Source organism: Pocillopora damicornis, chromosome 2, assembly GCF_964200805.1.
Source record: "Pocillopora damicornis chromosome 2, jaPocDami1.2, whole genome shotgun sequence".
Taxonomy (NCBI): Eukaryota; Metazoa; Cnidaria; class Anthozoa; order Scleractinia; family Pocilloporidae; genus Pocillopora; species Pocillopora damicornis.
The window spans coordinates 29,264,523-29,408,701 of NC_142671.1; the positions used below are offsets into that span (position 1 = coordinate 29,264,523).

The following is a 144,179-nucleotide window of genomic DNA, read 5'->3' on the forward strand; positions in this document are numbered from 1 at the left end:
AAAAAAACAGTTTTTCATCTACTAATTACTTCCACTTTATTGTTCTATCCTCTTTGTTTCGCCGACATTTTGCAAAAAAATTGTAATTTTTTCGTTCTTATTTTTATTCATTTTTTCCTTTATTTGCCGTTTTATGAAATAAACAAATTTTGTCGCGAATTTATTTGGAATACCTCGGTAAAATAAAACAGCAACAACAAACAAACAAACAAAACAAAACGAAAGCAGCCGGTTTATTTCGGTTTATTTCTCCAGCATTACCTCGCGGATTACCCTACAGTTATCTATTTATTTTGCGTTTTTCTTACATTTAGAGTGTCGTTTAACCAGTTTCATCAAGTTAAGCAATTGCCACAGTGCATTAAGTACCTTATCAAATATGTAATTTTTTTTACTTTGTTTTTTTGATGTTAGGAAAACGGAACAAGAGTTTGAAAAAAGGGGACGGTAAATTCAGGCATTCCACCGCAAAGAAGTAAGTGGTTAGAAGGGGGATATACACAGGTTCAAATTCTTCCAGAGATATAAACTGTCCGTATAACAAATTTGACGGACGTTGTCACTGACAAACTAACTGCTGAATTATTTGAATTACTGACTTATTTGCAAACTAGCTAGCTCCTTAACCTACTGGCTAAACGGTTGAAAGAGTGACTGTCGCTAGCGGACTTACCTCACTGACTAACTGACTCACTAACTTCCTTACTCACTGATTAACCAGCTGACGGACTGACTGACTGAATTACTGACAAAAATGACTGAGCAACTGATAAACCAACAAACTGACTACTTGACCGACTGACTGAACGAATGCTGAACAATCGCCAGAACAACTGTGTGCCCAACCTAGCAGCCAACCGAAAGATTGATTGATAGTTTATTTTATGACTGATTGACCGACTGATTAAATGACAGAACGGGGCTTTTTACATAAATAATTATTTTGCAAGATTATAGCGATTGAGCGTTCCTTTTCTTTTCCTTGTTTTAATTTTGTTTTGTTTTGTTTGTTTGTTTGTTTTTTTTTAACAGAAAAAGGGAAAAATCAAGATCAATGCGTCAAAAGTCACCTTCGGCTACCGAAGCTGTCGATGAAGAACACACTGTTGAAGAGGACACAAAACTGTAGGCAGTTAAATTCGAGGAAATTATTATAAATTCTAAGCAATCTAACGAGAAGAAATGGCAATTAGAAATCGATAATCTCGTCTTTGTTTTTTATTAAGCGTATGAGATACAAGATAGAAAAAACAGTTTTGTTAATTTTGCGTCTATTTAGAGGAAAACGAGGACTTAGTTATATTGAACCAATCTGTGTACGTAACTTAGTTGAATCAAATTTCACTCGATCTTTGGCTGTCTTTAAAAAAATCCCTAATAAAACGATTTTTTTTCTAACGATAAGTTATAAGTTTTCAGATTTAGACAATTTAATTGAGTTAGTGTTTCATATCCGTGACTGATATGGTCTCCATGGCCACTTCACATATCAGTGACATCATCTTATGGATCGTGTCTACAGTCACAAGAAGTTTCAGCTTTCTCTCACCTAAACAAAAACACCCACGCGGTTGATTGGGATCCTTTAAGACACCTGCTATGAGGAGTCTTTTGAGGGCAAATTAAGACAGCTGGAGATGGGAAGCGCATTAAAGGTAGAATTAAGTAATTGAATTGTGTTAATTGGCTTACAACGAGAGAATATAATACCAAGAATTGTTATGGGAAGTCATTATCAAATATTAACTTCTAGAGTGCCCTTTCACGGTGACTTGGAGGTTATGTAACTATGATGCCATTCTACCAGAATTTTAGTGTTTTAGTTTGGCGGAATGTTCTAAAATACGTTTCAAGAATTCAGTAATCTAGGAGTAATTATGCATTTCAAGCTAAACTGAGAGAGAGAGCCACTATGATGTACATCAAAGATTGTGCATTTAAAAGATATTGGGTAAAAACAGTGAGTTTGTGTCAGTGGAGAACTAAGGAACAGTCTGTAGTGGTTTGTAGAAGATAATCACGGTATCGCCTAAAGGAGTCGCTTCTTAGTAAGCATTTTTACGCATTGTTTAACAACGTAGTTCGGTTTGTAGTAGTGTAGGATTCTTTCTGTCTGTTAGAAAATACCGTGACATAAGATTGCAAAGTGGTTTTCAAGAGTTTTGATTTGATGCTTGCTCATTTTTCCTGCTTGATTATGTGCTTCATTATTAGAACAATACCAGGTCTTTCTTCATTTTTTCTGCAGAGTTCAGAAAATGCATGCTTTCTGACTCATTGGATTATATAACATGTTGACCCTCATTAAAAACAAAAATAATAACTTATGTGCTTATATGAGATAAGAAAACTTTAATTAGTCAAGTTTTAGCAAATTGATCCATTGGCATATCAAAGAAGGTGCAAGTTATAATAGCACCATTAAGCTCATAGAGGTTGATTAAAATTTTCGTTCTTAGTAATTAGATAATATATAAATGCTGTATTCAATTGGATTATTACTGTCATTATTATGATAAAATAAAAATAACGAGAGGGATCAATAACACCTTGGCTATTGGAAGTTGTGTTTATTTTGTATACTTGGATATTTGCAGATGAGGCGAGTGTTTACAAACAGAAAATCAGTATGCAACAACAATGAAGTTATTTCTATTTCAGAAGGATAGTGCTTGGAGCTAATACAGTATAGTTTTAACTCGGCTTTGAAATTTGGCTATCGTCTGACAAGAGTTGAATAAGAACGCTAATAGGCCATTTTACAGTTGTGTACTTAGTTACCAAGCCTTTGGTTTGGAGTGAGGCTGAAGGTGACCTTGTTGTGTTAGAGACCAGAATCTAGTTAGCATGATAACAAATTAATTTGCATTTCAAAAGCAGCAAGGTTTGTATCATAACAAGGTCACCCTTAGCCTCACTCCTGTTCAAAGGCTTGGCAACCAAGCACACAACTGTAAAATGGACTATTCACGTTATTATAACGTGATCTTCAAAGACAAAAGTAAATGGGCAGTCCGAGTTTTGAAGGTTTTCATGTACGAAAACAAGAATCAAACACATTTAACACTCGTATAGTATGTATAGTTTCGTGTTCAAATAAAAAATAACAGAACAAAACGAAACAGGAAAGATAAAAAACATAGCCAAATTAGCATAAATATAAAAATTCATGCTAACTACGATGGTGTCAGAGCGATTGCGATCATGCTTAGGTCCCTCATCGCGATCTCCGCTCATCGCAAGGGAGAAAGGCTCATACCCTTTCCAATTTCCAAAGGAAATTTTGTATTCTATTACCAAAAATGTATCATTGTGCGTGACTAGATTTTTTCGAAGATGGCCGTACGAAGAATATCAATTAATCTTTCTTAAGCATTTCAACTAGCTAAGAAGCTTACCAAGAATCTCGATTTTAAAAATTCAATCACGTTTAAGCAAGTTTGTTTTCTTTTGCTTTTTTACTTTTGCTGGTAGCGTTCTCAAAACAAAGAAACTGTGTTTCAGATGTAGTTAGAAAACACTGCAAGAAAAAAATTAAAAGTCTATTGTAATTGATAAAAGCATGGTGAACCTCCCGTTGTCCCATACAATGCCTTAGAAAAGTTTTCTAAGGCTTTGTATGGGACAACGGGAGGTACTTACAGTGCACGCGTTTTCCGTCCTGTCATGTTTCCGGCAAGTGACCGAATTGGACAAGAAATAAAATTAAAAATTCAACCTTTACAGAGTAACACCGAAGGCAGCCATTCTAATCTCCACAGATTTCTAAGTGAAAGCTGCGGTATAATGTGGATGCAAAAAAGATACTGAAAGGAAAAAAAGTAAATTGCAAAATTAAAAATACATTATGTATTCTCTTCCATAACAGAAAATCTCTCCCTTTTTATAAATTGTCCTACTAAAGATCCTGAAAATCGTCACGACGGGCGTTCGCTTTAATTAACTTTGACTTCTATATATAAAACTCAGAACTGAAAATGAAGAAATCCAATCAATTGGATTGTGGTTTTGGTATAAGTACCGTAATGTCTCACAATGACAAGCAGTCAACGGCTTTCTCTTCAGAATTTAAAGATGTCTAAATGTTTAAAATAAGAGAAGAAATCCTTAAAGTAGGTGTGATTTAACAAAAAGTGTTGGTTACGTATTGATCAACCCTTATCGTATCGATAGCGGAATTTGTTATTAATTAGTCTTGAAGTTCGCACGAAACAAAGTATGCATGCATCAAGATTATTTAGTGATGAGATGCCTGAGCTTGACATGTGTAATCCAACATTTTCATCATAGGTTACAGAGCAAACATGCGTGTCTGCATATACAAAGGCCGTCCGAGTATTTTGCTATAATTGAGCCAGCTTATTCTGAATAATTCTAACTTTAACGTGTCCAGAGCCAAGGTTTCGAACACAAATCGCCAAAGCATGATCATAGTTCCTTTTCGCCTCCTCATCGTGACCCTGATCATTGTGTGCGTCACCAATATTTTCATAAGTTTCTCCAACTTTAAGATGATTACGTCCGAACTGTTTTAGGCAAATGTCCAGTGCAAGTACATGGTAGTCCATTGCTTGCTGGAAATCACTTGCATTTCTGTATAGAGTACCCAGGTTATTGAAAGAATCTGCGACATCTACATGCTCAGGTCCGAGCTGTTTCAGATGAATGTCTAGTGCACGTGTATGGTAGTACTTTGCTTGCTGGAAATCAGCTAGATCACTGTACACAGTACCCAGGTTATTGTAGGAAGATGCGACATTTCCATGCTCGGATCCAAGCTGTTTCAGACGGTGCACGTGCATAGTTGTCCTTTGCTTTCTGGAAACAGCCTAGATCACTGTACACAGTACCCAGGTTATTGTAAGAAGCTGCCAAGCCCAAAATGCTCAGGTCCGAGCTGTTTCACACGAATGTCCAGTGCACGTACATGGTTGTGCTTTGCATTCTGAAGATCACTTAGATTTCTGTACACAGTACCCAGGTTATTGTAAGAAGCTGCGACATCTATATGCTTAGGTCCAAGCTGTTTCACACGAATGTCCAGTGCACGTGCGTGGTAATCCTTTGCTTTCTGAAAATCACCAAGATCACTGAATACAGTACCCAGGTTATTGTAAGAGGCTGCCACATCTACATGCTCAGGTCCGAGCTGTTTCAGACGAATGTCCAGTGCACGTGCAAGGTAGTACTTTGCTTGCTGGAAATCACCTAGATCACTGTATAGTACTCAGGCTTTTGCAAGAAGTTGCAAAATCTACATGCTTAGGTCTGAGCTCTTTCAGATTAATGTGCAATCCACGTACATAGTAGTCCTTTGCTTGCTGGGAATCACCTAGATTTCTGTATACAGTACCCAAATTATTGTATGAAGTTGCGACAGCTACATGCTTAGGTCCGAGCTGTTTCAGACGAATGTCTAGTGTACGTGCAAGGCAGTCCTTTGCCTGGAGGAAATCACCTAAACCACTGTATACATTACCTAGGTTATTGTAAGAAGTTGCGACATCCATATGCCAGGGTCCGATATGTCTCAGACGAATGTCCAGTGCCCGTGCATGGTAGTCCTTTGCTTTCTGGAAATCACCTAGATCGCTATATACAGTACCCAGGTTATTATACGAGGCTGCGACATCTACATGCACAGGTCCGAGCTGTTTCAGATAAATGTCTAGTGCACGTGTATGGTTGTCCTTTGCTTGCTGGAAATTACTTAGATGACTGTATACAGTACCCAGGTTATTGTAAGAATCTGCGACATCTACATGCTCAGGTCCGAGCTGTTTTAGACGAATTTCCAGTGCACGTACATGGTAGTCCTTCGCTCGGTGGAAATCACGGAGATTACTGTATATAGTACCCAGGTTATTTTAAGAAAATGCGACATGAGTTTGCTCAGGTCCAAACTGTTTAAGACGAATGTCCAGTGCACGTGTATGGTTGTCCTTTGCTTTCTGGAAATCACCTAGATCACTATATACAATACCCAGGTTATTGTAAGAGGCTGCCACATCTACATGTTCAGGTCCGAGCTGTTTCAGGTAAATGTCTGGTGCACGTGCATGGTTTTCTTTTGCTTTCTGGAAATCACCTAGGTCACTGTATACAGCACCCAGGTTATTGTAAGAAGCTGCGACATATACATGCTCAGGTCCAAGCTGTTTCAGATGAATGTCCAGTGCATGCGTATGATAGTTCTTCGCTTGCTCGAAGTTACCCTTACATTTGTGCGTGGTTCCCACAAGGAGATAGAGTTTTGCTTTTCCGAGAGCGTCGTTTGCATCACCTGAGTGTATAATTTTCAAGGCCACTTCGAAGTAGGTCATAGCAGCTTCGTATTCAAATGGTTGAGGCACATATTTCCTAGGATCAGAAGGTCATTACGGTAATCTTGCAAGGGAATAACACCCATTTTGCTGACTTGAGATTATTCTTGCATAGAAAACAGAGATGGCTGGATTTTAGTCTCCGGTTACTAAGAACTCAGCTAGTATCCAGCCATCTTAACAGAACAAGCTTGGTCAATAACTCCAATTTATCGACCAGTAGCACGGAGCTTGCGTACTAATTTTGCCGCTGTGTTATGGTTCATAAAAAAAACGAACAGTATACGCACAGAAGTTAGGGCATGACATATATAGAATTTTCTCGTAAGGCAACCCTTATACACTCATTTGGGACTTGTTTCGAAACTGCTTTTCAGACCACTAGATTTTGGCAGAGATTCTAACATGTATTGTCCAGGCGTGTTATCTATCAGCCCTTCAGTTCAACTTGTCTACTGGAAATTTGTTTCGTATGGCACATTTAGGCTTCAAAACGTTTTTATCATATTGCATTGAAGATTACAGCGTTAACGTATTAAGTTTGAGTGCAACTATATTTGATGTAAAATATAATATTTTACGTAAAATCCTATAGACTTACTCTGGCCATTCCTCCTGTTTTTCGGAACAGCTTCATTAACGAGTCGAAACGCAAGTTTCTCTGATGATTTTTTATTGTGTTCTTCGCATTATTCACCCGCTGATGAGTGAATAATGTTCATTAGCAGGGGAGGGCGCACCAATCAGTTACTGACATCAATAAAATAGCTAATTTTGTATCTACTGATTCAATTCAATCACCTTTTTTTTTCTTAGTTGTCATGTTATTAGCAGTTTATAAACTAAAATATTGCTGTTTTAAAGGGGGCCTTGTTTTGGCGTTGATCATTTCTATCCGGCTTGGGTCGAGCAATAATCCGCAATGTCAAAGTTTCTTGTTTTGCTCCAGTTCTTCAAAATTCTAACAGCTTTTACTATTACTACTAGTGAACAATATCGCAGATCTGATGAAAAGAATAATGTTTATTTTGTCGAGCATTTGAATAGAATGCTAAACATTGATCAACTGGCATCTTACAAAGTCTACGATTCAATGGCCTGTGGCCTTCACTGCATCCGACACGAACTTTGCATCTCTGTCAACTTTGCAGTTGAAGCGGATCTAACGGGACACTCCTGTGCGCTGCTGAAAGCGGACAGATTTCGATACTTAAGTGGAACAACTCTTATCATCACTACAGTTTAGCGGTAAGGAAAAAGTTTATTAACGCTAAAATGATACCTAAAAACTCATATCAGATATGTTTCAGATTAAAACCTTGAGGCGAATACTATTCAAACCGAAATTGAGGATTCCGTGGAAAATAAGCATACTCACAAAGAACAAAAACAAAAACAAATATTTTAAAATGAATGTGTCACTTGTAAAAGAAAGAACTAATCTGGTTGAAAATGAATGCGTCCTCACATAAGATTATTTTGCAAAAACAAAGAAACGGCAAAAATTAAGAAAACATCAAGAGTTTCAAAAACGGTTTCAAATATACGCTTTAATGACTATTCTGGACAGGAAAAATATGTGTTGCTCATACATATCCATGGTTAACGCAGAGCTGGAATTTTGTTGTTGTCGGGCGGCCTAGTTTTTTCTTTCATTGACTAGGAATACCGGGCTAACTTTGACATTGTTTTTTTCTACACATCCAGTTCTTTCTATTGCTACCACTATCAGATTGAAAATATGAAAATAATAGTGAAAAATTATAACAGTTCATTATGATATCAAGATGCACTGCAAACAAATAGAAGGATTTAAAATTGAAAAATATGAGAAATCGAAGACTTTATATTGACGACTAAATCATACTTACAAGTGAATTTATTAAAACAGCTGTGGTCTTAAACAGCATCTGCTTTTAAGGTGGACATATCTTTTTTATCATCTTTATTATTCTTATTACTATTACTGCTTTTTTAATAAAACGCACAGATCATTGATCTTTCAGAACTAGGATAAAAATTATAAAGTAAGAAATCCTCTTGTTTTAATTCGTTAAAAAGACAGTGGTCTCTCTTCTCAAAGTTCATGATTGACATCAACCAACTGATATGTAGTTTCTATTGCAAAATCTTCTTTTAAAACTTTGCAAGGTTTGGTAAGGTAACAAATGCTAGCTGCATTAACTGAAAGGTTAAGAAACATTTTGAAAGGACAATCGCATCGAAAGATTGACTATTTACTTTTAGGAGATTCTTATTTACGCAAACATTTGCATTTATTTTGCCAAGGGCCGGATGTATTTGAACTATTTTGAAGCACTGGCTTTTCTGTTTTTCTCTGCGCGCTCCAGTTGACGTTTTGTCTTGAAAATGGAAAAAAAAATTTCTCCTATCAAGTTGTTAGGCCACCTAACTGAAGTGCGTTTTTTAAGACTCTGAGAATCATTTTTCCCGAGAATAAATGTGTTTCTTGACGAAATACTTGATAAAGTGGTATTGTTAACTGCTTAGTTTTACCGCGGGTTTGAGTTGATGAATGAATAGGTAAATGCGCGCATCGCCTGATGTAAATTAAAGACTTCTGTCTAAATAAATGTTTCGTTTCTTTAGTTTTTAAGACTTATAACGAACCACTTAATAACCTCGACTGTTCGATCGTCAAGGGAAAAACGCTAAACCTCGACCTGGCCAGGTAGTTTGAGGTTTTTCCGTAACGACCTCCTCGTTATCAACAGGTGAGTCATCATCATCACCATCATCATCGTTTGCTGAGCCAGTAGGCGCATAGGACCGTTCCATTGTCCACCCAACCGCCCTGTCGCATGCCGCCACCTTAGCCACATTCCAGCTCTTGCACTCTGCCACCCTTGTGAATGATGAACAAATAATACATGGCTGCTCATAGATATAGAATTTCTCTACTCGTGTTCAACTCGATATCCCGCTTGTTCTCTGCGCTTACCTTTGAACTATTGAGTTGAACACTGGAAGAGAAATTCCATATCTATATGCACCCACGTATTATCCTCCACTTATTCCTCATGGAAAAAATAATTATAAACTCTTATTAAGATGTTACATACTGCAAATACATATATGTTATTTGCCGGCTGGGAGGTCCGTATGGTGAAAAACTGTGACCGAGATCTTGAAAATACTGCCCAAGGCCGTAGGCCGAGGGCAGCATTTTCAAGACCGAGGTCACAGTTTTTCACCATACGGACCGACCCTTAGCCGGTAAATAACATATTTATTGTTTTTAAACTTGACGAAATTCTTTCCGAAAGAACCCGAATGATTTATGGCCGTAAATACGGCAAGATCTTCCATAAACTGAACAATTTTTGAGTGGGTAAATGGTAGTTAAAATAGAGGTGATGCAAATTTAAGAGAGATGCCTCAGCGAAACATTTTCATTTCCGTAACGATAAAGGTGATTTAAAAGGCTTCCAAACAAACTTTGAAACATTATTTTTACAAGTATCTGTCACAATCTGACACCTGTCAATTAGAGAGCGCGCAAGAAAAAAAAAGCGAAGGAACATTTGAAAACCAACAGAACTAGTTTGGCAAGGACTGTCACGACAATGTTTTCTTCAAAATCAGTTAATGATCTAACGGAAAGTATTATTCACTCTCATCGACGATTCATTCATGTACGAAGATTTACCTCTGTTCATTAAGTAAACGGCGAGGAAAGTAATTGTGAGTAAATTCAATCTTTTTATTTTGAAGTTGTGAGAGTTTGCTCGTTTGTTTGCTGTAATGGCGTGTTTAACTCTGATCTTTCCTTCACAAAAACTAAATTCGAACGGCACACTCCAACGAGACACAAGGGAATGTAATGCGGCCTTTTCTCAAAAAATTCCTTCAATTTCTGTTGTGCAATTTAAGGTACAAATGTCCAAATTGAACGGAATTGAAAAGACTCACCAGGAGCGTATATTTGTTGGAGAACTTAAATTAAAACTTCGCTCGCTCTTTCACTATGAACAAATTTCTCGAGAAAATTCAGATATTAAATGAATGAAAGTTACATCGTTCAGTTTAACTGTAACCAAATACCTCACGTTCCAACTTTCTGGGTACTTTTTGTGAACGATTAAAATTAATTGCAGAAGGTTTTTAGGCCGCTTGTCAACCAACGTGATGACACTATTGTTTATACAAATTCATTCTGAAACCAATATTTTTCTGTCAACCAAAGTGAGTTGATAGAGAAAAAAGAGAGGATTCATAAGTTATTTATCGGCTTGAGGTAGTGACCGACGTGTTTGCTTAAAAATACTGCCCAGCCGGAAAACGAGGTATATTTATGAAAAATGACAACGAAAGTTGGGATGTACTCGGCGACTCACGAAAGCGTTACCGTGGCCCGTGGGCAGAGATAGGAAAATACTGACCGGGTAAAGAACCAATCAGATTGCAAGATTCGTTACCGTGCCCTCTAAAAAAACAATAAAAACAATTATTGTTTTTTTAGAGGGCACGGTAACGAATCCTGCAATCTGATTGGTTCTTTACCCGGTCAGTATTTTCCTATCTCTGCCCACGGGCCACGGTAACGCTTTCGTGAATCGCCGAGTACATCCCAACTTTCGTTGTCATTTTTCATAAATATATCTCGTTTTCCGGCTGGGCAGTATTTTAAAGCAAACAAGTCGGTCACTACCTCAAGCCGATAAAAAACTTATGAATCCTCTCTTTTCTCTCTCTCAAATCACTTTGGTTGACAGAAAAATATTGGTTTCAGAATGAATTTGTATAAACAATAGTGTCATGACATTGGTTGACAAGCGGCCTAAAAACTGCCTGCAATTAATTTTAATCGTTCACAAAAAGTACCCAGAAAGTTAAAAAAAAAGGTATTTGGTTACAGTTAAACTGAACGATGGAACTTTCATTAATTTAATATCTGAATTTTCTCGAGAAAATTGTTAGTAGAGAAAGAGCGAGCAAAGTTTTAATTTAAGTTCTACAACAAATATAGGCTCCCGGTGAGTCTTTCCAATTCCGTTCAATTTGGACATTTGTACCTTAAATTACACAACAGAAACTGAAGGAATTTTTTGAGAAAAGGCCGCATTAAATTCCCTTGTGTCTCGTTGGAGTGTGCCATTCCAATTTAGTTTTTGTGAAGGAAAGACCAGATTTACACGCGCCATTGCAGCAAACAAACGAGCAAACTCTCACAACTTCAAATAAAAAAATTGAATTTACTCACAAGTACTTTTCTCGCCGTTTACTTAATGAACAGAGGTAAATCTTCGTACATGAATGAATCGTCGATGAGAGTGAGTAATACTTTCAGTTAGATCATTGACTGATTTTGAAGAAAACATCGTCGTGACAGTCCTTGCCAAACTAGTTCCGTTGTTTTTCAAATGCTCTTTTGCTTTTTTTTTTCTTACGCGCTCTCTAATTGACAGGTGTCAGATTGTGACAGATACTTGTAAAAATAATGTTTCAAAGTTTGTTTGGAAGCCTTTTAAATCACCTTTATCGTTACAAAAATGAAAATGTTTCGCTGAGGCATCTCTCTTTAATTTGCTTCACCTCTATTTTAACTACCATTTACTCGCTCAAAAATTGTTCAGTTTATGGAAGATCTTGCCGTATTTACAGCCCTAAATCACTCGGGTTCTTTCGGAAAGAATTTCGTCAAGTTCAAAAACAATAAATATGTTATTTACCGGCTAAGGGTCGGTCCGTATGGTGAAAAACTGTGACCTCGGTCTTGAAAATGCTGCCCTCGGCCTACGGCCTCGGGCAGTATTTTCAAGACCTCGGTCACAGTTTTTCACCATACGGACCTCCCAGCCGGCAAATAACATATATTTATTGTTTTTTTAGAGGGCACGGTAACGAATCTTGCAATCTGATTGGTTCTTTACCCGGTCAGTATTTTCCTATCTCTGCCCACGGGCCACGGTAACGCTTTCGTGAGTCGCCGAGTACATCCCAACTTTCGTTGTCATTTTTCATAAATATACCTCGTTTTCCGGCTGGGCAGTATTTTTAAGCAAACACGTCGGTCACTACCTCAAGCCGATAAATAACTTATGAATCCTCTCTTTTCTCTCTATCAAATCACTTTGGTTGACAGAAAAATATTGGTTTCAGAATGAATTTGTATAAACAACAGTGTCATTACGTTGGTTGACAAGCGGCCTAAAAATCGTCTGCAATTAATTTTAATCGTTCACAAAAAGTACCCAGAAAGTTGAAACGTGAGGTATTTGGTTACAGTTAAACTGAACGATGTAACTTTCATTCATTTAATATCTGAATTTTCTCGAGCAATTTGTTCATAGTGAAAGAGCGAGCGAAGTTTTAATTTAAGTTCTACAACAAATATACACTCCTGGTGAGTCTTTCCAATTCCGTTCAATTTGGACATTTGTACCTTAAATTGCATAACAGAAATTGAAGGAATTTTTTGAGAAAAGGCCGCATTACATTCCCTTGTGTCTCGTTGGAGTGTGCCGTTCGAATTTAGTTTTTGTGAAGGAAAGATCAGAGTTAAACACGCCATTACAGCAAACAAACGAGCAAACTCTCACAACTTCAAAATAAAAAGATTGAATTTACTCACAATTACTTTCCTCGCCGTTTACTTAATGAACAGAGGTAAATCTTCGTACATGAATGAATGGTCGATGAGAGTGAATAATACTTTCCGTTAGATCATTAACTGATTTTGAAGAAAACATTGTCGTGACAGTCCTTCCCAAACTAGTTCTGTTGGTTTTCAAATGTTCTTACGCTTTTTTTTTTCTTGCGCGCTCTCTAATTGACAGGTGTCAGATTGTGACAGATACTTGTAAAAATAATGTTTCAAAGTTTGTTTGGAAGCCTTTTAAATCACCTTTATCGTTACGGAAATGAAAATGTTTCGCTGAGGCATCTCTCTTAAATTTGCATCACCTCTATTTTAACTACCATTTACCCACTCAAAAATTGTTCAGTTTATGGAAGATCTTGCCGTATTTACGTCCATAAATCATTTGGGTTCTTTCGGAAAGAATTTCGTCAAGTTTAAAAACAATAAATATGTTATTTACCGGCTAAGGGTCGGTCCGTATGGTGAAAAACTGTGACCTCGGTCTTGAAAATGCTGCCCTCGGCCTACGGCCTCGGGCAGTATTTTCAAGACCTCGGTCACAGTTTTTCACCATACGGACCTCCCAGCCGGCAAATAACATATATGTATTGAAAAAAATAAAGAAATTTGAGAAATCGAAAACTTCTAAATTCTATAATCTTTACGGCTAAATCATACCTAAAAAAATATATTGACACAATTTTCTCTAAAACGTTCATCATCCATATTTGGATTTTTTTCTAAGGCACGCAGATGATTCCTCACAACTGGGATGAAATCTACGTAATGAATGTCAACGTCTTTGCGGGAATTTATTAAAAAATATATCGGTCTCTTACTTGAAAGTCTGTGAATGTAATGACGAACTGATGTGTGGCGTCTCTTGACCAGAAATACTAGTTGCATAACTAAAAGGCCATACAAAAGTTTTGAAAGCACAATAGCAGGATGAGGATTATCTCTATATCCTCCGCTGTGCAGCGCTCCCAACACATTTGTTGGGATACCCTCTGCGTCCCCTGCCTCTCTCAATGTTGATCAGCAAATACTTCTTACTAACCGAGTTCAAGAGCCGTACTGTAAATTACGGGAACGATTTTTTTTCCTGGTTCGGATTCATAAATCGAGCGGAGAAAACGAGGTTCCGTAACTTACAGTACGGGCCGAGAAAAATAGGGTTCGTAAGATTTTTATTGCTGTACATCTCTTTGCTCTAATAAAAGGGGAAATAATTTCAATTCAAGTGGAACGGCCGTTGACGATTGACGCACGTCAAATCCTAAGCACGAGAACATTTTATTGGCTTTCAATACAACCTGGACTTTGAGTAGTCAAAAGTTTAAAATATTCATTTAATATCAATGGTTCAAAATAATGCAAAATTACATGAAACTGACAGTTCAAGTAGACAAAGGTTTTTTTGCAAGGAACTCCGACACAACGTTCTGTAGTTAAAGCTTTTATCGATAGTTTTTTCAAATGGTTGAAATCCTCAGAGTATAACGCGTTTCTTCTAAGAGTGAAATACGGCCCGCTAAAATAAACAATCATAGCGCACGCACAAACTAAGAGATATAATAAGATGGTACAGAAACATTGACAATTGTTGTCAAGCATTAGGGGAGAGGGATAAATTATCTCAAAGATGTCTGTAAATGTATGTTTTTGGAATGTTTGAAAGTTCTGTAACATCTGCCGATAACGATGCTAGCGTTACTCCATGAGGTCGAATGTGACACTTTAACTCACATGGAGAAGATGTAAGAGAATAAGTCCTCGATCTTGGCAAAGTGACTTTTCTTAAAGAGTTTCTTTAAAGGTCGGTAGTTTGTTCGTGACTCGTGCCATGTCAATTATATTCATAAAAATGCAAAACTGGCCGAAGGCACAAGTGCTGACGATATGGCACAGATGTTTGAGGACGTTGTCCATAATGACTTGAAATTAATAGAGAATTCTTTCATAAGAATTTTTATTTTAAGATAATGATCTGAAAGAGCTGTATCCAGCCGGCTTTCTTTATATGACTTCATCGCTGTTTTAAGGCATTCGATCTGAATCGAAGTGAGGGAACAGCGAAAATATATTTCAGGTATTTACTTATTTTTGTTACTAAAAAGTTCGATACAAGGAAAGATAAGATTAGACGTCAGTTAAATTTGACGGAAAAAGAATCGAGTTAAGGGCAGATCTTTCGACTTTAAAGGAAAAATTTGGTATTTTTGCAACCTCAATATGTAAACATCGCAATTATGAATAACTACATAAGCGTTCTTCAAGAGCCGATGAAAAATTCATAGTTACTTAGGTCTGCCATCAAATACTGCGCAGCCTTAAAAAGGGAATTACGAATAGAGAGTTTTTCACTGATTCTTGATATTTTCCATATTACTTGTTAATATTTATTTCGACATTCTCCGCCGCGATTACAACAATAACAACATTTTCATGTTTTTATATCCGGTGAACTGTTTATGGCGACACGTTCTTTCTGGTTCCTACTCAGAAGCGGAAATAAAAGAAAGAAAAACTGAAGAAAAAAAACCTTCTTAAGAATTGCGTCATTGGGGAAAATGTGATTGCAAAGGTAGGAGAGAAGTAAACATAAAAATAATTTATTTACAACCCTTCTTTTCTAGCATAAGGGTAATTCCATAATATTATGATAATTCAAATTGTTCTTATTATCAAATGTGTAGAATGTAGCTCAGAGAAGCTTCAATGAAAGTGTCAGTCAAACATAGCAGTTTCTAAAAAAATAGTATTTGTCATGATAATTGTGATATAAATGGATCTTGTCGTTTTCTGAACAGCCCTGGAATCTGAGGTATGTAATGAGATTCCGAGAACATACAGGGGGATTTTCCCGGATAAATAAAATGCATTCTCGATCATTTTACTTTATTTGAGTATATTATTTAAACTCAACTCAATCTTCAAACTTTCCCTCAGCCCATCGGCTGAAAACAGGACGATGGTGTCCAGAAGGACTTTCTGGGGTTTCATTATTGCTTTCTGTAAGCACTGTTGTCTTTATTTCCTAGAGTGTCATTTTAAGCGACTAAATATTTTATTTAAAACTGTTTCAAAAGATTGGAAATAACTACTTTTAGACTGAAAGTATGGTTCTTATGAGAGTACCTTATGCTTTCCTCAAATATTCTCGCCCGAATAATATCAACTCGGGAGAAAGTAAGTGACACGCGCACGGGGGAGACACACGGTGGAGGAATTTTGCCAGCGGAAAGTACGAAAATAGAGTTACTGCTTCCTGGGAAATTACGAGAGAATACGGCACCGAAGTTAATTTTCGCCTCTCCCTCTCTCGAGTCCGATTGGTTACGTTCGCTGCAAACCATGTTCGTGACTTAAATTATGCAGGGCATATGGTCGACAAAACAAAATACGTTATTGCTGTTCTTCGTTCGATTTCCAACTTCATTGTAATACAAAACGATCATCTCTTCAATTATATAAAAAAAAAATAGGAAAGAAAACAGAAAAAACGAACGTTATCCACGGTGCTCAGAATCTTTTACTTTTCGTTGTTCAGCACTGAATGCGCTCTCGCGTAATTATGACATTTGCATTTCCCATGGAAAAAACCTGTCCAAACGGCGCTTGATTAGAAAAGTTCAGCCGACAAATTTTGAAAGCAAACCGAAAACTGAAAGAAAATATCAATTATATCTAACGGAAAAAAATATCTTAATAACGGTATAAATTTATCGTCCGCTGCTTAATTTCAATCGACAAGCGATATCTTTTTTATCAACTCCGTTTTTCGATCGTTGCGCGATGCATGATGCTGAAATCGGCATATTGAAATCGATTGCTTAAAATTCTAATAATATACATGTAAAAATTACTCAGTTCTGATTGGTTAAGATAAATGCAGTTTGTAGGTAATTCAGTGCAGAAGAGAGTTAATTCAGTGCAGAAGAGGGTTAATCCAGAGTAAAGAGAGTTACAAATCAGACATTCTGATTGGTCAATAATCAAAGAAACTCACAGATAGCCAATCAAACGCGAGCCTTGGATGTCGCAACAAAATTTGAAAATTTTATAATTTGCGAGCGAAACAATAGCCGGCTTTTTTTGGAAGGTTTTCTTTCACCACCACATCTGAAAAACAGCTCAAACAACGAAAACACTGTAAGAAGCACTGCTTTTTGGTTTTCGGTTTGAAAAAAAATGGTGTTTAGAGAGGGGAAAGGAAATCGAGAATTACGAGCCGACTCAGCCTAACACTTTGCTCGAGCGATCCAACGCCGAAACTAAAAACAAACATGGTTAAACCTCGGAAACGACGATTCCATTTCATCGAAATTGATTCGGACACAGACTGAACAATTCCTTGAACTGTTTAGCGGGACTTTAAACTCTTTTGCGCCTTAAAGATGTGAAGATATCATTGCATATTATTGTTTTGATCGTACGCGGTTCTTTTTACCGAACGCACGGTTGGAAAAAAATATTTTTGCTCTTGATGCGCGCGCTTTGCTGATGCTTAATTATGATAAGCCATCGCGTATTTTTCCATTTATGTTATTAACACGTAATCACATGATTTTTCGCGTGCAATTTGGGATAAACAAGCAGTTGTTAATTTTTTCAAAGCATCAGCGAGTGATCCGCTTAAGTTACGAACGTTATCCTTTCTTGGCCAATTTTTCAATCGCTATAAGATGTAACAGTCTCGAAAATTGACCTTAAACTTCTACAAAACCATTTGGAATTCTAATATAGACCACATGAGGTCTATATTAGAGCAAGATGTATGTATACACGGGAAGGGTTAAGTCTAAAGCTTCATTAATTCTTTGGAATGTGTGATACTGATGATACAGTTTCCTCTATTGTTCCTCTTTTGCTCCTCATCAGTACTATTGTTATATCTTTCCAGTGTGATTTCTATTCCACATAGTTTTCATATAACCAGTCTCCGCGTTGTCTAACGCATATAGCTTTTCATAAAAACGTTATTTCAAGTTTAGCGTTTCCTTAAACGTCTCTGAAAGCAAGCTTCCATTCAAGATGCTCTGTTTCAATAGCTTTGGTGAAGTGTACTCTCATTTTCTCTTGGTTTAACAAGCAGTTGCACTAATAGTGGAAGTACGCCTTCAACGAGTTGTCCCATCGTTTCACTCAACTCAGCTCTTGCAAGCTCCAAAAGGACATTACGTGGAGCTGAATTTCACCTTGAAGATTTCATATCCAACACCATGCATTGATGACATGTACCTTGAGGTTCGCGATGGAAACAACGAGTCTTCCAATCTTCTTGGCGTATTTTGTGGGGGTAATATTTCTGGTATTGTGCGATCCAGTGGACAGAACTTGTGGTTGAGAAAATCAGATAAATTCAATCACTGGCGGTTCCATAACAATTTCAGCGGTTCATACAGTAACAAAACAGCTAATACAACAGGTAAGCATTGACTAACTGAATTTTTAATAAGCCACTGAAAGACAGTGCGTATTTTGAGAGTTTTACACTTCTGATGAAAGGAAAATGGCCATAGCTAATGCTTCTTGTACTCAACTGCTTTTGTAATTGCTGAGAATTCTTTTTTTTTTTTTTCCAGTCAAACCCAACCTTGATAAAGTGGTCGAGACTCAGTTCGTTCTTTTCAATCATTCCTCATCTCTTTGGTGTCCAGCACAAGGTGCACCGGCACCAGTCATTGTTTGGAGAAAGAATGGCATTCTGGTACAGAACAGTACAAGTGTACCATATCAGCTGAACATTACTGGAGAAAACAATGACAATTACAGTTGTGAAGTGGACACGCACGATGGTTTTGACAAGAAACGAATCCGTCTTGTCATCGAGAGTGAGTTTTAGTCACTAAAATGTGATTCTTAACCTAATAAGGCTAGGAGGGAAATATTTCGCAAATTGCAGAGTTTCTATACATTGGTAGTAAATTAACAAATCCTAACGCTTTTTAACCTGTCTTCGCACCTAAGAGGCTGACACAATAGTTTTGTTGATCCAGCATAAAATTCTCTTGCCTTAGACTGGATTGTTATTGACTGTTACAGGGTAATTTAGTATTATCAAATGAGTTGATGGCGTAAAGTGGCCACCGTGAAGAGTTTGAAAGCTAACGTTTCGAGCTTTAGCCCTTCGTCAAAGCGACAGACGCAGCACCACAGATTCTCTCGGAACTTACGCGCTTTAGTATTGAGTGTTCATGAGGAAATTTGAGGCTTTTTCAGAGGACTCAAATGCACTCTTACAGCATTTCCGACAAAATAGACAGACAGGTATTCACTTACTTACATCAAACGATACGAAGATAAAAGCATACCTTTTTTTTTCTTTCTAGGGTGTCCAGATCCCTGCCAGTGTACCACGGCAGTTGGAATTATGCGCGCCGTTACCCGCGTTGAATGTAAAGGAAAACATTTACAGTCCGTTCCACGTCACTTGCCCTGTTCTACAGAGAAATTGTAAGTATATCAGTTCTTCTTTTTTTGAAGGGTTGGGGGGGGGGGATGGGGGGCGAGGGGAAAGGAATACTCAAACTTGAAACGTTCGACATTAATCAAGGATACTGTTCCCCCATTCAGGGATTTGGATGACAACCAGATAGAGGAGCTCCCACATGGAGTCTTCGATAACAACATCGAGTTGGCCATCTTGTGAGTAAACAATATTTATGCTTATGTCGATAATGACGCGCGATGAGTTACGTATTGCTAAATGTCTGACGCTTGGTGGGTGTAGTCAGTTATGAGCCATGGCAATAAAACAGGGTGGGTTGGTTTGTTGATTGGCAGTGTTGAATAGATGGAGGTAACCAAAACAAGGCTATCACAGGATGTTGGTGGTCTAGATGCAACAATTTCATTTGTCATCTCTATGCAGTTTTGTTTGTTTGTTTGTTTTTGTATTCGTCTTATTTGCATACGCTAGATATCCTGTTCGGCCATTGTGATAAGATGAGGCAGGGAGAATACGGAAGGTGATCCTCCTCGCAAATTTTCTCACTTTAGCTGTATAGCGTCGCCCACCCCTCCCGCCTCTTTCCTCTCTTTACCAACACAACAGGGATAATCTCTTGTGTGGTGGCTAAACAAAGTTTCAACTCCTCCAGATGGCTACGCAAGAACAAGATCAGGAGGTTACGAGATGACCTATTTTCTCAGTTGGTCAAGCTGCGAAGGCTGTAAGTTACAACCCTTAAATATTCCCATGTTACACAGGCCAATTACAAGAAAACCACGTTCAGATATATGTACGACAAACTCAGCTAATTAGCCTTTGACACAGATAACAAGTTCAATGACCGTCAACTTAGTATTTTCCTTTTTCCATCTGAGAGTTAAGTAACAACCTTTTCTCAGGAGCTTAGAAAAGAATCAGATGAAGCAGCCACCATCTGGAGTCTTCAATAGAAAAACAGAGATGACCCTCTAGTTAACAACCAAATCATACTTCAGCACACCAGTATCCAAAATATGCTCAGATAATTGTCTGCAGACAGAGCACGACGCTCGAGGGAAACTGAGAGCTTCGAGGAACAAAGGAGCCGGGTGGGATCAGTCATAACCCATTAGGTTTAAAGGGGGACTACTAAAATTGACTGCCACAAATTGGCTCGGGTGGGATCAGAATAATATTGCACAGCCTTATGGGGGGTCAGTTGAATTTTATAATGACACAAACAAAATTTATCCAGGGGATAAATGATGACCGGTTTCTAAGGTCTCGAGAGCTTTCGCTTCAACTCCCAGGGTCTTCCTCAGAAGGAGGGGGAGTCTGGAAAGAAGTTAAGAGTTAATTTCTATTTCCACAGATGTACTTTCCAAACCATTTAGGTCTGTTAGAATTTCATGAGATGATTAGTGTGCTTTATTTTTGTACGGTAAGGGACTCTATAGTACTATTTACGACGCCTTTACCCATTTTCAGTTCTTCATTCAACGGAAATACAAAAAAAGATAGTAAGAAAAACAAGATTTATCCGTCATCTCATGGAATTTTTCTTAAAAATGAAAACGGTTACAAAGAAAAAAGTATTGCTTAACTTTTACTTATTCTAGGAATCATAGTTACCAATGAATGAGAGAGATCTTAAATTCAGTTATGTTCATTTCTTAGGTACTTAAATGGAAACTAAATCAAGGAGCTACCACCTGGAGTCTTCAATAACAATTCCGAGTTGTTTTACCTGTAAGTAACAGATTAATAAGTTTATATTTTAAATTGTCTCTAATATGATCTGAAAATCGTCTTGACTCTGGTATTGAGTTCTTTCTTTGAGTCCTTGCTCTATATAGAGTTAGTAAAATTATCCTTTTTGTCAAAACTGAGCGTACGGGTATTTAAACTCAGGGGCTGTTCGACAGCCACAATGAGCGGGTAAGAGAGAGTGGCATAGATTGTAGAACGTTTCAGTTAAATAGATCAAAGTATCTTTTTCCATCAGTAACTTAGAGAGAATTTCTTAACTATTGCTGTTGACGACTTCCGCCTTCTTAGTGTCTATCCCATTTGCCTATGCGAGCACATCCCTATAAATGGTAACAATAGTATATTCTCAGATTTCAAAACACTTAAAAATTTTCACACGGAAACAACATCAAGAAATTGCGTGGTGATCTATTTACTTTATTGATCAACCTACAAGAGCTGTAAATTTAAAAGGCACTAAAACGGCGGGATTGAAATTCTCTGTCCCAGCTCGCATATTTACTAAACCCCGGTTCAAAATTTTGATAGAAATCCCAACCAATCGTTAGCAATCCCGTTGCTTTCAAAAAATGGTCGGAGGGATGCATTTTATGTTGTATTAATCTGATTTATTCAGCCCATATCATCACTTCGTCTAATGTCATAATATCAATCCAAGAGAGTACCAGGGTAACCAGCTCCCAGTTGGCTTGTTAGCTCAGTTGGTAGAGCGCTGCACCGGTATTGCAGAGGTCATGGGTTCAAATCCCGTACAGGCCTGAAATTTTTTTCAGGCCTTATTTTCACTACTGCCTAAGTAGTGCACATCACTGCGAGGGTCACTTTCATTCATGTTTTTACATTCTCTTTACAAAAATGTTAAAATTGTTCAGAAAGAGAAATTTACCTTAATCTTCAAGTCACGGCTCCTTTTTTACCAGAAATCTGATCTCAGTCATAACTGATCCCTTTGAGTTTCAAAACAAGTCAGATGAACACCTTTCACGGCTATCTTCCCTTGACGCAAACAATAAAAAAATGATCAAATTAGACTTTTTGTATAGAGAAACTTAGCCATTCGAAAGAATGATCTTTTTGGAATTCTTAAGAGAATTATAGTTCTCCAAGCTCCAGCTCCATGCAGTTTCAGCTGCATTAAAGGACTTCAAAGAACTTGGTAAATGATGTTTAGACGTACTTCTCTTCTTCCGCACCAGGTGGTAACTCTTTTCCCTAGTTCCTGGTCTCGCTCTTTTCCCGTGCAGAATAAATAAACCTCAGCCCCCTTGCCCCAATGCATATTTACTCTCTTAGGACACTCCATAGGCTTTCAATGATATCTGAGTGGCACAGAAACCAATGAAGATGCGATACTAATTAATGACTTGAAACATTACCGCTGATAAAGATTAAGCCTAACTTATATATACTTACATAACTGGTCTACAATATCACTTGTAGTATCATCTTACTTCATTATTAGGAAGACTATGGTAAGACTTTCAACAAACAACTGACTTAGCACAAGCAAGAAGCAAGAATAAAAACAGTTACGTTGATGAGGACGATCACATTAGTAATCATCATCCAATTATAAAAAAAAGTGCAACTGTCTCTGCTCTATGTCTAGCTCAGGCCATCTAATTTCAACATCAGTTTAATCTAATTGGTTTACAAAGTCAGGTACAACCTGGAATTATCGGTATATCGTTTTATAGGTACATATATGACAATCAGATAGCAGAACTGCCACGTGGAGTCTTCAACTACAACACCAAGTTGATTCGACTGTAACTAAACAACATTCATTGCTTATTCTTATTTTTAAGAAGCTTATACAGACACAGTCACACGTTTAAACCACAACAGTTGGTAATGTTGGGATTCAAATTTTAATGCGTAGCAGAGGGGCCAGTTTGCAATCAATGATGGCAGGATCCAAATCCTACATCCCAGCTGGTATATTTACCGATTCCTGGTTCCAAATTTCAAGAAAAATCGCATCCCCATTGTTATGAATCCCACAAACTTCCAAAAAGGCCTAGAGAGACGCAATCTACAGAAAGATGGATAAGAATTTGAATTTAACTGGTATTGGAAAATAAACAAATTTCAACAGTATATATCTTTTGTTTTCTCGTCAAAAAGAGAACCTTTTGATGAGAAAACAAAAGGTGTTTATGGTCTCTTAAGAGAGGATGTCAGCATCCATCGAACAAATTTGAAATATTGTGGCAAGTCGCCCAAAACTCGTTTTCCCCTTACTTTTATATTTTGTAGCCCAATATCTTCTTATAATTGTGGTGTAGTTTTTTTGTGAAAATATATTTTAGTTTTCGAGAAATGACTTTTTTCGTTCGACCGCTCAAATATGCAAATTTTCACCGTGAATATTACCCGAGTTGTGTGACCTCATGTAACGATTGTACTAGACCTATGGTATTTCTGTGCACATAATCCTTTGTTTTATCATCTAAACTTAATCCCCTGTCGTTATTGAAGCTGGCAAATAAATATTTATTTTTTGGTGAATATTGTTGTCCGACATACTTTTCCTATGTCGAAAAGTAGCATGAAAACAAAGACAGTTTTAAAAATGACCGATATGACAAAATCTACTGAGCTTCAAGCTTTTTAAAGACCAAAGGATGTTTATAAAGTTACTGTAAAAATTTCCTTGTGTATTTGTGTTGTCCATCCAAGTTCCATCTTGAGACGAACTCAAAGTCCGGCAAAATTTACTTGATAGCGACTATGAAATATACATGGTGCGCCTACTTGTCGCCACCGTTAATTGGCACAAATCACTACAATATGTAAAAAAGTCTAACATGACACTCTTACCTTGGGAGCCCACGTTTTGCGTTGTGTTTCCCCCTCCCTTGTTTATGTCATAAGCTAGTCACGCAATAATTGATACCGACACAAGTGAAATATTTACCATTTACAAATATTTTTGTGTACGTTGAATTGAAATTGATGTTTCAGCGGCAGCGAAGCAATTAAAAGCGGGTTTTTGATTCAACGCTACTGAAATTTTTAGTATTCAGACAGGCGAGCAAAGCGTGATGCTCTGGGAATAAAAACTTTTAGGGGCCTTTTACATGATATCTGAATGAGTTTTGTACAAGAACGAGTTCATACCGGTTGCTACATAATAACCAGCGTAAAATTTATTCAAAATGAGTCATTTCTGAGTGAGTTTATTGGGGTTTTCTTTACAGAACGAAACACTCATTCTGGACGACCTTTTCTACCTGTACAATGTAAACGCGGTACGGCTCTCATATTTGTATGAATCCTCGATGGGAGCGAGGAAGCATTGAAAAAGACAGAAAAGGACAAACACTTGTTTTTACAGGCTGATAATTTTATGGCGGTCGTTTTCGAAATAGAGGGCGCGCACCCATGCCCTCTTATGTAAAGGTGTCCCCCGGGGGTGCTGATACGTGCAGCACACTTGACATTTAGCAGGGGCAAATTCTGATGTGATTTTTGGCGAAGAGAAACAAGTTTTGTCAGCGTCTAGTTGCTAGTGCGGAAGGGCCCTTTACCACCGTGTACACAATTACGCGTCCCCCCAGACGGGGAAAAGCCAGCAAAGTGTTCAGACATTAGTTCAGAAAACTCCGCCTCTGTCTGAATTTTTGGTAGCCTTTTGACCAATTCTCAATCGAAACTTAAGTCTGACGTCACGCATAATTTTGCTCACAGTGGAAAGAAGCCTACTTACCGAATATCGGTCATTGTTAAAACTGTCTTTGTTTTGATGCTACTTTTCGACATAGGAAAAGTATGTCGGACAAAAATATTCACCAAAAAATAAATATTTCTTTGCCAGCTTCAATAACGATAGGGGATTAAGCTTAGATGATAAAACAAAGTATTGTGTTAACAGAAATACCGTAGATATAGTACATTCGTTACACGAGGTCACGCAACTTGGGTAATATCCACGGTGAAAATTTGCATATTTGGGCGGCCAAACGAAAAAAGTCATTTCTGAAAACTAAAATATATTTTCATCAAAGACTACACCACAATTATTAGAACATAATGGGCTACAAAATATGAAAGTAGGAGTGAAAAAAAATTTGGGTGACTTGCCACTGTTTGTTTGATGCATGCTGACATTAGCTCTTAAATCTTACCAGTTTTTAATATGCTTTCTTTCAAAAACCCAGAATAGAATCAGAAACCTGGTTTTTACTAACGCAGAATAGAACTTATATGCAGTGTATACCCTTTTCGTAGTGACTTGGATATCAACCAAATAGAAGAGCTACCACCTGGAGTCTTCAATTACAACACCGAGTTAACAATATTGTGAGTAACACATGTATATGTTCACATTAGATACTATTGGTTAGAGAGACGCATTTTACCCAACGCTGAAGAGTTCAAAACTCAACAGTTTGAAAGGAAATTTGAACTTGACAGGTATAGAAAAATAGATAACTTCCAACTGCCTCGTACTCCCTATCCCTATGGACTTTTGAATATCAGCGTGCCACACAGACCTACGAAGTCGTCACAAAAACTCGTGACTTGAACCTTTAAGGCGACTACAAGCCTAGCCGCAGACAAAACTGTTATAAATACCATGTGGCCAGTGTCTTCCTCTAGGAAGAGAAGTTGGAACGAGTAGGGCTGGTACGCCTGAACACTACCAGTGGCAAGAACCAAAGTAGTAATGGTGCTGTTAAGGGTCACATCAATGCTAAACATAATAAACATAGAATGACTCTCGAAATGGATCGCATGTCCCAAACATTTTACGGAAAATTATCGTAAAATGTTAAATTTCCACAGGCCATGCAGATGGAAAATGCACGACAAAAATACACGAGAGAATAAAAATGTTTAACTCAAATTCAGGATATATCCTCGACCTACAGACTCGATACGACCCGATAGAAGACCTACCACCTGAAGTATTCCAAAACACAGTGATTATCAGTTATTTTTCATAATAGTATGAACCGGCGCTTCCATTTGACCGAAAGAAATTCTCCAATATTTGTCCACTATGTTCAAGGACAAGTATCCAGGCATCTTGCTTAATTTAGTCAAACAGTTATATTCTGTTCAATGTAATTTAAATGTTTTTAAGTCCTTATAACAAAGCATTTGCAACCATTTTATCGTCGAAAACGAAGGTTCATCTGCGCGACTTTTCGATATAAATTTCCTTTGACTTAATGATTAAAATCAAATAATGATCCTAGCGGGTGAGTTGCAATTTTACCAACTGGAGAAAAGTTGACTTAAAAAAATTCAGCTTTGGATGGGATTCCAACCCATGCCTCCCAGATACTCACTGGGCGCTGCTACTAACTGAGCTAGAAAGCCACACGCTGGGAGTGAGGAAAATTTCCGAGGATTCACCTTTTTCAGGGAGGAAACTTATGCTCTTTGCTATGAGATAACTCAAATAGAGCCTAGACAGACGCAGGAGAGCTGAAATTTAGCAATTACCGAATCGAATAGGCCGGAAAAACAATAGGAAAAAAAAAAAGACTCGTTATTCCACTTTCTAGGATTTGCCCTGCTCAAAATGTGACAGGAGTAGAGCAATCTAGAAACAACTTTGCTTGTTTTTTCTATTTCGAAAAATGCTTTATCAACACTTTGGCTGGCTTGAAGAAATTATCAAATTCAAGGGCAGGTAGTACTATTTGGATCAACGTTATAAAAATTATATTTTGCCACGGGATTTGGGAGACAACCAGCCAGAGGAGCTACCAACCAGAGTATACAAAAGCAATACTGAGTTGGCTGAATTATAAAAAAATCAAAGCATAATAAGTTCATGTTTGATACTTAAAGGATGTATTCGTCTCTATTCGTGTTCAAATACCACTTTCACATAATTTTGTCAATTACCAAATGTGAGTGAAATTATATTCACAACGGTTGTCGTCAGTCTAAGAGCTAATTAATTGCCGGAATAAGGTTAAGGTTGTCTTTTTTTTTTGCTTAAGATATATAATTTATATTATTTAATCAATAATGGACCAGTTCCTCAAAAAACACTTATTTTCTAGGTGGCTTAGCGGAAACAAGATTAAGGAGTTGCGTGGTGATTTATTTACTTCATTAGTGAAGCTACAGACTCTGTAAGTCAGGAAGCTCACTTTTCTATCGATCTACTTTAACTTGAAAGGATATAACTTTTGCTTTAGATATTTCCACGCAAGTGGGCAACGTAGGCAAATGCAGCAAGCTTATTAAATGGCTAAATACGCCTCGTTTTTTAAGCCATGGAGCGGAACAGCCCATATCAAACGCGAATGACTTGAAAGATACCTCGTTCTTCAAGCGCGGATGACTTCAAATCTCGTTCCTCAAGCCTTAAAACAAAAATACGCTTTACACAGAAATAAGAAATACGGTATACGGGAAATTCACCTTGTTCTTTAACCCCTGGAGCAAAACAGACCATTTCAAGTGCGGATGACTTGATTTATATTGCGTTCTTCCCGCCATTTAGTCAAAACGGCACTTAAAGCAGAAAAATTGGATGCAGCTTACGTAAAATATGTCTCGTTTTTAAAGCCATGAAGCAAAACGACTCATTAAAGGCCAGATCACGTGAAACGTATCGTTTTCTCCGACTCACTAAGCGAAACCGCGTTTTGCACTGACGTACACAGTATGCGTGAAATATGCCTTTTTCGTCAGGCCAAAGAACGAGGTTGTTAGATGCTGAACTCGATCGAAGTATTATCTATTTAATTTTTCCCTTTTCGAGGTGAGCGAAGCTGGTAAACAGAAATATGAAATTGCTAAATGTTAGTCACAAGGTTTCCATAGTTACGCCATTTACGCTAAAAAACGTTTCCACGCACAAAGGAACAAGCAAACGCTTCGTAATCGTTCATTATCAAGATTCAAAATGCAATCTCAAAGTTGTGAATTCTCATACTTACTGAACTGCGAAAAAGATTTAGAATCCCTGGCAGAAGATCATTTTAGCGCTAGGCCAGCGGAAGCCGAAGATGATCAGCTGAACGCAATTTTAGCGAAGGGAACTAAGATGTCTACTGCCGCCCTTGCTTCTGTTGATGTTCTCTTCACGGGGACTCTTTTTCACAGACTTACGAAAACTAGTTTGTTTTGAAAACACTGAGATGGCACAATTAGTCTATCATTTAACATGAAGACATTGTGGGTCGGTTAATTGAATAGAGTTTAGCCATTGTTCAACAAAACCGCGTTCTGAGTTATTTTGATTTTAACTAATCCTAGTATGTAAACATTGCTAATTATTAAGAGAATAAAAAAGGCATAAAACGCAAACTAGAAAATAATTTACCTGCCCAAAATAATGCATTTACAAACAGGTTAGGTGAGGACAGTCAAAGGAATCTATAACGCTTAAAGTTTGGCAAGTAGACTGTCTGTTAATAAGAAAAGAGTTTATTAGATATTTCAGCTTTTTGTAAACTCCGTCCTTAGTAGTTAATGAGGTAAGTAACTTACAAGCAGCTAACGTGTTAAAAGCTCGTTCTTTTGTTTTACGTGCTAATGTACCGTGAGCGTGCGTTCACCTTACTCCCTGAAATCCCGTGGAGGGTCACAAATGTGTGTACTGAGACAATTGGATTCACAATTATTCGTAAGCTTTTTGACGAGTATTAGTGCATATATAGAGGATATTACATGGCCGCGCGGGGAAACGAATTTTATCTTCGAGTGCTGAAAGTATCTCTCACGAGTGAGCGAGGCTCATGTGCTGTTCCCCGACCTAAGCAGTACAAAAAATAGTAGAAAGAACTTTTGAATGTAACCAGTACTCTTCAAGAAACTGAGCATTTTGAATAAATATTTGATTTCTCTAAAAAAATTAGAGGTGAAAGAGCTTCTCCTTTGGTTCCAGACCTCTGAAGGGAGAGGAATCTGGCAACAAGCTTGGAGATATCACGGACAGAATCACGGTTCAACGGTTCAACCCCCCCCCCCTTCCCTTTTCTTCGTAGGAAAAAGACTGATCTCATCAATGGTGAGGTGAAATATCGCCTTGCTAAATATTTTTCACATGACAGCACTATTTTACCTGCCAAAGGACTTGCTTCCCGTCATTTACGAAATGTTTGTGCAAATTTCTTCGAGCTTAAAATGCATCTTGTTATTCAGAGGGAAAAAGAGAGGTCAGGGACGATTCGCGAGTGGCAGCGTTGCATAAAGAGACCATAGCAATCTTTTAACTCTACTACTATACTATTTAAGCGTAGTTCCTTACGACAATAGCCAGCTTTAATGGCTTGAGGAACTTATCATATTCAAGAGCTGGAAATATAAGCTTTGGATCAACAAAATAAACATGCATGCATTTAAGAGGCTGTATGCGCGAAACGCGCAAACTGCTTGTCACGTCACGCACTTGCACGGGTGTGTGTGTGAAATGCGTGTAAATTACACGAAATCAGTCAACTAGAACCCACTGGATTCTCAATTTATTGTAAGACTTCTGACGGGTATGAGCTAGTATCTGCACTTTGTTGGGTTTCTTATTAATTAAAAATGCGAGTATCAAGACTTAAAATATTTACTTGCACCGCTTCCGCTTTTCTTCAGACAGTTTCTTCCAATTGCGACGAGTTCACTTGAAATTAGAATTTAACGATTATCCGAATGGACTTTTTGAAGTAGAAACAAACAAAGTGTGAAAACAAATTTGATCTGCCTCAACTATTCGTTCCTTAGCGTGTGACTATTGAAATGTTTCTTAATGTTTGTTTAATAAATTAAATCTTAAATGCAGAACGCACGAAAACAATTTTCTTGTGTGTGTGAGATTTATAATGAGAGGTTGAAACCCAAATATACAGCAAGACTTTCCTTTCCAGTGACTGCGGAGAACTGTTCAGTTGCCTGCACGGTGTTAGAGTCAAATGCCACAGACTGATCATCTTGCAAGAACCGTCCACCAACGCCAAAGCTAGACACATCCTCCTCCTGTTGTATTCACATCCATATGTAAGAACACGATCAGCAATGTTGCAAAGACCTTTCAGTCCTGCCAGGGCTTCCCGCTGTTTTGTTTGATATTCCTCGTTTCCTCTGGAGACTCGCTAAGGTAGACGTAACTACCACTACCTGCCTAAAGGAGTATGGATAATTGTGGCTAAGCTTGATTAGTGATCTTAAGTAAGTTGGTGAATTTACCTTTTCGGCGCTAGATTTCACGTGCAGTGTCACGTGACTTTTGTTGTAAACAAACAGCAAAAGTTCAGACATTGGGTCAACTAGCCACGACTCTGCGTACGGACTTTGGCATTTTGTTGTAGATAATTTCCACTGTTGTGAAGCTTGTCCACACTTAAAATTGATGTCTTTGATTTCCGCCAAAGTAGATGCGAAGAATGTAGCAAGAAGCGTAAACAAAATTAGGACTGATTTCAACGCTATGAATGTGGCAGAACTTTAAAAATATTTGCAGGTACCGGGGGATTTCAGCGAGCAGATAGTTGTGGAAATCGAGTCCGCAGTCAAAAATTAGTTCTGCCAACGGATCCAACTTTCTAAAAACGACACTACTTCCTGAAACCATTAAATAATCCAGGAGTTGCAAATTCCTAAATCACCTTTCCTGAAGACAGTGAGCAATTTGAACGCGTCGCTGTCGTATAGATTGAACGAACGAAATTTTTAATCATTTGAGTACAAATTACACTACACCAATTCGGCAGGGAATCGCCGTTTATATATCGTTTGAGATAAATACCTATTCATCGATGGTTATGTGAAATATTTGTAAACAACTCAGTTTAAACAAGAGCGCGTCCATATATATGTAGCTACAGTGCAGCTATTAAAGAAAGTCAAAACGGACGATCTCCGTCATTTTTATTCTTGTTTATTCTTGTACACATAGCTGTCCTTCGTGTACACGAATGACGCACTTCGATGACACGATCCTTCCCACCTTTGCCTTCTCTCCTTTTGTGTAACTGCTCCAGAAGAATGGAAAAACTTGAACGAATCGCCGTTTGCGTTTATTACACACAGGATCACGATATTGGTAATCTTTTTTGCAAGCGTCATAAGCGCCTCTCTTTGTCGTAACCATTCTTTTAGTATACTTAGGCAACCAAAATCGTACTCGTTCATAGCGTTTAAATCGGTTTTCATTTAGGGGAATCGAGGATTTCTCGAGTTTCAAAGCGATTCGTGAGCACTAATTTCCTATCAGACGTACGTCTTACTAACCGAGCCCAAGGGCCGTACTGCAAGATGCGGACCGAGTTTTTTCCGCTTTGATTTATGGCCCAAGCGCGAAGTGCGGGGGAAAAACGAGATTCCATAACTTGCAGTAGAGACCGTGAAAAGCGAGGTTAGTAACATATTTGTGATATCTCTTGATTCAAATAGAAGGGAGGAAGATTTCAATCCAAGCGGAACGGCCATTGATGACTGCGCAACAAATCCTGAGCATTAGAACATTTTACTGGCTTCCAATAAAAACTGGACTTTGAGACGTCAAAAGTTCAAAATGCTCGTTTAATACCTATAGTTAATATAATAATGCAAAATTACAAGAAAAAAACAGTTTACGTAAACAACGAGAGTTTTTGAAATTCCCGAAATCAGCAAAGGACAACGTGTTTCTGTGTAGAAAGTGCGAACTAACGGCTTACTTTGTTCAATGTCAATGTCAACATCAAACGAATGAATAAATTTTATCAATGCGATCGAAAACAGCACAAGGATCTTCCTAACGATTAGCATCCGATTATTGGTGTTTTGTGGCGTGTCCAGGGAAGTTGCCGGGTGGATTGCTCGGTGCAGACTGAACAAAAAGATTAAAGACAGGTTGACATTGAGTCGATGTTTGTTGACGCGATGAAAAAGGACATGGAATCGCTTGGGGGCTGGACCTACCCTTTAGCGCTTTCGAAGGAAGACAAATGGCAAAAGTCTGATCAAAATTCTTCTTGAAAAGACACTTTGGCGGTCAAAACAAACTTTTGAATTTAGCAAGCCAAACAGTGAACTACGGCACGCCAAATGGACCAATCATAGCGCACGTTCTAACCGAGAGATATAATAAGTGGTTTTATTTGATAATCTTCGCGTTTAACGACCTGAAAAACACCTGATCAGATACATCACTGCGCGCACGCACAATTAGTTTAATTATTTTATGCCAAAACGCTTCCTCCTACATTCTTCGCATCTACTTTAGCGGTAGCAAAATATCAACTTGCCTAAGAAATAATGAAACATGGTACAACGAAAAAAATCAATTTCGAGCATAAAAATATAACAAAATGCCGGAGCCAAAATTCGGGTCGTGGGTAGTTGAGCCAATGTCCGAAATTTCGCGGATTATTTACATCAAAAGTCATATACCACTACACGTAAAATCTAACGCCGAAAATGTGAATTGGATGCTTGGGGCCTCTCACTGCTATTTTAATGTTGTTTCATGGGTCTGAAAAGATTCTAAATTCGTCCTTGGCCTCTCTAATGGTCATGTCACTGCACCAAGCTTTTGGCTCGGACTTTCGGTATGTCTTTCCTATGCATTTCATCTTGTCCAACGGCTCTTTGATTTTGGCATGTCTTGCCAGCGGCTGCCTGTGGATAGCGTCATGGACTAGGGTGACTAGCGGGTCTAAATTAAAAGTGAAAGGCCCCCAAACTGTTCCAACCGATATGCATATCAGGAAATGCTTTAAGAACCCACTCCAGCGTGATCGTAACAGGGCGGGATGGAAACGGTATGTTTGGATGCGAAAAAATCAAGCATGTGTGGTGCAAGTATTGGTTCCGGTGGCAAAGGGATGTCTCGGACGTGCATGATCTCGGCTGTTTGCAGCTGTTCTGAGGCTTCAGGATAGGGGTTTGAGAGTGTTTCGGTACCATGTGATGTTCCACGTCAATGGACTTCATCTGCAGGGATCTTAACCAGTGCCAGCTTTGCACAGTCTTAGCTAAAAACGTGAAGTGGCTTGCCTTTTACCCATAGGTTTGAGCTAAGAGTTTTCATTGGTGAATAAAGTTGCTTTGCCTTTGGTGAGATAGTTTTTGATCGTCTGCCCTTGAGGGATCAACGATTGAGCAATTTCATCTGGTGGTGTGTTGCATGTGGAGGCAGTATGTAGCTGCACCATGATTGATTTGTTTATGTCTCAGTTCCAAGGGGCTGGACAATTTACGCCCTAGGGCCGCGCCTTTTGGATTTTATGAAGTGCTGTAGACAGTTTGGGCATATATTTCTGATTTGATACCAGCTGCAAAGAGATCAATTACATACTCTTCCCCTGAACTGGCATCAAGATGGTGTGCCTGGAGTTTGGTGCCTCAGAGTTGGTGCCTCAGAGGGTATGGCTAAAGAGGGTGCTCTCATATGAGATGCACCGGAAAAGTGTCCGATTCTGGCACAGCGCTTCTTAGAGCATAACTTCTTTGAGGCCGGGCATACGGAGCAAGGGTGTGCAGACCTGCCCAATATTTACTGGTGTCAACCTTGCGCTGGCGGTTGGACTGATCTTGGCTTCATTTTTGCTCTGACTTTGGGGTGTCTCTGTGTTTTTGTAGTTTACTTGCTCTTGGTGACTTAAGCTTGCTGCATTATTGCTTTAGCCTTCTCCAATTGCCAGAACTTCTTTGCTACCTGTAACATTGTCTTAAATGAGACCATACCCTTCGTTGTTTTATCTCTGCGGCCCATATTTTGTAGTTTCGACATCCGTCCTTCGTTGTTGATCCCTGATATTAACTGGTCCTGACATTTATTACAGTACTCTAGGCTCCTACTTTTTGTTTTTTTTACTGGTCTGATCCAGGCTGACATCTTCTCTTTGTTGTAACTCTTTCAGTAAACCCTAAAAAGTCAGTAAACCCTAAAAAGTAAAGGCTCGGACGGTATTCGAACCCAGGCCTCCTAGATATTAATTAACTGCGACCATATCATCTCCCTGTCCTAGATGTCAATATTAATCTCAAAATTTTTTACAAAAAATGTTGTTTAGAAAGACAAGCATACTTTTATCTTCAAAGAACAGTTTTGCAATTCAGCAGAAATCCAATTTCAATCGTTCAAAATCCATTTAAATTCACCTTTCATGGATTTTTTTCCGTTTACGCAAGATCATATTTTTTGAAGTCGGGCTTTTCTTCATACAATGAATGCTCAAAATAAACATTCCCACCTCGCCCTTCCCACTTTAAGAACACATAGTTAGGTCAAAAAGGGATATTTTGTTTATTACACTTGAATCATTTACAAACAGTATACTGTCAAAACTAAGGTTCTCCTCTTTGCGCAAGTTTATGCTATGTATTTGTAAAAAAAATTATTTCTCTGGAGATGCCAATGTAAAATCACAGAAAGGCATGATCCTCGCAGGTGAGCTGCAATTTTACCAATTTCTAACTGGAATCTCACTTCTGACACCATGTTGTAAGAGGGGAAACCCTACGAAAGGCGTCACATCTATTCAGCACCCCCCCATGCTGAGGCTATCTATAACAATTTCAAGGTGTAACACATTATCTGTTCCGAAAAAGAACGGAGAGCGGGGCACGAGCTGAGAACAAATGTGAGCTTCAAGAAACAACTTATGTTCAAGGACAAATATACAAGCATTTTGTAAAGTCAAACGGAAATATTTTGTTCTCATTATACTGGAGACATTTTTTGAAGTGCGTCCAGTAAATCACTTAAAACAATTTATTGTCGAAAACGAAGGTTCATTTTTCTTCGCAGCGAAATTTTTTTGGACCTGCGGATTGAAAATAAAATAAAGTCATGGTCCTTGCAGGTGCGCTGCAATTCAGCCGATTGAAAGAAAGAAGCCTTAAAAACATAAGTACTCAGATGGTATTCAACCCATGCCTCCTAGATATTAATTAACTGCGACCATATCATCTCCCAGTCCTAGATGATATTATTAATCTCAAAATATTTTACACAAAAGGTTGTTTAGAAGGACAAGTATATCTTTATCTTTAAATCAAAGATAACCAGAAATCTGATTTCAATCGTTCAAAATCCCGTTTAAATTCACCTTTCATGGAGTTTTTCCCCTCACACAAAACCACATTTTTGTAGCGACTCATACAGGGGATCACTTTAATTTTATCGCAACACAACTCAAATCCTCTAAAATCCTCAATAGGAGAGATGTCTGGAAAAAAGTTGAGAGTTAATTTCTATTCCCACAGATGTACTTTGCAAGTTCTGTAGGTCTGTTAAAAGTTTATGAGATGATTAATTCGATTTATTGTCTTTCTTAATATCGTTTACGTAGGTACTTACGTGACAATCAGATAGCAGAGCTACCACCTGGAGTCTTCAGCTACAACACCAAGTTGATTAGACTGTAAGTAAACAACATTTATTGCTTATCCCAAGAGACTTATTTTTAAGAAGCTTATACAGACCCAGTCACACGTGTAAACGATAGCAGTTGGTGATGTTGGGACTCAAATCCAGTATCTCAGCTCATGTAATTACTAAATCTTGGTTTCAAATTTTAATTGCCCTCAAGTCCATGCATTGCAGAGGGTCCAGTTTACAGCTCATAGTGGCAGGATCCAAATCTATATCCCAGCTGGAATATTTGCTAAGGCCCAGTTTCAAATTTTAATAGAAATCCCATCGCCATTGTTTTTAGTGGGAGTGGGATTCAGTTTCTATTAAAATTTTATTAATCCCACTAGCATCGAAAAAGGTTCAGAGAGAGGCAATTTACCGAAAGATGGAAAGTTCAAAACTCAGCCAGTCGAAAAGAAATTTCAAGTCAACAAGTAGAGCAAAATCAACAAATTCCAACCTCCTCCTTCCCAGTCCCTCCTCCCACTTTTAGAACATATTGTTAGTTCGTAATAATGAGATCAAAGTCGAACAAATCACATCGCGTATTTGCCAAACCTCGGTTCTAAATTTTAATTGCCCACTGGCCCATGCGATCGGCTGCATTGAAAATCCGATTTCAATCGTTACTGATCCCATTTAAATTCACCTTTTATCGAGCCTTTCCCTTAACGTAAGCAATTATTAGGAAAAAAATAATCAATTTGGACTTTTTTTCATACAATGACTGCTCAAAATAAACATTCCCAACTCTCCCCTTCCACTCAGAGAACACATGGTTAGGTCAAACAGGGGATATTTTGTTTATTTCATTTCAATCGTTTACAAACAGTATATTGTCAAAACAAAGGTTCTCTTCTTTGCGCATTTGTACAAAAATTAGTTTTTTTGGAGCTGCCGATGTAAAATTAAAGAAAGCCATGATCCTTGCAGGTAAGCTGCAATTTTACCAATTGCAGAAAAGGAAGACTAAGAAAAATTCAGGCTCGGATGGGGTTTGAACCCAGGCCTCCCAAAATATTATTACCTACTAAGCTACAGAAGTAAATGTCAACTCCTCCGCCCTTATGCCTATTTACTTTTATAGGACGCTTAATAGCCCTTTAATATTTGCTTCAGTTTTATTGTGGTCATTGTCCTTCAAATTTTTTTAAGTGCGTACAACAAAACATTTAGAAACATTTTATTGTCGAAACGAAGGCTCATTTTACCGCGCGACTTTTCGATATGAATTTGTGATGAAATAAGTTTCTTTTGACTTGCGGATTAAAATCAAATAAAGACATGATTCTCGAAGGTGAGCTACAATTTAACTAATTGCAGAAAAGTTGACTAAAACAAAAAAAAACAAGCTCGGACAGGATTCGAAACCATGCCATTACATTTCAAGACTAATAGTGGAACAAAATTTTCCTAATTTTCGGTTTTGTTTTTCTTGGACCTTAGCACTAAAATCCAAACAGGAGATGTGGACTTTTTTTTGCCGTACATTTCCAATACACATCAGTAGATTCCCATGGGAAACATAGTTTTCCGATAAAATGGGCAAAATTATATTCTTAAAGCCATAAAGCGAAACAGCTCATATCAAGCGCGAATGACTTACAGCGACTTACGGCGCTTTATTTGAGCAAATGCAGCAAGCGTGGTACATAGCTTAATATGCCTCCCTTTTTTAAAGCCATGAAGCGGAACAGCCCATATCAAACGCGAATGACTTGAAAGAAACCTCGTTCTTCAGGCGCGGAAAACTTAAAATATCGTTTTTCAAGCCTTAAAAAAAAAGAACGCGCTTAACACAAAAATATGCAGTACAGTATACGGAATATATGCCTCGTTCTTAAAGTCCTGAATTATTAAACAGCCCATTTCAAGCGCGAATGACTTGAAAGATACCTCGTTCTTCAAGCGCGGAATACTTCAAATCTCGTTCTTTAAGCATTAAAAAAAACACTTAACACAGAAATATGAAGTACAGTATACGGGAAATATGCCTTGTTCTGAAAGCTCTGACGCAAAACAGCTCATAAACAGAAATATGAAATTGCACAATGTCAGTTACCAGAGATCACTCTCTCAAACTATGTCTGCATTTTCCTGCATTCCTTTTATTTTACTGACAATCGATATGTCGAGTAGTTTGAGAATTGAAAAGTTGCCGTCGAGTTACTCTTCCGAGTCAGCTGAGTGAACGGTATTGCATAAAAAAATAAATAAAAAAGAATAAAAACGTTCATTTTCTTCATTCGGTCAATTTCACAGAATTCCATCCATTCTGCATATGCTACAGGTCTGTTTCAAGAGGAGAAATTTGTCTAAATTGTATTGCGGGTATCTTTTTAACCTCTCGAGTTCGCGCCCCTTTTCGTTCTGGCTTTGTTTCGGTTATTTATCTCCTCTGAATGTTTCATGATAAGAAATTGACCCCTTTATAATTATTTCCTTAAATCATACAGTACAAAAGCGTTTGAACATAGAGTTGAGTTGAAATAGGTTTGCTTGTGAATTGTCTTCAGCGGTCTTGCAGCCGAGGTTTAGTCAAGTAACCATTATCAGTACTTTTTATTCGGTTTATCAAATTCACAATCGTTGCGCGCTCAGGATAAAAACAAACAATATTACTGCTGTTTTCTATTTTTTCTTATTTTTATTCTATTATGCGATTCAAGGAAAATCCATTACCTGACTCGTGAATTCCACGTTAAATTGCACACGAAAACCGTGCTTCGCGATTCATGCGATGTCAGTTTTCGCGTGCAATTTAACGCCTCGTCAGGCAATGAATTTTCCTAAAAATTGATTTAAGGTAGCCTAAACGGTGAGCATTTTAAAAATCTCCTAGTTTTTTATAACCTTCTCTAACTCGTAGTCAAATATAGGTTTTTTTCCCCCGTCGGATACACTGAAAGAATTATTTTATGCTCAACCTCAATGATATTTTGCTACATTTTTATCATATGGAAGTTAGGATACAACCAGCCAGAGAAGCTACCACCTGGGGTCTACAATAGCAATACTGAGTTGACCGAATTATAAATATAAATTATTATTAGTGATGTGATGTGCGATTTCTCTGGGGAGACCGATTTTTGAGGTTTTGGCGCAAAAACCATTGAATTGCGGTGTAAAATAATTTCATCCTTTAAAAAAAAAAAAAAAAAAACAGCTTGGTTTAAACAGAGTTAGTAGTGCCCTCTTCTAACTCTGGTTATACTCTTCTCGTACAGTTCCATATTCGAGTAGAATGCAATCGCAAATTGACACGTTTAACGTGCTTCCCTAGCTCCATGACTCATTAAATGTGTGTACTGAGACAATTGGATTCTTAATTATTCGTAAGATTGTTGACGAGCATAAGCTAATAACTGCAATTTATTGGGTTTCTTATGAATTAGAAATGCGAGTGTCGAGACTTCGAAGATTAACTTGCACTGCTTCCGCTTTCCTTAAACGGTTTCTTCCGATTGCATGAGTTGACTTGAAATCTGAATATACTGATTTTGGAATGAGGTTTTTGAAGAAAAAAAAATTGTGAAGCGCTTTCCCGATCACAATCATTGATACTTCGATGAAAATTTTGATGTGCTTTTTAAAAATTCGTTGCCAGGCGTGTTACCAAATTTTTCTTGATGTCTGTTTTCTAAATCTCAAATTCAGAACGCACGAAATTAATTTGTTTGCGTGTGTGCTGCGAGCTAAATGCTCACCTAAAATATCGTTTTTACTTCTTGGCGGGATTTGGGTCGCATTCGATACCTCAGTCTCTTGTAACTGTTTTATCACGTATGTTATCCTGTCTAATCTTTGACCAAATTTTCATACACATCCATAGATCGTTAAGCATAAACGATATCAAGAAGTTGTCTAATGATTTGTTTGCTGAATTATTCAGCCTGCAAACCCTGTAACCTATTAGCTTTACTTTAACTATTCCAGGATTTTAATAAAACACATGTTCCTACATAAATAATGAATATCACAGTTTCTAGAACTTTAAGCTATTGCAGCTGAGGTTTATTCAAGTAATTAACCATTAAGTCCGTACCTTTTTTTCGGTTTATCGAATTCACGATCCCGTCAAATTTATCACTGCCCTACATCACTCAAGGGCATTGATTCATACTGCCCAGAAGCCCAGCGCGTTCGAGATTGCCTTCGGCTGTATTTTTCTGAACAGACTTTTTATTTCAGTTCAGATCACACCGGAGTAAATTAGTAAGTTGTAGGGAAGGATAGACCTCAAAAATCGAGAATACTCATAAAAAGTATTGGAAAAATTGTTGTAAGGTAAGCCCTGAAAATGTTTCTCATAGGGCCCGATGATGGGTTTCTTACGAATTAGAAATGCGAGTATCAAGACTTAAAAGATTAACCTGCACTGCTTCCGCTTTTCTTCGAACAGTTTCTTCCGATTGCCACGAGTTTACTCGAAGATTTGAATTTAATGATCATAAAATGGAATTTTTGAATTAAAAACAAACAAAAATTGTGGAGCACTCCCCCTGATCACAATCATGAAACAAATCGCACAATATTGTGAGTCGCCGGGCTTCTCGTTTCATTGGTATGCACCACTTGCCGCTACTCGGCATATTTTTAATGTCAGATTAAGTACGTCAGACCACAATTCTCTAATTTTACCAAGTGTTTAAATATCTTTTCGAAGTTTGCAATTTAAAAGCTCTGCATGGCAGACATTTCCAGGACAGAAAAAGATCAGCCGTACAAGGAAGAAAGGAAAATCCTCTCGCTTCTCCAATGGGAAAACAACGAGAAAACTACATTCATAACAACAGCATAAACTGCAGACAAGAAGTTAAATGATCACCTAAATTATAGCTTTATTCGTCTCTTTGGATTTTGGATTCCTCTAGTACCTTAGCATGTTGTAGTCATCTAATCTTAAATAAATTTTTTAATTGATTTACGGTAGTCTAAACGGTAAGCTTTTAAAATGTATCTAGCATTGGTAACCTTGACCGAACTCTAATATATAAATATACTTTTTAGTCGCCAATCGATACAATTTCAAATTATTTTTTTGATACCTTAAATGCTCAACCTCAATAAATTTATGCCACATTCTATTTCTATGGGACTTGTGAGAAACCAGCCAGAGGAGATACCACCAAGTGGTTACACTAACAATACCGATTGGCCGAATTGTAAAAAAATTAAATCACAATTCCAGGTTTTATGTGTAAAGAATGTTTTCATTTTTATTGTATTCTTCTTATTAAGATTTGAATTCTATCCAGTTCTTTAACCTACTGTAATTATTTAGTCACGCTTTTTTTTTAATGCCTACTCTTTGCAGTTCTTTGTCTGGCAACCAATTAAAAAATCTACCGCCTGGAGTCTTCACTAACAACACCGAGTTGACTTACCTGTAAGTAGCACATTTGTAGGTTCATATTTGATACTATCGATACTATTAATTACTATAACAATTTTGTTTTACACAACACTTATTGTTATATTTTGTAAGCAGCTAATGTTGATTCCATCCCACCCATAATACAACACGAGTTAAGCTGTAAAGATCTGAATTCAATTTAATCAGAACACATTTTTACCCAGTCCAGGGTAGTAACATCAAGAATCGCGTCTCCAAAGTTATCACCCTTATTACTTTAAAAGTTGTCGAGGAGTACATGATTTATCAATTATCTTTAAATCACGTATGTAAACTTCACCAGAGATTAGATCTCGATTGTTCCTTATCTCATTACATTTACCTAATTCTCTGTTAGGTAAGGTAGATATCGACTTTTTGCCATACATTTCCAATACACACCCATAGGAAATGTATTTTTCCGATGGAATAGGCAAAATTCTTTTCGTAACACCTTCAAACGGATGTAAGATACGTTCGATGCGAAAGAGTACCGGAAGTCAGATGAAAATCAAAGAGGGCAGAAATGTTGTCCGATGGTATCCGCCGATACCCATTTTTCGAATGGAATCCGATGGGGTCCATGGGAACCCAACGGAGTCCATCTATGTCCATCGGAATCACTAGTTTTGTGGTAAACTTAACCTCAGACAAGTGCAGTATAAACGAAATATGCCTCGTTCTTAAAGCCATGAAGCGAAACAGCTCGTTTCAAGCGCGAATGACTTGAATATATACCTTGTTTTTCAACCTTAAAGCAAAACAGCGCTTTACCCTTACAAATGCGGTATCCATGAAATATGGCCCGTTCTTTAAGCCATGAAGCTAAGGAGCTCATTTTAAGCGCGGACAACGGAAAAGAACCTCGCTTTTTTGCTTAAAAACAGTCAAATGCAGTGTACGTAGGAAATGCCTAGTTTTTTATGCTATAAAGCGGAACAGCTCATATCAAGTGCGAATGACTAACAGCGACTCACGGTGCTTTACGTGGGAAAATGCAGCAAGCGTGGTATATGGCGAAATATGCCTCTTTTTTAAGGCCATGGAGCGGAACAGCCCATATCAAACACGATTGACTTCACGCGGATCACGTGAAGCATATTGTGTTCTTCACGATCGCAAATTGACACGTTTAGGGTGTTCTACTAGCTCCAGAACTAAATATTTAGTTGAAAATGGATGTAGTTGGAAATTGCGTGTCCTACACGCACTTGCAAGTCTGATTGTGAAATGCGTGTAAATTAAACGATTAATGTAGCCATCTTGAGTGAGAACTTTGCATATCATTCTATCTTGTCTCTAAATTTGTCCTTTTTGGTTTTTTTCACTCTCATGCATTCGTTTTGGTCGTTAGTGATCTGATGTGCGTTTTCTCTGGGGAGACCGATATTTGAGCTTTTAGCGCAAAAAAAATTGCGGTGTAAAATAATTTCATCACCACCATTCATTTGGGGCAAAATGTCCCCAAAACGGGGAATTTACCCTTTCGGCGTTCGATTTCACGTGTTATGTCACGTGACTTTTGTTGTAAACAAACCGCAAAAGTTCGGACATTGGGTCAACTACCCACGACCCGTGTAAGGACTTCGACATTTTGTTGTAGATAATTTCCATTGTCGTGAAGCTTTTCGATACTTAAAATTGACATATTTGTTGTGTAATATGTTTGATTATTTATCAAGCAAGTTGTCATTTCGCTACCGCCAAAGTAGATGCGAAGAATCGTAAGCAAGAAGCGTAAACAAAATTGGAACCGATTTCAACGCTATGAATGTGGCAGAACTTTAAAAATACTTCGAGGAATCGGGGGATTTCAGCGAGCAGATAGTTGAGAATTTGGATCGTGGAAATCGCCTCCGCAGTTGAAAAATTGATTCTGCCAGTGGATTCAAATTTCGAAAAAGACGACACCACCTCCTCAAACCATTCACTAAATCAGGAGATGCAAATTTCCAAATCATCTTTCGTGAAGACTGTCAACAATTTGAAGGCGTCGCTGCCGTTTAGATTGTACGACATTTTTAATCATTTGAGTACCACTCCACCGATTCAGCAGGGACTCGCCGCTTATATATAATTTTAAGATAAACGCCTATTCATCGATGGTTATGTGGAATCTTTGCTAACTACTCAGTTCAAACAAGAGGGTGTTCATGTATATGTAGCTAAAGAGCAGCCTTTAAAGAAAGTCAAAACGGACGAGGTAAAGGAATACTAGGATCTCTGTTTTATTCTTGCTTGCTCTTGTCCACATAGCTGTCTTTCGTGTACACGACCGACGCACTTCGATGTCATGACCCTTTCCACTTTTGCCTTCTCAGCTTTTGTCTAACTGCTCCAGGAAAATGGGAAAACTTGAACGAATCGCCGATTAGACAGGGTTGCGATATTGGTAATCATTTTTGCAAGCATCGTAAGTGCATCTCTTTGTCGCAACCATTCTGTTGGTATACCTGGGGAACTGAAATCGGCTGCATTCACCGCGTATTAATCGGTTTTAATTTAGGGAATCAAGGCTTTCTCGCGTTTCAAAGCGATTCGAGAGTACTAATTTCCATCACACATACCTCTTACTAATCAAGTTCGAGTTTTTTCCGCTCGGGTTTATGGCACAAGCACGAAGTGCGCGGGAAAAACGAGGTTCTTTAACTTGCAGTACGGACCGAGAAAAATGAAGTTATTAAGATATTTATTATATCTCTTGATTCAAATAGAAGGGGAAAAGATTTCAGTGCAAGCGGAACGGCCAGTGATGATTAACGAGCGTCAAATCCTAAGCATTTTATTGGCTTCCAATAAAAACTGGACTTTGAGGTCAAAAGTTCAAAATATTCTTTTATTACCCATAGTTTAGAATAATGCAAGATTACACAAAAGCAACAGTTTAAGTATACCAAGGTTTTCTGTAAGGAAGTGAGATAAAACGTTCTGTAAGTAACACTCTTGTCGAGAGTTTTTTTTTTTAATTACTGAAATCTGCAAAGCACAGCACGTTTCTGTGTAGAGTGCGAACTAACGGCTAACTTTGTTCAATGTCAGTGTCAACGTCAAACGAATGAATGAATTGTATCAATTCGATCGAAAACAGCACAAGCATATCTTTTTAACGATTAGTATCCGATTTTTGGTGATTTGTGGCGTTTTCATAGAAGTTGGAGGGTGGATTACTCGGTGCAGACTGAACAAAAAGATTAAAGACGGGTTGATATTGAGTCGATGCTTGTTGACGCGATAAAAGAAAGACGTGGAATCGCTTGAGAGCTGAACCTACTTTTTAGAGATTTAAGAGGAAGAAAAACGGGACGATTTAGAGGAAGATAACTCGAATATGCAATTTGAAAGCTTAAAATACTGTTATTTTGCTTGTCGACACCTTTAAAGAACTTGCCCAGGAGCCTATCGAGAGCAGCAGCAGGTATGCTTAGGGAAGGTACGTTTTTTCTTGGAGGGGGGGGGGGCTGGGGCCTCAGAGGGGAGGGTCATCAGTGAAAGTGAGCACCAAAGGGGGAGGGCCATACCCTCTTTTTCAGCTATTCAAGGGGAGGGTCACACCTTTTCCAGAATTTTTAATGGGGATTTTTGTGATGTTATTTTCCATTTTTCTTTAACAGACTAAGTTTTTTCTTTTCAACTTGTTTCTTTTAATTCGGTGCAGGTGCTAGTTTTACAAGGTTATTGGGTGTCTGCATGTATATTATTCCATGGCACATAATTTTCTCGGAGTACTCGTTCTTGAGCCCGGATTCCACACTGATCGTTCGCATTTTCTTGTTTCAGCGCGCACATATTCAATATCGAGATTTATTGTTTTTTTAGAGGGCACGGTAACGAATCCTGCGATCTGATTAGTTCTTTATCCGGTCAGTATTTTCCTATCTGCCCACGGGCCATGGTAACGCTTTCGTGAGTCGCCGAGTACACCCCAACTTTCGTTGCCATTTTTCATAAATATACCTCGTTTTCCGGCTGGGCAGTATTTTTAAGCAAACACATCGGTCACTACCTCAAGCCGATAAATAACTTATGAATCCTCTGTTTTCTCTCTATCAAATCACTTTGGTTGACAGAAAAATATTGGTTTCAGAATGAATTTGAATAGACAATAGTGTCATTACGTTGGTTGGCAAGCGGCCTAAAAACCGTCTGCAATTAATTTTAATCGTTCACCAAAAGTACCAAGAAAGTTGAAACGTGAAGTATTTGGTTACAGTTAAACTGAATGATGGAACTTTCATTCATTTAATGTCTGAATTTTCTCGAGCAATTTGTTCGTAGTGAAAGAGCGAGCGAAGTTTTAATTTAAGTTCTACAACAAATATACGCTCCCGGTGAGTCTTTCCAATTCCGTTCAATTTAGACATTTGTACCGTAAATTGCACAACAGAAATTGAAGGAATTTTTTGAGAAAAGGCCGCATTAAATTCTCTTGTGTCTCGTTGGAGTGTGCCGTTCGAATTTAGTTTTTGTGAAGGAAAGACCAGAGTCACACACGCCATTTCAGCAAACAAACGAGCAAACTCTCACAACTTCAAAGTAAAAAAATTGAATTTACTCACAATTACTTTCCTCGCCGTTTACTTAATGAACAAAAATAAATCTTCGTACATGAATGAATGGTCGATGAGAGTGAATAATACTTTCCATTAGATTATTGACTGATTTTGAAGAAAACATTGTCGTGACAGCCCTTGCCAAACTTGTTTTGATGTTTTTCAAATGTTCCTACGCTTTTTTTTTCTTGCGCGCTCTCTCATTGACAGGTGTCAGATTGTGATAGATACTTGTAAAAATAATGTTTCAAAGTTTGTTTGGAAGCCTTATAAATCACCTTTATCGTTACGGAAATGAAAATGTTTCGCTGAGGCATCTCTCTTTAATTTGCATCACCTCTATTTTAACTGCCATTTACTCACTCAAAAATTGTTCAGTTTAAGGAAGATCTTGCCGTATTTACAGCCCTAAATCATTCGGGTGCTTTCGAAAAGAATTTCGTCAAGTTTAAAAACAATAAATATGTTATTTACCGGCTAAGGGTCGGTCCGTATGGTGAAAAACTGTGACCTCTGTCTTGAAAATGCTGCTCTCGGCCTACGGCCTCGGGCAGTATTTTCAAGACCTCGGTCACAGTTTTTCAACATACTGACCTCCCAGCCGGAAAATAACATATATATTTATTCATATTCAAACATTTTGCGTTTACAAGCAAAATGTCGAAAAATGTTCTGAGGTTTCTATGGCATGGAGCATACCATGTGGTAGTGACTGGGAGGGTCACACTTTAGTCAGTCACCTAAAAGTGGCGGGGGGGGGGGGGGGGGTCAGGAGTTTTTTAATCAAAACATGAGGGAGGACCAACACTTTCTTTTGGAAAAAATACCAAAATTTCCCAGTCCTCCCCCCCCGCCCCCCAAGAAAAAACGTACCTTCCCTTATTACATTAGAATTTCCAGCAACCTGCTGTTCGAAAAACCCTATAAACTATTTGCACTCGTATTTTGTCTTTTCAAAGTATTCGACGACCTTTCTGCTGCAATGAAATAATCTGGTTTACGACCCGAGTTATGTTCGTCGTAGATAGTCGTATTTCTCTACTTGCCGCTTGTCCTACTCAAAAACTCGAAGAATCCGACTCGAAAGATTGGGATATCTGCTTCTTAGTTTTGATCTTTTTCCTCGTTGGCGTACTTTTCCTTTAGGTCTGTTCAAATTTTTCTTGAAGAGATATTTTGGCGATCAAAACAAACTTTTGAATTTAGCGGGCCATGCAGTGAAATACGGCGCGCTAAATGGATTAATCATAGCGCACGTTCTACCCAAGTGATGTAACGAGGGGTTTTATTTGATAATCTACGAGCTTAATGCCCTGAAAATACCTGATCAGATACATCACTGTACGCACGCACAACTAGTTTGATTATTCCATGCCAAAGCGCTTTCTGCTACTGACTGAGAAGCAACGTGTCAACCGGACTGATCGAGAATGAATCACCACGCCCTCACCCAACTAACGGCTCTCGTTGGGCTGTCCGCAGCGACTAATTCTATACATTTTCAGAACATTTGACATTTCATACATACCAGCTGTACGTTTTTCGTGATTTGTTAAGTAAGGAATTTCAGGTATGTTATGTTCAAATGACAAGGACGACGAGCGAATATATACGTACTTTTTATATAATAAAAATTGTCACCGGTCGATCGATTGAAGAAAAGAAGAAGAATAAAATAAATTGATTGAAGCTGTAAAGAAAATATAGTTCTTGTATATGTGTGATTTTACCTAGTGGAGCATAGATTTCACAAACGGACGGTATAAAAGTCTGGTAGGGGTTATATAAAACCGCACGATCAGAACATATTTACCTCTCCTGTAATGAAAAAGGAAGATCACGAATAACGAGTGCTGAAAGAGTCCGATAAATAGAGGAAACAAAAAAAAAAGTGTTTCTGGATCAAAATCTAGTGTTTCCGTCCACTCTAGATCTGAATTCATCAGCAGAAATAAGACAAAAATTTGTTTCCGAAAAGTAACCTAGTATTTCCGTCGACGTTCTGTCTGATTACGTCTACGGAAACAAGAGAAAAACGTGTTTCCGGAACGCGACATTGTATTTCCGTGAACGTTTAGGTATGACGTCGAAGGAAATATAAAAAATTCATGTTTCCGCCACGTTACTATGTGTTTCCGCACATGTTAACATGAAGTTACACTTGCGGATACATTTGTTTGTTTTCCTTCAACTGAAACCTGACGGAAACATGTAAAAAAGTGATACGGTTCTGCTGTGACCGCAGCAACGGAAACACGAGTAAACGTCACCAAACCGACAGCGGAAACGCGTGTTGAGCATCGTGTTTCCGCAACGTTTTCACATATTTCTTCCACGTTTCCGTTTACGGATTCTTGATATTTCTTCCATGTGTATTATTTGCATCTATTTTAGCGGTAGCGAAATATCAACTTGTTTGATAAATAATAAAACATAAAATACGAAAGAAATCAATTTCGAGCAAAGAAAAGCTTCACCACAGCTAAGAGTTGTCAGAGGCGAATAAGGTTGCTTTGCTGTGGGTGAGATATTTTTTTTCGTCTGCCTTAGAGGGATCGACGATTGAAGAATTTTATCTGGTGGTGTGTTGCATGTGGAGGTAGTGTCTAACTGCACCATGATTGATTTGTTTTGGTCCTTGGTCACACCCAGTTCCGAGGCCTGGACAATTAACGCCCTAGGGCCTCGCCTATTGGATGTTGTGAAGTGCTGTAGACAGTTTGGGCATATATTTCTGGTTTGATATCAACCTTAAGGAGATCAGTTTCATACTCCTCCCCTGAACTTTTTTCGTGTTCTTCGTTAGCAGCGATGGAGGAACGGAAAGCTGCCAAAGCTTTGCCTTTTGCCTGCCACTTTAGCCTTTGGTCCGCTTCTTCTGCTGTTTCTTCGGCAGGAGGCTCGCTGTCGTACCATCCATTGAGCTCGCACCAACCTTTGAACATATGAATGAGCTTTTCACAATTTCTTCGTGGATCTTCCGTGGACGAAAACTGCGGGAGTTGACCGCAACCCCCTGTCCTGAACATTAAAAAAATGTTGTTTTGAAGGACAATTTTACCTTTATCTTCAAATCACTGTTTTGCAATTTACCAGAAATCCGATTTCAATCGTTCAAAATCTCATTTAAATTCATTTACCTTTCATTGAGTTTTTCTCCTTACACATTGGCTTCGTACTTTGCACCTTTACACGTTTACGACGTGGAAAGAAATGACAAGGGCGCACCCAAACCAGTCGCTAGACACTTTAATCTTCCTTATTATTCATTACAACATATGCCAATTTGTGGCCTTTCCTTATATCTTGGCAGTTTGGAAAGCCGCAAAACACCAGAACAAAAATTTATCTTCCAAATCGGCACTCTTAATCCCCACGGTATCAACGAGGGCTTTTCATTCAACTAATTTATTCTTAAGAATATATGAAAGTCATATATTTGAACTGCGGATAAAGACGTGAATGAAAGTGATCCTCGCAGTGATGTGCACTACTTAGGCAGTAGTGAAAATAAGGCCTGAAAAAAATTCAGGCCTGTACGGGATTTGAACCCACGACCTCTGCGATACCGGTGCAGCGCTCTACCAACTGAGCTAACAAGCCAACTGGGAGCTGGTCATGATGGTGGTTCTAGATAGACCCGTGAAGTGATGAATAGACGGTTAAGAATATATGAAAGTCATATATTTGAACTGCGGATAAAGACGTGAATGAAAGTGATCCTCGCAGTGATGTGCACTACTTAGGCAGTAGTGAAAATAAGGCCTGAAAAAAATTCAGGCCTGTACGGAATTTTTTTTTCAGGCCTTATTTTCACTACTGCCTAAGTAGTGCACATCACTGCGAGGATCACTTTCATTCACGTCTTTATCCGCAGTTCAAATATATGACTTTCATATATTCTTAACCGTCTATTCATCACTTCACGGGTCTATCTAGAACCACCATCATGACCAGCTCCCAGTTGGCTTGTTAGCTCAGTTGGTAGAGCGCTGCACCGGTATCGCAGAGGTCGTGGGTTCAAATCCCGTACAGGCCTGAATTTTTTTCAGGCCTTATTTTCACTACTGCCTAAGTAGTGCACATCACTGCGAGGATCACTTTCATTCACGTAATTTATTCTTGTTTTCTTGTCACCATATTCCCACCAGTAGCGTAGCTCCTCTTTCTGCATATAAACCCACACGCAACCCAAAATTCCTCCAATCGCTCTGACGAAAGGCTTACGCTCGAAACGTCAGCTTTTTACTCTTTACGGTGGCCAATTGACGTTTTCAACTCAGTTGTTAACACTAAATTACCTGCTATACTCTTCCACACTCGCAGCACCACAGTTTCTTAAGAAACTTACCCCCTTTACTAAATCTTGGTTTCAAATTTTAATTAACCTCAAGTCCATGCGTTGTAGAGGAGCCAGTTTACAGATCATAATGGCAGGATCCAAATCCTATATCTCAACTGGCATATTTGCCAAGGCTCGTAATATTGAGATAAAAATCAAACAAATTTTATCGTTTATTTACCAAAAACTCGGTTCCAAATTTTAATTGCTTACTGGTCCATACGATCGGCTGCATTGAAATCAAATAAAGCTATGATACATGAGATGAGCTAAAATTTTAGCAGTTGTCGAAAATGCGTCTGAAAAAAGAACCATTCTTCAAACCTCTGAACTTTGCCTCGCTCCCAAATTCGCTACATTTTTGTTCATTAAGGGGCTTTACAATATATGTTAAATGATATTTTGACCCACACCCAGTTTAATTTAACTAACTCAAATTTAAATAGAATATTTTCAAAAGGACACATTAACCTAGACTCACCTAGGAATTATGTTTACCCACTAAGGTGAGATCTTATATTGAATAATATGTGCGTTTGTTAGGTACTTATATGGAAACCAAATCAAGGAGCTACCACCTAGAGTCCTTAATAACAACTCCGAGTTGACTATGCTGTAAGTAACACATTCGATTCATAATTTAATGTTTAACGGATCGTCTCAGATAAGACCTTGAAACCTCGTTATCACAATGCACTCTTGTTAACTCCGATGATAAGCTCTTCCTTTGATTTCTTACTTCAGTTAGAGTTAGAAAATTTCCACTTTTATCAATGAAAGATGAGCATAAGCGTATTCAAACTCTTCTACAGCCATAATATGCGAGTAAAGAGAGTGACATGGGTTTTAGAGTGTGTGAGTGAAGCAGCGGCGAGAATCAATTTTCACCAATTACCCCACTAAGATTTCTTAACTATCGCTGGTGACCAATTCCGCATTTTTTTGGCATCTATTTTGTTTGCATATGCGAGCACATCTGTCTGACTGGTTACAATGAGTTGTTCTTTGGAAAAGATATTAAAATAGCTATAAATTTTTACACTAAAGCAACATCAAGAAATTGCGTGGTAATTGACTACTCCTTTTGTTAGGCTGCAAGAGTTGTTAGCGAAAAAACAATCTTTTTCGTGCTGCTCTACACAAATTTGTAAGGGACTAATAGAGATCCCATCACACCCTTGAAGCGTTAAAGTTGTTAAGATTGAGGTGGCAGGATTCAAATCCTATATCCCAGCTCGCACATGTTCCAAAACACAGTTTCAAATGTTAATAGAAATCCCATTTAGATTATTATAAATCCCACTGTTTAAAAAAAGAAATTGGTGGTATGGATGCAAATTGCGTTACGTTAATCTAATTTACTGCGACCATATCATCACCCAATCCGAAGTAATGCATCAATCCCAAAACATTTTTAAAAAGCTTACCTTCATTATCAATTCACAGTTTTATAATTAACCAGAAATCCGATTTCAATCATGACACGAAGGCGCGCTATAAAAGGAGAGGTGCCTTAGGTACCTCTGGATCATTTGTCAACCAACCGTCGTGGCATACAGAACTCCAAAACAGCTTGAGCTGCACCCAATGCAAGGCACTGACCAGAGGCGCATTTCTCGGTAAATTTCTACAATTTCATCATAATGGAAGACTTTTTTGGGGTTTGTATTACCTTCCTCCGATCGAAACCTTCTTCATTTGTGGCGGTAAAATTGAAATTCGAAATGATTCGCTTCGCCACCGCCTAAAATTGCCATGGCGTAATTTCATGTCTGTTCTTAAATACTGGATGTAGATGACCGTTAGAATAAAAAGAAATTATGAAGAAATGTTCAATGCATTTCTTCATTAATGCGAAGAGGAAGTGCTGTTAACCCAACGGAAGAAAAATAAAAGCAGAGCGACCATTGCAGGCGAAGTTCTGGAGCGTGCGAGTGAACCGCCGCCAACCACCGATTCACTTGGACATGTCCAGGCGTCAAGTATAATATGACTACAAAAGTACTGAATGACCTTTAACCTTTGGAACAATACATTAGAAAGGTAACTTAGGACTACAGTTCGATACCAACAATCACTGTGATAATGTATCACCAAGATCGAAACACTCGCGTAACGCAATAATTTTCCAGAAGTAACTAATTGCTGATTTTTTTCAAACTAGGAAATACTGGTTTGAATATACTTGCAAACCACAGATTTTTTTCGTATGATGCGACGGTTCATGTCTAACACTGCCTCCTTTTGATGCCTCCATTTTCCGAAATGCAGCCTTGCGTGACACCTACCAAACGTTTTGTCCTGCCTAAGAATGTTTTGTCCTGCCTAAGAATGTTTTGTCCTGCCTAAGAATGTTTTGTCCCGCCTAAGAATGTTTTGTCCTGCCTAAGAATATTTTGAAAGAAGTTATTTCTTTAGAACTACAAGTTATATTTATTGCGATATTTTATGCTCCACCATGGGCATACGTGTCAATTAAACATGAAAAATGTACATAAAAATTGTCCAAAATAAAATGTAGGCGGTAAGACTAGTTGTACGATCATATCAGACTTCATGACCGTTCAGTTGCGCTTTCGCTCTAACAGTTATTTCACCTTGTCTCCACAATAGCTGATGTAAGAGGGGACGAGTTCGAAATGTGTATTTACTGTTGGCAAACGCCATGTGTAACGACCGACAGTCGCCAATACCTTGGCTATCGCGAAGCACATATTCAAAATCACGTGCGACGTAGAAAAGATTAGAAGACGTACTGGAGAGCATTGAACAAATGTGGGCTCTGGAAAGACCCTGTTTACCAGGCTAGAAAAGTCGAACTGGGGGACCACATTAATGCAGTGCGGGAAAGGATGCCCAATTGTGTTGTAAAAGATGTGAGGTCAAGGTTTCCTTATATGGGGCATAAAAGAGAATAATAAAATTCTCATACAAATGCCCACCTCAAAGAGAGCCCAGGTACCCAACTTTTTTTATGGTCCATTTTACAATGTCCACACAGCAAATTATAGTGACTTTCCTATAGGTTAGGAAAAGATATACAGTGCCAAGAAAAGTAACAGGAGGAAACAGAGAACGAGTCTGCTTGGAAATACCTTGTGTCAAACCTAATATTCATGTTTTCATTGCTTGGTACCATCAGTTGTTAGAATTGGTCCTCCCTAATGACCTCACATATTAATACTGAACATTTGGGCTCCTAGTTGTAATTATCACAGAAACTGTGGTGCAATGGAAAACAGAAGAGACATCATTTGTTTATATTAAAAAAAGGTAGTCCAGATAGTTTCTCTGAAATTAAATGTCTTTGAAGTAAGCACCCTGGTCTCTGCCAAGCGGTTTGGATGCCTGGTATGTTGGTACATCTGTAGAGACGATGCTTCTCGATTCACATTTTCATTCTGTAAGACAAATGAGTCAATGAGCAAGAGAAGGCAGTGAATCCAAAAAGTGCCAAAGTAATTGAGCAGAATTAACAACATAAGTTTATTACCCAATTAAGAATGGCTAACTCCATGCACATGTTGTATGTGTCATCCCCATAATGAATCTGCTTTGCAGCATAAATGAGCATCACTGAATGGAGAGACTCATTCCAATATGTTTCCCTGCACTGAAGAAGGCAACAAATTATGGGTGATTTTCTTTAACTGGAAAATGAATTTGTTCAACTCATTTATGGCCCTTACCTCAACATCATTAACTTGGAAGAAGAGATAAACTTCTTCATGCAAAGAAACATAAACATACAGCATGCGTCAATTAATTACCTGCATGTAGTCCGATGCATGCCTATAAATTGAAGTGCCCATAATGGCTTCCCTGCATGCAGCTACTACTTCAGGTTTAGTTAAAAGTTTTTTGCTCATCACATAGCCATTCTGCTTGCACCGTGACTCCGCATGGCATCTGACATGATTTCCCTGAGTAATAAATACACCAAGTTATAGAGAAATAGATTAATAAATCAGTAGTAATAATTATAGTAAGTATAATGTATCTTGTTCACCATTATTAGAGAAATATGTGCAATCTTTGAGGTAATGATCATGTCATATCTTACTAGAATAACACAACAAAAGGTACTTACAGAAATGAAAACAAAATACTATGTTCTCAATAAACAGTCACTCAAATGACCTGGTAATGGTCAACTACATTCAACAGTGTACCCTGAAATTCTTCTTCATTGGGTGGACTGTTCTTCATGAAGAAGTATACAAGAGTCCTCATACTTTTCACTGTAAAATATTCAGAATTATTATATTCCATCATAGTCATCTTATATCAAGAAGGAATTTGACATCTGCAGGTAATTGTGGAGAGAATATAGCTTTTGATGACTCTCATAAGAGAGATATCTTACCTTTGTCTAACAATTCAAAAAACCACTTTGAGCCCTCATCCCTCTGGGCCCCTGAGGCAACTTCCTTCATTGCTTTAGTCACAGACTTTGCACCTGAAAATAAACAAAAAAATATTAATACCAATAAAATGCTAACTTTCAAGAAATAGTCATAATCATCAAGACAAAGAGCCAAAAAATACATGTGTGTACTGAGTACCATGCCAAGAGTAAAAGGAATTAAGCATTTCTTTTGACAAGATCCATGTTTTTAGTTGTAATACAAAGCCATATGCCACCTCTGCAAGATGGAACCCTGAAAAAAGAATTACTTTAGCTGCATTATAAAAGATACTTTTGACCTCCATATTTGTATTACATATGCGATATGATATTATTGAGGATGCAAATTTATCATACCTTGTGTCTCAGAGAGATAAGTCAGCAGCTCTTTTGTCATAGGGACCTCACAGCTTACTGCTGAAGTTTCATTGGCCCTACTCCAGTCGACAACTGCTAACACCTTGTGTTGAACATACCAGAGGTTCAACATATCATAGAAAGAGATCAAGTAGAAATCATCTTACCAGAAAGAAAGGGCTGACACTGTTGTGTGTGCTGTTGATCGACTGGAATCATGCCTTGCATCTGTTATAACTCACTGCAGGAAGAAATGGTAGAAATCAAAACATAAAAATGGTCACATTTCTCTACTCACAGATATTTTCAAGGTTTACAATCTGATATAAGATTTTATATTTTTGTATGTGCCAGTCTACATAATATATTCCGAGTATGGCAGGTGTATAAGTATGTGGCCAAAGACAAAATGAAATTAAAATGACAACTTGTACCTCTCCATTCACAGCATATGCAGGGTTACTCTTCACTTGTTCTTGAGTAGCCAACATCGACTCATTGGAGACCCTCTTCATGACTGTCAAGTAACTGAGCTTTTTCAAGACTGTTGAAGTGATTAAAAATAGAAGTATTTTAGAATTTTATCTGGTAAGGCACAAACCAAAGAAGGAACAGTTCAGTCAGTTTGAGCTATCTTGGTAAAACATTCATGATTTAGCAACCTGCAAACTGCTGTTGACTGCCTTCTCCCTGCAAGGAGAAAGACTACATGATTTTCAGAGCATCTGCGCATGTGCATTGCTAACCTGTGTCAGAGGTCTTTTCTCCCTCTGACCCGATGTTGGCTGCTTGACAGAAACTTGTGTATTCTGTCTGTCAAGCCACAGGACAATACTCCATGAATCAATCTATGAAAGAGAGACAGAGAAGTGACCAGTTACAAAAAACAAAAACTGTAAAATACCGAGAAAACAAATTTCTGTAAATTTCAAGCAAAAATAAAAGAGTGCTCACCTCAAATTTACGTAGCACTTTGGAGGAGATCCTCCCATGATAGGGGAGGAGCGCCACTTGAAAGAATCTCCACCAACACATGAAATTGTCACTGACACTACATGACTCTGTCGATTAAAGACAAGTGACTCACAACCGAGGGGTTTTCCACAATAAAAACATGATGTCGTTAGCGTATTAGAGAAAAAAGAAAACAGAGTTCGCGGAGATTCTTCACTGCAGAGATATAAGGAGTCGTTCTCTGCTGAAGATGCAGTGATTTGCATTCTTTGTGGCGTACGTTCTGCTTGGAGGAGAATTTGGAGAAAAAGGATCAGTAAAAGGCAAAGAAATACGCGAAGATGGAGTGGAAGAAGCTGAAGGAATTGAAAACCGTGCGATTGTGGATGGTGTATTTCAGACTTCCCGTTGATGATAAGCTCAGATCGCTCGATGTCAGTCATTTCCTCTCAATTTTCTCCTCAAAAGCTAACAGAAGAGCTTACATCAAATCTGCATTCTGTGTGCTTGTCGTCGCTTTTGTAAGATTCAACGAGCCTTTGGCCATCTTTATGCGGTCTTTGATACCGAGAAGTCTGCTCTCCTGAGTTCGAGGAACTTGTATGTTGAACGAGAACTGTGGACCTCGATCCGTTGGATGCTTTTTCTTGGGTACAGATGGCTTATTTCCCTCAGCCATAAGGAATAAATTTCCCAATAAATATATCTTTCGAGCAGTGACAGCCAAGACTATTCTCCAAACTGAACTAGAGTTGTGAAATTCTCTCTCAAAATCGCACTTACTTGTGAAATCATCCCTACTTAAGAGGTTTAGTCCACCCGTTCCTCACGTTGTAACCCAGTAACTACTGGACTTGTAATGACGTTGTAACCAGTTAATTAATGCATTGTAATCGGGATAGACCTATCGACAAATCTAGACCTGGGGGAGGGGTGAATGAGTAGCTAAAATGTCGTGTGTACGTATGTCTACGTATCACTGGCGCGCTAATTCGGATCGATCGATTCAGAAGAGATATATTTTTCCTTTATTTGCAAGCTCACACGCTTTATCTGTGCAATTAGCCGACACCTTTCTGGTCGTAAATTTGGTTTATCGATCATTTTTAAGGTGAGTATCACTAATAATAAAAGGTATTCTACTTTGTTTAATGTTCGAGGCACTTGTCTGATGATTTGATGATCGGATATGATCGATAAGTTATAAATATTTCTAAGCCTTTATTTACCTCTCAAAAATTCACGGGTCGATAGGTAAGCAAACCATCACAATATTTTATAAACCAGTAATCGTGCATCTCATTTAAATTAATGAGAGCCATTTATTTGCGGGCTACAAGTACCAGTATTCACAATAGTGATTCATGCATGTGCGGCTTAACAGTCATCTCGCCATCAGTTACAATGAATATCATGACAGTTATTTTATATTTAAGATTATTGTCATTTCGAGAACTGAAAATAAAAATTCCAATCTACAAATAAAGTCACATTTAGCATGTTTATGTGTATTAATATATAGTCCCACAACGATCCATCGCATTCCAGATAACTGATGAACTGTCTAGTTGTCCTCGTGCACCGGTGCTGTACCGGTGCGTAAAGGAATAACCATTGTATTTTCTTTGTTTAGGAGTCATTGGTTAGCTGTTATGTATTTTTCGGTCTTTTGTATCGGCTCTTGTGTACCGGTACCCGAGGACAAAACCAAAATGTGGATTACATTCATCTCATTACAATCCAACTATTTGTGGATTACAATATTTGCATTACAATCCAATAATTTATGGGTTACAATCATCTCATCACCATCCAATAATTTGTGGATTACAATTATCTAATTTAAATTCAATCATTTGTGAATGCTATTATCTCATAACAATCCAAAAATTTGTGGATTACAATTATTTCCTTACAATGCAATAATTTGTGGGTTACAATCATCTCATTACAATCCATTATTATGTGGCTGCGATAGTACGTGCACTCTGATTGGTTAATTAGGGGTCCAGAATCCCCCGGTAATTGCTTATGGGCATTACAGATTTTTTCCCCCCACAAAACCTAGTGAAAGTGACTTTCCCTGAAAGAAACTTCGTTGAAAAAAGACAAAATTGAACATTGAACAAAACATGTAACTCTTCTTTAAATATGAGTTCTGAAGAAGATTTTCTTCATAAGTTTATTACCCTGATGAAATTGTGATGTAAATGATAGGCAATGTAGATGTTCTCTCTATTCCGCTTGCTTTGCCTATGTGAAGGCATATAATAAATAACTTAACAGACTTCGGGCTGAATTTTTGCTTTATGGACCATACCCAGAGGCTCAGTCCATAAAGCAAACATTTCATCCCTCAGTCTGGAATTTTACAGTAAAGCCATTGCGCATGGTGCACATGGTTATTACGTAAATAATTTTTGGATTACAATCATCTCATTACAATTCAATAATTTGTAGATTACAATCATTTTATTACAATCCAATAATTTGTGGATCATCTCAGTAAAATTCAATGGTTTGTGGGTTACAGTCATCTCATTGCAATCCAACCATTATATATGCTTCCTTCTATACCTTATGTATTTTAAGGATTTTGCTGGCAATTGAAGTCTTAGTATTTCCTAAAGTTTTTCACTTATTACTTTTCAAACAATAATGATTCCATGGCAAGTACAATAAGATGGAAAGAGTATAGTTATAATATAGCTTTTGGGATGCAAAAGACAAAGTGCTGTTCACTTGGATTCATTGTAGAAAACATTAGCTTTAAGAAACACTTGCCGATACTGATAAGGAATCCAGTCTGAATGCAAGCATCTTATACGTATAAACTGCAGGAATCGCAGTGTGTTAAAAGAAAATCAGGCTCAAAGTAGCCTATCAGGCCAGAGTAGTCCAATGGGATCATGCCCATCAGTGATATGGTCCATGAACCTTCACAGTCCCTGACAAGGTGGTACATGGACTGGGTCCACAACAGTGGACCATGGACCTGGGTTACGATAATTGCAATACAATCTAAATTAATTTTTGTATTACATTATCATCTCAATACAATCCAATAATTTGTGGGTTACAATCACCTCAATACAATCCAATAATTTGTGGGTTACAATCATCTCATTACAATCCAATAATTTGTGGGTTACAATCACCTCAATACAATACAACACATTATTATATGGCTGCGATAGTACACGTGCTCTGATTGGTTAATTAGCGGTCCGTAATCCTCCGGTAAACGCCCACGGGCATTACAGATTTTCACAGTGTTCCTGTGTGTTTGTTTTTAATTATATATTTATATTTTTGAACTTGATTTTTCCGGCTTTTAATCTGACTGGACAATCATAGTGACACCAATAGGAAACTGCTGTCTTTTAGTCACTATACTTAGCATTTTATTTGAGCAATTCAGTCAATTCAATCTATACTTCTTTGTCTGGTTTAGGTAATGAAGTTGAGCTGCTTGACAACTCCAACAAACTCGTTTGTCGGGGTGGTTGTAACTGCTCAAGCCATGGTACACGGCCGGGCACTGAAAACCGGATGGGCCGCAGTGATGATACAGGATATCTTGTCAAAGGAAAAAGTGGAGCCATGGCAAGAATATCCCACCCATTCTGGGGAAGTAGAAGAAGGGAGTTTTGTCGCCTGGCCGACTGCTTACATCCAACCGCGACGAGAAGCTCTGCAAACTGCCCGGCCGAAACAAAACCTTTCGGAGACGCAGGGTTTAAAGGATGCCCTTCATCCCGACAAGTTTGTCTCTCACGGGACAATAATGTCCAGGGAGAGACAGCTACGAAGTAGAAAGTGAAAACATTATGATTCCACTATTGCGCCATTTTACCATATTTGGACATGAGAACGCGCAGATCATGAGCCTGTAATGCCCCGGTTTGACTGTTTTAGAACAGAGCAAATACGGACGGAAAGCGTAGAGCAACAAAATGGTTGGACAAAAGGGAGCAAAATTGACTTGTTTACGTCCTTTACGCTTGACTTTTAAGCGACGACCTTTCGACGGGAACGCATTTTTTTAACTCAACAGAAGGAAACTTGCGAGGACATTTAATTCTTTTTGTTTGTGTTGTTTTCGTCATTCGCGCACGCTTCATGAGATCGATAAGATTCTCAGGCGATGGAGGTTGTATTTCAAAAACTAGGTGCCAAAATGCTAGAAAATGGCGCAATAATGAAATAATAAATCCCTTATTGGATGGTTTAACATGTAATACGTCCGGACATTTAGCTCGTTTTGCTACGCAACTCGCAAAATACCCGCGCGTATTATATGTTAAACCATCCAATAAGGTGTATGTAACGGTTCACTGTAAAGTTAAGCAACCACACAGAGGACGACAACGAAAATGCAATGTGGGAGGCTAACCTTTCCTTCTGGAAATTTCATTGAGACTCTTGAAACTATTTACATTCATAGAATGGTGCTGACAAAGACATAAAGCTTTATTTGAGGTTATTCGTGTTGTTTCTTTGTACAGTTTAGCAGATTGCAAAACACATGTGCAGGTCTTTGCCCTGCAGTGTTCTTCCTCCCCTTCTCTTAAGCGATGTTCTCGTTGCCAACGCTGTTGTGGTTGCGTAAATTCCCTATTGTAAAGAAAAAACGCAGTTTGCATGGAATGAGATAACCAAAGTTGTAATTCATAAGTCTGTTTATCGTTTCCTTTTCTCATGATTCTGTGTTCTCTTAGTCGATACTAATCTGTTACATCTTGCTGACTTATATTCTATTTTAAATACAAAATCATGATTAGGATAGGAACGAAGGATCCTCCACTGTCACTTGCTACTACACACTCTAATAAATCACTGTACATATCAATAAATAGGATAGCCGAGATATATTAAAATGAACTTATTGATGCGTTTTAGCGTATGATGTACATAAGACAATGTATGTTCCAATGCTACGTCTTCAGAAGATACTTAACAGTACGACCAGTGTTTTCGACTCTCCCCTGGATGCTAGTCCATTTCAGGGTCACCCCCTCCCCCTCCCCCAGCAGTTAATACACCGGTTCCCATGTATCATCACCCGACTGAAGAGAGGCATAGTAAAGGTTAAATGTCTTGCCCAAGAACATAACGCAGTGCCCTTACAAGAGCTATTTTTTGGGCCCAGTGCATGCTAACCCGGCGTAAGGTATATTTTTTGGTCCAGCGCATACCGTGACAATTTGTCCACCACGCCCCCATGCGTCTCTATACAATAGTGACAGGGTTCGCACTCACCTTGAAAGTCCTTGAAAATCCTTGAATGTCATAAAAAAAATTCACGACCTTAAAAGTCCTTGAAAATTGCAGACAGTGCTGGAAAGCCCTTGAATTCACTAAATTCACCCCATTTTTCAGTCTGTTTTTGTGTCTACCCCATTTTTCAGCCTCTTTTTGAAATAGAGTAAAATCGGGGCGAAGAGTTGATATGCCGGGTATACGATATAGCGCTTAGTGTGTTAAATTCACAAAATTCACCCCATTTTTTAGTTTCTTTTTGAAATACAGTAAAATCGGGGTGAATAGTTGGTTAGCCAGGTAAAGGACATAGCGCTTAGTATGTTAAATTCACAAAATCCACCCCATTTTTTAGTTTCTTTTTGAAATACAGTAAAATCGAGGTGAATAGTTGGTTAGCCAGGTATAGAACATAGCGCTTAGTATGTTAAATTTACAAAATTCACCCCATTTTTTAGTTTCCCTTTGAAATACAGTAAAATCGGGGTGAAGAGTTGGTATGCCGGGTATAGTACATAGCGCTTAGTATGTTAAATTTACAAAATTCACCCCATTTTTTAGTTTCCCTTTGAAATACAGTAAAATCGGGGTGAAGAGCTGATATGCCGGGTATAGGATATAGCGCCTATTATGTTAAATTTACAAAATTCACCCCGTTTTTCAGTTCCTTGAGGAAACTTGGTTTGAGAAATCGAGAAGTTCGAGAAATTGGCCATTTCAAAGACGAGCGGGTACGAACATATTTTTTCTTGGTACCAACCTTCAGTATCGATTTGATTGAAAACGAGGCATGTCATCGGGAAGCCTTCCCGAGACAACTTCTCTCGTGCCGAGTTTAACATAATTGCTAGAATATAGGTTTTCAAGGGCAAATTTATATTGTTAACATAAAATTTAACTCAGCCAAGGTAACAGTAGCGGAGTAAACGAAAGGAACTTAAAGGAAGGAGAAATGAGGATTTGAATATTTAAACGAGCTCTAAGTAATTATGCAAGATCGACTTTGACTCGGTCAGTAAGAACAACTCTTTTCATATAAACGCTCTGTAAAGATGGTTTGGTATGGAGGGTAACCCTCCTACCAGGGACAACTCTCCTTCATATAAACAGGGCCTAACGCTGCTTGCAGTGTCTTATTCACAAATATTAGCTAAAAAATTCTCACTCTTTGACTCGTTATCCGAAAAACGTTGTTAATATTTGTCACACGATTGATTACAGTCATTTTTGCTGCACATTGGACTTCAAAGAACGACATTATATCCCCATACGAGTGCATTGTTAAGCTAAGCAAGCAGGAATTAAGTCAGCTTGGGAACATGATAAAAATGCATGGAGTGTTCCTAAAAATTCCCAAGTACTTATACAACACAACAATACAGGAGGACAAGTTTTTATTTCTTTTATATAATGTTAAAGAAATTGTGCGCGCTACAACTTGTGACCAATCATAGAGTACGCAATTTGTCGATGATTTTACGTTGGTACTAAATTATAGTTGCACTGCGTTGTTAGGTATTACTTTCTCAAGCATCATATTTCCCACGATTTCAAGTCGAATTCTGTAAATGTTATCAGTGAACCAAGACAAAAACAGTACATAGGAACATTTGTTTAATGCTCCAGAAATGAGAATGTTGTCTAGCCTTAGATCATATACAGACTTGTCAAAACTACGGTACTTATTACAAATAGTCAGTAATCCTTGTCCGAATACTTAATATAAATAGTCACACTTCAACATCACTATCATTGTCATCATCTTCATCACTTTCAAACTCTTCGCCTGCATTCCAGAAATCGAGTACATTGACTTCCTGGACATTTTGACAGCTACTATAATTACAGGAAGATGAAAAAAAAAACAGTAATGGCAATAACACAATGAAGGTGCTGTAAAAAAAAAATGATCAATTTTTAATGATTAATTTTATTGATCAAATTATTCATCCATTAATAATAAGATCAGTCAATAGCCACAACAAACATTATTTTAGAATGTAATGAATAATTCACAGAAATAAGAAAAAGAACAGACAATTTAATGCAGAGATTAAAAAAGACACACCTTGTTAGGTTCATTTCTACTTGAAGGATAGGCAGCCATGAAGTTATCCACATTTTCTTGATTGTGAAAAAACATGTTTTCACTGAGTGGGGGTCGATAACTTCCACCAGAAGACTTTTTTCTAGGCAGCCCAAAACAGGCATCCAGAGACAAGAATATTCTACCATTTTCCTGTTGACAATTATTGGACAATAAATTTGTAAAGTATAACATTACATTTTGTAGACAAAAGGATTTAAGGTGTTGTAATTATACAACCTGCATAACAAGGTCATAAATTATCTAAACAGGTCTTTGTTATTTATAAATTGTTATTTGTCCTTTTTTGTGAACACTAATAAAATTGATAGTGGGTAATAATTATATATATATGAAACAAACAGCAACTATATATGTGTGTGGAAGCACTTCACCTAAACATCTGATAATATAGCATATTTGCAAGAGTGTTAGCCTTTAAATTTTGTGCATTTGCAAACTACTGGAATTGTTGGACTGAATATATATTACAAACCAAATGAACAGAGAACTAAAAATGCACCACAACATAACATTTAATCTCTATATTGAAAACTACTTTAATTAATCTGAATTTAGTTCTTTGAAAATGGCAGCAGAGGTTTTCAAAGTTTTACCTTGGGACAAGCAGGACAAACTGGACACCTGAGTGGGCAAACCTCATTTTCAGTAAAACACTGGAGAGCCTTTACATGATACCTGTTGTAAAGAGACATACCTTTAATGTGCACAGTGTTTACACTAATAAGCATTTTAAACTAATAAAAGCATCTATCGAGTTCAAATTACCAAACCATATGGTATTTTTTGAACCAGCATTAATGACAATAGATAATTATTTGTTGCACTATTGTGGCCTAAGAATTAAATCAGATATTTGAGTAACTTCTTCTTTCACTTGTAGTCTTATATTTTTTGGAAAATACTTTTAATTATATGTAAAACTCAATCAAAAGGAATATTGGTTGTTTTTATTCCTTTTCACACAACAAAGTAACAAGAATTATCTCTGTATTAAATAATAATTTTTTAACATAACCACTTAAATAAAAACTCTGCAAATCAGTTTGAGTCTGGAAGTTTAGAACTTGCAGAAGGAATTGGATTCTAAAAAAAAAAATTGAAGAACACCGGGTGTCACCAAATGCACTGAATACAGGAGCTCACCTCAAGAGACTTTGCATGGTTTTACAACCTAAACTGTGTTGATCACAAGGTATTTCTAACTTTTAACTTGACCAAATTTCTATGGTCTTCATTACCATCTACCGAGGTATCAGTTGATGCTTTGTGTCAAATTTATAACACTTCATTCAGTTCTCTTTGTTTTAAACTGGTTATCTGCATATATCACCATAAATTACCATACACAGAAACAAAGGATAATAAAATTTAAACTAAGGATAAAGTTGATCCAAAACATTTAACTACAATCTAAGTTACTCATTAAAACACTTCTAAAGGTCTTATACACATAAAACTGGGATGTTGCAAGATAACTGTTTGCTGGAAGTTCTAAATTCACAAACATTAATTGTTAAGCCACCTGAATTCCTCAAAGCTGTCAATAAATTGGTCATATATCTTCCTTTTCTGCAATTAAAACAATAAATAACAAATATAACAATTTGCTACATCTGTTCTATTGTAAATCTATCACGAATGCTATTCTCTGATTGGCTGCCCTACCCACTATCTATTCTGTGATAGATAGTGAGTAGTAATCAGTTTGAGTCTGGAAGTTTAGAACTTGCAGAAGGAACTGGATTCTATTCTGCAGTATACAGTACTGTACATTCACCATTATCATAACATTGTGTGGTTTGCAATATTTCATTTGGTGGTATTTTTTGTCGTCCAAATATTTGTTAGCTGGGAAAGTTCTCATAAGCGGACATCTAGGCTACACCTCTGGTGGTGGCCGCTTATGAGAACAGTTCTTGTAAGGTGGCCAGCTCCAGTTACAGACACTTTTAACGTGTCCCGAGGGTGTACATGTATGAGAGCTTCAACTGTATTTTCATTTGTTTAGTTTCAGTATCTATGAAGGAGATCATGATAAAGTTTTGGCTAGGTCATGAAGATTTATACTAAAGCAATAATATATTATGATCTCATGATTTCTATATTATTTGTGTGATGGTTTATTTGGTTTTGCCCTCAATAATTCAGGGTCGGCCAGCGGGGGACAGTGGTATACCAGTATACCCGAAAAAGATCTGCCAAAATACCCCAAAACACCCAAGATTTCTCCCAATATACCTAAAATTAATCAAAGCGTTATATAGTCTACTATATACCCGAAATTAGTAGTATACCCATCTTTCAGCTGAAATATACCGTATACCCGAATTAAAAAAGCCCCTTAATACCATATACCCAAAAACCCTGGCCGACCCTGATAACTATCACATGATGGAGTCGTTTACAGCTAAACCTATAACGAACCTGAGAGGGAGGGAGTAGAAGTCTAAGGCCTTCACAAGATCAAAAATGGAAACTTGGCATTCCATCACAAGTGCCAGGGTAAATTCCATCAGACTTGTGGTGAATGCCAAGGTTGGTTCCACTGGCGTAGCAGGCCACAAACCTTGAAACAGAAAACTCTCTGCCACACTAAAACAAGTACAACAGAGAATCTTCAATAGATGCTGACCACCTTCAGAAAAAAATATTCAACAAGGAAGAACATTGCTGACTTTATACCGATATTTTAATAACCTTAGAATTAAGCTCACCAAAACAATATAAATGTTTACAATATATTAAATAACTGCAAAAAGTGAATACCAGGACTACATTAACATGAACAACAATCATGGTTTGGTCTTTAGGGATAGCTTTACCTCTTTCATCTATAACCGTTATTTCCCTTGTGTAGGAAAATGAGCAAGAATGATAGGGATTACTCAATGTCCTGTCAGGAACAGTGTGCAATTTCCAAACACCGTCCTGAAAAGTTCAGTATAAAAAAAAGACAAGCTTAATAAATTTCTTAAACCCGGGTTACTCTTCTGGGCAAAAAACAAAATTGATAATTATAAAGGTCATGCATACCTGTATTATTTCTGGGTGATGAAAATGATGTTTGGTCTGATGCAGGTGATTACAGCAATCAAGGCAGAAGTATGCCGTAAAGCTACAATCCCTGCATCGACTTTCCACCGTTTTACCACAATTACATTGATGGGGCACGAAACCTTCCATTTCAACAGAGAACTTCAGCAATGTGGATCGCAAGGATTCCCAGTTTTTGTGGAGCCTTTCCTTGCGCATTTTGTAGGAGCTGGTGGAGGAAGTGGGCACCACATCATCGTCGGAATCTGGCGGGTCACCATCACACAACGCGCACGGATCTTCCTCTTCTTCACCTTGTTCCACATCTTCCACACTACGATGTTGCTCTTTTTCCAGAGGCAGAGTAGAAGGAAGTTGGACGGTGGATTTCCAGGTTTTATTTGATCTGTCTACCACTTTAAAGGAGGAAAATCCTTTCCTCTTACCCGGCCCAAAAAACATTCCCATCAAAATCCAATATGGCGTCTCTTATGGGCAATTTAGTTACTCATTCACCCCTCCCCCAGGTCTAGATTTGTCAATCGGTCTATCCCGATTACAATGCATTAATTGACTGGTTACAACGTCATTACAAGTCCAGTAGTTACTGGGTTACAACGTGAGGAACGGGTGGACAAGACGCTTTGAAATGGGTGACACCGCTGGATTTTTTTACCTCGAAGGCTCGGTTTATTTCTTTGGGCATTGCTTTCGGTGGCTGCCGAAAACGTGTCGGTTTTATTCGTTTCGAAAAAGGTGAGATATTTTGGAAGAGGACCAAAGGAACTGCGGAAGGTACTTCAAAAGACTTGGACAATAGCGTAATTAAGCTACCTTGCGCGAACAGACTTGTGATCTTGTATCCTTTTGTTTACATTGTCTTGAGATGAATGAACTCGAGATCGATTAACTGCAATCATTTGAATGGATTTAGTTTCTATTCACGGTGTATTTTTAGCCTTAATATGTTTTTAGGATTAAAGAGCGTCACAAAAGATTTAAAAATGGATCTTGGACGAGTTGTTGTAATCACTGCGAAGAGCAAAAGCGAAAATAGTTTATCATTTCGAGCGCCGATCGTTTTGTTTTGATCCGAATCAAGCAGATTCCCGGGAGAGTTTATTTCATCTGTTAACAAAAGAAAAATATCTCACCTACATCAAGGAAGTTGCGCTCTTCACGATCTTCGGAAGCATGCCGGCATGTCGGCAAACTCATCGGAATGAATAAGTAATGAGAAAGAACAATAGCCTGAATGTATGAATACTTAACAACCTCAATTTTTGAGGTACACATTTAATCCGCTATGGAGTTGTAATGTTTTCTTGTTGGGGAAGAAACCAACATTTTCTTACCGGGCAATAAGATTGGAAGAATGCATACACAACATCCTTGATGAAATTAAAAAAAATTTCCCCCTGGTTGGACCAAAATTGGGTTTTGACTTTTGATGTTACCATGGTAACAAAAGTATTTCAGAAAACAAAAGTTCAACAAGGCAAAACTCCACTCCCTAGCTGCACAATATGTTGAGTGAGAAATATCATTGACACCTTCATGAGCATCTTTTTTGGTGACATTCTTGGTCAGCGTTTCTTAGATTTCCATAATGGTATCAAGTGTCACAAGCATCCTAAATGCTCTAAACTGAACTTAAAAGAGCCTTTGAATTTAATCAGAATTCATCTTTGTGTACATACCTAATGAAATGACAACCACCCAGCACCACAGCCATTTGGCACATTAAATCTCTATACTTGAGTAGGAGCCTTTAGCTTCGTAATACCCCAAAAATATTGATGAATCTGGAACCATTTTACACACTGCTCCTCACTCAAACTCTCTTTATTCATAGTAAACAAGCCACAGGTTTTGCAAATAGCTGTCGGGTGGTGTTCGTTGCCATTCCCAGTCGAGATAACAAGTCCAATTAGGCATCGATTGTCGCGATTTGATTCTAATAACTGTGCTCTTCGATACTTTAAGGGAGTTATCTATCAAGCTGACACTGTTAGCGATGGAATCACTTCGTCCCCATCATCACATCATCTTCGTCCTACACCGACCAACGTAGTGTGTTCTCTGGTGGCGTTGCTCGCCCTTTTAGCTTTTTTTTTGTTAATAATTTCAAGCCTTTTTCGCTTCCATGAAACACCTTTCTGCAAATTTGAGTGCTTCCCTTGTAACTTCAGCAGAGACCATTCCGCTTTGAAAGAAAATTAATACCCGCGAATGGTAACATTAGCATCCTGGCCTCAAAAGACGAGATTTTAGAATCTGGACTGAACTCTGGGATGCGCGGGACCACGGTACATTGGAACAAACAAATGCGTTTTTTGATTGCATTAGAGAATTTATGTCAAAACAAACTACGTTTTTCAAATGTAGATAGATAACGGGAGCTTTAGTCCTAGAAAATTTATTTTTTGACCAAAAATGTTTAAGAGTAAATGTCATTAAAAATCACAGATTATTGAAAAAGTCGCGGACACGGTCAGAAATCGATTGGTTCATTTTTTGCCTGTGGGTAGTCTTATCTAGTAAACAAAAGGAAATGGGGTTAGATTTTTGAAATATGCACTTTAACGGGAATAATTTGCTTTAACATTTCCGGGGTTAAATAGCTCAAATTTCACCAAGCGCGATCCTGAAATTATGCACTTTTCGAGCACTTGTCATGCTAACAAAAATGTAACGGAAGAACTTTTCTAGTTATAGAAATATTGAGTTGGACTTGCATTATCGAGGCAAAGTGACAGTTTTTGTCTCATGTTATTCTTGGCGGAGCTACGTCCCTATTAAGAGACGACATCTTCGGCCTTTTGAAATTAAGGCAAAGGTGGCCTAGAATAGCTTGGCGAAAATACATGTGGTAGTGTCTCAAAGTTTACAATAACACTACCAAGAAGCCTTGAAAGATAGTTCGTTACGATTTGGGTTTTATTTCTTTGGGACCTTTGACTATCAAAAGATGACCACCAGCCGAATTTCGGTTAAATTACTATGACGCCATAATGAGATGCATAATAACAAAATTAAACGCGTTGGACACAAATAACAGTTTTGGTCAGTTATGTCTTCACTGGCCGTTAAAATGACTAGAAATATATTAAAATGTCTATAACTACACTTATATACGGAGACAGGAGAAACAATTTTCGACTTTGCTACCCTGAGAATCACGCCATAATTTCTGCATAATTCATCACACAACAGGTTAAACCTGGTTGAATTGCACTCAACAGGTTGAATGTGGCCCAAAGCCGTTAGTTTACGTTTACTTCTCATCCGGTGAACATGGATTCGAGCATTTGCATCCCCTCTGCGCCTTCTACACTCGCCAGTTTCGAATATACTGAAAATCGTCCAACACAAAGGTAAGAAGGTTTCACAAGCAGTGGTGGGCTCATGTGACTGAAATCCGATATGTAGGACTCTGCTGTCACGCAACACCTTCTTGTAAATAACGTTCAGTACTCAGTTACTTGGAAGGGCAGGTACACTCCTGGACCGATTGTGTGAGTCTGCGATGAATGGCTTTTTCCTCTTTTGAGGTGAAATGTCAGAAATATCCAGCCCAAGGTCGATGCACGTGTCTCTTAGCCTATCCACTCTTAAAGTTGTGGTTGTACGTTTTTGTACAAGTTCGCAGATGTTAAGATCGAAAGATACAATCGGATGCTGAATAGCCACATCTATCATCACATTTGCACACACTGCAGCTAGGATGCTTCTCAGCTTCGGCGGAGATTTCGTCCTCGTCGACGCTCTCCATATCCACGTCTGAGACTTCACTAGCTTTTGCTTCGTTATCGGCGGCTGTAACTTCTAATCGCTTCTTTCCTGAAAGACGGCTGAAGAAGCCACTAATCTGCTGCGACGTAAGGACTTCATCAGGTTGAAATCGGCGTTCCCCCGCTTGGTCTCTTGCTAGGCTCATGGTTTTCGAAACTTCCTGTGGATCGCTTTTCCGTCCACTATACTCCCCTTTTTGAAATTGGTCAGTTAAGAATTCGATCTGTTTCTTTGTAAAACGCACCTTTTTCTTAATTTTCTTCAGGGCTCAACCCATTGTGAGAGGAGGCAAGCCGTCACTCTTTGATTGTGCAGCAACTTGAACGCTTGGTATTCGACTGCGTCCCTCCGTCAGCTTGGAAGAATATTCTCTTTTAGCTTTATCGTAGAGAGTTTCCTGTTCGAGCATCATTTGGTGTTTTCCAGTTTCTAGGTGTGTCTGGGGGTTTGCAAAGCGACTGTATGCTTTTACACATCCTTCTTCTGGACACGGGAAAAGCATGTCATCTGGCTTATATTCCCCAATACAGCGTCGATCTTGGTTTTCGCTTTCAGTTGAGAAATCTGCTTTGACAGAGCTTTTCTTAATATGTCGGTGTCCCACAATCTTGAACGTGGGTGTGCTACTTGGATTTGGCGATGGCGGGTCTAGGATTTCCAATTTTTCGGGCTGCTTCATGACTCCTTCGAACTTGGCCCATGGCACTACTTTACTGGAACCCACATTGAATGCTCTCCACACTCGTGCGCCACTTTCATCGTACTCAAAATTGTTGAGTAAGCTTATGCCATCCCATTTGATATTAAAGGTGCTTGACGGTTTGGCAGCAACATAACTTGCTTTCACTCCTGTGGTTCCTTGGCCAGATTCAATGGCTGTTTTGAACTGTACAGCGTTGATGACATCATTGCCTTCGTTTACGTACCTTCCAACGTCTCCCTTGATTGTTGCCACTTTGCGATCACATACCCCCTTTCCACCTTGAGGGTCCGAAAAGTCGTTTCTTACAACAGCCACTCCCACGGCATCACCGGCCAGCTTAGCTGAGATGATTGAATTTCTGCTGTGATAACAGCCAGCGTTATCTTGTTTGTAATAAGCCATTTCCAGCTCTGGAATTTCCTTTTTCAGGGTAGTGAGGCAGTCAAGCATTATCGAAGCCACAGTCACACTGTCTTGGGCGCAGCTTTGGAATACGTGAACAAGTGTTTGCGATTCAAAGTGCTCAGAATCCTCTGACCGTCTTATGGCAACGCTGATGTGCCATGGCAATCCTCGCTTCGCAAACCAATCTGACTGTGCCCCTCGATATTTTCGGGGCATATATTTCATTGCCCAGTCCTGGACTAACAGCACCGATCGGCTGTCGAGTTTGGCTAAAACTGAATGCTTTGCCTCAGCTTGGTGGACTGAACGTAGCTGATGGGCTTTCCAGCTGATGATATCATCCCTTGCCTGTTTAATGGTCTGCAGCAGCTTGATCTTCTGCTGACGAGAGCGCACTTGAACACTCATCTTCTATGGTACACAATACTTCTTGTAAGTCATAACACTGTTCACATGACTCATTGTGGAGATGGTCGCAGGAGCCCCGAAATTCAGCATTGCTTGGGTCACTTAGCGCGTAAATTCGACAATGATCGGGAACCTCTGAGGCCTCCATTGCATGTACCTAAATAAAAAGTAAAATGACAAGCGCGTGATTATTATAATAATTATAAAATATGCACCCACTTTGTAGTCGCCCTTTAGGTACTGCTTCGACAAACGAAGTTGCTACTTAATTTCCCTCGCCCATTGCTGAGTCTTGCCACAGTCAACAAGCTTATCTACGAGTTTTTCTAAAGCATCAAATGCTTCCACCCCTGATGCTGAGAAGTTATCAGTCCTTGCAGAGACTTCCGAACAGATGAAGAACACCACGGCCAAAACTCTCTGTAGCGTTCTCTTACTCATAGGCTCAAAGTTGGTTTCACAGCAGTATTGTTGATACTGCTGGACAATACGCTTTTTGTATCATTGTTCTGATAACATTGGGTGTTTTTATGATCTCGCCAGTCGACAATTTCAGAAGTTTTTCCCCGAAAGGAACATCTTGAATAACGTGTGGACTTGTTATAAAAGAAACAAAATGTTCTAATTTTACAGGTTCAATTCTCATTCTCCTTTTCTCCTGGTTTGGAAGAGGAGCAGCTCTTCCATATATCAGCCTGTGGCGTCGGGCAATGTTGTAGCGATAGCTAGTAACGGTTGGAATAAACTCCCTCATCTCCTGAAATATTCTTGTCAACTTGTCTGCCATCAAAGAAAGTATTTGCCGTCTGGTGCTCCAATATTGTGCGTTCAAGTAGCTTTCAGGAAATGCATTAAGAAGTTCCGTCTCTTTTCCACTTCTGCCTTCGACCACAACCTGACTCTTGCTGCATACAGCGTAACGATCACAAAGCTCCGTCCACAGTTCTTGCGAATTTTCAGGTGCCAGGACATCCAGCATTGCAGAAATACATTGTTGAGCTTTCCGTGGGTATCTACGTTTAGTACGCTTGTGCGCTGTATTCCACGGCACTGATAACGTGTGACGTACTGGACTGACGTCTCGAAGGTGTAAGAAGCGATTTAGCTGCACCTGGGACTCGTTGTCTGGACTCGAGCTTTTCATCACTCTTTCAGCAATCTTCTTGCGGAACAAATAGGCTCTGCCGTCTGGATGTGAAACCTTCTGGCAATGCTTCATCACCAACAGTGACAGCACAAGTGGCAGGAATATCAGAGTCACTCCCTTGTTCATCAACCTGACGAAAAAGTGAACACATTGCTTTGGATGGCTTCAAAATGAGATCAACCGTATACACGCGCGGGGTGTCGCATGCAAGGCGGAAGTTTATAGTCGATAATTATTTTCACCTTATAATATAACTTACTAATAACCTATCCTGATATCTTTATCCAGTTACTTCTCAGTTTTATTTTCCATTTGGAGCATTTCGAAAAAAATGTGGAGAAGCCATATTAATAATTTAAAACCTTTATTATTTGAATATATCCTGGAGTGTGATATGCTATCTGGGTAGAGCACGCCTATCCAATTCTTGTGCCATGTATGGTTTTGCCAAGTCGTTGACGGGCGGCAATGGCGGCGTTTGAGCATGCGCATGCAAGTTAGCCTGGATACGCCCTTCTCCTACCTGGGTTGAATCCCTAGGCATGAAAAGGGCGGAGAAGGGAGAATTCAGAGAATGCGTTAAGGTTTTCCACTTTTATTAATTATATTTGATGGAAATTCTTCATGAACACTTTGAAGAAACTCACCAAGGTTTGACCACTTAGACCTTCTGTGATGTTTTCCACACCTCCTGTGGCACCCAAGCTCTGCGACTGTAACTTATTTTTCATTTTTGCTAGGGACTGTCGACATCGCACACAAATTCCTTTAATATTTTGAGAGAAAGAATTAATTTATACTTTTTTACCTCACACATCCTCCTTGAACAAATAGCTCTGCATGTGGCAAAAGAACAAAACTACGCAAAAGCCCCACAAATCCCAAACTGATGACGCATTCTGTAGTTAACCTTGTCACGAGTCAGTATTTTACATTCCTTTCCTTTTTTGTCTGCATTTTTAGAAGGAATTCTAATATCTGTGAATATTTCAATTAGAGCGTTCCCCACGCCATTAATTAATTTTGACAGGAGCCCATCACTGGTTTTGAATAAGTTTTGAAAGAGACGAAAATGTTGAGTGAACGCCAGTGTTTTCCGACGTGAAAATATTTGCAAAAATTCTTAAAAGACATGAAAATAAATTTGCTGTCAAACTTGGCGACTGTTTTATGCGACAGTGAAGTGGTTTGAAGTTAGGATATGAAGTCTGTGATTCCCGCCAACTACCCTGCGTGAAATGAGAAACTATACGGATGTTTATCCTTATATACAATGAGAATAAACTAGAGGGACGTCAGTTCTTACAAGATCATGACTCATTGTAGTCGCTTACCTGATCCGACGGGTACGAGGTTTTTTCGTAAGTTCAAAAATTTGTTTTGAGTGCTGCAAAGTAATTCCTCTTTCTGCTGCGGGTACTTCTTTAGATTCCTTTTTGTGACCGGAAACATCCTGTGGCACAGAACATAATCTACCAGCTCTTCTCCATCCGATTCCGAGGCTTGATCTATGTAAAGGACAAACATTAATTTCCGAAAAATTGACGGGCTTCACGAAAATCCCACTTCTTGCTAAGATAAGTTCAATCTCTGTCTCAACACCTGAAAATTGTAAAAACCAACACTACCAACAATATCAAGTAAAGAACAAGACATTCTTTTTCTGCTGGAGTTAAAGCAACCGTTGTCTTTATTCCTTTCACCGACGATTATTACGCTTTTGTTTTTTGTTTAGTTTCGTTAACTGATCACATTGTTTTTCCGTAGGAAAATTGTATCGTTATTTTCATCGTACGGTTTATATTTGTGAAATTTTGTAAAGTCTATTTCTTTGTTGAATCGTTTTCGTTCACGATGGCAATATATTTGTTTAGATTTTATATGTGAGGCAGAATGAATTGTTCGTTGATCTCGTTACGTGACGGATTATCGTATGTCATGCAGAGTGACAGGAACCTATGAAAAATTAATTAAAATCCGGCAAATCGCTAGCGTTACCTGCCGTTTTCTACGGGACCCTTTTAGTGTGGGACGTCAAAAAAGCCAAAATTAGGATCGAAGTAGACTAAACGTAACTGGGTTGCGACACGAAGTAGAAAATGACATCAAAAAGTAACTTTATTTTACCCATCCCGGCTCAGAAGCTTCAATGAGTCAGCCGGTCGGCCCCCTTTACACCAAAGGACAGTATTTCGAAAATATCTTCCAAGCGGAATAACAAGGGCCTATAAAAGATTTCTAAGGTAAGGAACTATTGATGTCAAAGCAAACATAAAAAGCTAAGTGCGGCTGCGACTCAAACAATGCTTTGCGTGTGTCATTGCAATGTTGATTTTGTTCATTTCAATATGGCGCCATTTACAATTTTAACGAAGTTTGGTTGGTTGGTTTATCAAAACAGCAGAAGATACCAGAAAAACGAAACGATGAATTTGAAGACTCACCTTATAATCCCTCGTGATAGTATTGCTGGAGATTTTGAGAAACTACCACATGCATTTTTGCCACACTACATTAGGCCGGGTTTGGCATGAATTACACGTACACTGGTAATTAACCCGTGGTTTCGTCAGGAAGGACACGATACAAAAAATATCACTATACCTTGGTAATGGAAGGCCATATGTATATATTTATGGCTAGAGAAGTCCTGCTGTTACATTTTAGTTCATGCAAGGACGGCCTGAAAACTGCATAATTTAGAGCTCGCACGCACTCATTTTCGATCATGCAATTAGTAACGGTTTATTTCCGTTAAAATGAATATTTACACAAACTAACCTCACTTCACTTTAAGTAGTACCTATAGCTACCTGTAGACAAAAAATGAGACGAAACGATTTTTGACCATGTCCGCGATTTTTTTATTTTTCTTTGATTTTTAGAGACATTCACTCTTAAATTTTCCATTTTTCAATTTCCAAACACAAGGCCCCGTTTGCAAATGCGACGAAATATCACAAAACTTTCTTTGATTGAACAGATTTAATTCGGGATTCATAAGTTCACTTGTCTACCGTGGCATAGAGTCGAAGATTCTCGTCACGTGATGGGGTCGGGCAGGGCTAAATAACGCCAGCCTCCCTGAATGGGTGTGACGAACCCTAAAATTAACCGTCAAATGGTTTATAGGTCTTTCATATCTCTGTGTCAAGCGCTTGTCACGAACCGAGTTCTACGATTACTACATAGTCCCCAACTACATTTACTCACCCTCTTCTTGCTCAGTATGCCAGCCCAGTAGACCTCTCCAATCAGTTACTATAATGGAACTTTTATAAACAGACGGGAGCCTGATTACTCGATCGGAGTAAGCAACTTCCAAACCGCATCTGTGAAACGATGTTCTCACAAGTAGATTTATATTTATATAAGACTTTCCTGCGGATTGGTATTGGATAGACAATGAGACCAAAGGTTGGCGGCTGCAAAGGAAAAACAACTTTCTGGAGGTCGAACTTCTAGTAAATTTAAAATCTAAAAAGTTAAGCTTATGCAGCAGGCCTGGATGTTGAGAAATTTATGATCGTGAGATGTCTCCTTTCTGCATGCCCTCTGGAGAGGAAGTGTGCACTATATACGCTCGCAGTACGAAGTGTGGGAAAAAGGTTAGAGTCTGATCGTTGTTCTAGATTGCTGAATCCTGATGGTTAGATCTGACTGAAAATTATCGCTCCATTTTCTGTGGAAAAAAGTGGGCACTAACTCCAGGGTTTCATCAAGGTGAGAGTAAACGATAAAAAAAGGTATCGTATTTCTCTTTTGTCGTGTATAGCACATATCAAAAAGACGACTTTTACGGAATTAGGCAGTTTGTAGAGTCAAGTTTTATTGAACGTATAACTGTCGGAATCGATCCCTGATCATTGCCATACACTGGATATGACTTCACAAGATATGATAATCACACCGTCCGTACGCGTTTGTTATGTGTCCGCCATCTTGGGATCTGAGACCGTTACGCAATACTATTGGAAATTTTCATTTAAAATCTGTATACATGGTGCATCCGACAACTTCAGAACTCGATCATTTTGTATACAACAGTGGAAAACGCTTCTTAGCTTAAATAACTTCAATTGACCATATGATCCTATAATCATAGAGAAAATCATCCAAAGCAGGGTGACAAATTACTTTAGCACTCTTAAAGGTGAGAGACACTGAACTAATGTGATTTACAGTAAAGCAGAAAAGTCATTTTCGTCGGATATATAGCTGACTTATCCCTCCCAAAATATCTCAGCGATACGATAACGAGTGCTCAGCACGTTATCTCGACTTAAGCGAATTATCTCTTAAACCCGAAAAAGACCCTGATAGAAACACATGAACTGCGACACTGAGCTTCGACTATTTCTTGACTTTATTGACAATATTTAGATTGGAACGAATTCCAAATACTTATTAGAATAAATGGAAACTCAAGTCGATGATCTTATGAACTTCATAACTTCCTCCATTACATAATGGTAATCCGGTTATTAAAAGAAAAAAGAGGTGAATTCAGTTGTATTTAAATAATTTCTTGTCATTTACCTCTATTTTCCTTTCCCATCTTGATCGCTATCTCAGAAATAATTAAGTTCGTGTGCAGTACGAATACAAACTGACAGTGACATCCATTGAAATGTTAGACCGGGTTTTAAAGATCAGAGTATGCGCCATTTAATTACATTTAAGCAAGTCTTTCTCACAATTTTATCGATTGCCATTTATCTAGCAACACATTCAAACGGAAGCAATTTGAAGTTGTAGAATAGAGAATCCAAAACGGCAACTCCATTGTCCTTCATAACACAATGATGCTTGGTTTTTAAATTGTGGCTGGTTGATAGCCGTCCTTAGAGAAATATTAGTTGGAGTTTCTTGTTTGCTCAAATCAGCAATCCTGCAAAAATAACCTTGCTCATTCTCGGAATTTGTCCGTCATGACTGTTTCGGCTTTGGAGACTAGCCAAGGGCTAGGAAAATTCAATAAATCAGGATTGAATAACGTTTCATTTTAATATCCCAGAGACATGAGTCACGCTATTCGCAATGGGGATGATATACACCCATCCGGGCGATTCTCTCATATGTTAAGCGCAGAAAAACATTCTAAAGAGCGAGAGGATGGTGTTTCCCAACCATTTTCAATGAATAAGCCATTTAACATTGCAAGAGTATTGTGTTTTGGGCGAAAATTGTAATACTGATAATGACTTGTAAGTGAGTATATTTGGAAACATTTGGAGGCTGGCTTTTCAGTCTTCAGATCCAAGAAGTTCTCGAGATCTAGAACTGCTTGTGGCAAGCAAAATAATGAGAAAGACCTTAATTGAAACCGTTGGACTGTCACAGATAGGCTCAGATAAATTATGCCGTCATAATCATGGGTATACTGCTTTAGTCAGAGAGGATGGAGCATAATTCCGGCATAATTACGAAAATTCTTGAGCGTAAATACGTGAAACTGCGTTTCTAGTACTTTTACAATAATGTTTTCAGGGTCGTTTTCAACATAAACGTCTCAAATGCCGTTTCTACCACTCCTCTTTACCTTTTTTAGGCTAGACAGTTTTATTTGCGTCAAGAGATAAAGGTTAAATTTAACAGGCCACCAAGCAATCTTTGAAACATGACTATCACAACGATGTTTCCCTCAAAGCAATCAGTGATCTTAAGGAAAGTATTAGTCACCTCCATTAGCGATGAATCCTCTGTTCAGTTTTAGGTGACAAAGATAGTCAGTGTGTGCAAATTCCAAAGTATGTTTTGAGGTTGTGGGAGTCTGTTCGTTTGTTTGCTGAAACGTCGTGTGCAAATCAAAACTCAATACATCACTTGGCGTTTTAAAACGAACAAACCATTTTGACGATTTCAGATAGTAAATTTGATTGATTATAACTGTGGACGAGTACCTCACGTTTTTATTTTCCAAATTGCTTTTGCGAAGGATTATTGAATTACAAACGGTTTTTAGGCCGCGTGTCAACCGTTTAATAACTCATAATTAGCTACCACGAAAATTCATTTCGAAACCAATTTTTTAAAAGAATCTAAACTGATTTGAGAAAGAGTGAGAGAGAGGAGAGAATTGATGTATTGTTCATCGGCAAAATGTTTTGACCGAAATATTTGATTAAAACTGCTGTTAGGCGTACTTAGTGACTCAACACGCAACGGATCGGATACCACCCGCTGTGAGCGGCCGGATGGAAGAGTACTCCCACTCTCGGTACCAATCAGATCGCAAGATTTATAGAGCACCGCCCGCTCACGCACTGAGTAAAAATAATTGATATTTGATCTCTAGCTTAATGTGCACTCTACTGTTATGTCCATCGCTTTTTGTCATCCGGATCCGCCCTTAAGGCCTGTTTACACGGAGGCGGGGGACCCCAGGTAGGTGAGGTAACCCGCCTAGCCGTGGTCGAAAAATAAAACGCGTTTACATGCACTCTTACAACCTCGGGGTGCTGGGGTGAAGTAACTTGAGGGTTTTTTTTGCGCTTGCAATTAAGAAGTTTGAGGAGAGGCGTCCCAAGCTCATATCTTGAAAAAGACGAAAGATTAATTCTCGGACACATGTGTATTTATTCATGAAAGCGTCACGCGTTGTGTTACGCGGTGTTTGGTTTCGCGAGGAACCGTTGACTTAATGCTTTATACGGAATAGTTTGGGAAACCAAATATGTTCGATTTAAAATGCTAAATATTCCGAAATGTGGACATTTTACACTCCTTGTGTGTCCGTTGCGGTTTCTGGTGATTTCTGCCGTAAGACGGCTAGGAAATGTACAAAGTTTTAAAACATACATGTTTCGCTTTTGAGCTTTTTGCCATGAACGCGACCCCGGCTAGGCGGGTTACCCCTTCTTGACACATTTACATGGCAAATTGTCACCCCGGCTGACAGGGTTACCCTACCTGGCAGACCGGGCAACCCGCCTAGGCGGGTCACCCCACCTATCATGAAAACGTGATAGGTGGGAATTGGATCACGGATCGAAAAAGAAAAGTTTTGAAAAAATGAAAAAAATCGTTTATAAAATAATAATAATAATAATAATATGAGTAAAAAAAAACTAAAACTGTTAATTAAAATTACAAATGTTGCTCGACAAGGCCTAACTGGAAATTTTTTTGCCCCAAACCCCATGAAACCACGGGATACCAATCTGAGCGATCCAAGTTCGAAGGTATTTCGTTCAGATTGCAATCTCAGATTGGTTTTGTCCTTAACGAACCAGAAAATTGTATGTAGATCGCAAAATCAGGATTAAGATTGGCCAATAGGAACGCAACCTAAATCATTTTGAGGGGAGGACTGAACAGTGTTTCGCACATGAATTGTGCTTTAAAGACCACGAGGTTTTGAACTGTGTGCTTTAGCATTCGAATTAGAGAGGGACTTTCTGTACGTAGTGTGTAGCGTCTGAGCTGAGATTCGTAGGTTAAAGCGTTAAAAATAGCTCAGTGTCGGATGAAAGATAACATTGTTCTGACTCTATACCAAATAATTTACTGAGAGTTGTAGGCGATCCAGTGTCAACTCTTTGTGCAGGAGTGAACGGATGGTGAAGCGCGCAATTATGCCACGTGTGTTGAATGACCTTCAAAGTTTGGAGAGGCTGGAAAGCTTATACCATAAAAAAGTTGACTTGTGTATAGTTCAATCTTTAATAAACAAAAAGGGACTGTTGGACTATAATAACAGTACAAGTATTTCTGCAACCTTTTTGATGAAGATACTCATTCATTTTTTTGTGAGGGAGAGATTTACTTTTGCAACGAGTCATAGTGAAGTGTGGCTATCTGTGCTCACCTACTCCCTTTCAAACATGTGATACATCATGTGTGGCCATAATATGTTGAAGATTGATGTAAAGAAAACCTTGGAAAACGGTGAGGAAAATGTGATGATTGAAGAAAGCGCAATCATTATGAGTCATTCAACCAGGCCTGTCTCTTTTTTTGTTTGCTTTTCTTTTCAAATTGCACCTTTTTTTTTCATTCAGCTCACCGTATTTTTTTAAAAATTTTGAATTATTAGCTTCTGTCATTAGATATCACATCAGCGATATGACCCAATCGTAACTTATCTCATAGCCAGGGCGTCCTTCTTTTGCTGTACACTTGGTGTCTTTATTTAATATGATTCTAATGCATCTATTTTTGTTAAATTTGATTATTTCACAATTCTTTTTTTCCTAAGTTTTTGAGCATCACTTTCTTGCGTTTCACTTTTCGTGGGCAGTTTGGTTCCCGCAGTTAAAATTCCACGATCCAAGTTCTTTTCAAATTTTAACTAAGGAATTATATGGCTGAGTATATGTTTACGTCAGTCAAATTCTTCTATTTGTCATTAGTTCCATCTCCTTTAATGGGGCTGAAAATACCGACAAAAATCCAGTAACAAATGCCTGTAAATTTTGGAGAAGAATTTTCCTGACTTCGGTAAGTCATGCCCACGCACAAAATTCACCAAGGGTGTGGAGTTTCAGCTCTAACCTATGTTCCTTTCAGTCACAGGAAGCTAGCGCATGACGCTTTTATATTCGAGGATAAAAGGCCGCGCATCAGGCACTGAAATGACAGGGCGCGAGGTTCATCATTTCTTTCATTTCGACATGCCACCATACTTAGTTATTCTTCTCCTTTCGATAAACATTGTTGTTACTGCGAACGAATGCAATAACTGGTTGTTTTTGTTGCTTTGGGGGCAATAACAAGTCAGTCAAAGAAATTAGTCTGCGGAAAACATGTGTTATGTTGGGTATGATTTAGTTATGTTCGCTCTTTGTTTTAATTTAATTTAATGGTGATTTTTACGGAATTTTGAAGTTTTTAGAGCCAAACTTTATTAAACGGAGAATTTCCGAAGCGATTGCTGATTGTAAGCCTACATGGGATCAAGAGAATATACATTTGATATCCTGTTGATTGGATTTAACTATCGCTAGAAATGATAACCACAAAATCCGTTTTCTTTATTTGCGCGATCTTGGGACCTCAGACCGTTACGCTACACTTTTAAAATTGTCCCTAAAGAATCTCTCTTGAACGACGTCAGCCTTGAAAACTGAAGATAATTCTCTGTCCGACAACTTGGGAACTAAAAGATTTTATATAAAATAGTGGAAAAGGCCTCTTAGCTCAATGAACTTCAATTGAAAAGACAAAAGTTGCACTACATGGAAAATTTGAACATGGTTTGTGCCGCATGTTAAATAAGAAGTCTTCTTGATAGGGGCAAATTAAAAGGCATCATAAAATAACTGAGATAAAAGCCCAAAGGGCAAAAAATTACTTCAGGGCAGTAAACGATAAGAGATGCTCAACTCAGGTGATTTATAGTGCAATGCAAAAGTAACTTTCTTTCGATAAATCGCCGAGATATCTTTCCGAAAATATCGTTTCAGCGATATGACAAACAGCGCACAGTACGTTATCGCGATTTATATGTTGCTCAAACAAAATATCACTTGAACCCGGTAAAGAACCTGAGGAAACGCATGCACTGCTACACGGGGCCTCGACTATTTCTTGGTCTTATTGACTATATTTAGATATCAATTGAAACGAATCCGAAGAACTTTTCAGGGTAAATTTGAACCGACGACCAGAATGTTATAACTTACTCGAATATATGATGGCAGCCCGATCATTAACAGTGTCACCGTGACGTCTTTATGTTTATCGTATAAAAGTATATCAAACTTGATTAGTAAACGATTGGTTGAGTTAGTAAACGCACGTGTTTAGATATTCTCCTGAGAACTAAAGCCGCTAATGCCGGTGCGTGAATTCCTTTTATATTGTTTCGCTTTTCAATATCCTGTTACATTTCTAAGTACATCGAATCAATTAGCGTTTTGTGATCTATTTTCAGTTGACTTTTTTCTTTAAATGGAAAATAACAAAATGAAGTAAATGAGTGCGACAACGAGCGTTTATTGAGTATATCAGAAACAATCACAAATAGGAAGGAATTCGAAATGATGAATTCAGTTAGATATGAATAACCTCTAGTAAATTAAGTATAATTAAATTCCTTTCCCATCTTTAACACTATCTCAGAGATAAGTTCGGGTGTAGTACGAATATAAACTGACAGTGACATCCATTGTAAGATTGGACCAACTTTTAAAAGTTTGACTTCTTAACATCCAACAAAGTTTTGGAGGCCATTTATATTCGTGCAAGTGTTTCTTACATTTTTACTGACTGTCATTTATCTCGCTACGCATTTGAATGGAAGCGATTTGAGATTATACATTAGCGAATTCAAAAAGCCGGCAACTCCATCGTCATTCATGATACATTTGTTTTTAAATTGTGGCTGGTTGAGACTCGTTCTTACCGAAATATTAGTTGCAGTCCCTTGTTTGCTAAAGTCAGCAATCCGGCGAAAAGACTAGCTGATTCTCAGAATTTGTCCGTCATAACTGCTTGGGTGTTGTAAACTAGCTAAGGGCTAAGGAAGGTTTTAAAAATTAGAAAATAGAGGGTTTAATTTAATTTTACAAAGCAAGAGTCTATAATCTCTTTCTCAAAGAAGTGTGTCACTTGATTCAATGAGGGCCCGAGTTGATTTCAACCCACTGTGACTGACTCTACCATGTGCTAGGCACCGAAAACATTCTAAAGAGAGAAAGGAAGGAATATTTTCCAACAATTTACCATGAAGGAAGCCATTTAACATTTTCAGAGTATGCGTTTAGGCGAAAGTTATAAAACTAAGAATTACTTCACAGCGATTATGTTTGGACACATGAAGACTGGCTTTTCCAGTCCGCAGATCCAAAGATTTACTTCATATCCTGGACTGTTTACAATGAGCAGTAAAAATAGTGAGATATGAAAGACCTTGAACTCGTTTGACAGTTAATAATGCGCTGTTTTCACAGAAGGGTTTAGCTTCCGCCGTTTGACCGTCGATGCAAACTTCATTGCGATTTTTTAATGTATAGCGACGGAAAACGCCTAGTGTTTCAATTCATGTAATCAAGGAGCCTTAGTGAATGGTTGTGACTTTTTTTGTGGAATGAATCCGGTTGAAAGGTTAAAAGTGGTTTGGCGACCCTTCTGCTTACTATTTCCCCACTAGCAAAAACTGCTGATGCCAAATATTGGTGCATTTCTGAGATGCTATGAAAATTCCCAGAAAAATGACAAGAATTTGCCTCATATAGCCTGCTCGAGTGTTCGTGGCCGCATGATGTCGCATTTGTGACGATCTTAATACTCGGTTCCGGGCTAGCAGGTACTCCAAATTACCTGGGTACTACCGCAGTTTTCTTTTAAGACTTTGGAGATTTTTCTCTTTGTTCTATTTGTCTCATCAAAGTCACAACGGGGCAGTTTTTGTACCAACACCTCATGTTGTGTGCCGTTTTTAAGTCACTTTGCAATGCAGACTGCGCGGATATGTCGCGCTATGGTGATATACTGAACTCACTAGGACCAATCAGAATCAGGTTTGCATGTTGGGTATATAATTAGCTATAGATTAACAAAATAACCCACGTACCAGAGAATGAACACAGCTAAATAAAACAATGTCCGAAAAGTTTCAGTTTAACTAAAGATCTATAATTTAATCTTTGGTAAGCTTTGGATGGTCGAAATGCTTATTTGCGCAGCCATATAACACAGTCGTGGGTGAAGGGGGAGGGGGAAGAGAGATAAACGAAAGCCGGCTGGTCCACATCCTGCACGATGACATCAAGATCTGTGTTAATTCACAAATTCAGAAAAGTCTTGAATTACTTGGAAATGTAATACTTCTATCAAAGAATTTTATCATGACTTGATGCATTGCGAGTCCCTCTTGATTTTCAATAAAAATCCCCTCCGTCAAACCTAATTAACCAATTTTATTTAACGCATTTCCTCGAATAATCGAATTTTTATTCAAAATTTCGGATGAACGGAAGGGCGCTTATTGGAAGGAGGGCCCTCAATCGAGGGGGCACTTATTAAGAAACTAATAACCTGTAGCGATTCAGCTGTAGTTGAAGCTTACAAAGTCCTAGATAGTAATGTGACAATTAACAGGTTTCTTCGAATATGGGAATATTTAAAAATTTTTTTTAAACACCCGAATAATTTAGGGTTGCAATTACGGCAAGATCCTCCCGGATATTAACTGAAAACCTAGTAGTAGACAATATAGAAAGAAGAGGTGATGCAAATCAAAGGGTGAAGCTTCAGCGAAACAGTTTTATTTGCGTCAAGAGATAAAGGTTAAATTTAAAGGGCTTCCAAGCAATCTTTGAAAGATGACTATCATGACGATGTTTTCTACAAAAACAATCAGTGATCATAAGGAAAGTAATGGTCACTTCCATCGGCGATTAGTCCACGTGGATTTACTTCTGTCCAGTTTTAAGTGAAAAAGGAAGTAAGTCTAAATAAATTCAAATGTATCCTCTAAAGTTGTAAGAGTTCGTTTGTTTACCGCGATGGCGTGTGCAAATCTTGTCTTTCTTCCACCGAAAAACTGAAGTAACATGAAACACTTAAGGGGATTTAATGCTACGATTACTCAGGTCATTGAACTTCTTCGGTTTCTGTTGTGAAATTTATAATAGAAATGTCCAAAATCTAACGGACTTGCAAAGACTCAACGAAAGTGTATTTATAGCAGATCGTGGACCTCAAATCATTGCTTGGCGTTTTAAAACGAACCAACTGTTTTGCCGATTTCAGAAAGTAAATTTAATTGACTATAATTGTGAAGAAGTACCTCACGTTTTTACGTTTTCTTAGTTGTTTCTTGAGAAGGATCATTAAATTACAAACGATTGTTAGGCCCCGTGACAACCCATTTAATAACTCATAACTTGCTACCACAAAAGAATCCAAAGTGCTTTGAGATAGAGTGAGAGAGAGGGAAAGAGAGGGAGAGAAGAGAGAATTGATAAACGATATATCGGCTACATGTTGTGATCGAAACATTTGCTTATAAAAGCTGCAATGCTCACTAGGCGACTCAAAACGTAACAGATTGGATACCGCGCGCTGTGAGCGGGCCGGACGGGAGAATACAGTCCACTCACGGTACCAATCAGATCACAGTATTTGTAGAACACCGCCCGCTCACGCACTGAGAAATCTAATATTTGATCTTACACGTCAGCTTAATGTGCACTCTACTGTTATGTCTATCGCTGACAACCCACCTGTCACAATGCAGACAATAAAGAGAGGGCTCAAAAGCTTTCCCTGTAACTTTTTAAATAGTGTCTACCTCAACACCAAATAGAATATTAAAATAAAAGTCGCGTTTTACCAACGAACAAATTGTTTTGGAGAACTCAGATAGTAAATTCGATCGATTCTAATTGTGAACAAGTACCTCACAATTTTACTTTCTCAGTTGCTTTTTGAGAAGGTTTATTAGATCAAAAATGGTTTTCAGGCCGGGTGTCAACCAGCCTAATAACGCATAATTTTTATAGGAGAGCAGAGAGAGAGAGGGAGGGAGGGAGAGACTGAGAGAGAGAGAAAGAGAGAGAGAGAAAGAGAGAGAGAGAGAGAGAGAGAGAGAGAGAGAGAGAGAGAGAGAGAGAGAGAGAGAGAAGAGAGAGAGAATTAATAAAATATTTATCGGCTAAACGTCCTGAAGGAAACACTTGCTTATAAAAGCTGCTTGACGCACTAAGCGACTCAACACACAACGGATAGGATACCGCCCGCTGTGAGCGGGCCGGACGGGAGGGTACTGTTCACTCCCGGTACAAATCAAATCGCACGATTTAAAGAATACCGCCCGCTTACGCTGTGAGAAAAAACAATGAAGAAATGTAAAATGGTTTCCGTGTTTACATAGCTTCATGTAAACACGAGGGAGGTTGGGAGAACACGAGATAAGCGTAGGAAACCACGACGCGAAGTGGAATGGTTTCCAGCTTATCGAGTGTTCTCCCAACCTCCCAAGTGTTTACATCAGGCTATGTAATAAACACGGAAACCATTTTACATTTCTTTTATAAAATAACCAATGAAAGAGGAACGAAAACCGTGTTTACATACGCTCATGTAAAATGGTTTTATGGCCAATCAGAGCGCGAGCACTATTTGAATTATTTTATAAATGGTGATATAATAAACTCCCAAGGACCAATTAGAATCAGTGTTTCACGATGGGTGTAATTATTCATAGATAAACATACAAGCGAGTGCAGAGAATAATGTCTGAAAACTTTCAGTCTATCTAAAAATTCATTACCCAGCCTTGTGTTAGCTTTACAAATTGCCTTATTTTCATTTCCCGAATTGAAAACTGTATTTATGTATTATTGTATTACATTATCAAAAGTGGTGGCAATAAAATTTCTCACGGAGGAGGGGGTGGCTTGTGAAATTGAAGATGACCCCTGATACAATGTCGAAATACTTAATTTCACATCTACAGTATGTAAAACATTCTTGGGTGAGGGGGGAGGGGGAAAGGGGATAAGCGAAAGCCGGCTGGTCCACATCCTGCACGATGACATCAAAATCTGCGTTGACCACAAATTCAGAGACGTCTTGGATTATTTCCAAATGTAATATTTCTATCTCATAATTTTATCTTGACCATTTGCATCGCGAGTCCCACTTGATTTTTCATAAAATACAAAAACATTCCATTAAACCTAATCAAGCAATCTCATTTAGCATATTTCCTCGAATAAGCACCGGAGCGCCATTCTATAATTTTGGCTGAAAGGAGAGGCGCTTATTGGAAAGAGGGCGCTTATTAAGAAATTATTAACCTGTACTGATTTAGCTGTAGTTGAACGTTAAAAAATTACAGATAAAGTGCCAAGGAAACAGGTTTTCTTTGTATCTAAGAGAGTGAGGGAGGAGTTGGGGAAGAGCTTATTCCAGGGGGGGAGGGAGGGCACTTAAAACGCAATAAAACAAGCCTTTCTCCCGGTAGGAGTCATTTGGAGTTTTAAACTTCATCTTAGAGCGCACATCTAACTATATGTTTTGATTATCTCTTGTTGACAGGGACTTATCCCATAATCAGTTAAAGGACTTACCCCCAGGAGTTTTCAGCAGCCTTTATCGTCTCCGAAGACTGTAAGTACCGACTGACATAATCTTTATTCATCACGGTAACGCCCACACGAGTGAGTCGAGGGCCCGAAACAGTTTCACATAGAATTCCACTACTTGCAAAGGTCGAGAAAAAAATTAAGGCGTGCGACAAAACACCGTCTAATTCTTCACCCCTCCCCCCCCCCCCCCTCCTCAAAAACCCCAAGACCCGCCATGCTAGGACTAGAAACTGGGAAACTGGCCTCAAAATCAAACTCAACCTTGTATCAAGGGTGGGATAGGGATGGCAAAGACCAGGCAACCAGGTAAGTACAAGTTATACAAGACTTTTTGCCACCTTATCTTAGGATTTCAGCAGTTTGTGGCCCCCAGGAGCAGTTGTTATCAGAGCTCAGTTACGACATGAAAATCTTGTTATGGGAAATTCATTTGGTTTCGGGTTCGGGTGCATTAATCATTATGTGACTCGGTAGTTCGTTTAGTTTACAAGACATAATTGTTATTTATGTAATGTAAATAATACGGACCGACCTAGGCTGGTGAAAACCATTTGTTTTAAAGAGTTAAAAAAATGTTTGCTAAAAGAGCCTGTATGACTAAGAACTTTATTTACGGCAAGACTCCCCCGGCTATAAACTGAAAAGAAGTTTTGGCGAGTAGATAGTATAGAAAAAAAGAGGTGATGTAAATTAAAGAGAGAGGCTTCACCCAAACAGTTTTATTTGCGTAAAGATAAAGGTAATTTAAAGGGCTTCCAAGCAATCTTTGCAACATCACTATCATGACGATGTTTTCTTTAAAAAGATAAAGGTAATTTAAAGGGCTTCCAAGCAATCTTTGCAACATCACTATCATGACGATGTTTTCTTTAAAAACAATCAGTGATGTTAAGGAGAGTATTATTCAGTTCCATCGGTGATTAATCCACGTAGATTTATCTCTTTTAAATTAAGTGACAAAGAAAGTCAGTGTCACCATTTTTAAATGTATGTTTTGAAGTTGTGAGAGTCTGTTCGTTTGTTTGCTACATCGGCGTGCGCAAATCTTGTCCTTCTCCCACCGAAAAACTGAAGTCAAGTGAGACACTTTTCCGACACAAGAGATTTAATGCTCCATTTATTCATGCCATGAAAATCCCTCGGTTTCTGTTGAGCAACTTACAAGAGAAATGTCCAAAATTTCAATGGTATTGCCAAAAGCGTATTTGTAGTAGATCGTAGAACTCAAAACATCGCTTGGCGTTTAAAAACGATCAAACCGCTTTGGTGATTTCGAACAGTAAATTAAATTTATTGTAAATGTGAACAAGTACCTTGCTTTCTGAGTTGCTGTTGGTGAAGGATTTTTAAGTTACAAACGGTTTTTAGGCCGCGTGTCAACCCATTTGATAACTCATAATTTGCAACCACAAATTTATCATTTGGATCCGCCCTTAGTCTTGCTACTCGAGAGAGTCAAGAAAACCTCTCTTGACAGGGTACATACATGTACGTTTTGAATGGATTAACACACACACACACACCTCAGAAGCAAATTATTATCAAAGCAAATTATTATACTGTACTTTCTTTCCTGTCATGTCTCATTACAACTAAACCCCTAGTTAACCCATATATGAACAACTAATGATGTGCACTGTTAAATCACCTCCTCACCACACTTTCTATTTATTCATTTTAGTGGTATATAAGTATTCCTGTTGGAAATTCTCATCTGTCACATTTTTATTTCTTGTGAGCTTCTGTGAACAATTTGAAATTGTATGGAGAAGTCACATATCAATCACTCAGGGAGTAAATGAGTCAACAAAAGGAAAAAGAAGCATGATTAATGATTTTTATTGATAAGATTAAGAATATTTTCAATTGATTTGACTGCCACACCCTGGCACCTTGAGAAAAGCCCAAATTTTAAAACAACTCTTGAGAACAGTACAAACAATTCCATCACAAAGTTGACCTTAAAAGTGAAATCTTAGTAACAGTTATGAATGACAAAAGGAATCATGGCTACCAAGACTGTTGCTGGCCAATGTGATTGATTTTCTCTCTATTAATCAGTCATACAGAATCTTATTCATACAGAATACTAAGGAAATAATGCCATCCAATCAAGCTGGTTTCATCATAACAGTTTCAACTCTACATATATTAAACTCTTGTAGAATACACATTGATGTTCATGAGGATGCTTCATTTTCTAGAGGCAAAAAGCCACAATAATTTATAAAGGATTGTTAAATAACACCAGATACATAAGGGGAATAGAATTCTGTTTCCTAACTCAAATCCTTATCGTGTTTGGAAAGGTTAAGGTATGCATACATACACTAGTAGCTTCTGAGGCAACAAAAGTAGATGCAAGTTGTTGATTTGAGACTGAAGCTAAATAGAAGGTGAACAGACTAATACCTTGGATATAGAGTATTTTATATTTTTAAGTATAAATCACTCATTGAGCTTAGTAGCTATCTGTTGGACAATATCACCATGCACTGTTAATAACATCAGTATCATCATATTATTTATTAAAAAAACCCTATTGGATGATCAAGAGAAAAATATACATGTGTTGGTTTGATTGTAGCTTCCTGTAGAACACATATACAATCATACAGCCTACAAAATGATAATGGAAAATTACAACAACTGCACTAATTCTCAAACTAATAGGTTCCAAATTTTTCTGACCTTTCATCAAAGAAAAGAAAATAATTTATGTTATTCAAATAAAATAAAAAAACAACAACAGCTCGCAGATTGGTGCAAAATTTGAATAAGTTTGTATTTCAATTTGTCTGAGGAGAAAACGTCTTTTACACCAAAATTTTTTTAGACTGGTATCAAATTAAAGATACAAAATATATGCCTTCACCATCATTTCCAATGACTTAAGAAAGCCACTGTGTTTCATATTTCAACACTTAATTGCATTTGCCACCTTCTTATTTCAAGTTGAATTACAAAGAAGCCATTTAGCTAGTATGCGTGAAAGTTGAATGGCACTAATGTGGATTGCTTATCAATAAATCACAAACTGTAAACTACACCCCATTTTGTAAAATTACTTCAAGACAGGAATAAAGAATATTCATTGTCAGAAAAAAAGATGAATGAAATACAGTCATTTTCATAAAACAAAATTTAAGCATTCTGCCTTTTAGTAATATTATTACATAATATCCAAAATGTCCCCTGAATCACATATGATAAGATTTATTTTAGAGTTACAGGACAGAAAAACAGTGGTTGGCATTTTGAATTGAATTTCTCCCATAATTGTAAAGAAAATTCTGGCAAAAAACTGCAAAATGTAACAATAAGTAGTGATGTTTGGCTGGCTTAGAGGTAAGACGCATCCTAAGCACTCAGCTATATATACACACAATTCAACAAAATGGAACATGAGTCTAATATTTAGTCATGAAATAAGCTCGTTTATTTACCTTGGCTAAAGTTACAAGTAGCTCTCAACAACACTAAGTCCACAAGTCAATGAAAACTTTGAAATTGAATGGTTTTAAAAGATAGGTTGCTGTCATTTTGATGATGTTAACAACAATTGATTTTCTAGTTGGGGGAAAAAAACAACATTTTCTTACCGGGCAATAAATAATTCACAAATTTTCCCTCTGGTTGTTACTATGATCAGAAAAAAAGGTGTATTCTCTCTTCTTTAAAAAGACAGTGATCTGTCTTGCTCACATGGGAGAAAGCATATGAACTGCCAGCTGACCAAGAGCTGATATAGGTATTTCATGTAGCAGCTTTATTGCTCAGCTTCCTACACTGATCCAGACTGCCCACCTCTTTTGACACAATATTTGCAGTATATTGTTTACCCTTGAATGGTAACATTTCTCCCAAGCCAGCTTTCTTGCTTTAGTCAACAAATTAATGGAACTGAAAAAATACACAAGTCATCATGGTATGATCCAAAGCATTTTACTCTTCTCCCTCTACTTAAAGAAAGTGACATCAATGATAGTCATAATTAAGGTATTGGCATTAAATAATTAAATGTCTGTGTATAAGAGCAATCACCAGCCACATTTAATGCATTTCAAAACATTCAACACAGCCCCTATGAAGAAGGTACATGAACATTAACACCTAAAACAGTTTGGCCTCAGAAGCCAAGCATACTTATAGAAGAAACTTAGGGAGGATGAACCACACTACTCATTGAGTGCAGTACTCCTTCTTCTAATTCCTTCTACACAAATGTTCTTAAAAGCCACTCAGGGACTTGAGAAGATGATATCAAACTATAAAGACACTCTCAGAATATGTAAGCCTGGCTCACCTTGCTCCCGGTTGCAAGGCTAAGGATCGACCAATAATTATTTATGTTATATTTCTAAATATGCACAGTGTGACATAGCACAAGTGTGTCAATTACAAACCTTTAGATACCTTTACCATAAATTACAGCCATGATCCAACCATGAAGTGTAGCCTGAGTACAATTTCTCATGTGTGCTGCCAGCAGTGGTAGTGATAATACTATTTGGACATTTATTAGGAGAGTTGAACCAACCTATATTTAAAGATCAGAAAATTATTAAATAAATCATTACATGGCAAAACCTGTTTAGCCACAATTGAAGCCACCAAAAAGTACAGGTAATGCCTCCATGTCACTTTCTAATCAACTCAATGGATTTTAAAGATACTAATAACTATAAACAGTTTTAACAGCTTAAATTACTGTTGCAGTACTTAAAAGACCCTCAGTCAATATTTAAATTATTTGTTCAAACCAAATGGAGTTCAGACCTAGGCAATACAAGTACATACATTTAAAGAGGTACTTGTTGTTAATTGATTTTGTATTCCACGATTGTTCAGTGATGCCATGGGTGTTGAATTCAAACAGAGTACAGTTTTATTGTCAGTAGTTAAAGCTCATGTTGACAAAGAAAATGATTTTGGCAGTTCATATGTAGAAGTCCATACTTGACTTACTAGAATTTTACAAACCATCAGTGAAGGCCTTGATGGGGTTTAATTGTGAGCCATCAAAAGATAGCCCATATTAAAGGGACCCTCTGGTTGGAATGCATCAGAAGAAGAGGTCAAATAGTCATCAACAGTAATAATCATTAGAACCATTCATAAAAAGCTGATAGTTAGCACAAAGTAAGTGGACCACTCTGTATACCAATTAACCAATGAGTGAGGTTGGCCACATACATTTAATCATTATTAACAAAAACAATAAAGAATGAACAGTTTTTAAATATCTTCTGCCAACTCAAGTAATTAAGCACAAAAATTGCATCCAAATGGGTTGGTTAATGGCTATATCTACATGTACATGCATGTGTGTAGGATTATAAGACTATGCAATTATGGACCAAAATTGGGTTTTGACTTTTGATGTCACCATAGTAAAATAAGCATTTCAAGAAAAGAAAATTTCACTGAGTCAAAACTCCAATTATTTTTAAAAAATTGAATTTCGCTCCCAAGCTGCACAACATGTTGAGTGAGAAATATTATTGACACCCTCATAACTGGATCTTTTTTGGTGACATTCTTGGTCAGTGTTTTGTAGATTTTCATAATGGTCTCAAGTGTCACAGGCATCCTAAATTCTCTAAACTGAACTTAAAAGAGCCTTTGAGTTTCAATCAGAATTCATCCTTGTGTACATGTACCTAATATAATGAGAACCACTCATTCCAGCACCACAGCCATTTGGCACATTAAATCTCCATACTTGAATAGGAGCCTTTAGCTTTGTAATACCCCAAAAATATTGATGAATCTGGAACCATTTTACACACTGCTCTTCACTCAAACTCTCTTCATTCATAGTAAACAAGAAACAGGTTTTGCAAATAGCTTTCAGGTGAAGTTCGTTGCCATTCCCGGACGAGATAATAAGCTAAGTCCAATTAGGCATCGATTGACACCATTTGATTCTAATTACTGTACTCTTCGATACTTCAAATTCACTTCACGGTAAATTTAAGAGAATTACCTATCATTTTCTCGATTGAATCTCAGCGGGTTAGCTACCTAATAAAAACATTGTGCGAAAATTTCAAAGAGTTTACCTGAGGCATGATATGTTAATCAAATATGATGTCTCCTGACAGAAACTGCAGAAATTATTGTGTTCCTGATAAAATGACACAAGGCGATATTTTTCAGCTTTTCCCAGGAGGTCCAGTATAATTCTATCCAAAGAAGTTGCATAAACTACACAAGTTTTCAGTTCTCGCTAAAAAGCCGACACTGTTAGCGATGGAATCACTTCGTCCCCAACATCATCTTAGCCCTATACCGACCAACGTAGTGTGTTCTCTTGTGACACTCGCCCTTTTAGCTTCTATTTGTTAACAGTATCAAGCCTTTTTCGCTTCCATGCAATACCTTTCTAAAAATTTGACTGTTTCCCATGTAACTTCAGCAAAACCATTTCGCTTTGAAAGAAAATTAATAGTACCCACGCATATAACATTAGTATCCTAGCCTCAAAAGACAACATTCTAGAATCTGGACTGAACTCTGGGATGCAAGGTATATTGGAACAAACAAATGAGTTTTTTTGATTCCATAAGCGGATTTATGTAAAAACAAACCACGTTTTTCAAATGTAGTTAGACAACGGGAGTTTCAAAAGATTTATTTTCTGGCCAAAATGTTTAATCTTTCCGATTTTCCAACCAGAGGGGCCTGTTTGCAAATGCGACGAAATATCACAAAACTTTCTTTGATTGAACAGATTGAATACGGGATTCACAAGTTCACTAGTCTACCGTGGCAAAGAGTCGAAGATTCTGGTCACGTGTCTTTCATATCTCTGTTTCAAGCGCTTGCCGCGAACCGAATTTTATAATTACTACACAGTCCCCAACTACACCCTGTCTCCTTCTTCTTGCCCAGTATCCCAGCCAAGTATGCCTCTTCAATCATTTACTTAAAGGGAACTTTTACCAACAGACAGGTGCCCATTACTCGAAGTGAGCCGGCAACTTCCAAACCACATCTGTGAAACGCTGTTTTCTCAAGTAGATTTATATTTATATAAGATTTCCTGCGGATTGGTATCAGATAGACAGTGAGACCAAAGGTTGGCGGCTGCAAAGGAAAAACAACTTTCTGGAGGTCAAACATCACGTAAATTTAAAATATAAGTTAAGCTTATGCCACAGGCCTGGATGTTGAGAAATTTATTATCGTGAGATGTCTCTTTTCTGCATGCCCTCTGGAGAGAAAGTGTGCACGATATACGCTCGCAGTACGAAGTGTGAGAAAAAAGTTGGAGTCTGATCGTTGTTCTGGATTGTTGAATCCCAATGGTTAGATTTGACTGTAAAATAACGCTCAACTTTCTGTGAAAAACAAAAGTTGGAACTTATTCCAGGTTTCATCAAGGCGAGAGAAATTGATAAACAAGGTATCGTATTTCTCTTTTGCCGTGTATAAAGCATATCAAAAAGATAACTTTTACGGAATTAAGAAGTTTGTAGATTCAAGTTCTATTGAACGTAGAACTGCCGGAATCGATCACTGATTGTTGCCATTCACTGGATATGACTTTACTAGATATGATAATCACACCGTCCGTTTGTTGCGCAATACTGCTAAAAAAATTTTCATTTGAAATCTGTCCAGAACGATGTCAGCCTTAAAAATGGTTCAAGCTCCACAGAATGGTATATCCAACAACTTCAGAACTCGATGATTTTGTATAAATCAGTGGAAAAGGCTTCTTAACTTAAATAACTTCAACTGACCACACGAAAAGGTGCGCTACATGGTTAATGTGAATATCGTTTGTGCCGCAGTTAAATAAAAAATGTCTTAGAGAGGGGGTCAAATCAAGATCGACCTTATAATCATAAAGAAAATGACCCAAAACGGGGCTACAAATTACTTCAGCACACTTAACGGTGAGAGACACTCAGCTGAGGTGATTTACAGTATACTGCGGAAAAGTAATTTTCGTCCAATATATAAGCACACGAACTTAATTATTTCTGAGATAGCGATCAAGATGGGAAAGGAAACTAGACCTAAATGAATTTTCGTCCAATATAGTGTTCGTTTATCTCCCCAAAATATCTCTACAGCAATATGACAAAGAGCGCTCAGCACGTTGAATGAAACCGTTGGACTGTCACAGATAGGCTCAGATAAATTATGCCATCATAAACATGGGTATACTGCTTTAGTCAGAGAGGATGGAGCACAATTCCGTCATAATTACGAAAATTCTTGAGCGTAAATACGTGAAACTGCGTTTCTAGTACTTTTACAATAACGTTTTCAAGGTCGTTTTTAGCATAAACGTCTCAAATGCCGTTATTACCACTCCTCTGTAACTTTTTAGGCTAGACAGTTTTATTCGCGTCAAGAGATAAAGGTTTAATTTAACAAGCCACCAAGCAATCTTTGAAACATGACTATCACAACCATATTTTCTTCAAAACAATAAGTGATCTTAAGGAAGGTATGAAACACTTCCATCAGCGATTAATCCTCTGTTCAGTTTTAGGTGACAAAGATAGTCAGTGTAAGTAAATTCCAAAGTATGTTTTGAAGTTGTGGGAGTCTTTTCGTTTGTTTGCTGAAACGGCGTGTCACGCTTGGCGTTTTAAAACGAACAAACCAATTTGACGATTTCAGATAATAAATTTGATTGACTGTAACTGTGAAAAAGTACCTCACGTTTTTACTTTCTAAGTTACTTTTTGCGAAGGATTATTAAATTACAAACGGTTTTTAGGTCGCGTGTCAACCCATTTAATAACTCATAATTTACTACCACGAAAATTCATTTCGAAACTAATTTTTTAAAGTGATTTGAGAAAGAAAGAGAGAGAGAGATTTGATGTATTGTTTATCGGCTAAATGTTGTGACCGAAATATTTGATTATAACTGCTGCTAGGCGTACTTAGTGACTCAACACGCAAAGGATCGGATACCGCCCGCTGTGTATATGTTTACGTCAGTCAAATTATTCTATTTGTCATTAGTTCCATCTCCTTTGATGGGGCTGAAAATACCTGCAAAAATCCAATAACAAATGCCTGTAAATTTTGGAGTAGGATTTTCCTGATTTCGGTAAGTCATGCCCAAGCACAAAATTCATCAAGGATATAGAGTTTCAGCTCCAACCTATGTTCCTTTCAGTCAATTTCTGTTGCACCCTTTTTTTCAGTCACAGGAAGCTAGCGCATACCACCATTTTTTTGAAGGATAAAAGGCCCCGCACCAGACACTGAAATGACAGGGCGCGAGCTTCGTCAGTTCTTTCATCTCGACATGCCACCTTATTTAGCTGTTCTTTTCCTTTCGATAAAAATTGCTGTTGTTTAGAACAAATGCAATAACTAGTCGTTTTGGCTGCTTTGAGGGCAACAGTAAGTCAGTCAAAGAAATTATCCTGCGGGAAACATTTAACAGCTAACAGTTATGTTAGTTCTTTGTATTAATTTAATTTAGGATCAAGCTTAGTTGAACTTAATAACAAGCTTGCTCATTGGTCTTTAAGAGTCGTCACTCTTCTATGAATATATTCGAAATAGTTTTTTCATTCATGGGAAAGCTACATCATTTCTATCAAGAGAGCAAATGAAGCTTCTACTCAGGCCCTGTTATTTATCAGCATCACAAGATCCAGTGGGTTGAAGGTGATCAGTTGTTGTCATTTCCCCGAGTTTCCATTTCTAAGGTATTCTTGAGCAATCTAGGATAAAAATTGAATACCTTAAAAGTGAATTGTTTTAAAACATTTTCGACTTACCATATGATATGAGCTCTGTTCTGTAATAGATTTTGAGAATTTTATGATCGTGGGACGTCTCTCTCCTGCATGCATACGAACTGTGTGCAAAAGGTTAGAGCCTGGTCGTCGTTCTGGATTGTCGAATCCCAACAATTGAATTTGCTTGCAACTGACTCCACTTCATGTGAAAAAACCTGGCACTTATTTCAGGTTTCATCAAGATAAATCGATAAAAAGGTATCGTATTTCTCATTTAAGGTGTAAAAAGCATATCAAAATGGTGATAGACTCCTTAACATCCAACAAAGTTTTATAGGCCATTTATATTCGTGCGAGTGTTTCTCACATTTTTAATGATTGCCACTTATCTTATCTTTCTCAACCAAGGTTTGAAGGGGGGACTGGGGTCTAATGGCGGACACACGCACCGTCATTAGGCTCTTCGTATTTCTTATTCTTCTAGCCCATCTAGCGGAGCCTAGGTTCACCAGCTTGATCTACAGGACGGCTAAAGATACTAACCTGCCAGTCGGACCATCTCTCAAACTGGAACTGGTTAAATTTCGCCGGAAACATCGAGTTAAGTTCGCTGTTCAGAAGACTACTAAACATGGGCCTGTTATGATATGTCTGCCCGAAGCAGCGTTTGTCCTGCGGCCCGTCGGACTAGAAAACATCATTAGAAGTGGTGACGTTCACCCTCTACCTGGACCCTGTTTAATTCAAGACCAGCAAAGGACTTCTGACCGAACCCGACCAATAATTGCGTATTCTCCTTCGGCTTTGCGTAATTTGGCTGCCTCTATTAATAGCGTCTCTTTGTGTCCTGAATTAAAACACCGACTCCAAGACCTGGGCATTCTACGCTTTCGGAGTACCTTCACTCAAAAACACATGCCGATTCCTGTGATTTCAAGACCCTGTCAATCCAGGAATATTTACAACTCAAGATCAAGAAATTTAAATAATTGTGTCTCCATCTTTACTGGTGATTATGTTAATTCTCGTAGCTGTCCTTTTGTTCCGCGAACAATAGGAGAGGACGCACGATCGATTCCGGTCAGGATCACACCTCGCAGCGCAGTGCGTGGACCCAGTAAACCAGTAAATCGTCAACGAGCAGTGAAAGTAATCAATTTAACTAAGATTACTTCTCAAAAACGCCCCAATTACAGCTTCCCAAGTTTCTACATGGCAAATGCTCGATCGGTCAGGGACAAACTGGACGAGTTGACTGCTCAGCTTTTAACGTTTCACATGGATATTGCTATTATTACGGAGACTTGGCTGCATGACTACATCGATAATAACATCCTTACCATTCCAGGTTACAACATCGCGAGACGTGACCGCCACAACCGAATAGGGGGTGGCGTGTGCGCGTTCGTGTCTTCAGAGATACCTTTCAAGCGTAGATCTGACTTGGAGTCTCCAGAACACGAGTGTTTGTGGCTATGGTTACGCCCTCATCGTCTACCACGCCCACTATCTGGTATTATATGTGGGGTGGTGTATTTTCCTGTGGCCTCTGCGCAAGTGCAGCGAGATCGCACAATGTACATCATAGAAACACTAGACTCCGTAAAGACTTCTTATCCAGACTGTGGTGTAGTGTTATTAGGCGATTTTAACACCCAGGACATCTCAGACATGTTAGCCAATCATAACCTAAAACAAGTAGTTATCAGACCCACTCGGGGCAATAGCATACTAGACCTTATTTTAACGGATTTTAGTGAATACTGTAGCGAACCAATTGTCAGCGCGCAATTAGGGTCTTCGGACCATGGCTCTGTTCACTGGAATCCGCTTTCAATGAACCAACTAAACCCGCTGTGCGTTGAAAAGAAAAGGATCCCGATGCGTCGCTTTCCTCAGTCGGCAATAAGCGCTTTTGGGAGGTGGGCGTGTTCACACCGTTGGTTCAGTGATTTAGAAGTAGACGGTGACTCACCATCAGTTGACTCTCTCACTGACTCATTTACTAAGGATCTTTCATCAGCCAGCGATATCTACTTTCCGTCCAAATACGTGAAGATTCATCCAATGGACAAGCCTTGGATGTCACCTGAGATTAAGGCTCTCATATTAGAGCGCCAACGCGCCTATCTAAATGGCCCGGAGGAGAAATGGCGTCGCCTTAGAAATAAGGTCAGAGAGGTTATCACCCGCCGGAAATGCGAGTTCTATAAAAACAAAGTTAATAACCTCAAGAGCACTGACCCGAGGAAATGGTGGAGTATGGTGAATAAGCTTGCAGGGAAGGCTAGCAGCCCTAACGAACTCAGTTATACTGACGAGGAAGGCAGAATTATCTCTGGCGCGACTCTCGCATCACGCCTTAATGAGTTTTTTGTATCTGTAATATCCGACATTAAGCCACTTGATACAAGTGCACTGCCCTGCTACTTACCATCCCCTCAACCGCCCGTGATCGAGACACAAAGGGTCTACAAAAAGCTACTTGCCATCAGCGCCTTTAAGGCCCCTGGGCCTGATGGGATTCCGACTCGTATTTGGAAAGAATATGCTGCTGAGCTCGCTGAGCCGATCACGCGGATATTCAACACCTCTATTGCATCAGGCTCCTTCCCTACTGCATGGAAGGACTCTAATGTCACACCGGTACCCAAGGTTACGCCCATAACCGGTAGGGAAGATTTAAGACCTATCTCCCTAACAGCAATCGTCTCTAAAGTCCTGGAGGATTTCGTAGTTGAATGGCTAATTGAGGATGTTGCGCACCTCATCGATTTCAGCCAATTCGGCTGCCTCAAAGGAACTTCAACCATCTATTGCCTGTTGGATATGATGCACAACTGGTTGTCCTCTATTGACAAACCAGGTATGTTCTTAAGGGCCTGCTTCCTGGATTTTAGTAAGGCTTTTGACCATATTGACCACACTATCTTAGTCAATAAACTCATCCACCTTGGGGTCCGTGGTTTTATTATCCGTTGGATTTGCAGTTTTCTTTATGGCCGTCGCCAAGCTGTTAAGATTAAGAACATTGTATCCCCTTGGTTGCCCGTGCACGCTGGAGTCCCGCAGGGCACTAAGCTTGGCCCCATCCTGTTCCTCCTGATGATTAACGATCTCGCGTTTGAAACTCCATTACTATCGAGCCACTGGAAATATGTAGATGACCTAACAATATCCCAGGTCATCCCATCAGGCGGTACATCGTCCCTTCAGAAAGATCTTGACGCCATTGCACAGTGGTCGTCGCGCAATAATATGAACCTCAACCCAAAGAAGTGCAAGGAACTTGTGATTTGTTCGCTTAAAACACGGCCAGATCTTGGCCCTTTGTGCGTCAATGGACGTCCCTTAGAACGGGTCTCCTCACACAAGGTCCTTGGAGTCACTATCAGCGACACTCTTGGGTGGAATGAGCACGTGCGTGAGATTGTCTCCAAAGCCTCAAAACGTCTTTACATCTTAAGAGTGCTCAAGCGGTCCGGAATTCCACCCGAAGACCTTATTAACATATTTTATGCCTTGGTACGATCGGTCCTCGAATACGCCTGCGTCACTTGGTCTACTAGCCTACCAATTTACCTCAAGGACATGATCGAAAGAGTTCAGAAAAGAGCTCTGCGTATATTATTTCCGGCGCTGAGCTACAAAGACGCCATTGTGGCTGCAAACTCCACTCGCTTAAATGTGAGAAGAGACGAACTCTGCAAGAAAGTTTGGGACGGTATCTGCGTGCCTGGGTCACGGCTGTACCACCTTATTCCACCAAAGCGCGCCGATTGCCACGTTTATGAGTTGCGCAACAAAAACCATGTATCACTCTTTAAATGCCGGACCGAAAGATTTAAAAAATCTTTCTTTCCAACAATGGCGTCTAACGCCCAGTCCTTGTAGTCAAGCAAACCTAAGCGTTTTTTCATTGGTATATAACTACTGACTCTTGTAATTCCCAGTCCCTTTAGACTCTTAATTTTGAAGTCAAATGTAAGATTTTCGTATTTTTTAAATATTTAAAGTATGCTTGTAAATTCACATGTATTTCACCACTTGGGTGCTATTTTTGAATACTTTTTAATAAACCTTCTTCAACTCTTCAAGGTTACACTTAAAAGCAAATTGACGGTGTTGAATCAAAACACATGGCATGAAAAAATTTGCGTCCAAAACCTTGTTAAGTATTCTTGTCTCTTCAGCATGCGGTTTGGATTTGTGGAATAGCTGCTTTCTATGCTATGGGCAGTTCATTTGGTTTTGGGCGCATTAATCATTCAATGACTCGGTAGTTCGTTCAGTTTACTTCGTTGGAAAACTCGTCTCAAGAATTTCTCTTTTACTAAAGATAACCGTTAATTGAAGTAATGTATATAATACGGATCGGCCTAGGCTGCGATGAACAACATTTTCATTTTTTTAAAACACCCAAATAATTTAGGGCTGCAATTACGGCAAGATCCTCTTGGCTATAAACTGAAAAATTAGTGGTAGATAGAATAGAAGGAAGAGGTGATGCAAATCAAAGGAAAAGGCTTCACCGATACAATTTTATTTGCGTAAAAATAAGGTTAAATTTAAAGGGCTTCCAAGCAATCTTTGACAAATGAATATTACGACGATGTTTTCTTCAAAAAAAATCAGTGATCATAAAGAAAGTAATAGTCACTTTCATCGGCGATTAGTTCACGTGGATTTACCTCTGTTCAGTTTTAAGTGACAAAGAAAGTCAGTGTAAGAAATTCAAATGTATGTTCTGAAGTTGTGAGAGGCTGTTCGTTTGTTTACCGTGATGGCGTGTGCAAATCTTGTCTTTCTTCCATTGAAAAACTGAAGTAACATGAGACACTTAAATCAAACACAAGGAGATTTAATGCTGCGTTTACTCATGCCACTGAATTTCCCTTGGTTTATTCTGTGAAATTTACAATAGAAATGTCCAAATTTCAACGGACTTACAAAGACTCAAGGAAAATGTATTTATAGCAGATCGTATACCGGAAATCATTGCTTGGCGTTTCAAAGCGAACCAACTGTTTTGGCGATCTCAGAAAGTAAATTTAATTGATTGTTATTGTGAACAAATACCTCACGTTTTTACTTTTTCTAGTTTGCGTCTCAGAAATGCTTATCAAAGCAAATTATTGTGATACTGTACTTTCTTTCCTGTTGATGTCTCATTACAACTGAATCCCTTAGTTAACCCATTCACAGATTACTAATCTGTGAATGGATTAACTAGGGGGTAATCACAAATTACCTCCTCACCACAATTTTCATACATCAATTTTGGTGGTATATTAGTATTCCTGCTGGAAATTCTCATCTGTCACATTTCCATTTCTTATGAGCTTCTGTGAACAGTTTGAAATTGTATGGAGAAGTCACATATCAATCACTCAGGGAGTAAATGAGTTAACAAAAGAAAAATAAAAGCATGATTAATGATTTGACTGCCACACCCTGGCACCATGGGGAAAACCCAATTTATAAAACATTTCTTGAAAACAGTACAAACGTTTCCATAAAGAGGCTGGCCTTACAAATGAATGCTTGTTAACAGTTATGAATGATAAAAGGAATCAATGGCTACCAAGATTACTACTAGCCAATGTGATTGATTAACTCTTTATTAATCATTCATATTGTTTTCCATATTAATATAACAAAATACTAAGAAATAGTGCCATGTAATCAAGCTGGTTTCATGATAACAGTTTCACCCACACACGAATTAAACTCTTGTTAAAGTCAAAATGTCATAAGGATGCTTCAATTCCCAGAAGCAAAAAGCCATAATGATTTATAAAGGATTGTTTAATAACATCAGATGTATAAAGGGACTGGAATTCTGTTTCTTAATTCAAATCCTTATTGTGTTTGAAAAGGTAAAGGTATGCATACATACACCAGTAGCTTTTGAGTAATGCAAGTTGATGATTTAAGACTGAAGCTAACAGAGATACCCTCAAAAGTCAACATTCTAGAATCTGGACTGAACTCTTAGATGTGGGGACTACGGTACATTGGAACAAACACCTACTTTTTTTTAAGTATATGAGAGAATTTCTGTAAAATAAACCACGTATTTCAAATGAAGGGAAGTTGCCTGAGTTTGTGTTTGCGTTTTTAGCCATGTCACTAGCAGCAACAGACCAGGAACGACCCTCCTGTTGAGTAACTAGGCAGTGAACTCATGTGATTTAAAAATCGATCTTAAATGTGGTGGTGCCAAATTATAAAGCCGCAGACAACCACCCCTATGTAAAACACATGTCAATGGTGCATCGGCGAATATATTAAAAGGAGAGAAAAAGAAAAAGGAAAAGAAGCAGGAAGGATTGAAACATAGACTTTGGTTCTGATGAGCTTTGTTCTGCCCATGTCGTGATTGGTTCTTGCATATCCAGTCTACTTTCTATGTTCTCGGTTAGAAGCTGAATCAACACTGCCTAAGTACAACTAATGTTCTTAATATCGGGAATGAAGGTGTTGTTTCAAACTAAAATGAAAATGTGGTCAGAGAAAGTTACACTGGTTGATTAGGTCTGAATCAAGAGAATCATTTTCCCTTGGTTTTACAACAGAACAGAATGGGACAGAGAAGGAGGCGATGAGATCGGTTCGTTTATAATGATACAATGGCTTCCTAAAGCACTGAGAAAGGCTCTAGAGTTTTAACGAAGAGTAACGATGGAGGTTCCGTGCGAAATAATATCAGCTAATGTTGTGAACCTTAGAAATTTCTTTGCTGCTTTAAGGACTACTTAGTGTTATGAAAGGCTGATTAATTTTTGGATGATGAGCCAGGTCATGCCATCAGTCTCATTTAGGTAGCGTGTATGCTGTACTGCCAATTTCAATAAGAGTAATTCGTCGAGACGTTTTGAAGTCGGGCTTTCTCTGATTAAGTGAATAACCCGGACAAAAATTGAGGAGTTCATGTCGCTTTACTTCGAGCAAGAGTGGACTGCAGTATGAAACAGTGATTTACGCATCGTATATTTTTGTGTCTGCTTCCCAGGCGAGCACGAGTAGCACACGCGAGGAACTTGCCCTTTGCCCTCTCCCCTGACACATCGCAAAAGGAAAAAAATGAATTGATGAATAAAAGTTGTTCGGTGAAAAACTGCCAGGATAATCGTTTATACGTTTGAAAAACCTAGACTGGATGTGGGCAAATGTAAAGAACAAAATCTTGATTATATGCGGAAGAAAAAGACACACAACAAAATCTTGGCACCAAAGCAAAAGTACTTAAAGGGCACGTCTTTCAGTACCGACAACCGGAAAGGAGTGGGGCAAAAAAGTTACAACAAGTAAAGCCTAAACGGCGGAGTGTGCATTGCATAAACCAACCAAAAAAGACAAGTTAATAAATAAATAGATATATATACATAGATAAAAAAATTAACATTAAAAAATGATATGGCCTTCGTAATCAGGAGGTTAGTGTAGTGACCTCAACGAATGTTGGCTGAATACATCACCACGCCTAGTGGGGCTGTGCTGACTTTGAATTGGAAAGATGTATTACAGAATCATATTTCTCTGAGAATAAAATGGAATATCCGTTAGAGACTAGTTTTTATGTAACTGATAAAGAAAGTATCGAGAATGGCAATTTTGAAAAATACCCTTGAATTGGTGTGGCAGATTTTGAAAAACAACTTTCTGCAAGTCGATCATGACGTAAACTTGAAATCTAAAAAGATAAGCTTATGTTGCAGGCGTTGATTTTGAGAAATTTATGATTGTGACACGTCTCTCTTCTCTATGACCTCTGGAGAGAAAGTCTGCACGGTATAGGTTGTTTTGCAGACTCTTCTACTTACTATTTCACTACTGGCATAAGCCGATGGTTAACATTGCCGTTCAATTTCTTAGCTGGCGATAAACCTTCCAGAAAAATAACGAACATTTAACTCATATGACCTTTTCAGGTGTCCATAGCATGATGTGGTATTTATGATGATCTAAACACTAAGTTCCAGGCAAGCACGTATAGTTCAAATTATCTCCGCGCGCCCTACCACAATTTTTTTCCAAGAGTTGCGAAAACATTCTCTTTGTCATATTTCTCTCATCATATTCGCCGAGGAGGACAGCTTTCTTCACAATCATCCCATCTTATTTCCTGTTTCTGAGACACATTTTTTCACTCTTAGTAAACTGAATGAAACATTCCAGCTTGGTCCTAGTTTTACAACGATCAGCATCAGAGCTCTGAAATCTTCTGTTTTTAACTCGTTGGCATTTATCACTGCAATGTCTTGTTGATACGTCGACGTTCCACATTTTGTGAGAGCAAACACTAGGCATCATGAGGGCGTCTCTATATATTTGGTGGTCTATGATATGTACATTTGTGTCCCATCGTATTTTAATAATAAAATGTTCACAATTTATTTCATTGAACTGCTGGGTCGCTCTCGCCTTCATACCAACCAAAAGTTGGTTTCTTTGTTCTTCAATGTGGTCGAGATGCCTTTTTCCCCTTACCTTTTTAAGATACCGTTTTTTCACTGCTATGCAAAAAGTCGAAGTTAAGTTTACGATGAGAAAATTTTAAAATCAAAATGCCGAAAAACCGGATATTTTCTTTCGGGGAGAACAAAAGTCTTTCCGGCGCAGATTGCTCGTACATGTTTCACTGTAATGGTGAACTTGTCTGAGTAATTTATGATGATATAATTAACTAACTAGGACCGATCAGAATCAGTTTTTTACGTTGGATATAGTGATTTATAGATAAACTGGATATGCAAGGGAGTAGACATAGATCAGAAGAACAATGTCTGAAAAGTTTTAGTTTATCCAAATATTCACTATTCAGTCTTTGGTAAACTTATGATATTATTAATTGCCTTATTTGTATCGTCCGCGCAGCTACATAATGTAAAATAGTCGTGGGTGAGGGAGGAGGGGGAGAGGATTGGAGCGAAAGCCGGCTGTTCCACATTCTGCACGATGACATAAAAAATCTGCGTCGTTCCACAAATTCAGAGATGTCTTGGATTATTTGTGAATGTAATATTTGTATCGAAGAGTTTTATCTTCACCATTTGCATCGCGAGTCCCACTTGATTTTTGAGAAAAAAACATTCGTCAAACTTTGTCAACCAACTTTATTCAGCACATTTTCTCCAACAATTGCCTGGGCGCTCACTTAAAATTTCAGCTGATAGGAGTGGTGCTTATTGGAAGGAGGGCGCTTAATAGAAGGGAAGCTTATTAAGAAACTATCAACGCTTACTAGGAAACTGGTTTTCTTCCTATCCAAGAAAGTGAGGGTTAAGGAGTTAGGGCCGGGGGGAGTGAAGGGGAGTGGGGCTTATTCGAGAGGGGCGCTTAAAACACAATTAAACAAGACTTCCTCCCGTTAGAGTCTTACATAGTTCTACGCATCATCTAACATTGAAAATCTAACTATCTGATGTCTTGTTGACAGGTACTTGTCCAATAATCAGTTAAAGAACTTACCTTCAGGAGTTTTCAAAGGGACTACAGACCTCCGCAGACTGTGAGCACCAAGCAACATAAATCTTTACTTACTGTTGCAACATTCATGCGATTGAGGGGAGGGACTAGACCAGTCTTCCGCAGAATTCCATTACTTGCAAATGAAAATATGTAACCGGTGGAGAAAAAAAGGTTCACGGCGAGCAAGAAAACACCTTCTAATTCTACCCCTCCCCTCTTCACAAACTACACCACCCGCCAAACGAGAACTAGAGGCTGGCCTCAAACCAAACTCAGTGGCGTTTACAAAGTTGTCTTTTTTCCAACGAAAAGCTGAAGTCAAATGAGACATTTTATTCGATCAGACACACGGGAATTTAATACTGCGTTTATTCATTCTATTGAATTTCTTCGGTTTCTGTTGTGCAATTTGTTACAGAAATGTCCAAATGAAAATTAATTGCAAAGACTAAAGAAAGTTTATTTGGTAGTAGGTCTTAGAGACTAAAAAAATCATGTTTCACAACGAGGAAATTGTTTTGGAGAACTCAGAAAGTAAATTTTATTGATTGTAGTTGTGAACAAGTACCTCACGATTTTATTATCTAAGTTGCTTTTTGTGAAGGATTATTAGATTACAACGGTTTTCAGGCCGCGTGTCAACCCGTTTAATAACGCATAATTATTAGGGAGGGAGAGAAGAAGAAGAAAAAGTTAGATTGATGTGGTTATTTGCTCTGATAAGTGGGTATTTGCTACCATAGCAAATACCCACTGGTAAGTATTTGCTAGTAGGTTAGTATTTGCTGCAGTAGTAAATTCGGAGGGTGGGTATTCGTCTCTATGGGTGGGTATTTGCTACAGTAGCAAACACGGAGAGTGGCTATTTGTTACCGAAAGTCGGTATTTGCCACCGCAGAAAATACACATGGTGAGTATTTGTTACGGTTGCAATTACGTTATTACCCAAGTATTTCATTGCGTTTTTCTATGGAATTCGCGCAAAATATACTCTCATGCAACGATAAATCTCAGTTAAGCTTTTTCAACACATCAATAAGACTAGTTTTCGGAAGCCCAGCCTGTTACCGATCAACGGGGTGGTAATGGTATCGATTTTAGATTCTGTTTAGAAATCGGAAACCAAATAATTTCATATATATTATAAGAAACTTGAAGATATGGAGACAAGCGAGTTTCAAGAGGATGTCTATTATTCTGGAACAGTTGAAGACCCTGCACGATACAGGATATCGCTAAATGATCATAAAACGGCTGGAGTGTATGGTGCAGCAGTCGTCAGGTTCTACGATTACTTGTGCAAGCTAATAGAGATGTACCTAAGAACTGTACGAACCCAAGTTACTACTTTGGATCCAAAGGTCAAGCAGGTATTCGTTTCTACTAATGGCGACGTCGTCCTCAACTTCGTCGCAAGTGCCTACCTCTGTTTACAGAACTTGCCAGCGAGAAGGTATAACGACAGAAAGAAGGATATGCGCAACAATAGTCAGGAAATTCCTCGCTACTGAAATGCACGTACGCATGCCTGACGAGCAGGAACATTTAGCTGCCCTGGCACAACACAAGACGCGAACGCAAGTGGACTACTACCACGTCCATGACAAAGTATCTGAGACTGATGTGGGTCGCAGAACAGTAAAGAAGCTAGTTTCTCTGAAAACAACCGAGACTCACGCGAAAGAAGAGAAGCTTACCTCATAGACATAGGAGGAAGAGGAAAAACTTCAAGAACTATTTAAAAAGGAGCTTGGAACTTGGGCTATAAATGAGGTTGAACTAAATGAAAAAGTGTTAACAATAAACTTGCTGAAAGTACGTTTGTTCAAAGCAATGGCCATTTAAGCTCCGGCGAATGAGCGCGGAACAAGGAAAGGACATCCTACTTCCCAGTGAGAAGATGACATGCACCGAGAAGGTTAGTAGCTTTCTTTCCTCGACAAAGTTTAAGGGTGATGTATTTGGTCCAGTCAACGTCACGAGGCTCGAAGGTGATGTCTGGTCCAGCCAACTTCTCCTCCCTACAATCTGATTCCTCACAATTTTGGAGGAAGTTTACCGACGAGCAAACCAGTCATAAACTTAGCTTAACGAGAAACCTGGTGGAAAATGACTTTGTGAAGAGGGAAATCGTCTGGGAAAGAGTGCGAATTGATTAACGATCACAGAAACTTGGGCCTATAAATGGTGAAGAGGACGAAGAAGAATTAAAGATATGTAAAAATCCATTAACTGACAAGGTGTGTCTAGAAATGCGCGCGAGGCAAGGCACGCGGAAAAGGAAGTGACGCCACTTAGACGCCAATTGGGAACGCTTAAAATGAAGGTGCACAAATGGAAATGGAATTTAGACTTCTGCTGGCTAATGTAAATTCTTTATCAATATACCATTCATTTTTCATAACTATCAACACTTCAAGTTCATAGGAAAATGATGCCAAGCAATGAAGCTGGTTTCACAATAAAGGTTTCAGCGACACATAAATGAAACTCTAATTGAAGTCAGAATATTGTTCATGAGTATGCCTCAGTTCGTAGAAGAAAAAGACCACGTGATTTAAAATAATCTACTTGGGTGGAGCAGGGCTAAATCGCGCCAGCTCCCTGAATGGGTGTGACGAGCCCTAAATTTAACCGTCTGTTTCAAGCGCTTGCCACGAACCGAAATTTATGATTACTACTTAGTCCCCAACTACACTTATTCTTCCTCCCCTTGCCCAGCGTTTGCGGTTTTAGCCATGTCACCAGTAGCAACAGACCAGGAGCGACATTTCTGTTGACTAAATTAGCAGTGCACTCACGCGACATCAAAACCGATCTCAAATATTGTGGTGCCAAATTATAAAGCTGCAGACAACCGCTCCTATGCAAAACACATATCGAGGCGCACCGACAAATACATGAAAAGGAGAGATAAAAAGAGAAAAAGGAAAAAAAGCAGGTAGGATTGAAACATAGACTTTGGTTCTGATGAGCTTTGTTCTACCCGTATCGTGATTGGTTCTTGCATATCCAGTCTACTCACGTTCCTATACTATGTTCTGGGTTCGAAACAGGATCAGCACTGCTTAAGTAGAACTAATGTTCTTAATATCGGGAATGAAGGTGTTGTTTCAAACTAAAATGAAAATGTGGTTAGAGAAAGTTACACTGGCTGATCAGGTCTGAATCAAGAGAGTTATTTTCTCTTGGTCTGACAACAGAATTTAATGGGACGGAGACGGAGGCGATGAGATTGGTTCTTTTATAATGATGATGAAATTTCAGATGGAAATTTGGGGTTAACAGACCAGATTAATCTTTCTCAAAATGGGGATAAAGAAGAACTCGTGGTCGCCGATTACTTCAATGATCTTTCATTACGAGCTAGTGGTGAGCTCCCCAGACTACCCTTGAGAAAGATCACCAGTGTTGAGCCAGGACATACCATCAGTCTCACTTATGCAGCGGGTATACTGTACTGCCAATTTTAATAAGAGTAATTCGTTGAGACGTTTTGAAGTCGAGCTTTTTCTGTTTGTGTGAATAACCTGGACATAAAATTTCGGGGATCATGCCGCTTAGCTTCGAGCAAGACTAAATTGTAGAGCAAAACAGTGACTTATGCATCGTATATTTTTGTGTCTGCTTTCCAGGCGAGCGCGAGTAACACACGCAAGGAACTTAACCTTTGCCCTCTTCCCTGACACATCGCTAAAAAATAGTTGAATAAAGGATGTTCGGTGGAGTGAAAAGCTTCCAGGATGATCGTTTAGACGTTTGAAAAAGCTAGACTTGGTGTGGGCAAATGCAAAGAAAAAAAAATCTTGATTAGGTGCAACTGGGGGAAAAAAGGCCCCCAAGTGATTCTTGGCGCCAAAGCAAAGGTAGTGAAAGGACACGACTTAGTTACGATTAGTACCAACCACCGGACCGGGGTGGAGCAATAAAGGTATAACACGTAGAACCTGAATAGTGGAGTGTGTATTGCATAGACAAACAAAAAAAGACAAATTGGGTGGGATAAGTCTAAAATTATCATCACTAATCGATGTTACCACCATCGCCTTTGTTTGGAAGCCTGGCATATCAACTCCGCCCACGCTCCTTTAAATCTTGGTGATGGCGGCTTACTACCTGACGCCTATTTACACCTCGTCAAGAAAAGGGCAGCTGATTAGTGAGCATATCAAATGACCTCTTGCTGCAGCGAATAGATCCCCCCTGATAAAGGCACTAGACAGGAATGTCGAAACTTTGGGTCTATAAATTGTAACTTCTCGGTGACATTCATTAAATGTCTAAACTAGGGTTATATCAAACCATGTCTGATTTAAAATTCAATAAAGTGTTGTTGAGTAAATTTTATTTGTCGAGAAATACAATAATTTTCGATGGAAAGGTCAAAGTCGACACTCATATCGAGATCATTTTCCTTTTTTAGTGGGCATAACATCTATTTATAGCACTTGAAAACTTATTTTAGTTGAGAACATTTGTCCCATTACTTCAAAACTTTTGTTAACTGCATCTTTTGACTTGTTCTATTCACCTCGCTCCCGGCTTATTTTATTGCTAGGGACCTGTCCTATAATGAGTTGCAGTTTTTGCCTCGAGGGATAGTTAACAATACCGTTAACCTGACAGAACTGTAAGTAAAACTGATAGTAATTAAAAAAAACAAAAAAGAAACAAAAAAAAGGAAAGAAAAGAAAGGTTACAGGTCCGATATAGATAGTTAATGATGGTGGTCCTTATCCACTTGAGAAATTTGCTTATTTCTGCTTCGACGTGATTCGCTATCGGATGAATGTATTCCGTCGTCTTATAGCCGATGGCTACCTGAATGGCGATCTTGAATCACCAAGATTTCAAAACAATTGGCAATCTTATCCTAACCACACCAAATTATTTCTGGATACTTATCACGGGCGAAATCATGATTTCAACGCAAACTACTCCAGCTCATATAAACTTTTGCGCTCAGTAACCTGTCTATCTACCTGACTAGCAATCAGTACAAAAAATTTCCGTTTCCATGCGGATATAAAGTGGCAAATAGTTAAGATAAAAAAAAATTTTAAAAACAGAAGTAGATATGATAGAAATAATACCTGCCTCATCTTATCACTAGCACTTATTACTCTTATTCAGTAAAGTGGTCAGTAACATGTCTGATCTTGTTGCAAGTCTTGTTATCTTCAGCTTTGCAATAACAGTACAAAGTAAATCAGATTAACCCATTTGTTTTTTAACTCTTACGGTTTCCTTCTCACCTTTGCAGTTTCCTGAACAACAACAACATAAAGAACTTTTCCTCTGATCAACTACCTAAAACTTATTGGTGGGAATATAAATTTAAAAACCTGTAAGTTTTGTGGCTTAGGAATCTTTCCCCGCTTGAGTTAGTAATTCTACCATATCTAAGGTCTAAAAAAATTCAAGCCACAGACCCTTCTTATGACAGGGACTATAAATAAAACCATCAACTCTCAATCTTGATTGGAAATTTAGGATACTTTGTTCTATTGTATTACAACCTTTTCTTTCATCAGATGTGTTTTAGGCCCCATTTATATAGTCTCGAGTACACGAGACAACCCTTCCCCCACCCCGCGGAGAAAACTTTACCGAGCGTTTATATGAAATTTTACATCTACCAACCCTCGTTCGGCCAAGCCAGGTTAAATTTTTCTTTAGTCTGACTGCAACGTTGTCGATGGCTCTTGATATTTTCATGGTGCTACTCTTTTAAATGGAAATCAATGCCGAAATGTTGATAACCTCAGCCGCCTTTAAGTTTTTCTGACCTTAATGTGAGAGTTTGAACAAGTTTTTAGTGTTATTTCTCAGATGATTAAGATCATTTTGATTCGAATGTCTTTTTTGCTTTGGGAACCAAAAAGTTGCTGGAACGAAGGATTCTTTTATAATCGCGATGACTTTCCAATTCCAGCCTCTGTTTTTGGGAAGGGTCAATCGCCCTATATAGCAAAAGTGACAGTGAGCGAAGTGCACTCAACATAGCCTCAGACCGTTATTTACTTTCACGCGTTCAAAACTTTCTGCGAAGAATAAAATTTGACGTTGATAAGCGAATATCAATAACGTTGATCCGTCATTCAAAGTTTGAAATAACTTTCACTGTCTCAACAACTTTCCGTTATTCAATTGATTTTTTTCAACGCTTGGTTTCGTAATTTGTTGCAGAGATTCATCACTCTGTTGAAGAATCAAACTAAATTAGAGTAACCCTGGATGGTTTGTTATGCAACCCGAAAAAAACCTTTGAGATTTCGACTCGTTAAAATTAGTTAAATACATCCATCGACAAAACGAGACGTCTAAACATAAATAAGAGATACGCAAATGGTTTACTAAGGTCTATCGGGGCCCAGTTCTCAGTTGTGGGCATTTTGGTACCGTGGAGAGGATAACGGGCGGTACGAAACACATAGGGAGTAACCTTAAAATCTGTCAAAAAACAATATACTTGCTTCTAAAAGTTTCCCATCAAAAAGATGCTACTTTCTGTAGAAGGACCTTTTGTTCTGGTGAATTTCTATGATATCTTTAAGGAAAGAAAATAAATTTTGGCGAGGCCGGCATGGTGATTGATAGGCTAAGAGCATCGAAAGATTTTGATGGGCGGGAAAAAACAGTTAACCCCTTCGCTGGATTTTGATGTGCCATCTGTGTATGAAGAAATCGTTTGCGAACTTGAACTATAACATGGTCTAGTTAATTTGAAATACAGGGGAATGAATCTACTTTGTTACCAAAGCAATGAAAACTGTAATTAGTTTCTTAACATTGCACGTTTTTAGTCTCAAGAAATGAGCGCTTGTGTTCAAATATTTCTGACTTCCAATGTTAACACTCGTATTGTTTTCATCTTTGGCTGAATCCTAAGAGATTCAAACGCTCCAAACTGAACAATTTAGGACCGTCGAGAAGATAACTTTATCTTTTATGCAGAACCTTAGACTTCAACAAACTGGAGACACTTCCTTCTGACACATTCAAACGCTTCAAGTTAAATGATCTGTAAGTGTTTTGCTCTAAAGCTTAATAAAGTTGACTGTCGCTGACTGTTACGAAAAGTTGTCTAAGTTAAGTCCTAGAACATTCTATTTAACAGTCTAGAACCCGAAGTCATCCAGACGTGACCTTCTTGTATAAGAACATTCTGGAACGTTCTATTTCTTATGTAATTACTCAGATTTAGAAGCCGTCGGAGAAGTTTCTAGATCCTTGAACTTTATGTATATAAGAGCGATAGTTTCATCGAAATAAACGAAAATTGTGAAGAAGCTTAGTGCTGTAAAGTCAAGAAGTCAACTACGCGGAAATAAAACAGTTTGTTGTTGTTACCGACGATCCTGAGTTTTGTCTAGGAACAACCCCGCTCTACATTGACACTCCTAACACTGACTTACTTAGATTATTCTTCCTATGTCGTCCTTTTATTCATAGTTTCACCCTCTTTAACACAAACCCTTTACGAACTTTCTTTTGTGAACATGTAAATGTATACTAACCACCCAATAAACTTGACAAACAGCAAGCACATGTGTAAATCCACCTGAGCAAATTCCGTTAGTCAATCGCCAGACTAACTAAATCCTGCGAGGCGGATTCTTAGGGCTTGTCATTAGAAACACAAGAGTAGATGTACTTGGTCTGCTGGACTCAACAACAAAAAGAGCTGTTTAAGCAGTCAATGAGTTTATGCACATTTGTACGGTAGTTTTTCCAAAAGGAGAGGCATGTTTACAATGCAAGCATCAGGCAAATATTTATGCATCTTGCAGGCTCTAGTCAGCAGAGAGCATGAAAGTCTTTTCAAATACTAATGGTATTCAACTCCAATGCGTTTTACAGGTGGCTTGGAAACAACAACTTAAAAAACTTATCTGAAGATCTATTCACTGGGCAAGATGAGTTGAAATATTTGTGAGTGCTGGTGATTTGGCATCCGTATAAAATAATATTTGTCAAGTTGTTTGCTCCAATTTGTCTCTGACATAATAGCCTGTTAGCTTTCATTTATTCACATATAAACATGACCAGCACTAAAGAAATGAAAAATATTTCAGCGTGGAAACTTCGAATGCGTTACACACTTCGATAATTTGAAAGGCACAATTCCACTATAACCCGCAGGCTCAACTATCAAAGGTTCTGATCAAGAGGACAAACAAAGGTGTTTAACACAATGCTTCTATCTTTTAATTATCACTGCTTGATTAGAGAGTAGTGTTTTGTGACACGTTACTTCATGAACGTGCGCAATATTCGATATTACCTCAGGCTGACTACGAGGTTTTTGGAACCACTATGTTGTTTAACAAAAATTAGTTGTGGTGCATTAGATGACTAGAAAAACTAGTTAAAAGCAAAAACCGAAGAGTAACTTATTTAATTCCCGGAGTCATTTCGGAAAAGAAACCGCGCAAGTACCATAGCAAGGCTGACGCTGACCGCGAACTATAGGCATATGGAGAACAGCGCTCTTTCGGAAGAATAATTTGCACTTTCATTCTTTAACGCGTACGACATAATGATAATAGTATTCAAGGACGAGAAATTGAATTAACATCCATAAACTAAAAGTGAAGGATACGAAGAAAAGTTTGCGCTCTAATTCAGACTTTGTGTTAATAGTAAACTAATAAATGAGACCAAAAATGGGGATAGAGTTGATGATGGTGGCGGTTTTTATTACGATTAGATAATCAGAAAAATCCTTGCACTCGGTTGGTCTACACACATTCGTAATCTTTCCGAACTATATTTCTGTCAGAAGTCGACTACAGTGTCGTATCACCTCGGAAATACCCTCACATTGTGCCGAAAGGTACCACATGCATCTAAGAAACTCAACTTTGTGAAGGGGAAGTGAAAAGAACAGAAAGTAAAATCTATGATGGAAAGATCTTCGTGAAAGCCGGAGTTGTGCGGTCGATGAAAACGACGCCGTTCAGAGTTGTAGTAGAGTTCACGCCTTGATGTGAAATTGGCGATCCCGTTCAGGATAGGGTGCAATACTAGTTTTGAATCGTTCTTAATTGGAAAGGCGGTAGAAGGGTGAAGCAAAAAAAAAACTTTTAAAATAAAACCGATTACATTTACTTTAATGAGAGGGTTTGCTGGTTTAGCTTTATAAGCAGATAATCTTTTAATCAATGACGGCAGGTCGTTTCCGAACGAGAGCGAGTCAAATAAAAACTTGCTGTCAGACTATCGTCAAAGGCTTGGCGCATTCAAACTAAATAACTGTAAAAAAAAAGAGGAATAATGGTGAGTGACAAACTGATCCTCACAGGATTTAAGCAATTGTAGATAGTAATGCCCTGTCTAACACAAAATTCTATTTTCAGTCTTCGCTTTCTGCTTTTGTCTCACTTGCAATTTTTTTTATGTGAGAATCAATTGACATTCCATTACCGATTTGTTACCCTGAAACTCACCCTTAGTGTATCTTTTGTCAATTTAGATCTTTTTATCGTTTTCGTAATGTAGGCGGTTGAGTGGCAATCGACTGGAGAAGCTGCCTCCAAAAATTCTTCAAGGATTGCTCGCCTTGGAGGAACTGTAAGTGAAAATTTTACAATATTTCTTTCCGTAAATCTTGGCAATGAGGACATCTCTTTTTTGTGCATTGCGTTTGTATGCGATCTATTGCTTTCAAGTCGTTCAAAACGTGGTTTTAAAACCTTTCCTTCTTAACTGAACCAGTCGATCATGGGTTTTGAGCCTTTGTGCCTTTGTGTAGGAGTAGTTCAAAAAGGGACTGTTCAAATTTATATGAAACCGGTAACTGGTATTTCAACAACGTTAATGAAGGAAGTGATTATACTCCATTGCAGAGTTGTTTATCAGTCGAACGTTCTACTGGGTCAATGGGCGTGATTGGGAATGCAGAGCTTTTCTGATTACGAGTTTTGTGGGGTGGTGGTGAGGGGTGAGGGGTGGAGGGGGAGAGGGGGAGAGGGGGAGAGGGGGAGAGGGGGAGAGGGGGAGAGGGGGAGAGGGGGAGAGGGGGAGAGGGGGAGAGGGGGAGAGGGGGAGAGGGGGAGAGGGGGAGAGGGGGAGAGGGGGAGAGGGGGAGACTAAATCCCCGCAAGTTAAAAAAAAGAAGAAACATTTCTGAGCCGTCGATTTTTACCTCTTCCCTCTTTCTCACTAAGAAATGGATTCCATTTTGTTGTGCATCTGTTCAACAAGACGTTACAGATGCTGCAAGAACAATAAAGAAGCACAAGAAGCGCAGAAGTTTCTTACCCTTTACTTAAAGAGAACCGTAGCCTTTTTTTATTGTGAGTCACATGACATTGGGCGCGTCATGTTGACGTCATTAACGGACTTCAATAACTTTCCAAAGTTAGCTAAGTATCAGCAAAATAACGTCGAATTATAGCCAACTGAATTCACCCGAGCAACTGCCTGAAAATAGTGCAATGGCCCTTAAACTGATCATTATTATTATTTCACAATTGCGCCGCCCATACTAGGGCAACGGAGCACACGAAATATGCCAAGTGTTACACAAGGAAAATATGGATGGAAAGCGGAGTAAAAAAATGGCCACACTGAACGATCCACAGCTTGACTTTTTAAGCGCTCCAGAATTTGTGATTTGTTCACTGTAACACCTTGATGATTTCTCTCGTGTTGTTTTTGTCTAACGCTCAGGCCTTATGCGATCGATACCAAGCTAAGATAAGGCCGAAGGATGTATTTCGAAAACCAGAAACCAAAATACTAGAAATTGAAACAGTATACGTAGTGGAATGATAAATCCCTTATTCGATGTTTAACACATAATACGATTGAACATTTTGCTTATTGCTTGCATTTTCTTCGCCCTCGCGGAACTCGGAAAATAGTTCTACGAAACTTGCACAACACTCGCCCGTATAATAATTATGTTGAACTATCGAATAGAGCGGATTTGTTTACCAACATTAAAAGCGAAGAAAAATTGGATCGCAAAATTTTATTATTTTTCCAGAGGAATTCTTTAAGTTAGAAATTACTGGGCGGAAGTAAGAGATAAACACTTACGTGAAGACCTATTCACAAGTTTAAGCCAATACATTTCACTTAAAAATAGGTTTCTCTTTTCATTAATGAGATGATTAGATAGAAAAGTCAATGAACTGCAACTGAGTAAATTCTATCAGATAAGAATTTCGTCCGAAACAGTTACCCAAGATTGAAATAACTGAGTTGACATTCTTCTGAAGATAACTTTCCTAATGTCTTCCAAATAAAGTCGTTACACACAGAAGGGGAAGAACTTGATAATATATCCCTTGGAAATGTAGTTTATTATCTGGGACTCTCCTTTTCCTTTGTTTGTTTTCTTACTGATTATCATCTCATTCTACAAATGTTAGGGACTTGTCCTACGATCAGTTGCAGAATCTTCCTCCAGGGATACTTAGCACAAATACCAAGCTGAAAGAATTGTACGTAGGACTTTTCCTTCTACTAAAAAAACCGGTCAAACCTAAACTTTTAAAATCATTTGAAATCTCGCATATTTCCACTTGGAATGCGGCTTTATTTGGAATAAATTACTGAATCAGGTATTATTTTGCGATAGATGCCGCATTATTTTAATGTACGAGGTCTTTCTGCCATTATTGTCTTAAGGAAAGGTCTATCAGCTTTAAGCATGTAATAAATATGCTCTTTGAGTCCAGTCGTTTCATACTAGAGATTCTTAATTATATTTGATGTTTTTAAAGACAGACAGAAAAACTTTTCCTTTCCTGATTTGGTAAAAACAACTGGTATTTATTGTTCTCTTTACCTCAATAAATACTCTAAGGGATTTGTCAAACAACGAAATTCAGCGTCTGCCCATGGATGTTTTTGGCAACCTTACCCGGATGGAAAAGCTGTAAGTAGCATTCAGTAGAAACTTCACAGCAAAGGGAATTATAATGTACAGTTTTCCATAGAGCTTTATGTAAATTAATGCATTAAGACCATTATAAAAACAGAGCTTCGCGAATTTAGAATTTGTGACTCTTACGTGAAGCGTATCAAAATAAACTCCATAAGCTCAACTGGCTTTATATAATACTAACTTTGGTGGAGTTGGTCATTGAGAACAATCGAAAAAAATAGGTCAATATTAAATTCAATTGTCTCACACAGCCTTTTGCCTCACGTGACTTGTGACTATAATTTTTTCGCTGAGTAACCAGGGAACTCTGTTAAGATTGATTTGTGATGTAAGTGACTTATTATAGTTTGGTGCATCAGTATTGAAAAGTGATGTCATGATATGAAAACGCCCATGTTAACAATTAAAGTGCAAATGGTATCTTTTGCCTAAATTCTCAGGATCAGGAGTAAACAGTTTATGTACTCAGAAAAAATGGGTAGAACTTTGTAACTCTTCAAAATAGCTTTGCCAGAACCAATTGGGTTTTATTTCATGCCTATTTGGAGAGAACAAGAATCTTTCCAAGAATCTGAAATTCTATTTCAACTGACTTTTTTTTCATTTTATATATCGCTCACAGCTTACTCTCCAGTAACAAACTTCAGCGCTTGCCAAGATTCAAAAATCTCTCCGAGTTGAAAATATTGTAAGTGATTCACGTTTGTGATAGAACTGGCTCAGTACGTGTCTTGTATAATGAGCATTAATTAAAGGTAGCGTTGGCCAAAATCAAAGGATCAGCTTGGATACGGACTATTTCTCTGGCATCTTCTTATGACTTAAAAGTCTGTTTAAGGATGTTAACTGAGTAAAAAGTTAAAAATAAACATCCACTTTGGAAAGAGATGCCATCAACTAAGAATAACCAGGGTTCAAATGTTTAAGGTGATATAACAAAATATAATACAACACATCCCCTACAATACTTTAACAACACCCTCCCCTTGGGGCTTGACAAGGACCATATGCTAGAAATGATCGCTGATGATTAACCCAAATTAGACTTTAACAATCGATTGTCATTTTTCTTTAAAAAATGTATTAAAATTCTTCAGCGGCTTTCAAAACGTTTTCGGCAATATTGAGTTTATTTGAGATTTTAAATGAAAACACAGGATCTATAAATTCCAGTTTTTAAATAAAATTTTTCTGGCAGCTTTTCCAGATGTTCCAGAAAAGGATTGTTCAAACTAAAAGCATAAAATTCTGGGTGATGCGATTAGAAATACGAGCTTTAACTCGTAAATGGGCGCACGTCCTATCATTCATTTACATGTCACAATAGCGTTACTAAGGTTTAACCATTGTTTACCTGGCGCCCAGGATAGTCCTTTCGGTGAAGGCGTAACACGATGGAACTTAATTGTTCTTGTCACAATGCATGTGGCAACGTTTTGGTTCAAATACATTTATGAGATGTTTTTCCAGGAAGTGTTGGAGCGCACTGACGAGCAGTAGAACAGTTTGCCGAATACCAAGGCGCTAATACACTTTCGAAGGAGGTTTCCATACTAAGCATGTTTAACTCAACTGACTTTAATTAGGGATGAAACAGTTTCTATGATATAAGACAGGGTTCGGGACTAAATTAGTCTCGAGGTCCTCAAAAGATTATGCTGGGTCAAGGTTACTTAAGAATCACTAAGTTTCGCAGTCAGCTCTGTGCTGCCAAATATCATTAAGGTCAATAAATACCTCCCCCCATCGAAGACTCTGTCATTATACCGAGCGCCTGGTGCATTTTATTGTGTAGATACATGTATAACAACAGCCTCGTAGCCCTATCACCTGATCAGTTCCAAGGCCTGTCCAAACTGGTAGAACTGTAAGTGAACATTCGATAGAAATCATACCTGACTGCACAAGTAACTATTCTTGACCAAATATGTATTTAACCAACTTTAATTGATATTCATTTGCTTGCCGAATTGTTCAGCTTCTTTTTCCTACTCTCGGTTGGAGGACATACAGCTGCAAAAACAAGGAAGGAGTAACTCTCGAAAATACAAGTATTCAGGATTATTTTAGTTTTCCAGAGGGTCAGTAGAGCGAATAGACCTTTCTTTCCTCCTCCCACCACTTTTGCCCAAAGTTCGCTAAATTTTTAAGCTAGTGTACTTCGATTGGATAAACCTCAGAAACCTTAGCAGAATTCTCAAAAAGATGCTTTGTCATCCATCCAAGATAGCAACTGCCACCTCGGGTTTCTCCAGAAAAAGACAGAAAAAGAAGAGAATTAGAGCAATGTAGCAATTCTCTCCCTCAGCCCCGAAAAAAATCAACAGATCAGTGAAACAATGCTTTTATAGAAGTCCAAATATTAGCATGCGTTAAGTTTTGACATTTTCAGCAAGGTAACCGCAAACTGCATATCAGTCTAACTTTCCGGCTGTGAGGTTTTCTTTTGTTTTTTTGGTTTTTTTTTCACTTTATTACTATGTTTTCAATATCGGATAGCTCTTGAAGATGTCGTAAGGAGAAGGCATTTAAGAATCAATGAAGATAGGAAGAAAGTTTATGTAAATACGTGCTTACCACTAAATTTTTCTATATTTCTGATAATAATGATGTGCCCTCTATGTTGTTCTAGGGTTGTTTACGAAAACAACATTAACTACCTGCCACGTGAAGTTTTTAAAGGCATGAAAAACATAATGGCTATGTAAGTAACTGTTTCTAAACTATCCTCTGATTAACGGTAACGAGGTACTGTAAAATTAGTAAGGGTCTCTGAAGATGCAATTATAGCAATGTATAGCCATTATCTGCGACGAGTTCGGCTCAGGTAAATCAAAAGGCCTACTAAGTTCCAAACCAAAAACACGGACAATCTTCTATCCCCGAGGACAGATCATACCTTATGATCAAAACCATGTGTGATGGACGACGAAATATTACGATTGTGAAAGTGAAAACAGGCTGACTAAGAGATCATATTAACTAGAAGAAGAGTGAACCACCAAAAGGCAAATCAGACAAAACCTTGAGAGATACCAGGTCTCTTTAACCACCAAAAACAAGATCCTGCTAAGGTATCCCCTTCCAGATTCAAACACTGAGTTTACAAAGACTTCTAGCGTGAAAACCTCTCGAGGGTAAGCATGACAATACTCATGGGATTACTTAACTCGGCATCGGCCACGCGGATAGAAATAGATCTGGAACTGTATTATCAATTGCGACTTAAATAGAGAATGTTTTGTTCATTCTTGATAACTTAACTGTCACTTTGAAGAACTTCTCAGTCAAATGAAAATTCGTAAAAATACTTATGTGACATTATTGTATGGCGCACTGCCTAATGTACGGTGAGGTTCTTTTCTCGTTGCAGAACATTTTGAACAAATGGAAGATATTGCCTTCCATCCTTGACTAATTTTCTGTCCAGTGTTGTTTTAATTTACGCTTTAATGCTTGTCAGTTGACGCTCTACACTTTTCACTGTTTCATCGTTCTGTAGGAGCTTTTATTTCAACAATATCCGCACCGTTACCAACGAACAATTCAAAGATGTCGCCCCAAGTATTCGATTCCTGTGAGTATGAGTAAACTGATAATATTCCAGGTGTGTTCAAACTACTTTGAGTTCAAGGGAGACAGATATTGTTGGTGCGACCTTCACGTGCTGTAAACTCACGGATAAGCACCCCTCCCCCATTTTAATGAATGTACAAATGATCATACCACTGGCCGAATTGTTTAAGAAGGGAAAATGGAGTAAACGATTTTCACATACATACCACCACTGATACACTAAGAGTACCAACTGTGCCGCTATTATCGATCGGCTTTGTACATTAACACACAGTTTATACTTTTATTTTCGCCCACATGTTATACTTCTTGGGACGATCATATCTGGTCACAAGAAAAAGTTTGGGAAAAACTTAAGGGAGGGCCCCTCCCCATAAAGTACCCTCTCTGTAGTGAGCGACCCATCTTTTCAACCTAAATTTGAAATGAGTGCACCAGGTGCTCATTGGAGGATTAACAGCATATGAATATAACAAATAAAGACACTTCGGCATAGCCTGTGTAAGTATGTTTTACATACTCAATGACGAGTTATCCGTCTTCGGTGTTAGTTATCTTTCAAATAGTTGTTGAGAATTGGGCAGGAAAAGGAACAAGAGAGAGCCGAAAAACTGATTAATACATAACGGTAATAGGACTGAGTGGAGTCCAATTCGGTCTGTAATCATACGAGTGATCAACAAAATCATACGACGGCGAGGTGGGAGTCCGATTTATTAATCACGACTATGATTACACACAGAATTAGATAACAAGAAGTCCTGTTACTAAGTAATCATAGCCATTTGAATTTCTGAAAAAACAAATTCACCTAAAACAAATATCTCCAGTAGAGACAATGTCTTAAGTTAAAAATTCCTCCATTTTGAAAATTCCCCAGTTTTTCTTTGAATAAGTGATTGTTGCTGTGATTATTTCAACATTTCTGTGATTGGTGGATTAGCTGAGTAGACTTAGTATGATTGGCTGCTTCAACTGTCGGATTACCGGTGTCCGATTACAGCCAACTGTCCGATTACAGCCAACTGTCCGATTACACTGTCTTATTACAACTGTATGGGATGATTAGTGAAAAATGAAGCCGCGAATACTCCAATAATATTCGAGGAATTAGTAATGTTTGTGATTAATAGGCTAAAGATATCGATGTTATCAAGAATTAGCGAGCAAAGTTTGCCTGAATTACTTTCCTTAAATTTGCAGGTACTTCCATTACAACGAAATGCGAGAACTACCGGAGGGTTTCTTTTCAAACATGAAGAATCTAATAACTGCGTAAGTCAAGTGGAATGTTGCCAGTGCCCAGTTATACTGCGCTTACTGTATTACTATTACACTTTCATTTTCTTGCAAATTTAGATCCTGTGACGAATCAAATTTGTCTTTTTTCCCCTTTTATTGTTCATTTCAACTCTTTTTATGAACCGTAGGACTGTAGACACCAATCTGATGTGTTGCCATTTGACGAAGCAGGATGCAGATTGCGACTTTGCTTATGTCGACAGCTTCGCCAGTTGTGAAACTTTGTTCAGAAATCGAGCTCCTAGGGAGTGCCTTTGGGTGGTTGGAATTATGTCGTTGGTTGGTGCTGTGTTTGTCATTGTGTGGCGGTTGGTGTTTAAGGAGAAGAAGAAGAAAAACAAGATACAGTCCATCATGTTGATACATTTGGCTGGGGCTGATGGACTTATGGGTGTCTACCTCATAACTATAGGTGTGGTGGATGCCATTTGGGCAGGGGAGTATTATTTGCATGACTATTACTGGCGTTCAAGTTTGACATGTCAGATAACAGGTGCCATTGCCGTGTTGTCAAGTGAGGTGTCTGTTATGACGATTTGTTTGCTCTCCGCCGACCGGATGAAGAATATTCTATTCCCCTATCGTGGAAAGTCCCTTACACTTAAGGTTACGCACCTTTTGTGCTTCCTTATCTGGATTGTTGGTGTCATAATTGCATTTATTCCCACGGTGGGCTTCGACTACTTCGGTAGTCGCCAGAAAGGTCATCACTTTTATGGCAGATCAGTTGTATGTCTGCCATTGCAGCTTTCCACTGATAAGCCGTCGGGCTGGGAGTACTCTGTTGCCATGTTTGTGGGTTTAAACTTTACCCTTGTGCTCTTTGTCGTTGTGGCATACACGATGATAATCTATAAGTCCTGCGCATCAAACAGGCGCATGGCTCAGCAAGGGACTGAAAGAGAGAGGAGAATGAAAGCCAAGTCAAGGGCAGCCGATCTGAGGAGGGAGGCCTCGCTCGCCAAAAGAGTGTTCTTCATTGTTCTTACTGACTGTGTCTGCTGGATGCCTATTGTGGTGATTGGAATGAGGTCTCTCGTGGAAAAATCCTTCCGTACACCTGGTGACCTCGCAGTTTGGATCGCAGTCTTTGTTCTGCCGGTTAACTCTGCCATCAATCCCATTCTCTACACTTTATCAACAGTACAGGTAGTAACTTGCAACCTTCATATCTTTGCTTAAACGTCTTGCTGCAGCTTGATCAGCTGAAGTTTAAAGGATACTTTCATAAACATTTTATTCTATCTCGTGAAGAATATCAAAAGAACTAGTTAAAAAGAAAATACATTCCAATTTGCAAGGAAATTTAGCGGGTTTTGATATTTGAATATTTTGCCGACTGTCCTTAATCTGCCAAAAGAAACCAGTTCCCATAAAAAAAGTCTCGCCAAAAAAACGCCGCGTAAACTTAATACGTTTAATTTAACACGTCGTTGAAGTAATTTTTTAAAATAAAATTTTTTTTTGGTTTTTTCACTTGTCATCCTTTTGAGTAGTGGAAGTTGTAGAACTCAGAGGGTGCTATTACCAACTGACCAGTTAAAAAATAAAGATTATATAATTCCCGTACCTTGTCCGGTCATCTAGAACGACAACATTTTCGCGTTGCTCGGCATTAGGCATACCAGCCTTATTACGATACTTACTAAGATACAAGCAGTGTTTAAATTTTTCTATACGTGCCTAAGAACTGCGTAACTAACGAAAAATAAAATTGTTTGTTTTTAAGTAATAACGCTTCCGGTGAAGTGAAAAGATCGCACGGAAAATTAAGAGCCCTAACTAACAAAAACGGTTCTGTTTCTGGGTGACCTACTAAGCATAAGTGACTAGTACTCTGACTGGTTGAAACCTTCATATTGATCATTTAAGCATTGGACAGGACTCTCGCTCGGTTTACCGGCAGAACATCCCACGCGCGATGTTGGGAGAACTTCAAAAAGTTTTGAATCACCAGCCGAGAGCGAGGGACTTTTGAACTTTGCGAGTTTCTCACAAACATCCAAAGAGAGTTATTACCCAACTACTTTTAAAAATTAGAGCAAGATTGATCGGTTCAGAGAACCAAGGTGTTTGACCAATTAGTACACATAGTATTCCAATTTGTTTTGTTTTGCTCTTTGTTCTTGATGACTTGCATTTAGGTACGACGTGTTCTGAAGGCTAAATTCCAACAGTTATGGAGCTATTTGGTGGAAAAGTGTGGACGAAATCAAAACAATGAAGGTAAATTTATCGAAAATCATCCTCCGGAAATAAGGACTAAGGATTAAGGATTAAGTACCTGTCTGATTAAGTTTTATTGTCACGTGATTACCTTCTGGCTTCTGTTGCACTTCTGCATGATTATCTTTTAAAGAAAAAAAAGGAAGGAAAAAAATGACTATCTTTGGTGATGTTGATTATTTCTTCATACATGATTCACCCATCCACAAATCATTGATATTTACAATGATGAAGATAAATACTATTCGAGTATGTTTGACTAATGTCATTGCTGTTTTCCAAAGGCCAAGATCAGGGCGTTGAAATGCAAGTCATCGAAGAAGGTATGAAATATTTACTCGGCTCAAGTAAACATGGGGGAAAGTCGCTCGATTTCCTAAATCGCTCGGGTAAATCTGAAACGAAGAGAGACAGAATGCTATGAAGAATGGATGGGCAAAGCTGAAAATATGAAAACAGTTTTACGTATTTTCTTGATTAAAACGTCTAGGCGAAACTGCTTATTTAGATCTGAACGCCGTAAGCGTATAATTGAGGTTTAAATCGAGGTTCCGCCCTTTAGTTTAAGTCTCACTTTCAAGTAACTACTTTTAATTAAAGAGCACTGTTGTCAAATTTATACAAGAAAATGTTCAAAGGAAAAAGAGTAATCCCTGTAGAATAACGAGCGACAAGTTTTTACGATTGGAAAAAGTGAAATTCGTGCCGTATTGACCGACTACTCCTTGAAGTCGGAGGATGAGCGATGAAAATCGGCGTAAAATGACAGGAAACTAAACCCCATCAATAGCCGTCTCGACTCGTATAAACGCCGGGGTTACCTGGTTAAATTTAAAATAAATGCCGCGGATGTTTAATGAAGAAAATGCGTAACAATCGTTGTTAACTTATTTATTTTTCTTGAAAGAGCAGCTACCCAAGTTTTTGTTCCAATAAAGACTATTGCCCTTTCGTTAGAGTTTATGTCAAACAACAGTGCACAAGATCAATAAAATGTTATGATATACTCTTTGATTTTACATGATATACTGAAAATGGTACTAAAGGAAGTAGCACCCCTGGTACAATCCACTTTCTATTTTTTTAAACTTTTTTCTTTACAGTTCAAATCCAACAAGACGCAGAGAGTGATGACAGCGATGACAGCGATGACAGTGACGACGAATCGAGAGATCAAAGCGAGCATGAGCAAAACGCTGAGCAGGCCGAGCATGAAGAGCCTGAGGAGAGAGCTGTGACTAAACAAGAAGAAAAACCCGAGGAAGACCACGAAGACCCATCAGAGCTGAAAGACGAACCAAACAAACAAGAAGAAGAATCAGAAAACGAGTTCAAAGAATGCGAAGAGGAAGCGGAAGATAACATGGAACATGGACCCGACAAACAAAAAGAACAACTAGAAAAGGAATTCACAGAATGCGAAGAGCAAGAGGAAGATAACATGGAAGATGAGGCTGGGGAAGGCGACGAGTTAATTGTGAATAAGGGTATGTTTATCAACCCTCTGCATCTTTTAAAAAAAGAACTTTGATATATTGAGATTATTTTCATCAATTTGGAGGACTATTGGTGAACGATCTCTCTTCATTTTATACCTTAAACAAATTGTTAGTTTCTACAATTTCGTTACCTCCCTTGCCCTGCTTAACTACGTTCAGCGGTTTATTCGAATAGTGAAGGAACTTTTCCTCATTGAAAAATCTTGGAGCGGTTTTTCTTTCAGCAGTGACAGGAAGCGCTTTTGCGAGGCTTACGTTGTACTACGGTGCCCCAATTTATAACAATCTCGCTATGAATTAGTCTAAGCAGAATTCAAGTATTTAACACACGGTACGTGACTGAGTGTCTTCTTTTTTTCCTTGTGCCATGTGATTATGCAACAGATAAACACCAGGCAGATGATAATCTCCCAGCAACCTCTGGGCGAGAGTCTCCAAGAGCACCGCTGGCCACGTTTGATGATGACTCCGACCTTGATTTTTTTTACCCAGCGCTCGATGGTATAAAAGAAACGAGTGTGTAAACAACAACACTGTATTCTCAGATGAGTGCATTCGTTATGTAAGAGAAGTACATGTACCTTAAGTGTTGCATTTTTTTCTTGTTTAACAAATGAACTTTAAAATCGATTGCGTAGGTAGGTGTTTGGCCCCTGTAATGACTTTGAAATACTTCAACAAACAGTAGTTTTCGTGCATAGTGTCAAAATACGAGCCTATTGCTTTATGTGAAAATGTAAGTGCTCGTGTCGTGTTATACCAGATACATATTGATTATGATTCAATAGGCTAAATGTAATAAAAAAAACGTGTCAATGTGTTGTTTAGCTAGGTTTTCGACTGTATATGTAACACTTTGTACATGTACCATTAGAGATCAAAAGTATGTTAAGTCCCTTCAGCAGTAGGTAAGCTTGGAATTGGTATAACTTAAAATTATTTTAGAGGCCCATCTCTGTCCTTTGCAGTAATATTACTTCAGATAACACTTCATTAACGAGAGTGAACTTTAAAATGGACAAACAGTGCTTGCTTTATTGGCGGATACCCGAATCAAAGATCGGAGAGCCCTTTTTATTAATTAAAATTTGAGTAATTACTAAACTTAAAGTTACAATTGATCTCTTGCTTAAGCTTAATGTTCAACGTAACCTACATATCTTATATATTCGCCGGGTAGATGGCTGTCTTGTATAACGTTACTAAGCCATGTATCCTATTTAATCTAACGCTGTTATCAATACCTTACTTATGATTTGTTTAATTCAACTTAAACATCTGAGATTTTCAGGAGATGGCTGTGTTATATTACAATGCTAAGCCATGAATCATATTTATTCAAATTTTCAATTTGAATTTACCATAATATTATTAGCTATGATTTGTTTAATTCAATCTTGACAACATATAAAATATGACATAAGTTCCGTAGATGGCTGTTGTATAGCAATGCTAAGCCATAATTCGCATTTATTCAACTTGAAGTTAAGTAATCAGTAGCAGGCTGTATTGAATAGCAATGTTAAGCCATGAATCATATTTACTCAATCTGAAGTTACCATTAATTTCAAGTTACTATTAACAGCTTACTCATAATTGTTTCATTACAAGGTAACTTCTTATATATTTCGTAGATGGTTGTGTTGTATTACAATGCTAAGCCATGAATCATATGTATTCAATCTGAAATTACCATTGATATCTTACTCATTATTTGCTCAAAAGAAAAAAAAAGCACCATCCTATGTAATTAGTAGATGGCTGCGTTACTTAACAATGCTAAGCCATAAATCTTATTTACCCTACTGCACGCATGTACTAAGTGTTCAGGTCAGATGATGCACGTGTATCTGACTCATTTATTTATTCATTTGGATTTGTTGTTATCTTGACTCATAAGTAAATTTTGCAGAAGCTTGCCCTAATCAAAAAGAAAAAGGTATTACTGACGTAATACAGAAAGACAGGAGGACGAACATCAAATAAGTCATATGTATAAGTCGAATCTCTTTTAGTTCATTTTGAGCTAACGAATGAAGATGCTGTTAACGGATACAAATGGACGTGTAGAATGCTGTATCTTGTCAAGCTCGTCTGCCTAAGTAAATAAAAATCATAAAAAAATGTGGTTTATTTTAGATGACTATCCATTAACCATTGACCCCTAAGAATGATTAGCATCTAATTTCTCCCCTCAGTCAAACAGTAAGGTCATGAGAATAAAGGAATTGATCACCAGCTTAAGAAGTTCTCAATTGTTTAACAAATTTTCCTCGTCAGCATCTTATAAACATGTACAGAAGATAACGTGGAGAATATGCCTACTGCTGTTAGGTTGTATATCTATCAGCGTAGAAGTCATAGGTGAATTTTTGTTGATTAAAACTTACCGCATCTCAATAAAATGCCATAATTATCCCAAATTTTCTCATTCGGTCTGATTCCCCACCCCAAACCCAGAAAAAAGTTGTAATCAGGACGGAGTATTTTGGCAGACTGCATAGAGCTAGAAATGTCATTAGTAATGGATAAAATAGTCTGTTTCAGCTCTATTCATCCGTCAGTGTCTTTACATGTGTGAGAGGGTATAAGGAAACGTTTGACCTGATATGTCGCAGATTACCAAACCCATATTTGCAAGTAAACAATCAGAAACGCAATCTAACATCCCTCCAATCCTACGATATTTCGTCACTGTCCTGATATGCCACGACCAAGAGATATTATATTGTTTTATAATCTCATGGCCACGATATCATGGCCACGATATCATGGCCACTTTCAAATTAAATAGAAAATAACACATGGGTGTGCGTAGTTATGGAATCTCTCTTCAAATTTCTCGTTCGCTGCGCTCACTCGTGAGATAACAAGTTGAAGACGTTAAGAGAAATTCCATATCTCCAAGCAGCCATGTATGATTTCTTTTCGTTACATAATCACTGTTGGCTTTTATATTACTAACAAGAAAATTCGGCGAATGACCTCTGATGAGGATGGTTAACAACACCCCGCCACTTAGGGCCTGTTTACATGGAGGTGGGGGACCCCAGGTAGGTGAGGTAACCCGCCTAGGTGGGGTAACCCGCCTTTCCATATAATCTCTCATTTTATCTTAATCACGTTTTCATGATAGGTAGGGTAACCCGCCAAGGCGGGTTGCCCTTTCTGCCAGGTAGGGTAACCCTGTCAGCCGGGGTGACAATTTGCCATGTAAACGTCTCAAGGTAGGCTAACCCGCCTAGCCAGGGTCGCATTCATGGCAAAAACCTCAAAAGCTAAACACGTGTTCTAAAACTTTGAGCATTTCCTAGACGTCTCAAGGCAGAAATCACCAGAAACCGCAACGGAATTCACGAGAGTGTAAAATGTTCACATATCGGAATATTAGGCGTTGTAAATCGACCATACTTCGTTTCCTAAACTATTCCTTATAACGTATAAGTCTACGATTCCTCGCGTAATCTAAAACCGCGTAACACAACGCGTGACGCTTTCATGAATAAATACATACATGTCCGAGAATTAATCTTTCGTCTTTCTCGAGATGTGAGCTTGGGACGCTTATGCTCAAACTCCCTAACTGCAAGCGCAACAACAACCTCAAGAAACCTCACCCCAGCACCCCGAGGTTGTAAGATTGCATGTAAACGTGTTTTATTTTTCGACCACGGCTAGGCGGGTTACCATACTGTAAATGTAGGTTTTATGACTGCGAGACTTGGTACAAAACTTCATTATTTGAGTTTAGCTGGTGTTTACAGGTTGGAAAAAAAATATATGTATAGATAAATATTGCCGCCATAACTAGACTTGAGAGCACTCCTACTCGCTATTAAATTGTATGTTTGTCGAAGAGTGCTGAAACATTGACATTAGCTGACATAGAATCAGTGGAGTCGGAGTTCTTAAATTTGCGTTGTATTTTGAGCTAAAAAACCTCCCAGAGAGGGAGTTAAAAAAGACTTCAATGAGGAACTCGAAAAAAGTGTTGAAGACAAAAATAGTATTAATATAAGCACGTCAACACAATTTGCACCACATACGTGGCAAATAAGTGACTTGAAAAGAGTGATGTTGTTGACTGTCAGATTCTGAAGCATTTTCACTGAGAAACACGCGCAGCGTGGAGAGAAGAATTTGAACCATCTACACTGAACAACAATCAACGGGGCGAGTTTGCTGAGAATAAAAAAAATTTGGAAATCACTCCGACAGAAGTGTTAAACAAGACCAGATCGCAGTCCGCAGAGTTCCTTGAGTTCCAGTGCTGCTAGTATTTTTCTTCAACTCTGATTCCTGAAACTGAAAATTTTTAAAACTAATGAGACGAACTGATTTGAAATCTCAAAGTGATAAGCATTTTTTAACTTTCTGTGTGTTCGTTTCCACGTGACGAGGTTTGTAAAACAGTTCTTATCGGCATAGAAGGTGATAGTCTTGTTTTTCAACCATAATTTATCCCTTTGTTTGTTGTGTATTGTAACTCTCGTCATCTTTTCGCGCCGTTTGTTGACTCGTACTATTCTTCTCACGGCCACTCCATAGAGTGCCTGACATATTTAATCGCCGTAACTTCAAAATAACATCACTTGAGATTTTACTGAATTTAGAAAGAGTGAATAACTAGACGTACCTTCCTGGTACGCTTCGGCAGCAAATCAGGCTCGTTTGTTATTGCCAGGGGTGTATTGGCTCGACTGCGTGCCAAAATGGTACGATTAGGTGAGAACTGGATGAAATATATATTAGGTCATGCAAGAAAGAACACGTGGATGATTGTCGCGAGCGCGAGCGCTGGCAAGAAGAGCGAGAGTTTTTCAACAGACTGTATTTTAGTGCAAAGCAAAAAGCCAAAAAAGGTTGTGAACTTCAGTGCCTTCAGAGGATGAAGTCCAACATCATATCACAATCTGCCGCTTCAATTAAACAATGGTCGAAAGTAAAAGTGAGGATTCTGTTACAACTGCAAAGAGAGCTGAGGTGACTCTGTATGTGTTATCATTTCATCGCGCGATACGATCCTTTAAAAGTTTCAGTAGTCTTACTTTAAAAATCTTGCTCGTGCTAAACAGGGCATGTGTTTTGCTGTGGGTTTTTGGTAGATGTTGCTCTTCGTGGGTAAACAAACCATGCCTTCCTCGAGAGGTTGATTATCGTCGTGGACAAACTCGTAAGAAATACACCATTTGCTTGTTAGCTGTTAGTTCAATGTGGCCATCGTGAAAAAACGAAAAGTGATTGTGAGTAAGGAGCGTTTCCTTGTAACTGACTATTTAATACGCAATCAGGTTTGGAGAATTTGATTTGAAAAGTGTTGCATTAATATGGCCAACTTTAATTACAGGAAAAGGAAAGTGGAAAGGGAGCATGCCTGTATGTGTCCTCAGCAAAAAGTTCAGATTCAACAACAATCATCATTAAGAAGCTGGAGACCATTAGGATTTACTGTTAACATTAGGAATCAAGCATTGCATCAGCTTCACAGTTATGTGCCTCCATGAGGATGGCTCTTATTGTGTTGGAAGACTGTAAAGAAAACAATTTCATTGAGACTATCAAGTAAGTATCCCCTTTGTTTATAAGTCTTTCCACTCTTAAAGACATCATTGTGAGTGGTCAAATAAAGTTTAATTAAATGCATGATAATAAACACAAAAAAATTAGACACTTCTGATAGGCTGAAAACAAGTGCATTTTTCACACAGTACAAGTGCAAAGTTGTAACATAAGTGCATGTTATAAATAGTATGCTGTTAAAATTGTGAATAAGTGCTACGCATGTACAAATTGCACTTGCCTTATGCACTCTTGCAATTATGTTGTCTTTGAAAAATTTACTTGTGCTTATTATCACCAAATTGTTTTGAAAAGTTATTACCTCAACAGGATTCCTTTAAAATGTTGTGTGGATTACATGCAACTGCATGAGTTAGCATTATAAAGATTTCACATTGTGGATTGTGGACAATAAGTGACAATATAAACTTAAGGGTAATTTTCACTGGCTTTTTGAAGCTTTTAACTATAAATTCCCCCTGAACATTTTGCTTTTAATAACTTTTCCATAGTTTCTTGGTTATAAGGCGAACTTGGTTCGAAGATGCACCTCAAACTTAATAACTTAGTCAAGCCAAGTTCCCAGACTGAAAATTACGTGAAAATACTTGGTTATAAGATGCACCAAAAGGATGAGAGTTAACAAAAGGATTTAATGGAACTGAGAACAATAAAATTTATTCCTACACAACTGGCATGCAAACTCTTTTGTTAAAATGTAAATGAAAGTGAAAAAGTCACACATTTAATGATCTACTTTAAAACCAAGCTTAAAATTTCACACCTGATTATGAATATTCAATGATCCTGATTTCACTCTATTAACCCTTTAACTCCCAGATCAAATTTGTAATTCTCCTTACCATCAACCACACAATTCTTACAATGTTCATTGAGAGAATTTTGTTTTGGATCAAGTAATTATCCCCAAATTGATCTTTTCCTTTAATCTCATCACTTATCTAGTTGCTATTGTATAAATATTTTAAGGAGAAATTCTGTCTTGGTCACCCATGGGAGTTAAAGGGTTAAACATCAACCACCTGATTTAAAAATCAATTGCAAAACTAACTGATACGTTCTCATCCTAAAAAGTCAGAGTTAAACTTCAACTTCTTGTTCGATTGCAAATATGCTAAGCACTCACCATCACTGATATGACCTCAACTTCAAGTTGAAAATTGTTGCCAAAGCTGGGGCAGTCAACAACAATCGTGAAATTGCCCATGAATATGGCATTTCAGAATTCATGGTGAGAAAATGATGCAACCAGCAACATGTCCTGTTTTCTGGTGGGCTGCTGATGACAACAAAGTGTGCAACAAACCAAAAGACCTGAGTTGGATATCATGTTACCGAGCATGTGCTCTTGAGCACGTATGCAAATTTCCACTTGTTTGCTTTTCTATAGAAGTTGATTTAAGTGTTCTAAAAGCAGTATTTGTTTTTAATTCATAGGAATAAAAGTTTGAATTTGATGTAATCTTCACTACACCTCAGACCAAAAAGCTCTGCTTTTTCTCCTTTTTCTCTCAACAGTTAGTGTCCTTTTCTTGTCTTTTTAACTACAGTATAAGTTCTGCTAAAATTGTGATATCAAGATTTTGTTGTGCAAAAATACTTGGCTATAAGATGCACCTCAATTTCAGCATTAACTTTCCAACCGAGGAAAGAATTTTCTTGGAAAAAACCATGTGCCTTCGAGCCAAGAAACTACGGTAAATTCTCTTTGAACATTTTGCTCCTTTTCTTTCTACCAAAATTTGTCACTATGTCTTTTGCGGTGTTCGTTTCCCAAAACCTGTGGAAGATTCTTTCTCTCCTAGACAGTCATGGCCTCAGTGGCTGTTTCAATGAATATACTTGGTTATCATAACCTATTTTGTTTCAACAGATCACCGAAGGATGATGATACAACAAGCACACACCCATTGTATTTATTTCTTCTGGACTCCTGTCAGGTAAAGCTGTTCCTTTCTCCCTGGTTAATTATATCACTATGGTAACTGGCTAAAGTAGCCCTCTCTTATTCCCTAGTAAGGGTTAAAACCAGTTATATGAGTTCTTTGAGACAGAGCTGACCTCCTTGATCAGTAGCAAAAGAAGAGGCTCTGTAGAAATGTAGGTATTGTTAAAACTAATTTTGAGAAAAAGAGAGTGGTTGAAAATCTATTGTTTATTGTACCTGTACTGATGAACCTATGTCATTGAAGCTTTACAGGCCAGCGATTTTCCATCTCTCCTCATTTTTTCCTAACGTCTTGCATGGGTTAATACAGTAATAAATTTAATGGTAGAAAAGTGTGGTGTATTGCATGCCTACCAAAAATAACAACCATACAGAGTCAAGGGCATGTACATGTAGGCACAACTTAATATATAATTTTGCCCCTTCTAAATATTGGTTCAAAGATTAATTTGCAGTATGTTTTTGAATATGTTTCTTATGATACAGCTTGCAAATATATACTGTTGCAGAAGGCAATAACAAAAAGTACAGTTTTTGTACATAATAGCTTTTTTATAAAGGGTAACTCAGCTGCAGTAATGAATAAAGGGGGTAAGTTTCTAAAGAAACTGTGGTGCTGTGTTGGTGGGAGAGTATAGTAGGTAATTTAGTGTTAACAACTGAGTTGAAAATGTAAATTAGCCAGCGTAAAGGGTAAAAAAGCTGACGTTTCCAGCGTTAGCCCTTCATCGAAGCAATTCCAATCAGTCTGATGTACTAATGTAGTAATTAACAACTTAAAGATTGACTGGTTTGAACTGTTCTCAACAATGATTTGATCTTTTTATTAAATCTTTTTTGCTCTTGATTGTAGTGTGCAATTTTTTTTAGTATTGATTGACAGTTGTTGCAGGGCTGTTATGACTATAAATTTACAAGTTTTCCTGGATTCTGTCAGATACTTGATGCAAGAGCAGTACATTGATGAGCTTGTGTTCAAATGCTTGACGCTGGAGTGTGATCACCTGATAACGCAACCAGGACAATTTGCAGGTACATGTATCTATCATGGAGAGTTTGATTGAGTCCTGCTTGCTTTTTTCATTGTAAAATGCCTTACATTATTTTTCAGAGTATATTCAGAGTGACAGTGAATTTTGAGTGGTGTATTAAGCCCTAATCTCTCTTTGAAAAGAACACATTTCCAAAAAAAAAGACAAAACAAAACAAAAGAGAGGGAAAAAAAACAGTGGATTACTTTTTAAATTACCCAGCCAATTGGTATGTGCTTAATTCATTTTTTACCATTACTAGGCAATGGATTTAACTGGAAGCAAATTGAACCACCAAACCAAGTTCTTTTTAATAATTGGAGGCTTATTTTGAAAAACATGTTGGTTCTGGTTTTCAGTTTCTCCCTGGACATACAACTTTTCTGTAGCAAACACAAAACAAAATTAAAATTAATATAATTGAGCAATGAAGCTGTGTGCATATTGAAAATATTGTTGGGAGCCATACACAATTTGGTCCCTTTAGGAAAATTGTAAGGTCAATTGAGGATTTCTTAAAATGTTCTTTCAGTTACACTTATTTAGATTTGACTTCAATTCAGCGCATTTCCTACATGTATTCATTTTATTGTGACATGCAATATAGCTCTTTTCAGTCTGGTAAATACTTTCACACCTTGTAAAACAAAAAATATAGTGGCCAAATAATAATGTGATTCATGTAGTTTTACAAGGGAGACATTGTCTTAAAAATTTCTTCATAATATTGTTGCAGTTACTCCCAAATCAAAGAGGCCTGGCATTGTAAGAGAAGTAAAAAGGAAATTTGATACAGCTTTTCTATCATCAAGGAACAATGATTGTGAAGGTATGATATTTTATTAACTCTATTGCTCCTGTTGGTGACCAAGACAGAATTTCTCCTTACAATATTAATACAATATTAAGCAGACAAGTGATGAAAATAAGGAAAAATATCAGTTAGGAGATTAAAAGTTGATTCAATTCCAAATTCTCCGAACTAACATCACAAGACCTGTATGACAGACCGTAAGGAGAATAATTTTGATTCACATCAACGCTATTAATGTTTTTGCTTCAAAACAGGATTTTTCATCACTGGATCAAGTCAGCATTTCCTTGGAGGACATGGAGAAGAAGGTCATGGAAGTTCTTACAAATGAAAGAGAAGCGTTTGGAATTAGGGACAAGCAGTCATGAAAGCTTTTTTAAGCAGAATTTTCCAGAGTAAATGTCCACTGTTATTCGCTTGCTCTAAAAAAGAGTCTTAATATGTAAAGTAATCAATAATTATCAATTTTACTACTAACAGTGCATGTAACAATACCAAACAGAAAATCTCATGTTGGAACTAGTGGTAACATAGAGAATTGTAATGAGATGTTTTGTAAACAAAATGGTGAGGAAATCAACATTGCAACAGTCTGGTATTTATAGTTTGAGTAATTTTTTAATTTCTTATTACTTACCCAAGAGCTTTTTGGCAATAATGAAATTGATGTATTTCATTTCTTCCTCTGCATAGTTATTAACTTTTAGACCCTACAGCTTAATGAGTAAAGATGCACATCTATTCCTTTCAAAGCTCAATCCCAAATAGATGCAACCGACTTCTACGTCAGAGGTCGCATGAGAAATATACACTTGTGATAAAAAAAAACCTTTATTTAATTTCTTTAATCAATATTTACATGTATACTTATCAAAGTTACCGGCAATAAAATTATTCTTGTGATAAGAATTTTGGTTCTTTATAAGAGAAAGTGCGATCAGAGGAATTAAGAGTGTGACAGGTCTTCTAAAACAAACCTGTCAAGTACAAGTTTTAAATTACTGATTTTGAAATATGCTGAGGCAGTCTGACTTTGCACTTCAGAAGTTTGCAAATACCAAATCAACACCAAGGACTTTTAGCAATAAAGAACTGAGGCAACGCCGAGGAAGACGTCACTTAAAAAATGTATTTATATTTTATGTTAAAATTTTGCGGATGGCTGGGTGTGTTCACGGTTTCTTACGACGCTTCACTGAAACTTCAGCATAACGTATGTGAGCCGCTTTGAGTTCCAAATGGAAACTTATTTTAAAGCCTCCGTTCACAGATCACGCAAATTTTGGTGATTTCATTTTGTTTTTTACAGGGCAGCTAAGTAATTTACAAAGGTTTAGTAGGTACCTGCTGATCAGCTATTATTTTGCCAACTGTTATGATATTTTGTTTTGCCTTGTCCTTGTTGCCATTGGCGTCGTGGTTCGCGTTAAGGTCCCTGGTACTTACCCTGTAAGATAAACTTGGTCGTAAACTTTGTCGTCAAGACAAACAAAAAGTGCTTGTGTTGTAGAAGTAATTAGAGTTTTGGCGCAATTTTCGTGGCACGAAACTAAAGTCGGTCACAATGAAAACAACAATGTAACTATTTGGAGGCTCAAAAGGTTACGGTCTGTAAAATTCAGCTAGTTGCTCATAAAATCCCCTTATGACAAACTTTAGAGCAGTGATTCATAAACCAAAGTTGTCAGACCACATGTACATTTTTTTCCTGTCGCAGTGATTGGATCAGTCTCACAGTGCGAAAGATATATAAAAACATTAGAAGAATGAAACTGGTCAATTCTCGTCAGTGGCCGCTCAACAGTTACGGTCTTTTATTTCAAACACGAAGGTTGCGACTGGCTAGAATGCTTACCGCTCCGTTGATATTGCGTCATAAGATCAAATTGAAGCCAATCTACACGAACGATTACGATGATTTACCCCTATCGATTATAATTCTGGCTACTGCAGTGAGCTCAGTGAACGGCGATTATCAAATTCCAGCCGTATGAGCTGTTCAGAGATGACGTTTCACCGATAGAGATCATGTTTTAATCGAATACCTTAAATTTATTGGTCCAAATTTATGAAGGAACGAAAACACCGAAATCTATATTGCTTGCATTTGAACATTGACTTTTAGTCAGCAGTAAAACCCATCAACCGAGATTTATATTTCATGTTAAATCGAACAGTCCACGAAGTCAAAAAAGAGCGTCCCCAATGGCTATTCGGGATTCGGGATTGGTCTTATTAAAAGGCCGGGATCCGAGAATTTAGTGTAAGAAGGGGGCGAGATGCGGGAATGATGTTATGCCGGCGGGACACGGGAATCGGCGATTTTAAGGGGCGAGATACGGGACTGAAATAATCACTTGAACGAACCAAGAACGGAAATGTCCGTTGACGAGAATGAAATTGATCGGACTGGTCAGCGACACTTCAGTAATTGCGCAGGAATGAAAATTCTATCAAAAGCGAAGTTGCCAACTTACCAAAAATCCTTAACGGCGCAAAGGGTAATGTGGCATCTAAAACTGTTGCGTCAATTGAAGTGCTTAACGGCGTAACAAAAAGAGAAACTCCAGAAAGTCTCGGGATTATATCGATGTGAGGCTCTTAACCCCTTGAGTTGCATGATACTAGACGTGGAGGATATTCACTCAGTTATGCATCATAAATATAAACTTTTCACGGTGTTAGATTACGCAAGAAAGTTTGGAAATGCAGCAAAAAAAATGGAAATGGACTAGGAATACATTTTTATGATCAAGATTGGCCGATATAAGCCGTCGGAATTACGGGACTGAGAGAAAATATTAGTCGGAATCGCTAGATTGAAGAACATTGTTGGATACCCTCAAGAAAGCATTGATTACGATCATTAAACAAACATCCTCAAGCAAAAACACGATTCTTTCTCATAAACCTTATATGAGCCCATCGGGTAAACTCGTTGTTTGAAACGTACACTTGATTTCTTCCCACAAAAAACTGTTCGGTAGAAAAAGAATCAGGGTGTTTCGTCAAAGCAAACAATAATAAAATATTGCAAAGAAAATTACAAACGTAAATTCTAATTCTAATGAAGTTAGTTACCCGTTTACTCACAATGAATTCAAACCACCGACACTCTTAATCCCCAGGGTATCAACGAGCACTTTTCATTCAACTACAGTAGTTTGTTCTTGTTTTCTCTTCACTATTTCTCGCCAATAGCGTAGCTCCATTTTCTGCATGTAAACGTTCTCACAACCCACAATTCGTCCATTCGCTCTGACGAAGGACTAACGCTCGAAACGTCAGCTTTTAAACTCTTAACGGTGGCCAATCTACGTTATCAAATCAGTTGATAATTAATACTAAATTACCATGTTAATCGATGCGCGCGCATTTCTGCAGTAAAAAGGTGGGAACTCATTTTCTTTGTCAACCTCCATGGTTGCCACTACTCTTTGACATTTTACTGGCCGCCAATGTTATAGTTTCATCGCACAACTCACTTTGGCCCCTCGTGTAAAAATAGAAAAACAAAGCGAAAACGAAAGCAGGGCAAAAAGGCGATTCGAAGAATCTGGCAACGGCGCGAGCGCGTGCGTTGATGACTGAATCATGCTCAACGGATGCATGCTTGCGTATGCCACATTCTCTCCTTCAGTTTTGCGTCCTGCGAAAGAAAACGTTTTTTCAGGGAAGCCAGGCACGTCAGTCAAATGAAAGATTGTGCACTGTAACGCGTTTTGAAACCGAGGCAAATACCATTGGGAGAGAAGCGAGTCAGTCTGTTCGAACACAGTGCTGGTCAGTGGATTTCCTGTAAAGTTAACGTTTGTTGCGTCATAATAAACGAAGCCATGGAAAAGTCAACGGTGTTTCCTCGTTGCTAAGTGAACCCAGGACGCAAAAACAATCCAAAAAACCCTTTTACATGTTATTAAGGATTTCAAGAACTGTCACGGTGGTGGTAAAATTTGAGGTAGCGTAATCTTTTGTGCTCTGCTTTGACTTGTATCACTTTGTAGTCATGTTTAGACTGCAGCGGCTTCCCAAGGCAGACCGATATCTGACTTGAGCAGTCTGACTTCAGTTTTTCGCAAGCATTTTAAAAATTTTTCTGCTACATAGATACATTTTTTTAACCCGTCACTTGGAAGCCCTGACGCAAATCGCATTTTCGACCTGTTGTATTTGTAGTTTTTGGTTTTGCAATTTATGAGAACTTCATCCCGTTTGCTCGAGTTTCAATTTTAATTCTCTTCAAGTGTTAAGAAGATTTTTATCATAGCTCCGTCAAGAAACTTATATCACATTTTCTTTATAGTTTAGGGGAACAGTTTGCACCTGATAAAGGTGAAATTTCACCAAGAAAATAATGTCTGAAAAATTTGGGTCTGAAGGCCAGAATGGAAAGCTGAAGAAAGCTGCTCAAAGGTAATCGTGTATGGATAGTGGAATCAGCAGAGACAGCAGCTGCATCACACACATCACCTTTCGAAGTCGAAAAACCAAAACTGAATAATCACGGTCTATCACAAAACAGTTGTTGAATATTCTGATTCCAGGCTCCAAAATGAGAGCCGACTTTAATCACTGAACCTAAAGGGGACAAAGAAGAAGGCAAATCACACAACTGGTTAAACTGATTAATATTTCTTTTGGGAGAAGCATCTGTAGAAACCAGATAATTTCCATACCAAACTTTGAAAAAGAGGATGAAAATTAACAACTTACCCCATTATGAGATTCAAAAGAGTAACTTGAGAATATTCTTCAGCTGTCATCCGAAATGGTGAAAATTCAGTTATGAACCCCTTCATTTTTAAAACAAAGTTAACGGGTTCGCACTTAAAACCACGAAACGTAGTTCTCTTGTTATCGAAAACAAAATCATAAATTTTAATGTAGCCGAGAAAGGCATATTGTGAGATTCCTAATTAATCAAATGGCCTTCCGAGAGATGGAAGAAAGGGTTTTTTGCTAAGACACTAGAAGGTGGCAGCCTCCGTGGTGGGGTATTAAGCACCTTTGAGGACAATTTTGAAAGGTCAAACCACGCACTTTTGAAAGCTCAAACGCAAATAAACTCAAGATGACACCTTGTAGAAAGAGACAGTCCTATTGGGCTAATTTTTTTTTACGACTGAGAGATAAAATTTGTCAACTTTGACGCCCAACAGTTAATTTTTTGGCCGTATTACGGCTAACGGTTAATCTCGTTGAGACCCTCATTTAAGGTAAATTTAAACAACTTCAGCAGCCATAGTAACGGTCTTAGACTTAAAAAGAATATAAATGAAATCCAAAAGGGAAATGGTAGGCGTAGCAGGTGAAAATCTGAAGAGGGAAATTCCTTCAATTCGTTTGAACTTGAAAAGTATCGGCCCACACTTTTTCATGAGTATTCTGAGCGCTCAAAAATAATCCTTTTTGGATTGTGGTAAAAGTTTGCCAATATTTTTGTTAATTTGGCTGACAAAGAATGAAAACACCATATTCATGTTCCACCTTATTTTTTCGTTCATACACTGACGACTGACCCTCAAAACGATTTGCTTTGCTATCATCATATCAGGTTATCAGAGAACTTCACAGAGGATGAAACTGATTCAGTGAGAGTGAATGATGAAGTTTGTCACTTCTTGAGGTCTGTCCAGGCATTGTGGGTAAAATGCGATGTGTTTTGTATTATACTGTAATGTGAGGGTATGAATGGGTTGACTGATAGCCATAAAACGGCTAAAAAAATAGCCGTTAGGTGTAAGAATTACGAATTTTAACCGTTAGTCGTGATAAAAAAAAGTGAACAGTAATGTATCTTTTGCTCTGCATTGAAAGAAAATTAAACGTCAACCATAAAGCTATAAACCCTTCCCTCCCCCCCTGAGATTCTCCAATGTGGCTTGTACAGCCAATCTTTGAACAATAAAATGCGATACTGATCAGATGCTTCTAGATTCTCCCCAGTTACGATCACTGACATGGGGAATGATTTCCAAATAAGAATTCAGAGGCGTCAACATTATATTTGCTCAATTAAGCGCCTTGGCGTTAACTTGTCGCGGCCCGTGTATTTGGGGCGCGTCAAATTCTTCTAATTTCAAAAGATTAAAATAGAACGCGAAATTTCCAACATCAAAGAAAGAACACATTGAATATAAAATATTACCTACTTTCCCGTTTTGGTGGGGAAAACGGGCTTGTCCTTAGAATGGCTTATGCTGAATCTTGGAATATGCCTGATGGAATATGCCTGTGGTTCCACTCCTCGTAGTTGTTTGAGATCTTTTCAAAATTAATTGTGGTTTTTCCTTATTTACCTTTTTTCCTAATAGTCACGTTTGGTCTCTAAGTCCTCATGAGCATTTCCTGTGCGTCGAGTATCGCCTTTTACAGATCTTAGAAACGTCAGAGGAGGAATCAAGTCCGACCCAAAACACTACAAAAGTGAAGGAAACATCTCAAGTATTGAGTTAGCTCCCTCACTTAATGGTTCACAGTGGCAAGAGTTCTTATGTAGCAACCATACCGGTCAGGAGCACAGTATGGAAGCTGTAGTGGTGTAACTTGTTCAACCGATCAGATTGCTGCCAACATCAACATTTATTATTAAGGTCAACGATAAAATTTGTCCAAATTCAACAGCTAATATCAACATCAACACTCCAAACACACTAGATCCAACAATCGAAGTAACTCAACATCAACACAAATTTTCCTAGTCTGCAACCCCAGAGAATCACGTTAAAACCAAAACGGTATAAAGCTTCAAGCTCAACAACAAAACAGGTTCAACAATTTGGGTGCGAGCGACTGGAAATGGCCGAGGGATCTTGGGACTTATATTTTTATCCCGATTCCAGCAGTCGCCATATTTAGCGAAGCTACCACTCTTCACTCTCGTAGATGTTGTATAAACGCAATAACTTGTTCCCAAGATCTCTGAGTGGTTATTCATAACACTGATGTAAAGGGTTCTTTGTAAAACCAAAACTTCTGTAATGATATCTCATGGGTAAAATGAGTGATCATGAAATAAGTGTTATCAAATGTTTTCCCTGTGAGTATAAGTTAGTCTCCTTGGCACGACCTATCTGCCTCCTCTCGTCAGCAGGTATATGCATACGAGTTTGCTCCAGATGCAGGAAAAGAAAAGAAACATTTGACTGGTACTAATTATCACAAAACGGTTGTTGGCTATTCTGATTCCAGGCTCCTAAATGAGAGCCGACTTTAATCACTGAACCTAAAGGGGACAAAGAAGAAGGTAAATCATACAACTGGTTAACTGATTAATATTTCTTATGGGAGAAGCATCTTTTTGTCCTACTCAGAACCCGCTCCGGTTAAGCCTGAGGGACGGGTTCGAACATGGAGCCTACTTGATATAGAGGAGAAACGTTCACGAGGTCAAGAAACGATGCACAAAGTTAAAGCGTCTCCATCGCAGCCTTAATTTCCCCAACAGTCGTTGAAAAACCTGAGAGAAGAAGGCAGTTTATCTTCGCTGAGACACACCTCAGAGGCAGTTAGGTCTCGTTCTTCGTCAGTGATGTCACTTGTGGATAATTACGAGAGCCAAATTTGTGATCAACATTTTCCATCCCAAGAGCCTCTTGAAGCTGAAGAAGTGACGGGTCACTGGGTAAATCGCAATATAAGACAATCTACATCCAAACAGCCGTCATTCTTGACGGTCCGAGAGGTCGACGAAGAAAACGAAGCTTTGGTGAGAGTAACGATTTAATTTTAGAATTTTACCAAGTGCTTCG

At 38.3% G+C, this 144,179-nt stretch overlaps 6 protein-coding genes, 4 long non-coding RNA genes, 1 other non-coding gene and 2 pseudogenes across 23 annotated transcripts in view; 9 read left to right on the forward strand and 4 right to left on the reverse strand.

Annotated features, from left to right (window-relative positions):
- LOC149050719 (uncharacterized) overlaps positions 1 to 2,555 on the forward strand; it is a 7,259-nt gene extending 4,704 nt beyond the window's left edge. The window contains exons 5-6 of the mRNA XM_089198285.1: positions 415 to 475; positions 1,033 to 2,555. Coding sequence (XP_089054411.1) covers positions 415 to 475; positions 1,033 to 1,129 — 158 coding nt within the window. The 3' untranslated portion in view covers positions 1,130 to 2,555. The remainder of the gene's footprint in view (positions 1 to 414; positions 476 to 1,032) is intronic.
- Positions 2,556 to 14,974: 12,419 nt separating this feature from the next.
- LOC149050720 (uncharacterized) lies at positions 14,975 to 19,582 on the forward strand. The gene is made up of 7 exons (XM_089197773.1): positions 14,975 to 15,019; positions 15,434 to 15,514; positions 15,880 to 15,944; positions 18,026 to 18,358; positions 18,516 to 18,764; positions 19,263 to 19,386; positions 19,507 to 19,582. The coding sequence occupies exons 3-7, from the start codon at positions 15,902 to 15,904 to the stop codon at positions 19,580 to 19,582; spliced, it is 825 nt and encodes a 274-aa protein (XP_089053899.1). The 5' UTR covers positions 14,975 to 15,019; positions 15,434 to 15,514; positions 15,880 to 15,901.
- A 451-nt stretch (positions 19,583 to 20,033) lies between these two features.
- Positions 20,034 to 28,203, forward strand: LOC149050721 (uncharacterized). Its single transcript, XR_016184378.1, has 5 exons — positions 20,034 to 20,105; positions 21,041 to 21,112; positions 22,831 to 22,902; positions 25,367 to 25,438; positions 27,160 to 28,203. It is a non-coding gene; the product is annotated as an uncharacterized LOC149050721 (long non-coding RNA).
- Positions 21,820 to 21,892, forward strand: Trnat-ggu (transfer RNA threonine (anticodon GGU)). Its single transcript has one exon. It is a non-coding gene; the product is annotated as a tRNA-Thr (tRNA).
- Positions 28,204 to 33,400: 5,197 nt separating the features above from the next.
- On the forward strand, positions 33,401 to 50,347 carry LOC149050723 (uncharacterized). Its single transcript, XR_016184083.1, has 4 exons — positions 33,401 to 33,429; positions 35,377 to 35,448; positions 40,759 to 40,830; positions 50,272 to 50,347. It is a non-coding gene; the product is annotated as an uncharacterized LOC149050723 (long non-coding RNA).
- On the forward strand, positions 41,363 to 43,168 carry LOC149050724 (uncharacterized; annotated as a pseudogene).
- A 2,473-nt stretch (positions 50,348 to 52,820) lies between the features above and the next one.
- On the reverse strand, positions 52,821 to 56,289 carry LOC149050725 (uncharacterized). 3 transcript variants are annotated; one of them, XM_089198282.1, is made up of 10 exons: positions 55,448 to 56,289; positions 55,240 to 55,341; positions 54,928 to 55,037; positions 54,661 to 54,734; positions 54,294 to 54,389; positions 54,095 to 54,187; positions 53,869 to 53,969; positions 53,499 to 53,651; positions 53,222 to 53,341; positions 52,821 to 53,129 (listed from the first exon to the last, which is right to left on the reverse strand). In XM_089198282.1, exons 4-10 carry the CDS (start codon positions 54,719 to 54,721, stop codon positions 52,992 to 52,994), a joined length of 762 nt encoding a protein of 253 aa, XP_089054408.1. In that variant the 5' UTR covers positions 54,722 to 54,734; positions 54,928 to 55,037; positions 55,240 to 55,341; positions 55,448 to 56,289; the 3' UTR covers positions 52,821 to 52,991. The 3 variants fall into 3 exon arrangements, with proteins under 3 accessions (XP_089054408.1, XP_089054410.1, XP_089054409.1); XM_089198284.1 differs by lacking the exon at positions 54,294 to 54,389; XM_089198283.1 differs by lacking the exon at positions 54,294 to 54,389 and having other exon boundaries at positions 54,494 to 54,734.
- Positions 56,290 to 62,086: 5,797 nt separating this feature from the next.
- LOC149050726 (uncharacterized) lies at positions 62,087 to 66,390 on the reverse strand. Of its 6 annotated transcripts, none has more exons than XM_089198281.1 (6): positions 65,853 to 66,357; positions 65,642 to 65,747; positions 64,342 to 64,388; positions 63,413 to 63,494; positions 62,778 to 62,948; positions 62,087 to 62,545 (listed from the first exon to the last, which is right to left on the reverse strand). In XM_089198281.1, exons 2-6 carry the CDS (start codon positions 65,648 to 65,650, stop codon positions 62,543 to 62,545), a joined length of 312 nt encoding a protein of 103 aa, XP_089054407.1. In that variant the 5' UTR covers positions 65,651 to 65,747; positions 65,853 to 66,357; the 3' UTR covers positions 62,087 to 62,542. The 6 variants fall into 6 exon arrangements, with proteins under 6 accessions (XP_089054407.1, XP_089054406.1, XP_089054404.1 ...); XM_089198280.1 differs by having other exon boundaries at positions 62,087 to 62,602; XM_089198278.1 differs by lacking the exon at positions 65,642 to 65,747 and having other exon boundaries at positions 62,087 to 62,602; positions 65,853 to 66,381.
- Positions 66,391 to 69,333: 2,943 nt separating this feature from the next.
- On the reverse strand, positions 69,334 to 72,532 carry LOC149050727 (uncharacterized; annotated as a pseudogene).
- An 18,571-nt stretch (positions 72,533 to 91,103) lies between these two features.
- On the reverse strand, positions 91,104 to 93,794 carry LOC149050728 (uncharacterized). Its single transcript, XR_016184376.1, has 3 exons — positions 93,417 to 93,794; positions 91,758 to 91,891; positions 91,104 to 91,254 (listed from the first exon to the last, which is right to left on the reverse strand). It is a non-coding gene; the product is annotated as an uncharacterized LOC149050728 (long non-coding RNA).
- A 27,290-nt stretch (positions 93,795 to 121,084) lies between these two features.
- On the forward strand, positions 121,085 to 128,508 carry LOC149050729 (G protein-coupled receptor GRL101-like). Its single transcript, XM_089198286.1, has 8 exons — positions 121,085 to 121,156; positions 121,955 to 122,029; positions 123,232 to 123,303; positions 123,459 to 124,479; positions 125,475 to 125,556; positions 125,841 to 125,879; positions 126,660 to 127,043; positions 127,440 to 128,508. Exons 1-8 carry the CDS (start codon positions 121,137 to 121,139, stop codon positions 127,577 to 127,579), a joined length of 1,833 nt encoding a protein of 610 aa, XP_089054412.1. The 5' UTR covers positions 121,085 to 121,136; the 3' UTR covers positions 127,580 to 128,508.
- Positions 128,509 to 131,855: 3,347 nt separating this feature from the next.
- Positions 131,856 to 137,337, forward strand: LOC149050730 (uncharacterized). Of its 6 annotated transcripts, XM_089195886.1 has the most exons (7): positions 131,856 to 132,038; positions 132,403 to 132,617; positions 134,073 to 134,152; positions 134,509 to 134,575; positions 135,521 to 135,615; positions 136,351 to 136,443; positions 136,683 to 137,337. In XM_089195886.1, exons 4-7 carry the CDS (start codon positions 134,520 to 134,522, stop codon positions 136,757 to 136,759), a joined length of 321 nt encoding a protein of 106 aa, XP_089052012.1. In that variant the 5' UTR covers positions 131,856 to 132,038; positions 132,403 to 132,617; positions 134,073 to 134,152; positions 134,509 to 134,519; the 3' UTR covers positions 136,760 to 137,337. The 6 variants fall into 6 exon arrangements, 5 of the variants coding, with proteins under 5 accessions (XP_089052012.1, XP_089052011.1, XP_089052013.1 ...); XM_089195885.1 differs by lacking the exon at positions 134,073 to 134,152; XM_089195887.1 differs by lacking the exon at positions 132,403 to 132,617.
- A 2,738-nt stretch (positions 137,338 to 140,075) lies between these two features.
- Positions 140,076 to 143,457, forward strand: LOC149050731 (uncharacterized). Its single transcript, XR_016184380.1, has 4 exons — positions 140,076 to 140,386; positions 140,732 to 140,841; positions 141,983 to 142,054; positions 142,743 to 143,457. It is a non-coding gene; the product is annotated as an uncharacterized LOC149050731 (long non-coding RNA).
- Positions 143,458 to 144,179: the final 722 nt, after the last annotated feature.

What these genes read in the sequence shown, in the direction of transcription:
- LOC149050720 (XM_089197773.1), top strand. Translation starts at nt 15,902, where the DNA reads ATGGTGTCCAGAAGGACTTTCTGGGGTTTCATTATTGCTTTCT. An exon ending in CAAAACAGCTAATACAACAG is followed by an intron (nt 18,359 to 18,515) that starts GTAAGCATTGAC and finishes TTTTTTTTCCAG; the next exon opens with TCAAACCCAACCTTGATAAA. An exon ending in CCCTGTTCTACAGAGAAATT is followed by an intron (nt 19,387 to 19,506) that starts GTAAGTATATCA and finishes TCCCCCATTCAG; the next exon opens with GGATTTGGATGACAACCAGA.
- LOC149050725 (XM_089198282.1), bottom strand. Translation starts at nt 54,721, where the DNA reads ATGCAAGGCATGATTCCAGTCGATCAACAGCACACACAACAGTGTCAG. An exon ending in GTGTCAGCCCTTTCTTTCTG is followed by an intron (nt 54,390 to 54,660) that starts GTAAGATGATTT and finishes TTCTTTTTTCAG; the next exon opens with GGTTCCATCTTGCAGAGGTG. An exon ending in ATGCATCGGACTACATGCAG is followed by an intron (nt 53,342 to 53,498) that starts GTAATTAATTGA and finishes TGCCTTCTTCAG; the next exon opens with TGCAGGGAAACATATTGGAA.
- LOC149050726 (XM_089198276.1), bottom strand. Translation starts at nt 66,320, where the DNA reads ATGGGAATGTTTTTTGGGCCGGGTAAGAGGAAAGGATTTTCCTCCTTT. An exon ending in TTTGTCCTGCTTGTCCCAAG is followed by an intron (nt 62,949 to 63,412) that starts GTAAAACTTTGA and finishes AATTGTCAACAG; the next exon opens with GAAAATGGTAGAATATTCTT. An exon ending in GTAGAAATGAACCTAACAAG is followed by an intron (nt 62,543 to 62,777) that starts GTGTGTCTTTTT and finishes TAATTATAGTAG; the next exon opens with CTGTCAAAATGTCCAGGAAG.
- LOC149050729 (XM_089198286.1), top strand. Translation starts at nt 121,137, where the DNA reads ATGAAAAACATAATGGCTAT. An exon ending in ATGAAAAACATAATGGCTAT is followed by an intron (nt 121,157 to 121,954) that starts GTAAGTAACTGT and finishes ATCGTTCTGTAG; the next exon opens with GAGCTTTTATTTCAACAATA. An exon ending in ATGAAGAATCTAATAACTGC is followed by an intron (nt 123,304 to 123,458) that starts GTAAGTCAAGTG and finishes TATGAACCGTAG; the next exon opens with GACTGTAGACACCAATCTGA.
- LOC149050730 (XM_089195884.1), top strand. Translation starts at nt 132,556, where the DNA reads ATGAGGATGGCTCTTATTGTGTTGGAAGACTGTAAAGAAAACAATTTC. An exon ending in AATTTCATTGAGACTATCAA is followed by an intron (nt 132,618 to 135,520) that starts GTAAGTATCCCC and finishes GGATTCTGTCAG; the next exon opens with ATACTTGATGCAAGAGCAGT. An exon ending in AAGGAACAATGATTGTGAAG is followed by an intron (nt 136,444 to 136,682) that starts GTATGATATTTT and finishes GCTTCAAAACAG; the next exon opens with GATTTTTCATCACTGGATCA.